The sequence below is a fragment of the Mauremys reevesii genome, linkage group 5 (assembly GCF_016161935.1).
Source record: "Mauremys reevesii isolate NIE-2019 linkage group 5, ASM1616193v1, whole genome shotgun sequence".
Classification (NCBI taxonomy): Eukaryota; Metazoa; Chordata; order Testudines; family Geoemydidae; genus Mauremys; species Mauremys reevesii.
This window is the reverse complement of record NC_052627.1, coordinates 135,481,019-135,625,197: the sequence shown is the minus strand read 5'-3', so window position 1 is coordinate 135,625,197 and position 144,179 is coordinate 135,481,019. Positions and strand designations below refer to the sequence as shown.

At 46.8% G+C, this 144,179-nt stretch overlaps 2 long non-coding RNA genes across 2 annotated transcripts; one reads left to right on the top strand and one right to left on the bottom strand.

Annotated features, from left to right (window-relative positions):
* The first annotated feature begins 65,231 nt into the window (after nt 1–65,231).
* Nucleotides 65,232–109,064, top strand: LOC120406597. The gene is made up of 4 exons (XR_005599384.1): nt 65,232–65,310; nt 65,740–65,844; nt 106,713–106,921; nt 108,941–109,064. It is a non-coding gene; the product is annotated as an uncharacterized LOC120406597 (long non-coding RNA).
* On the bottom strand, nt 67,982–73,944 carry LOC120406596. The gene is made up of 3 exons (XR_005599383.1): nt 73,908–73,944; nt 72,713–72,967; nt 67,982–71,117 (listed from the first exon to the last, which is right to left on the bottom strand). It is a non-coding gene; the product is annotated as an uncharacterized LOC120406596 (long non-coding RNA).
* Nucleotides 109,065–144,179: the final 35,115 nt, after the last annotated feature.

The window sequence follows — 144,179 nt, the reverse complement described above, 5'->3', positions numbered from 1 at the left end:
GCAAGTCACTTCCTTTCTGATACAATGGGGAGGTTTGCTTGATGCTGATAATGTAAAGAGTTTTGAGAGATCCTTAGAATCCTGGTTGCTGGAGATGCTTGGCATCTTCAGCTTTCACTAATATGAACAGGGACTGTGAAGACTCATAGATTTCAAGGCCAGACGGGATCACTACAATCATCTAGTCTCACCTCCTGCATAACAGAGGTCCAAGAATTTCACCTAGTAATCCCTGCATCCAGCCCATATCTCACAGTTGAGCTAGAGCACGTTTTTAGGAAGCCATCCACTCTTGACTTAAAGACTTCAAATGATGGAGAATCCTCACAAAATCAAGCCACAGTTTGATTAAGACTATGTCCGTTATTGGACATGGCAGATTTGACCTCTATTGCACTGACAAAATAAGCACATAAATCCATATCTTTGTTGTTATTATTGAAAAAGGAGAGATGGGGAAAGAAAACAACTGTTTATAACTTGGGAAACTCTGGGAAAACAGGACTCAAACTCTCTAATTGAAAGCATTCATGGGAGTTGTGAATACATCAAGCCATAAATGACTAAAACATGTCCCTACATTAGGGTTATGAAAAAGATATTAGTGTGGGGTTTTTTTTCCTCCTCTTTTAAAGGGATTTGATGTGATGCCAAAATATCAGAGTTTGAGCTTTTTCTCTCTCTCTTTTTTGCAAATGATGAGATGATGCCAAAAATGCTCATGAATGTAATTTTCTCTGAAAATACACTGAGTTGTGGGGGGAACTGTCTCCTAATATTAGACGTGTAATTCTTTGTTTTGCTTTCATTGGGGGGGGGGCAGAAAGTGATGTCCTCAAAGAGCTGGTTGGAGTTTGCTGGAAGGCGGCGTGAGAGCTGGTGGGAGTAGAGAATGAACATTTGGATGTGGAGTCCTAGTTTGGAGGAAGAATATTTTTTTATCTCATTTTTACTTCACATCAGCAAATCCTTCTCCACCCCAAAGTTGTGGCATGTTCCCAGAGCTACTGATTTTTAAAGACCCTGGATTATGATGAGTTCTGGCTGCTCTGAAACCCTGCATGAGCTGCAGTCTGCCTGCAAATTAAGGCCATTTTTGGAAATGTACAAAAGGGACGGTGTGCTAAATGGAGCAATCTCTTTTTAATCTGCTCCAGCCCTGATGAGTAGGAGTGTACGGTCTATGTTTATAGCTCACTGCCTTGATGTGAGAGACAGATAGAAATGGTTGTTCAGGAACCCCCACCAACTTGAGCCACATATTTTATTTACAATACAGTACGGCAGGGGTCGGCAACCTTTCAGAGGTGTTGTGCGAGTCTTCATTTATTCACTCTAATTTAAGGTTTCGCGTGCCAGTAATACATTTTAACATTTTTAGAAGGTCTCTTTCTATAAGTCTATAATATATAACTAAACTATTGCTCTATGTAAAGTAAATAAGGTTTCTAAAATGTCTAAAAAGCTTCATTTAAAATTAAATTAAAATGAAGAGCCCCCCCGGGCCGGTGGCCAGGACCCAGGCAGTGTAAGTGTCAGTGAAAATCAGCTCGCATGTCACCTTCGGCACACGTGCCGTAGGTTGCCTACCCCTGCAGTACAGAATCTCTCAGTTAAATTGCTTCCCAGTTGGAAGCAACTGAATATTGAGTATTGACAAAATGTACAAGTGCTTATATATAAATGTTGGAAATTTAAATGCTAAGATGGGTAAACTAGAGTGCTTGGCATTAAATGAGATAATAGCATCATGGAAACTTGGTGGAGTAAGGGTAATCAATGGGACAGGTAATAGCAGGGTACAATTACAGTGCAGCACTAGGAATATACTATTGACCACCTGACCAGGATGGTGACAGTGATTGTGAAATGTTCAGGGAGATTAGAGAGGCTACAAAGGCAGAAAACCCAATAATGATGAGGGATTTCAACTATCGTCATTATTGACTGGGTACATGTCACCTCAGGAAGGGATGCAGAGAGAAAAATTTTAGACACTATAAATAACTGCTTCTTGCAGCAGCTTGTACTGGAACCCACAAGGGGAGAGACAATTCTTGATTAGGATCTGGTCCACGTGGTGAATATAGCTGAACTGTTCAGTACTAGCAACTCTAAGGTAACTAAATGTAATAATTGGAGATATACCAATCTCCTAGAACTGGAAGGGACCTTGAAAGGTCATCAAGTCCAGCCCCCTGCCTTCACTAGCAGGACCAATTTTTGCCCCAGATCCCTAAGTGGCCTCCTCAAGGATTAAGCTCACAACTCTGGGTTTAGCAGGCCAATGCTCAAACCACTGAGCTATCCCTCCCCCCAATGTAATATCCTTGTGGTGAGGAAAATGCCAAAGGAACCTACCACAGTAGCATTTCATTCCAAAAAGGGGAACCACTCAAAATGAGGAAGCTGGTTAAACAGAAATTAAAGGAACAATCACAAAGGTGAAATGTCTGAAACCTCATGGAGACTATTTAAAAACACTATCATAGAGGCTCAAATGAATGTCTACCCCAAATTAAAAAAAAAAAAACCCAGTAAGAGGACCAAAAAAATGCCACCATGGTTAAACAGCAGAGTAAAAGAAGCAGCTTTTAAAAATTAGTTAAATAAAATGAACTAAAGGTTTAATAAATGATCTATAGGTGTCACAAGCATGTTACAGACATGATCAGCGTATGCTGTTATAGATGGTTATAAGCACATCAGTAGAAGGTCCTATAGTGGTCATAAGCACCCTGCTGACCTGTTAGACTCTATAACCATCTATTGCTATTGTCTAACCATTGACTGACTCTGTATAAGCTATTTGTAAATGAAACCTTAGTAGCAAGTGTAGTCATTAAAGCACTAGCAGGCTGGATTACATCCCAGGTTGAGGTTTTGCTGTTTCGATTCTATGAAACTGTTTGTCTCTTGTTCTAACCAAAGGCTCCCTAAGGCCAAGGAATCAAGCTGACAAGACGAGAACAGGTTTAATGAAGATGTGCTGATCCCTCGTCTTGCTAGACGCAGCATGAGCTGCTTGTTCATTTATCTATTTAGGAATCATTTTTAAAAGATACCTAAACCAAGGCTCTGGTCACCCTAACACCTCATTAATAAAAGTTAACTCCCAGCCACATTAAAGTCATCAATTCAACAAGAACTCAGCCTACAGTGACTCCTTACCACCCCTGTTGTCACTATGTGAACCGTATCCTCCAACTGCTCCCCAAGCCCTATCAAACAGGTGTCTCTTGCAGTTCATTCCACCATCTTCCATCTGCCTCCTGGAGATTTCTCATTTACAGTCCATCTGGTTCAGCTCCCTGTATCATTTTCCTGGAAAGACGTGCCCCAAAATGAAAGCTCTCAAGGTCTCTGTCCTTGGGGAACCAGATGACCTAGTCGGATAGCTAGAGGCTGCCTGGCAGCTTGTGGTTAACACCCAGGATGATTTTTATCGTGACACATTTAAAGGAAATATGTCAAAAGTCAAATGGATTCCTGCAAAAGCACTGCTCGTTGGTCCAGAAGGACAATGATTAAAAACACAAGTTGGCTGTGTAGACTCAGAATTCTGGAACAAAATTCATCTGATAGATATTCTGCTGGGAAACAAGTCTCCCACCATGTCAGAGTCCTGGCAGCCACCTTTAGATGAAAGAACAAAGAGAGCTTGGAAGTTTAATCTGACACCAAGCGAGCAAATGAAAGCCAAGGATGGCTTGATGTCCCGGAAGAATCACCTCCATGTTCCTGACCAGGGCTTGGAAAGAAATGAAGCTCAGGCAACCAGGGAAAGAGTCACCCCGGTTCTAGAGAAGGGACATCAAAGTCATTGTGTGGACAGGGCTAAAGTCCAGTTTTAATAGTGGCCCATGGGCCATGGAATAGATGTGATGCTCTATACTCCCCTTAATCCACTGCTGAGCGGCCCATGGAATGAATACATGGAGAGCAGGGCCAGAATCTGGTCCATATGGAGTAACAATATGTAAAGTTCTTATTATTTATTATTCATTAAATATGATATTGTTACAATCAGCTTGGCTCAGTGGGAAAATCTACTCTCCTTTAGGGCCCCCAATATGTCTCCTTTTGTTTCTCTTTTTCCCCATCCTCCTTTCTCCCTCCTTCTTCCCTGTTCTTTTGTCCCATCTATATTTCCTTCGTTCTGTATTTCCTTCCCTACAGCAGCTCCCAAGTCCCCAGTCTGTTGGCTTCACTCCTAATCTGCAACGGAATAGCTCACACTGAAGTACCATCACAGAGCTTTAGCGTTAACAGCCCAGTGAGTTGAATGGCAGATGGAGGGGCTCTCCTCTCTTGGAGTTATTGTTTCAGGCTCTCTGCAGACTAAGGAAGACATCAGTGCATCGATGACACTCAGGTCATGTTTTCAAGCTTTTCTCTGCAATCATGAGGGCTAGAAAATGGCGCTCTTTTTCCATACTAAAGGCTGAGATGAAGCAGAATTGGAATATGCCACATGGGCCAACTAAAATACAGTAAGTAGATTGGATCCGGCCAGTTGGCAATTGGATGGCTGCAGCTGCTCTTGTGGAGGGTGTTGGGTGTGGCTGGAGAGGTCAACGGGTCACTGTTTACCCAGCGGTACAGGATTCAAAATGCTCAATATCACCAACTCCAAACTTTAAAAAATCACCAGTCAGGCTTCCAAAACTCATGGAGCTGGCTTAAAAATCATGAGGGGTTTGTGTGTTTGTTTTTTAAATAATAAATTCTGAGGTATCTTTTTATTTCCTTTCTGGTTTCTGAGCATTCAGGGTGCACTTGTGTCACATAGTAAAGCTTTTCTCCCCAACCAGGCGGGCTAGAAACCTCCTTTTGTTGTTAAATGGAAGCCAAGAGTGTCACATCATCACATGACTCCAGGAGCTGGGTCTGTGAGTAAAATATCAAATATCACAGGGCTCGTGATAAAAATTGGCCACGCAGAATGGTGAGTCCAGAGAGCTGCCTGCTGCACATGGGAGCAGGCTGTTCGTGCATGTAAAAATATAAAGGAATGTATTTTTTTAACACAAGTCATCCTTGCATTAATGTGAAGAACAGAGAAGTGTGACCTACTGGTTAGATTCCCTAGGCCAAGTGGACAGATCTCCTGGGTTGTACCACTAACTACCTCTGCCTCTCTCTTAGGGATGCCCTTCCTTGCAAATGTGCACAGCTATCCGTGCCCCAAACCATGTTGTAATAACAGGTCTTTTCCTCATGTCTAATTTCTGTGGGGCTCTGACTACAGCTTCATGCTGTATAAACTTCTTGGGAAAAGATCCAGGTCATGCCCATGATTGTGCTTTCGAAGGAATTTACAGGATTATGTCAGGCAGTTTCCAGCAGCAAACATCAAAGCGCCTGGTTTTCAGTTTTTAATGAACCTTAATCGATCATGACAGCTAGTGCATTCAACGTTTTGAGACGACAAGACAGATTTGAGGAAATACCCAATTACAGGAGATTATGCGTATCAGAGAACAGTGGATGCTGCTGTATATTTTCACTGAACCTAAAAAGAAAATCATTCCAATAGAATTAAAGTTGAGGCCCTAAAAGCAAGTGAAGTCAGTTTGGAGGAGCCTCCAACTCAAACACCAGAGCGGGCAGCTCATACTTACAGCTTTCCGCAGTTAGGAGACACCTTGCCCACCCAGCAGGCTTGGTTTTCTACTGCCGTGTATCCTGTGGAGTCATGTCGCCCTATGCCAAGTGATCAGAAGTTGCTACCATTTGTCAGCATTTCACACCCACATGACACAAGTGGGCATACCTGTCCAAGGCTGTGGAGAATCAGTGCATTTCCCAAGGCAACATCCACAACTGTATCACGGCGCCTTTAAGCCAAGAATAAGCCCTGCCCAGGGGACCTCTACTCCTGGGCTGCAGCCAGCTCCTCCCATTCTACGTCACCTCTGCAGGAGCCTGGGCCACAGGGGACATTCTGCGGTGGGACCTGGGAAGGAGTAAATTGGGGGTTGGGAGGGGAGTGGCCATGGTTCAGAATGGATGAACCAAGTGGCCTTTTCTGGCCCTAATGCCTAAAATTCTCTTGTGAAGCTATTGTGCTGTATGGAGGGAAACTTAGGGGAAACAGATATTCCACATGACCCCACTAGACTCTACCTAGCTCATGGTTGTCCTGAAGGAAGTGTCTAGACGCAGACAGGGCTAGAAGGAGGCCGTCACAGGCTTGTCTACCTCTTTAAGGGCCAGAGGCCCAACCCTGTTCAGAACAGGTGTTTGGGTTTCTTAGAGGGGATGATCAGATCCAACTGGGAATGACTCAAGTGATCCCAATAAAGGGCTGATGGAGCTCAGTTGTGGCTGGCCCTGGAGCAGAGGGGAAAGGCCCCTGTAGGCAGATCTGCTCAGAGGAGTAAAATCCTTTGTGTTATTTGGTGGAGTTTGTGCTTAAGAATGGCATTGTTCCCTGCAGGAAGGGCCTGGACAGATTTTTGTGCCTGGTGTTAGTCCTTGCTGTGCTGGGGAAAGAGGCTGGCGTCCTAGAGAGGCTCACAGAGAAGCCAGGCTGTAAGGACACCCTAAAGAGCACACTAATAGATTCATACTGCTCCTGCCCATGCTGTGCCTTACTTCACACAGTATGACGGGAGTCTGATCTTCATAGCTATCAGGTAGGCTTCTTTCCCCAAACCCTGAATTCCCTTTAAAAACCAGAGATGTGCTAAAAAATAATCCAGGCAAGAGCTAGACTGTGATTTTCTTCTTTTGCATGCTGAGGGCTTTTATGGGTTTCCTGTCCACTAGAGAGGGATTTGAACATCCTCCTGACGTGCTACAGAAAGAGGAAGAAGATGCAAGAATTGCTGACAGTGCTGGTGATGCCAAGTGTTCAAAAATCGTTCCTCTCCATAAAGCCTGAGATTTTAAACAGCCATTTTTCATTCACTTTCTGGAGTTGGGGCCTTTGGGGTTCACGTTTGCAAGCTTTCCTCTGAATCATGGCGGTTAGCAACTTCTTGTCTAAAAAAAATGGAAGCTGAGATTTTTCTCATGATCACCTGGCTCCAGGAATCATGGGATGCAGCAAAACACCAAATATCACGAGTCTTGCAATGGAACTGTGAGAGCTGGCAATGCTGTGTCACCAAGGCCGAGTGTTCAAGAAATGTGAACCAGGCACCCCGGAAAAACCAGGAGACTGGCTTAAAAATCAGAATTTTCTTAAACCATGATACATTTCAGTTTCTTTTTATTTCCCTCCAGGATTTTCAGCCTTTAGGGTTCCTGTTTTTAATTTTTTTTTCTCCCTAATTATTATTAATTTGACTTGTGGTAGCGCATAGGCATTGCCTCAACTGCTTCCTTTACAGCTTCAGCTGCTCCAGCCGTGGCCTTTCCTGTCACTGAAAGAAGTGGAACACTTTGCCAGTTATTGCAGTTGCTTAGGTCACCATTCTCCTGGTATTTTTGCCTATAATGCCATTTTCCCCTTGCTCTGGAGGCTTTTCCTGGTGCCTCACTTTGTTGTAAAGTTTGGTGATTTTATCGATACTCTCATTGTCACAAGCTTTCAGCATTTCCCCAGTGACTTGCTCTCCACCTGGGTCTTGCTGTGACAATCGGCTGGGATCCCTAGAATTGTAAGTTACTGTGTTACCCTGCTCAACCCCAGCAAGTGAGAGTTTTGCTTCTGCTAAGCTGGGTGACAACTCCCTGACGCACCAGCTTGTCTACCAAACACTTCAGGACTCTACCAGTCCAAACTTTACCTTGTGGGTAACAAACAGTGAACTCCAACTCCCGGCGTCCCCAGAGACATCTCCCTGTGGTGCCCAGCACCTTTACTGAACATTCACCCACATTATTAAATTCATGACTCCTTTAAAGAGACAATATGCTGCAGCCTGTTAGCTTAACGGGGGTTCACACTCCCTTCCCGTCAATCAGTGCACTGAAATGGTTTATAGTAGAATCAGGGAATCACAGAACCATGGGATTAGAAAGGACTGCAAGGGTCATCTAGTCTAAACCCCTGTCAAGATGCAGGATTAATTGAAGTAAAACAAGTTTATTTAACAGAATCAGAGGATTAAGTGATACCGAGTATAAGGAATCAAGACAGAAAGGATGACAAGCAAACAAAAGTAAAAATACACTGCTAAGATGAAAACCTGATTTAACAAATTAGACTCCCTTGTTCAAAGATGTGTTTTTCACCAAGTCTCTTTTCCAGCATAGCTGACCTGAGTCTCTAGCCAGGAGCCTTCACAGATCTCAAAGTGCTCAGTTCCTTTGGCTGTTCAGGTGACGGAGGCCCAAATGGCTTTTTCTCTGTCCTTCTAGCATCCCAAAGTTCACTGACCCTGCTTCAAGAGGCAGGAAGACATCCTGGGGGTGCAGTCTCCATCCCCGGTAAGATTGTTAAGGAGTCATCTTCCCCCACCTTGCTTTCCTGATGGCTTTGTTTACCTTCCGTGTAAATGTACTTTATTTGTCCTGGGATACACCTTGCTTAATTACATCAGAGACACCCTCAAGCAGGCAGGACCACATTCCTTTGTCTGGAATAGGCATGGTTCAAGCTCTGCTTGGCAAATACATTTTAAGAAAATATTTGCAGCACATATCTATAAAGTCCTTTTGTGGGTTTACCATTCATATATCTTGCAAGAATATTATTGATCAGTGAGTTTTAGCAGCAAAGAGTTCTCTGGCATCTTATAGACTAACAGATGTATTGGAGCATGAGCTTTCGTGGGTGAATACCCACTTCGTCGGATGCATGTAGTGGAAATTTCCAGAGGCAGGTATATATATGCAAGCAAGAATCAGGCTAGAGATAACGAGGTTAGTTCAATCAGGGAGGATGAGGCCCTCTTCTAGCAGTTGAGGTGTGAACACCAAGGGAGGTGAAACTGGCTAGTTGGCTAGCCATTCACAGTCTTTGTTTAATCCTCAGCTGAGTTTTAGTTTGCCAGTGATCTATTGCGTGACATCCTTTGGGTATATATCATGACGACAGTGCACCGACTGGCTCTGGGATGGTCTTAAGGTCACACTTTCCCAGGTTTACATTTTTTATTGAGTCCATCACTTCTTTGTTTGTAGTGTGAGATGTTACGATGTCTAGTCCTGAGTATTCAATTTCTTCATCAAAGTCAGTAGCTTCTTGTTGCATTGCTCTGTTCAATACCACTTGGCCGTGTGATGATCTTTCCTTGTTTTGTTCTTGACAGGACCTTCCCACTGGTTTAAATGTGCCAGTTTCATTTCGATTTTGACCATTTGTGAATATTTAAAAAAAAATTAAAATTAAAGGATATTTTGAAATGAAAAGTCATTTCAAACTGAAAAATTGAAATGTTTCATTTTGACAAGGTCTGCATGAAACATTTTGACTTTTTCAGATCTTTTTTCCGTGGAGGGAGAGGAGGTTTCTAAACAAATGACTCTGTGTCTCTGAATCTGCATTTTTCTCCAAAAAAAATTTCAACCAAAAAATGTTGCCCTGCTATAGTGGCAAGGGGACGGAAAGGGGTAACAAACAATGTTCCAAGTCTAAAAGTTTAAACCCCAGGATGGAAAGAGAAGCGAGTCCCTTTACAGGTTCAGCTGTATGTTATGTACATTTCTGTACTACATACTAAGGATCATAAGTGACCTCTATAAATTAGATAGACTTTATATGCCATAAGGGACCATTATGATCATCACCTCTGACCTCCTGTATAACTAAACTTGGATTAGATTTTTATCAGTAAGTGTCAATGAAATCAATTTCACCGCACACATGTAAACCAACAACAAATATTTCCATTGATAATCAAAATTGACAGATAGGCAAAATAAGACAAATGCTGCTTGAGAACTTCTTAGAGTTTGATGTAAGGATATTTACTTTGGATTGTTTGGCACATGCTGTTGAAAATATGTGTATCACGGTTTATAAAGCTTTAATTTTATGAACCTCAGTGTCTACTGTCATTCAATAACCATTGTATGACCCCCACACACCATAATTTCCTTCAAATAAAAATATAAATAGATAAAAATTGAAAAAATTTAAAAATAAACATCAATATTATCCATCAAAATTAAGGCTACATTTTAGTCACGGGTATTTTTAGTAAAAGTCATGGGTGCTTGGGTGGGAGCAGCCTGGGACCCCCGCTGGTGCTGGGGTGGGGGTTGATGGGGCTGGCAGGCTCTCTACCTGGCTTCTCAAAAGCAGAGACATGTCACTCACTAAGCTCCCAGCTCTGCGTGCTGTCAGTTCTGCAGCTCCCAGTGGCTGGGAACTACGGCCAATGGGAGCTGCAGGGGTGGTGCCTGCGGGCGGAGGCAGCACATGGAGCTAAGAGCTCAGGGAGGGACATGTTGCTGCTTCTGGGGAGCACCCCCAAAGTAAGCGCTGCCCAGAGCCTTCATCCCCTCCCACGCCCCAACCCCCAGGCCTGAGCCCCCTCCCACACCCAAACTCCTCCTGCTGCTGCTGGGGGAGGGCAGTGGCCCGAGACTGCCCCAGCAGCGGCAGGTGCAACTGGTCCAGAGGATGTCTGAGCTGCTCGGGCAGCTGCACCGGCCGCTGCAGAAGTCACAGAGGTCACGGAAACTCACAGACTCCATGACTTCATGTATCATCATCATCATGTTCCTATTACGCCTCTGGCATTTAGGGCAATGACAAAGCTCCTCCACTTCTGTCGGTTTCTGGCAAGTCTTTCAGTGGTTCCCCAGCTGTGCCCCAGGTTTTTCAACTCGGCTTCCACAGCTCTTCGCCATGTTGTTTTTGGGCGGCTTTGTTTTCGCTTGCCTTCAGGTGTCCATCTTATTGCTACTCTGGTGATGGAATCAAATCCTTAAACAGTGGGAACGCTCCTGGCAAGAATAACTTGAATGCAGAATTGTTCAAGGTAAGTCCTAAATTAGCAGCATCTATCCTGGCCCCTCTATTTACATCCCTGGGAAAGGGAAAAAGTGCCAGATGAGTGGACCAATGGGGTTACAGTGAAGATACCAAAAAAGGAACTCTCAGTGATTGTAATAACTGGCGTGGTATCACACTTTTATCTGTGCCAAGCAAAGTATTGTGTAAGATCATAGTCGAGTGTATATCAGAGGCAGTAGATGACATTCTCAGAAAAGAGCAAGCTGGCTTTCAGAAAAGGTGTGGATGCACAGACCAGATCTTCACTCTATGAAACATAATAGAACAGTGCTTAGAATGGCAATGGCAACTCGACATAAATTTCATAAACTTTGAGAAGGCTTTTGATAGCATTCACAGGACCAGCGTACGGTCTGTTCTGCAGGCATATGGAATTCATTTCTGTATAATCAATGTCATCAAAAGCTTCTATTTCAACTTTACGTGCAGTGTTGATCACAGTGAGCTCAGTTTTGAAGTCAAAACAGGAGTACGTCAGGGGTGTGTCATGTCTGCAGTCCTCTTCAGCATTGCCATCAGCTGGGTAATGTGACTTCATATACAGTGTGCAGATGTTGTCGCCCCATCTCACAAAAGATAAATTAGAATTGGAAAAGGTTCAGAAAAGGGCAACAAAAATGATTAGGGGTATAGAATGGCTTCTGTATGAGGAGAGATTAATAAGACTGGGACTTTTCAGCTTGGAAAAGAGACAACTAAGGGGAGATATGGTTGAGGTCTATAAAATCATGACCGGTGTGGAGAAGGTAAATAAGGATGTGTTATTGACTCCTTCTCATAACACAAGAACTAGGAGTCACCAAATGAAATTAATAGGCAGCAGGTTTAAAACTAACAAAAGGCAGTATTTCTTCACACAACGCACAGTCAACCTGTGGAACTCCCTGCCAGAGGATGTTGTGAAAGCCAAGACTATAACAGGGTTAAAAAAAGAACTAGATAAATTCATGGAGGACAGGTCCATCAATGGCTGTCAGCCAGGATGGGCAGGGATGGTGTCCCTAGCCTCTCTTTGCCAGAAGCTGGGAATGGGCGACAGGGGATGAATGACTTGATGATTGCCTGTTCTGTTCATTCCCTCTGGGGTACCTGGCACTGGCCACTGTTGGAAGACAGGATACTGGGCTAGATGGACCCTTGGTGTGACCCAGCAGGGCCATTCTTGTGTGTGTGTGTGTATGTGTGTGTGTAATATATATATATTTATATCCAATTCTACAAAACCCAATGTAGCCCAGGCCAGACAATTTCACCCAATGATTCCTTTGGAGAAGAGAATATCTCTGCTATGTGACACTATTGAGCCAATCACTGTGTGGGACCTGCAGCATCTCTTTTAGACAGATGTCCATTCTACGTTTAAAGACTCTGAGCGACAACCGACCCCCACTTCTCTTGGTTACGCTTTTCTGTCACCGTCACTGTTAGAATGTTGTCTCTTTTCCTGTTTGAATTAGATCTATAGTATAAGGGTGAATTGATGAAGAGAATAATTGACTGTGAGAAAATTGGAAGGCTCCTGGAGTGGGGTTTGGTTTTTTGTTTTGTTTTGCAGGAGGGAATTAGCGAGCATGGATTGTGCAGAAGAGACAGGTTTTGAGCTGTAATGTGAAAGATAGCTGTGCCTACTGAGCTAAAGACAAGCTGCTCTTAGCCTAGCCCCTCATTTGCTTTGTGTGAGGTGTGACAGACCCAGGCCAGTGGGGTACAGGAGTCTGGTAGAGGGCAAATATACTGGCCACTGGATGAGCAGTTTTCTGTTCCCTGAGTGACCAGAGCAGGGGCTGCACTAGAGTAATCAGGAACCTGCTAGAACCAATTAAGGCCGACAGGCTGATTAGATCACCTGCAGCCAATCAAGGCAGGCTAATCAGGGCACCTGGGTTTAAAAAGGAGCTCACTTCAGTTTGTGGTGGGCATGTGAGGAGCTGGGAGCAAGAGGTGCAAGGAGCTGAGAGTGAGAGGCTGTGCTGCTGGAGGACTGGGGAGTACAAGCGTTATCAGACACCAGGAGGAAGGTCCAGTGGTGAGGATAAAGAAGGTGTTGGGAGGAGGCCATGGGGAAGTAGCCCAGGGAGTTGTAGCTGTCATGCAGCTGTACCAGGAGGCACTATAAACAGCTGCAATCCACAGGGCCCTGGGCTGGAACCCGGAGTAGAGGGCGGGCCCGGGTTCCCCCCAAACCTCCCAACTCCTGATCAGACACAGGAGGAGTTGACCCAGACTGTGGGTTCCACCAGAGGGGAAGATCTCTGAGGTGAGAAAATCTGCCAATAAGCTCAGGACCCACCAAGGTAGAGGAGGAGCTTTGTCACAGTGGACACAGCATGCCATCAGTTTAATGTCTCCTCTGGCTTCTTCGCAGGAGGCCATGGGCTCTCCTAGGAAGGAGCTAAGCTTGAGTCTTGTTGAACTTTCCCATCACTAACTATTGTGACTGGGTTTGAAAAGGGAGGAATTTGCTACAAAAGGGGGCGGGCTGCAGGGTGTGTGAGTGAATGACAGGCTGTGAAAGAAATGCCGAGGGACCCATTTTAAGCATTTTGAGCCTGGATTCCCTGTTGCCCTACACCTTGTGTTGCCATTCACGCCTGTGCAAACCGATGGTAAAGCGCTCCCAGACCAGAAGCACAGGATTTTGCATTCACTTGGCACAAGTACGTATGAGTATACAAAGCGCAGGCTGATGAAGAGCCAGGCCTTCTGTTGACAGTATTACGAAGCTAATCTCAAGGGCAAAATGCATCAAATCTGCCCCTAACTCACTGGGGAAAGCCGCAGGCTCCTGGCTGGGTTGGAGCCTTGGAGAGCAGAAGCTAGGCTGGAGTGTTGCTCACCTCTGTGCTTCCCTTATTCCTGATTGGGCTGCTCCCCCTGAGTGGGTTAGAGAAGCCCAAAGGCTGCTCTAAGTCATGGCAGCTGCCAATAGCCTCAGGTGGTCCCAGCCATACCCCTTTTGCTCTAGACATGCCCACACTGGCAGGTATACCGGGTTAAGAGCTGTTTTCTGCTGGCGGCATGGTACAAAGTGGCTGCACTGTACCCCAGGTTCAGAGCCAGCATCGTCTTGATTTATAATAGAGCTTCGTTGAATCAACACCCTTCCTCTTAACGCACCCAGCTTGTTAGCCTGACGGATATGGACCATTCACACATTCTATCAGGATCCAGTACCTTGCCCCTAGGGCCAAAGGTTTGGGTGGCTGCATGGTCATTCAACTGGTTAGCCATGTAACCATGTGTGTGCACAATTGGCATGGGGGTATGTAATCTCAGCAGTTGTGTGCTCAAATTAAGCATTTGTTTTCTGTGCATGCCTAATGGTGAAAATCAAACCACTTGCGGAAGTGTTGTAAGTGTTGGGGGGAGGGATAGCTCAGTGGTTTGAGCATTAGCCTGCTAAACCCAGGGCTGGGAGTTCAATCCTTGAGGGGGCCATCTACAGCAAAAATCTGTCAGGGACAGTATTTGGTCCTGCTGTGAAGGCAGGGGACTGGACTGGAGTCAATGACCTTTCAAGGTCCCTTCCACTTCTATGAGATTAGGTATAATCTCCATTTTATACAATTTAGATGGGGCTACTATAAGGTGGGTGCATAACTGGCTGGATAACCATACTCAGAGAGTAGTTATTAATGGTTCCCAATCCTGCTGGAAAGGTATAACAAGTGGGGTTCTGCAGGGGTCTGTTTTGGGACTGGCTCTGTTCAATATTTTCATCAACGACTTAGACGTTGGCATAGAAAGTACGCTTATTAAGTTTGCAGATGATACCAAACTGGGAGGGATTGCAACTGCTTTGGAGGACAAGGTCATAATTCAAAATGATCTGGATAAATTGGAGAAATGGTCTGAGGTAAACTGGATGAAGTTTAATAAAGACAAATGCAAAGTGCTCCACTTAGGAAGGAACAATCAGTTTCACACATACAGAATGGGAAGAGACTGTCTAGGAAGGAGTACGGCAGAAAGGGATCTAGGGGTTATAGTGGACCACAAGCTAAATATGAGTCAACAGTGTGATGCTGTTGCAAAAAAAGCAAACGTGATTCTGGGATGCATTAACAGGTGCGTTGTGAGCAAGACACGAAGTCATTCTTCCGCTCTACTCTGTGCTGGTTAGGCCTCAACTGGAGTATTGTGTCCAGTTCTGGGCACCGCATTTCAAGAAATATGTGGAGAAATTAGAGAGGGTCCAGAGAAGAGCAACAAGAATGATTAAAGGTCTTGAGAACATGACCTACGAAGGAAGGCTGAAAGAATTCGGTTTGTTTAGTTTGGAAAAGAGAAGACTGAAAAGGGGACATGATAGCAGTTTTCAGGTATCTAAGAGGGTGTCCTCAGGAGGAGGGAGAAAACTTGTTCACCTTAGCCTCGAAGGATAGAACAAGAAGCAATGGGCTTAAACTGCAGCAAGGGAGGTTTAGGTTGGACATTAGGAAAAAGTTCCTAACTGTCAGGGTGGTTAAACACTGGAATAAATTGCCTCGGGAGGTCGTGGAATCTCCATCTCTGGAGATATTTAAGAGAAGGTTAGATAAATGTCTATCCGGTATGGTCTAGACAGTATTTGGTCCTGCCATGAGGGCAGGGGACTGGATTCGATGACCTCTCGAGGTCCCTTCCAGTCCTAGAGTCTATGAACCTATGAATAAATAGTTATTACCCTGCTCTGCGATACAGTGTGAGGAGGTGAGTCTCCATCAATGGAAGCTGCACTGGCTTAGGCCAGGAAGCAGATGTAAATCAGCAGAGCTCTGGTGAAGTTGGTGAAATTATCCCAGGTTAGGATCCAGCCCTAGGTCTGACTCTGGCCCACACTGTGCATTGAGGTTTAAGATCCTCAAGTGGACAGTGCTCTGCAGAAGCAAACCTTCAGAGAGGGAAGGAGGGAGAAAAATGGGAGAGAAGAAGAGACAGAAGGAAGGAGAGTGAGAGAAAGAACAAGAGAAGGGAAAGGGAGGGGGTGCAGGGGAGAAGGAGGGAATGAAGCAGAGTGAAGAAGGGAGAGAAGAAGGACATGGGAGGTGAAAGACGAGGGGGGGGGAGAGAGAGAGACAGGCTGAGGGAAGTGCTCAGGGAGGCTCCACCCCTGTCCTTATAAAGCCATTTGAGTAAAGAGGAAGATCCACTTTTTTCCTAGCCATCCTCTTAGACTCTATTTGCTGAGACAATATCACCCCCTCCCCACGGCCTGGCCTCTGGTCTGTAATTTGTCCCTGCCCCCCCCACCCCCCGCCATCCACGTGTGCTCTGTTTTGACAAATAACAAAGCCGAGGTCCCAGTGACCCCTCTCCGCCCCTCCTCCCCCGCACACTCTCTCTCACACACACACAGGCTAATTCCTAACCAAACAATCCAGGGGCCGCTGGCTGGGCGTGTGTCCTTTGGCTGCCCTGCTCTAACCCCCAGAAGCAGCGGAATTAAGCCCTTCTCTTTAAATATTTGGGACTGAGCCGCTCCAGCGCCAATTGAAATCTGGAAAAATCCTGCCAAGTGCAGGAGCCGTCTAAGGCCTTCCCCCACCCCCGCATCTCCCCCGGCAGCAACCTTCATCTCCTCTGGGCCCAGGCTCTGTTCCAGTCTTAGAAATATATTATTTATAACCTGCCGATTACCAAAGGAGAGCGTGTTTGTTCTCCCTGCCTGCCCCCTCCATTGCTGTGGTCCTGTCTACATGAGGAGGCTCTGAACGCCAAAGGGGACAGAGGTTTGTATCAAGAGCAAGTGGAAGGGTGGACGATGCAGGAAGGGTGGACGATGACTCCAGAGCCGACCTTGAGCCAAATTCTCAAGTCCTAGGAACATCAGATGGATCTTTGTCTGGCAAATCCTATCTAGTATCCTCTCACCCTCAGTGTCTTCAGAGGAAGGTGCAAGAAACCCCACACTCCTGGGATAATCTGTCCCCAGGAATAATTTCTTCCTGACCCTCCTGAGTTAAGGTTGGTTTGTGCCCTGAAGCTGGAGGGTTGATATCCAAACATCCTGGAGCACTGGGGAGGTTCAGATCCAGATCTGAATTTTGCACCTGTTTTTTTCTATAAAAGGGCACTCCCCATCCCCCCAACACATCCATTCTGTGTATACAAGCAGTTGTGCAACTCGCCTCCAACTCTCTCTCTCAGCTTTGCCTTTATTCTTCATTAAAATAAAGCCCCAAGACTGGACAGCACGTACAAACATAAACATTAACCCCCACGCGCCCTTCTGAGGGAACTGATCAGAGGTTTCTCCTGGAGGAGCTACACCTCTTTCTCTCTGGCTCTGCCCTAGCTCAGAGTCTTATGTTCCTGAGTAAAGATAATGAGACCCATGTGTCCTAGCTACCAGGCTGAGTCAGCAGAATAACTCTGTACCTCCATGCAGGGTCCTACACTTGACACCGGACTGCACTAAAACCCTGTATCCAGACACCTGAATATCAGGGAAGTTTGGACTGGGATGTAAATCTGGATTTAAGGCCTATCGGAAATGAGTCAAACCAAAACCATGAAACCAGATGCCTCAAATATCTGGAGCCATTCAGCTCCACAGCAGAATGGAGTGACTGCTTCCTGTCTTTATAATGGGCCCGGTCACAGAACCATCTCTCTTCAGAACCAGCCTTTCCAGGCCCAACAGGCTGATGATTGGGTTAACAAAGGGCTCCTTATCTCTCCCTTGAACCTGTGCCCACAACACACGAACACGGCAATAGCCAGACTGCATCAGCCCATCCAGCCCAGTGTCCTGCCTTTGACAGTGGCCAGCGCCAGATGCTGCAGAGGAAGGTGCAAGAACCCTGACAGTAGCAGATGTGGGATAATCTGCCCCACATTGAGGACTCCCTCTGGTCTGTAATAGCTAGAGATTGGCTTGAGCTCTAAAGCAGGAGGTTTAATATCCCTTCCTTTCTGTTTTTTAAGGTTCAAAAATGTCCAACTACCCTCATTTTTCCTCTTTCGGGGGCGACTGCAGTTATTGCTATTTATTTATCAGACCATGTGCTTGACTCTACAGCCAGTGCAGCCATTTAGGGAATGAAACCTCTCATCCCGCTGAACCTGAGGGGGAATGTAAGCAACAGAGTTACCCCAGCTGGAAGTTGGCCAGGGCCCTGGGGTTACCAGCCTGCCAGTATATGACATTGTGTAATGTCTCTACGGACAAATACAAAGGCCCCGCCCCGAGGAGCTCACAGCTTAAATTAGTCAGGAAAAATGGAAGCAAGACAGTGCCAGGGCTGTGATGCTGGTGAGAAGGGAGATAACAGAAGGCCAGGGCTAAGGAAGCCATGCTGCTCTGGGGATGATCATTAGCACAAAGAATTCTGATCAGGCTCCAGATTCTTGGCTTCATGCAGCTTCCACTGGGTGCAGCTGGGAGGGAGTGGGATGCAAAGGAGCTGCTTGTGCCTCATGGTTCGAACCATTGCTCTGGCACAGAGTAGAGCAGCCCCCATGCTGCTCTACACCATGGGGAGGTTGGGAGCTGCTCTAATCTACTGGGTTATGGTCCCCAAGGGACCAACTTCTGGCTGGGAATTGCTAGTGTGCACTAGTGCACCATTGCTAGTGGCCATGCCCCCATTCCTTCCCCAATACACCCTCTGTATTGGTTCTGCACCTACTAGGGACTCCCATGCTGAGCGGATTTTCAGCTGGGAGAGCTGGATCGGCTGCTTTCCAACCCAGGATATATTTAGTGTCTGGTGCAGGGGAGAAAGGAAAGCACCACCTTAGGGAGAGAATTCTGAGAAAGGATTTGGAGGGGACGAGGCAAGCGGCCCGGTGCCAAGGAAGAAGGAGAGGCTGAAATGAAAGATGCAGAGTGGTGAACGGGAGAGAAGGAAGAGGAGAGTAGGACAGGGGAGAACTGAGACATAGGTTGCGGCAGAGCTGTGCGTAGCCCTGGAGGTGAGGCCAAGGCGTTAGCACTTGATGTGGATAGAGACAGATCCCAAGGAGGTGGGGGCTGGTTCCTCATGGAATTTATGGACCACAAGTCAGGACTTCGGTTTCACATCACATCCCAGAGACAGATCAGAACCCGTGGCAGCAATAACCTGAACTCCTGACCACCTCACTGTGTGTTTATCCCAAGGAGCGGGATATGTTGTGGCTGTTCTTTTCAAAGCATGGCTCATCAAGTTCATCCTGGGCCCAAGTTTCAAATATTTACCTACATAGTTTTCTGAGCCTGTGAATGGATCTGGGTGGGTGTTTGAACTGTACAAGTTCAATTCTCACTGAATCACTGGAGATAGCACATCACCAGCTAAGGCTGAGTTATGTGTGGGATGCTGTTTATTGTAGGTTGAAAAGATACATAAAGTGACGTAAACAATGTTCCAGACCACAAAGAATGCCACTGAGTCCATAAGTCACTATCCATTTGCAAAAGTTTACTCACCAGAACCCAGACCTTTGTTTAGAGAAGGGTAAGTAGAGGGACACACTAAGATATTTTTTCCCTGTTAAGAAACAAATGAGATTGAGAGTGGCTCAAACTGCAGAACTTCAATATGGTACTGGAATCAATGGTGTCACAATGTGTTGGAATGATCCGTGGCATCAGTAACTAGTGGGAGGATCGGTGGTGTTGGGCTCTTGTGGGAAAATCAGTGGTGTTGGGATCTGGTGGAAAGATCGGGGAGTTGGGAATCAGTGGTGGTGAGATCTGGTGTTGAGATCAGTCATGCTGGAATCAACGGTGTTCAGATGTGGTCTCAAGACTGGGGGTGTTGGGAGCCAGGCTTTCATGTGGCACATTACACAGGCAACTGAGATCCAAATTCATATTTCAATACCCACCGACCCCATCCCAAAAACATGGGTCTCTTTGTATCAGGGTTTTGGGTTGCTAATAAGAACTGCCTTGATGCTTTGAACTTTTCTAGAGCTGAACCCAAATCTTAAGCATTTTGAAGAATTTTTAAGTGTTTTGGGCTTTCTTGTTTGTGTCCCGCAAAGTTACCTGAATCAGCTCAAATAATTCTCCTTCTGGTAACTCATACCATAAAAAGAGGTGATTTATTATTCATCACTTGCTCTTCATCGTTTATTATTCTTTAGCTTTGAACGTTTCTGTCTTAAAGCCAAGGAGTAGAAACATTGACGTGTTTTCGGGGACCACCGGGTGTTACAAATAGTGAACATCAACTGGAGAATATTGCCAGTAAACATTTCATGGACAAATGAGTGTATGGAAATTGTTCATTCAAACTAGTTGGTGAATAGTTACAGAAAACCATACATTAGCCAACATGAGGACTGGTTTTTGAATGATGTGTGAGCAGGAAAAGGGCTAAATTCACAACAAAGAATGTGACCAACTTCTTTCTTATTGCATGCCCAAGGGGCTTATTATTGTAGAGACCAGATCATACCTAGTGTTGTAATAATTGGAGCCTACAGGTCAACCCTAAATGTGAGCTCAATTGTGAGGAGTAGATGAAAGTTCATAACATGTTACAATAATCTTTAATGGTGAATGTTGCTACAAGGGATAGGAAAAGGAGTCAGAAAGGCTGATGCAGCCCAAGGACTGTGTTAGGGTTGTGACTGGTAAACGAGGGGAGGACAGAACCTGAAATCAATGGACCAAAACTGGTTTGTCAGAAGTCAGGTCTAATTGGAGAATGAAATAATGAGGAGCTGAGCTATTCCACCCATCACTGTCTTACAGGTTCCTTAAAAAGAGGGACTTTTGAGATTAAAATAATGGAGAAGACAGACTCCTGGGGATTCCTTGGAGAAAGGCCAACAGGCCTCTGCTACGCCTGTTGACTCTGCCCTTTGTTGGTGATCCACAGTCACTGGGAAGTGCAGACAAGTAGTACACCGGCAAAGATGCCTGCCCATCACTGCTGGACCAGTGAGGTCCCCTGTCGGATATGTGTGAGATCCTGCTCTGTCTTCCCTAACCTTGCGTGTTCCTTTCCATCCCCTACAATCTTCCTCCTGTCCTCTCTCTTTCTCAGCTTATCTCCTGAACCTGAGACCCGCGGCACAGCATGCTGCCAGGACAATGGGGTGAGATGGCTCATGCAGTTCTGCCCAGCCTGAGGAGGACTGGTGAAGGACAGGGATCTGACCAAACCAGTCAGATGGCGTCCCAGACCAAGGAAGCAAGCTGGGATCTAGAGCAACAGCTATCGTGGGCGGCCTGCTAGCCCAAAGCCTCTGTCCATGACTGACCAGCAGCCTGGTATCCTGAGAACATCACCAAAAGCCGTATTTCCCCACTTTACTGTCCTATCTTTTCTCCCTCTTTGGCTCTCTCTGTTTTGTCAAAAGCAGGAAAAGCAACCACCACTGAGAGCTATCCCCTCAAAATTCAACACCAGCACTAACTCCTTCTGCCCCATGAAGAAGGGTTGCTTGACAGAACAAAAGACTCTAACTGATATTCCTCCCTTTGAGAAAGGGACTTTGATACGTTCTGATGGTTTTGCATAACCACTTGATTTCTGTGTCAGAACGCTTCGTGTTCAGGGATGGTCTAGATAATACTTAGTCCTGCCATGAGTGCAGGGGACTTGCCTAGATGACCTCTCACAGTCCCTTCCAGTCCTATGATTCTATGTTTTGGTTTTGATTTTTTTTCCTCTTCTGAACCCTGAACTTTGGCATGAATTTTCTAGTGTCTTTGCCATGGGACTAAGCAGGCCAAGATCTCATGCCTAACTGTTTGGTGTTGTACAGTGACATGCTTGTGTTAACAGTTTTGCCACCCTGGGCCCACTAATTCCATTGGCATTAAAACAGGCCAACTCAGAGGCCAATATGTCCATCACCTTCCAGTAATACGCTGCACTGCAGTGACCTCTGAGTGTCCTGGCTTCCCTCCTAACTTGGAAATCCTATTTGCAGGCGCTTTGTTTAGAAGATAAGGAAATGAATCATTTTGCAAATGCTTAAGTGGTTTACAATAGCAATGAAAAATAGACCGTGTTTGAAATAGATGGCCTTCCAGTGTATTTTTTTTAAAACCCATGTGTATGTGTTTTGCAATTAACATCCCGTAGAGGACAACAAGCTGACAGCAGCAGCAAAAAAGAATCCCCGGTGAGCTGGGGTCAGTTTAGCTTTAGATCATTGCAGATTCCTCGGAGGACTGTGCTGTTCAGGAATTTTTACAGCAATAGTGGTGAGCATGTGCATGTGGCAATTCCCATCCCCAGGACGTGACAGCTAATTCTTCCTCTATTGGCTCATTTGTTTAGACCATGTGTGACTCAGTTGCACATGTTCTTGCCTCAAGGCCAGTTGGCTGTAAATTCACAGTCCCACCCTAAAGGTGAATTCTCAGAGCCCGGGGAAGTTCAGGACAGATTTCGGAGAGAAGGAATCCAGGTCTCATGTCAACATGATGCAGCATCAGTCACTCTGCAGCCCTGCCTGTTCTATAGGGCAGAGTAAAGCAGTGATACCAACCCTTGAGATTTTATCAACAGTCTTGTGATATTTGGTATTTTCCTTAAAGCCCCATATCCTGGAGTCATGTGATTACAGGAGACTCTCAGCTTGCATTTGTAAGAAAGCTTTCTAGCCTTCATGGTTGTGGAGAAAAGCTTGACAACATCAACGCAAAAAGCTCAGCAAGCATAGAGGATCAGGATTGCTCAGTAGTTAGGACATTGGCCTGGGAGTTCTGGGTTCAATCTTTTCATCTGCACAAGCTCCAGCTATGGCCTTGGGTATGTCCCTTAGTCTCTTGAGTTCCCCCTTGGTAGAAACGGCATAATAGGCATCACCTGAGTGTGGTGCAGGTGAAGACTGTGAAGTTTGTAGAGGTTACAGTAAGAGGGGGCCATGTAAGTGCCTAATATAAAAAAATAGTTTGCAAAGAACCCAAATTTTGTATTTAAAATTTCTTGATTTTTTTAAACCAAGCTCAAGAGATTTGTAGAGCCTGACTAGTGATTTTAAACACCTGAGGTTGGCAATACTGGGGATGGTGGATCCACTCATCCCTAGCCTGTCCCTGTCCCACCCTCAAGCCCTGCTGTGGAGAATTGGGGGTGGGGGGGGCAGGAATTGCTTGGCAGAATTCAGGTTGCTAGGTTCCAAGACAAAAATGGACAACTTCTTGGTCACAAATGGTATAAGGGATATTTGGCTTAATTGTAGTGTTTCCTCCTCTCCTGCTGTGACAGGGCCATCTCTTACCTGACAGGAAGACATTCAGTTATCTTAGAGTCAGGGCCCTGTTGAATTAAACTGTAGGTGTATGTATTTGTAAGCGCTCCTGGTCACATGGAATCATAGAATATCAGGGTTGGAAGGGACCTCAGGAGGTATCTAGTCCAACCCCCTGCTCAAAGCAGGACCAACACCAACTAAATCATCCCAGCCAGGGCTTTGTCAAGCCTGACCTTAAAAACCTCTAAGGAAGGGGATTCCACCACCTCCCTAGGTAACCCATTCCAGTGCTTCACCACCCTCCTAGTGAAATAGTGTTTCCTAATATCCAACTTAGACCTCCTCCACTGCAACTTGAGCCCATTGCTCCTTGTTCTGTCATCTGCCACCACTGAGAACAGCCGAGCTCCATCCTCTTTGGAACCCCCCTTCAGGTAGTTGAAAACAGCTATCAAATCCCCCCTCACTCTTCTCTTCTGCAGACTAAACAATCCCAGTTCCTTCAGCCTCTCCTCATAAGTCATGTGCCCCAGCCCCCTAATAATTTTTGTTGCCTTCTGCTGGACTCTCTCCAATTTGTCCACATCCCTTCTGTAGCGGGGGGCCCAAAACTGGATGCCGTACTCCAGATGTGGCTTCAGCAGTGCCGAATGGAGGAATAATCACTTCCCTCGATCTGCTGGCAATGCTCCTACTAATGCAGCCCAAAATGCCATTAGCCTTCTTGGCAGCGAGGGCACACTGCTGACTCATATCCAGATTCTCATCCACTGTAATCCCCAGGTCCTTTTCTGCAGAACTGCTACTTAGTCCGTCAAACCTCAGCCTGTAGCAGTGCATGGGATTCTTCCATCCTAAGTGCAGGACTCTGCACTTGTCTTTGTTGAACCTCATCAGATTTCTTTCGGCCCAATCCTCTAATTTGTTTAGGTCACTCTGGACATGATCCTAGCCCAGCTGTATAAAATACAGGCTTCTCAGGCCAGGGCTGTGTGTGAGCACCAGCTCTTAAAAAGGGAGGGCCTGGAAAGCAGAGATGGATGCTTTCCCTGCAGCGTGTTTCTGCCTGCCTCCAGCCTTTCTCCCTTGGATTCGGTCCTGATGCTCTGAAGCACCCTGCAGAACATACAGTTCTGCACATCTGGGCTAGGTATTCTGCTTCCAAATGGGTCATGAATTACCCAGCTGCCACAGCCCTGTCCTCCTATCCATGTTTGATCTGAGACTTGTGAATCATGGCTTGGGGGGAAAAAAAAAAACCACACACACAAAAACCCCTTCATGGATACAGTTCTCGGTGGAAATGTTGTGAAATTTACAAACCTATCCTGAATTTCAAGTTCGCATCTATACCAGGAACCAGCCCAGTTTTGTGAATAAAATTTTACCCAGCTTTTACCTTAATCTGCCTTTGGCAACGGGCCCTGAGAACAGCAATGACTCCTGCTTTGAAAGCCTACCCACAAAATATGGTTTCCCCCATATCACCATTTATGTGATTGCTCCCATGAGTGTATATTGGAGCAAGATCAGGGATTCATCCCTCCCTTGCCATGCATGTGGCTTAGATCATTTCTCAACCATTAAATCAGCCCCAAGTTGTCCTAGAAGCCAAAGTTCCATCCAGAAATCAAATTGTCTTGGTCACTCCCACTAATTCCAAGGCTGGACTAGAAGGGACCTGTGGAAGTCTCTGGTGGGTCTATGCCATACTTCAGTGCCAGCAGCATGGCATGTGTGTCTGTGCCATTAAAACAAAAAAAAGAAGATCTCACCCCTCTTCCGCCAACATGCATACAGTCCCACCACAACAGCCCAGTTGTCTGCTCGGTAATTAAGCCTCTGATTAAGTTAACAGTGGATGCTCCGTAAGGTTTAGAGACGAGGCCAAGGAGGACTTCTGGAGGGCATCATGTGTCATGGTGTTATCCAGATTCTTTAAAGAGTCAAGCGTAACGCCATTAAAGTGAAGCTCATGCCATATGTCTGTTGGTAAATTTGAATGATGAGAAACACCAGCCATGGTGGTCCTTTTGCGGCATTTATCCAGAACCCATAGATTGCAAAGGACAGGGCAAAGTGTGATAGGAATGACAGACACAGTGGGGAGGGAAATAGACGTGACAAAGAGTTCTCTAGCGTCCAAAATGGCCTATGGTAATTCATTAACATAATTTGAACAAGGGCTCTGAGTGAGGGATGGGACAACCCAGGTTGCTTGATCTAACCCTTAAGCCAAATTCTGAACAGAACCTTTCTTGGGCTTTGAAAGTGTCGAGTAAACATTTATTTGGGAGGCATTTTCCCCACTCTTGTTGACCAGCTGTAGATGCCCAAAACACTATGAGAGCTGTTTATTTCTCATTTGTCCTAAGCCAAGAATTATTGGATTGGAGGGTTCCAAGATCTCTGCTAAATTGGTTTGAATAAGTTCCCTGCTCAACCTTGTCGTCTAATAACGTATTTGGCTTCAGAATCCAGGATGTAAAACTGGAAGGGACCTCCTGGGTCATTGATTCAAGGGCCCTGTTATCCCAGGTATCCCCGTCATATCATCCCATTCAGAAACATACTGAGCGTCATCATTAGTTTTTGTCCCCACTGCTCCTATTCAGAGACTATTGCAGAACCTCCCTTCTTGGATGGTTAGAAACCTTCTTCTAATTTGCAGCCTAAATTTATTCATGAGCAGCTTATCCCCATGGGTTCTTGTTCCAGCACTATCTGTTAGCTTCAATAACTCTTCTCCCACCCTGGTGTTTACCCCTCTGATGCATTTATAGAAAGCAACCACTGGGCAAATCTAGGCTTGGAGAGGCTACCACTTGGGGGGAGGGATAGCTCAGTTGTTTGAGCATTGGCTTGCTAAACCCAGGATTGTGAGTTCAATTCTTGAGGGGGCCATTTAGGAATTTGGGGAAAAATCTGTCAGAGGATTGGCCCTGCTTTGAGCAGGGGGTTGGATTAGACAACCTCCTGAGGTCCCTTCCAACCCTGAGATTCTATGATTCACTTCCCAACATGGTGAATTAGGTCCTTCATCCTTCAACATACCATCAGTAAATTGAGTATGAGGGATGAGACCTTTCAAGACTGAAGCCTGCCTTGTTCTGTGTGTTCATTAAGGATCTTCATGCAAATATTATTGCTGTTACAGGTCCTAGATGCTTTGCAGATATATAATAAGTAACAGAGGTCCCTGCCCCAAGAAGCTAACAAAAACCTAAAGATACAACATATAGATGGAGCATGGGGAACAGGATGGAAAATAGCAGAGGGACTGCGTGGGGAAGTTTCACGTTCATCTGCTTAGTTAAGGTGCTAGATTTTCAAAATAATAAATCACACTTTTGTGATCACCTCTGTAGGGCTCTGAAATACTCCTTCAAAAAACAAGAGTGCACTTCTCCCAACCTGTGTGTTGGTGTCACAGCTGTCAGTGTCTCACTCAGACTGGAGTGGAGGTTTATTCCCCAGTAATTTAGGCCAGATCTACACTCAAAAGTTAGGTTGACCCAGGTATGTCACTCAGGGGTGTGAAAAATCCACACCCTGATGCTGGCCTAATCCCCAGCATAGACAGCACTAGGTCGATGGACAAATTCTGTCAACCTAGCTTCTGCCTCTTGGGGACATGGGCTAACTGCAGCAAAGAAGGAACCCCTCCCATCAGTGTATGCAGTGTCTTCACTGGAGCTCTGCAGCTGAGTGCTGTAGCGATTTAAGTGAAGACATAACTCATGTCTGAATGAATTCCATATGAAGCGCCAAACAAGTGTTGTTAATGTTCACTTTGAGCTGAAGATCAGCTCTGATAGCATCTATGCTCACTGCATTTCCCTTTTCATTTCAAACTCTATTGATCACACCGAACCCTCAGTTCACGGAGCTGTTGGTTCTTGGCAAACATAAGGCCTGTGCTCCTCAATACAGTAACACAGCTTGGAAAGACTTTCTTTAGCTATACAAAAAAACCAACATTTGGACTGGTGAAATGAAAAACCACTATAGTTCGGATGCCCTGAATGAAGTTCCTGGTGCTGCAAGATATCATGTGAAAAACTGGAGCGGTCCTGGCAAAACTGGGATTCACAGAGTCAGATGTTTCAAGGCCAGAACGGACAGTTATAGTCAGCTAGGCTGACTTCCTGCAAAATATAGGCCATTGAATTTCACCCAGTGATTCCAGCATCAACCCTCCTGATTGAAGTAGAAGAATGTTTTTAGACAGACATCCCATTCCAATTTAAAGACTTCAAATACAGGAGAAGCCATCACATACCTTGATAAATTGTTCCAAATGTTAAAAAGTGTCCTCTTTCCAATTTACATTCATCTAACTTCAGCTTCCAAATACTGGATCTTGTCATACCTTTGCCTCCTAGACTCAGGAGCTCTAATATCAGAAATCTCCTTGTGATGGTACTTCTAGACTGTCAGCGAGTCACCTTGTAAACTTCTCTTGGGTAAGCTAAATAGTTTGGGCTTCCTCAAGCTTTCGTGGTCAGGCAGGTTTTCCAGACAGTGGGGAGGCAGTGAGTTGCCCTAGGTCTCTTTTGGAAAGCCCAGCCTTTATGCTTAGGGTTTTAGCTTGAGATTTTGGATGCTATCGTACATTCTTGAACATGCCTCTCGGCCAATTTCCCACTCCGTTCCCCTTATAGATTTTGACACACGAGCTCATTGTTCAGCATATCTTCGGGTACACAGCAAAAAAAAACCTCTGCTGACGCATCAGTGCCAGGGTCAACTTGCAGGTCTTGTGTGGGGAGGCTAAAAATAGCAGTGTAGCTGTTCCAGTGGGGGCTGGAGCCCAGGCTCCAGGCCGCTCCCGCCTTGCTGGGTTTCAGAGACCAGGCTCCAACATGAATCCCAACGTCTACACTGCTATTTTCTAAGCCCTGCCTTGCAAGCCCAAGTCAGTTGACCTGGGTCTTTTAGCTGTGTAAACTATGGGTAGGCAGCCTTTCAGAAGTGGTGTGCGGAGTCTTCATTTACTCATTCTAATTTAAGGTTTTGCATGCCAGTCATACAGTTTAACGTTTTTAGAAGGTCTCCTTCTCTAAGTCTATAATATAGAACTAAACTGTTGTTGTATGTAAAGTAAATAAGGTTTTTAAAATGTTTAAGAAGCTTCATTTAAAATTAAATTAAAATGCAGAGCCCCCCAGACCGGTGGCCAGGACCCGGGCAATGTGAGTGCCACTGAAAATCAGCTCGCGTGCCGCCTTCGGCACACGTGCCATAGGTTGCCTACCCCTGGTGTAGACGTATCTCCGGGTGTTTTCTTTTTCCTTTTCATGTTACAAAAGAGTGAGAGGTGGGAGAGGAGGGAAAGCATCCCCTGTACTTCCTCCCTGGTGCCAGCAGAGGAGGCAGGTTTGATTGTTTGTCTTGGCTCTAGGTGAATAAGGGCTAAACTCCACATAGAAGGCTAAAGTCTATATCAACACATGCCGGACACACTTCAGAAGGTCATTATTTCTCAAAGCTAAGTAGCTTGGAGTGGGGGAAGAAATAGTAATTCAATATAAAGGTCTGTGTCTATCCATCATGCAAACATAAAACCATAGGAAATGCCACAGTGAAACAGACCAGTGGTCTGTCTGGCTCAGGATCCCATCTCCATCTTGACTCCTCCTTTGAAACTTCCTGGTTTTTTTGGTTTAGGCTCCAGACAAGGGCTTTTACTCAGCATGCTCCAGGTGAAATAAGCCTATTGCCAGCTAGGGAGGAGAAGACATTCCTCCCAGTGGCAGGTGATAGTGTTGCAAGACTGGGTGCATGATGGGCGTATCAAGATCTTCCTTTAAAGCATCTGGCATTAGGCACCGCTGGAGGTGAGCTCAAGGGCTGGACAGACAGATGGTCTAGGCTTCAGTGACAATTCCTACATGAGAGAGCATGCTACGGTATTAGTTGAGCTAGTCAAAAAACTTTTATTTAAAAAAAAAAGCCACCCTACTTTTTGACTACATGGAATTTTTTGCTAAAGAACTTCCATTTTTGTTGAAAATGCTTGGGTTTAAATCAAAAGAGATGGAAAATGTTTATGCTTTCAATCTTCGACACCGGAAACCCAGCAGTTTTTGGTGAAAACCCAGAAAGCTTTTAGCAAAAAAATGTTGCTGAAATTGAAAACCTTTAATTTTCTTCAGAAATTCTCAGTTATTTTTTTTTCCCCAACCAGCCCTATTAGGGATAGAGAAAGATCTGGGAGACAGGGCACACTGGATGGGAGCTGACTTGGAAATTTCAACGTTCTTATATCAAGACCATAACAGGGTTAAAAAAGAACTAGATGAATTCATGGAGGCTAGGTCCATCAATGGCTATTAGCCAGGATGGGCAGGGATGGTGTACCTACCCTCTGTTTGCCAGAAGCTGGTAATGGGCGACAGAGGATGGATAACTTGATGATTCCCTGTTCTGTTCATTCCCTCTGGGGCACCTGGCATTGGCCACTGTTGGAAGACAGGAGACTGGGCTAGATGGACCTTTGGTCTGACCCAGTAGGGCCATTCTTATGTTTTTATTTTTTCCTATTGCCAACTGACTGCAATGTGAATGGTTGAGAACACAGCTCTGGAAGGGTGCTGAGTTCTAATCCTACCACTGAACTACTGAGCAGCTTTGGGTAAATCACTTCCCCTTTTTTGTTTTCCTTCCCCATCTATAACACGGGGACAATAATACTTACTGGTCTCTCAGGAGTGGTAGCAGGATGTGAAGCCATTCCTGGTACAAGGATAAGAACACATCTAGTGTTTACTACCATCATAAATCAAATGTGTCAGATATTCAAACAGCTGCATTGTTTCCTTAGAAAATTCCTTTGAATAGTACTTGCCATTCTATGTGATGAAACTGCAATGATCAATGACCCTTTTTTCCCCAGAAATTAATAAAATAATCTGTTGCCAAACCTTAGCTTTTAAACCAGAGCCTACCTCAAACAGAAACATGTTTTATCATCTGGGAGTTCAAGCTGCCCCTGTTTTACAGATGGAGAAACTGAGGCACAGAGCGATTCAAGCAAACACCGCAGCCAAGAATTGAGCCTAGTTCTCTTCAACTTGGCATCTGTTCCTCTATCCACTAGACTATATTGCTTTCCTAAGTAGGCTCTTTAAGAAGCTGCCTGCTAGCTGCTGAAAGACTGAGTGCTGTTCTCCAATCTTGGGGTTTAATTGAAGTGCTCATTAAAAAGAACGAAATAAACACATTTATGAAATGGCTCCTGTCCACTGTTTCCTAGTGCTGGCCTCTGCTAGCCCTGAAGAGTTGAACCCTGTTACCCAGACCGGAAGTGGCTGTTTGTGTGAGTCTCGGTGTTGTTTGGGTTATGATTATTGTAGTTTATTTATTTCTGGATTTCTTAGTATTGGGAGCAGGCATCATTCTTATGTTCCTATGCGCTAATGCAGTGTCATACCTCTCTCTCGCCTGCGGTTAGGCAATGCCATTCAGCATACAAAGGATGCTGCTGTGATTCAGTTGTTGGTAATATATTACATAAACTCCCGTAAATAAACCTTTCATATGAAATAACCTAGATCACTGTACGACGGGGATGCCGGCAATAGCAGGTGACTGAACTGGATGACTCAGGAGGTCTCTACCAAATCTTTAGTTCTGAAAGTTCAGCCAGCTGGGTTCTGGTTCCATTCATCAGAACCAAAATGAGCTAAAAAGTGTATAGAGGCAAGTAAGTAAAATAGGCAGTGTATTATTCCAGATTACTAAGAGGATCAATCCATCAACTTCACATTTCTAAAATAAACACTACAGCCATTTCAACGCCATCCAGGACTTCACTGTATTGTACAATCAACATTTCCTAGGAAATCATCTTCGTAAAGCTGACGTAAATGTAGAGCAACAATTATAATTTTACATTCAGATGGTTACGTGAGAGAGAGCAATACACTCTGCTACTCCAGATGCAATTGATGCCTCCTTCATATTTGTGAATCGGGCCCTGAGTTATTATATGTTCTATTCTGGGTGACCACAGCCGCACACTGGAGAGTCTTTAATTTTCAGCTTGTGCAGCAAGTGTCCTCATCTGCCATGGTTTGTGCGCTTGCAGTTTAGGGTTGCCCATGAGCTTCCTGGGAGATAGAAGCCAGGGATCGTCTGTGTCAGATTTTTCAAGAGGTGATTTCTTGTGAACGTTCTTAAAGTCCTGGTGGATGGGAACACATTCATTGTCCATGATCCTCTTCAATCCCCAGAGGGTTGCAGTAAGAAATTGGAGACTAGAACGCAGCACCTTCTGTTCCCAGAGCATGGCCTCCTACCCTCTGAGCTAATATGGCACCTTTGCCGGATTTGTAAATTGGTAACTGGCAGTTGATCAGTTCCAATTCCATGCAGTAGAGGGCAGCAGCGACACATGCTCGCTAGCCACTTAATTGCAATCGATTTGAAAAGAAAAGTATTTAAAAAACAGCTCATCCTTGTTAGCCTGCCAAGAGCTAAGGTCACAGCTTTGTGTTCCCTCTGCAGCGATTGATATCATTCGTGTCCAAGGCAGTAGAAGGAATGCATAAGGGGGGGGGCGCACTGGGGAATGGGATATGGAGCATCACAGTGCTTCAAATCCAGCAAGTGTGCAGAGCAACTGATAGTCATCAGCATCCCTCAGGGACCTGTAGCTCTGCTGGAGAGCCCAAGGGTATAATACTTAAGAATGGGTGTATTAGCTCCTGCAAAATCAGAGCTAAACCAAAGCTTTGCCTCCCGCCCCCGCAACCCTAAAGCTCAAATGGTTTGTGTGTCGCTGTTGCATCAAGATCAGTGGAACTGGCATCCAAGTAGGGTGACCAGATGTCCCGATTTTATAGGGACAGTCCCGATTTTGGGGTCTTTTTCTTATATAGGATCCTATTACCCCCCCACCCCCTGTCCCGATTTTTTCATACTTGCTGTCTGGTCACCCTACATCCAAGGGCCTGTGTTCCCTGAAGGGACTCTTATTGAGGGAACACCAAGGAAATAGAAAACACTAGGGAGTTTGGCTGGAGGCCGTTGAGACGCATGGACAGAGCAAGGCGCAGGCTTTCATGAAGTTCCTCTTCATCAGCCCAACCGGCGTTCAGCTTCACTCTTTGCAAATGAAACGCAATAGCGGCACTGGAGCGAGGAGCTCTCCGCAAGGCAGGAGCTGGCAGCATTAGTCATGGAGCTCGGCCTGAACTCCCCCGGAGACCTGGATTTTGCAGACCCCAACGTAGCTCAGCCTTGGACCCAGTGGAAGGAGGAGTTTGAGCAGTACCCAGACCTGGCCGTGCAGGAGAGCGGCAACAACAGGAAAGTCAAAGGGTTGTTTTTACCTTTGTGGGAACGAGGCAGAAGCTCACCACTGCCTTAGGAGCCCTAGGCACATCCTGCCTCCAACGCAGAACAAAACTGTAGAGCTACATGGGTTTTTCATTGGAGACCGATCCAAAGGAGCGGGGATAGACCCCTAGGTTACTGCCTTGCACACACTGACTTCTACATGCAACTTCGGGGACTTGACAGACTCCCTGATTCTGCACAGGATAGTCTGTGGCAGTTGGGATCCCCACCTGCAGGAGTCGCTGCTCTGGGAAGATGATCTCATATGAGGCAGGGGCTCTGGCATAGGAAATGCAGAGGAAGCCTCAAGAGAAAGGATGAAGGTTTTGGGAGCCACAGCGCCCCCGGTAGTACAGGCCATGAGACACCAGCGAAGGAGAGCAGGTGGCCAGGGTTCCGTACTCATAGTGAGATGTATTTACTGTGACAGACAGCACGCGCGGGTAAAGGAGATGCGCCCCCACACTAGGACGGTATTGCAAGGAATGTGGCAAGCTGAAACTTGAGCAGGGTGTGCAAGAGCAGAGGAAGGTCTCAGAAAGACTCAGCCAGCCTCAGAATCATAGGGCTGGAAGGGACCTCGAGAGGTCAGCTAGTCCAGTCCCCTGCACTCATGGCAGGACTAAGCATTATCTAGACCAATCCTGACAGGTTTTGTCCAACCTGCTCTTAAAAATCCCCAATGATGGAGATTCCACAACCTCCCTAGGCAATTTATTCCAGTGCTTAACCACCCTGATAGTTAGGAAGTTTTTTCTAATGTCCAAACTAAACTGCCCTTGCTGCAATTTAAGCCCATTGCTTCTTGCCCTGTCCTCAGAGGTTAAGAAGAACAATATTTCTCCCTCCTTCTTGTAACAACCTTTTATGTACTTGAAAAGTGTTAACATGTCCCCTCTCAGCCTTCTCTTCTCCAGACTAAACAAACCCATTTTTTTCAACCTTCCCTCATAGGTCATGTTTTCTAAACCTTTCCTCATTTTTGTTGCTCTTCTCTGGACTTTCTCCAATTTGCCCACATCTTTCCTGAAATGCGGTGCCCAGAACTGGACACAATATTCCAGTTGAGGCCTAATCAGCGCAGAGTAGAGCGGAAGAATTACTTCTCGTGTCTTGCTTACAACACTCCTGCTAATACATCCCAGAATGTTGTTTGCTTTTTTTGCAACAGCGTTACCCTGTTGACTCATATTTAGCTTGTGATCCACTTTGACCCCCAGATCCCTTTCCACAGTGCTCGTTCCTAGGCAGTCATTGCCCATTTTGTATGTGTGCAACTGATTGTTCCTTCCTAAGTGGAGTGCTTTGCATACCAGCGGGGCTGGCACGTCAGACTGCAGTGATGACATCATGACCCTAGGTTCTCTTTGAGTCTGAGAACATATCAGGTTCAGGCTGTTGGGACAGGAAAGCAACCAAGGGACAATACCAACCTTGGTGCATGCAGCAGTGTTCACAGGGAAATGCCCTGTGCGATTTCAGCTGGATAGCAATGTGATTCCTTGGGGTGAACTGTACTCAATCACAGCCATTACAAAAAGCAGTCACATTCTAATCATGTACAGTAAGAGCATGATGCAGCCAATTGAAAAATGTTGTCTCATAGTAACTAAACTGAAGGAAAAAAAAAACCAGCTGGTACCAACCAAATAAAGTTTGCAGTGGTGGATGGTAAGCATCACAGACTCACCCTCTGGGGGAATGCAGCCATACAAGCCGTGGATCTGATCTGGGTGCAGTGTCCGAATTTTATAGCTGCAGTGCAAGAAGCAAAAAAAAGAGAGTTCCAAGGAAAATGGAGACCATTTTAAAAGCAAAGAGAGATTGGAAGTCGGTCCCACAGTGGACCCTGAGTGCTTCCATGAAGGAAAATTCCAGTGACATTATGTAATCTAGTTCACAAGGAGCTCAAAAGTCTGCAGAGAGGGGGTATCATTGCACTTGTAGAGGCCAGTACAGCCTGCATGCTGGTGGTGAATAAGGCAAATTGCACATTTGCATAGACTTAAAGCCACTGAACTGGTAATTGAAAAGATGCCACTAGCCATGGCCCACAATGGACGACATCTTGCTAGAACTCTCTAAAGGCAGCATCTTTACAGTCTGATGTGAGGAGCAGCTCTTAGCACATACGGCTCATTAAAGTGTTCAGCACGCTGACAACATTTACAACACTGTTCAGTTGTTACAGATGGCTGCGCATGCCAGCGTGCATATGCCCAGCACCTGTGGTGTCCCAGAGACGACTCACCCAAGCGCTGGAAGGACTGCCTGGGGCGAAAATAACTGCAGATGATATGTTCATTGTAGGTGAAGGGAGCAAAGCTAAGAAGCTGAACACGTCCATAACAGAAAAATACAAGCTTCTCTACAGCAATGCAGGGACAAGAACATAAAACCCAGCCCAGAAAAAAATGTGACTCAAACAGTGTGAGGTGATGTACATGGGACATCTGCTCACAACAGAGGGACTGAAAGCAGATCCCTGCAAGATCAAGGCAGTCAGATACAGGCCAGCTCCAGTGGATGTGAAAGGGATACAGCGCTTCATCGGAATGATGAACTTTCTGTCCAAGTTCTGTCCACACCTGACCGCAGTAGTAGAATCCATACATCAACTCACAAGGCAGGATGTTGATCTGGACTTGCTAACTGTAAGAACAGGAGGACAACGGAACGGGCTGCCTAGAGAAGTCATGGAAGCTCCTTCACTGGAGGTTTTCAAAAGGTGGCTAGGTAGCCATCTGTCTGGGATGGTTTAGACTCAACAAATCCTGCATGTAGATGACCCTTGCAGTTCCTTCTAACCTTCTATGATTCTATGGAGTGGGCAGGTTCCCAACAGCAAACATTTGATGTGCTGAAAGAAAAAACAATGAAAGTCGCTGTCCTGAAGAGCTACCAGGCTGGTGAGCCATTGACCCTCCAGTGTGATGCATCGGAGAAAGGATTGGGTGTAGTGCTTTTGTAGGAGCAGCCAGTGGCTTATGCCGGCAGAGCCCTGTCAGAGACTAAACAGGGGTACCCTGAACAGAAAAGAGAGCTGCTGGCTGTGGTATTTGGAGTGGAGTGATTCCATCAGTACACCTATGGCTGCCCAGTAATAGTGCAATCAGACCACAAACCCTTAGAGACAGTCATGGCAAAGCCCCTTGTTAGTGCTCCAGAGAGACTGTGGTGGGGGTTGATGCACCTCCAGCACCACCAGGCAAGATATTGTCCAGGGTGATCACTGGTGTTAGCTGACCCCCTAAGCAGGGCATACAGACCCAGCACCAGTGAGTTGTGGGAAGGGTATCAGTACTGCCCCAGCCAGTTGGTCCCCATTTTGTAGTTGTGTTTTTGATTTTTCCTTCCCAAGTAAAATTCTTTGCCCTTATCATTATTGAAATTCATACTGTTGATTTCAGACCTATTCTCCAATTTGTGAAGGTCATTTTGAAGTATAATCCTGGCCTCCAAAGTGTTTGTAACCCCTCCCGGTTTGATGTCATCTGCAGATTTTATCAGCATACTCTCCACTCCATTATCCAAGTCATTAATGGAAATATTGACTAGTACTGGACCCTGCAAGACCCCACTAGATACGCCCTCTCAGTTTGACAGCAAACCATTGATAACTACTCTTTTTAAGTAAGGTCTTTCAACCAGTTTTGCACCCACCTTATAGTAATTTCATCACAGTTCCCCTGTTTGCATATGAGAATGTCATGTGGGCCTTACTAAATAAGATATATCACTACTTCCCCCTTAGTCACTAGGCCAGAAATGTCAAAGAAGAAAATTAGGTTGTTTTGGCATGATTTGTTCTTGACAAATGCATATAGGCTCTCACTTTTTCCTCTATCTTCTAGGTGCTTACAAATTGATTGTTTAATAATTTGTCCCAGTATCTTTCCAGCTATCAAAGTTAGGCTGACTGGTCTATAATTCCCTGGGTCCTCTTTGTTCCCTTATTAAAGATAGGTACTGTGTTTGTCCTTCTCCAGTCCTGTGGGACCTCAGCCATCATCCATGAGCTCTCAAAGATAATCACTAATGGTTCCAAGATTGCTTCAGCTAGTTCCTTAACTACACTACGGTGAATTTCATCAGGCCCTGCCAACTTGAATACATCTAACTTATCTAAATATTCTTTAACCTCTTCTTTCCCTATTTTGGCATGCCTTCCTTCCCTCTTGAAGTTAGAATTAATGATGTTGAGTATCTGGCCACCATTAACCAGTTTAGTGAAGACTGAAGCAAAATGACATTGAACATCTCCACCTTCTTGATGTCATCAGTTATTAGCTCTCCTTCCCCACTAAGTAGATGACCTGCACTTTCCTTCATCTTTCTCTTGCTTCTAATGTATTTAAAGAACAAGATCTTATTGCCTTTTCTGCCCTTGCTAGGTGTAACTCACTTGGTGCCTGAGACTTTCTGATTTTGTCCCTACTAGTGATTATGCTTTTATACTCCTCCTTAGCAATTTGTCCATGTTCTCACATCTTGTAGGATTCCTTTTGATGGTCAGGTCTTTAAAGAGTTCCTGGTGGAGCCCTATTGGCCTCTTATCATTCTTCATATTATTACTATTAATCTTTTCTTGATTATTAGTGGAACATCTGCAATGGAAGAGCACAATTGTATTACAAGTCTTCTGAAATGAATTTGTCTAGATCAAGAGCTGGGAGTCATGACTCCTTGGTTCTATCCCCAGCTCTACCGCTGAATCACTCCGTGACCCTGGGCAAGTCACTTCATCTCAGTTTCCTTCTTGGTAAAATGGGGATAAACATGATTTCCAACATCACAGGCTGTTGTGGTGCTTAATTGGTGTTTGTAATGTATCCTGAGACCTTTGGATGAAAGTTGCAATATTAGTGCAAATTATTATTATTATTATTTTATTAATTAATTTCCTCTCTCTTCCCTGCTTTACAAATGTATTTGTGTTGACACTTGTTCTTATCTGTTACACGTAGAGAAAAATGAAAAAAAGATTTTAAAATAAAATTTTGAAATTTTCCCCAATGAAATTTTCCATTTAAGAACAAAAAAATTTTTTGCAGGAAATGTCATCAAAATTGGTACAATTTTGCAACAAAAAAAATTGGTTTTGATGAAATACCATTTTCCGATGGCAGACTGTGTCAATGAAAAGTTTCCAACTGCCTTTATTTTCAACCAATTGTAAAAGCTGCTAATTTTTCAAATTTTACAATTTTGATAACATTGGAAATTTAAAAACAAATCAGGAAACCTATTTTTTTTTGCAAATTTTCTTCCTTTTTCTACCTGTTATTTTGACAAGCATATTCTCAAAGCGTCTTATTTAAGATAGTCCATAAAGTTCAGCCATCAGTTCTGAAACTTTTACAGTTTGTTGTGGGTCTGTCCTTAGTTGCCAGAATAGAGATTTATTGCAGAGATTCTTTGTGACGGAGAGGACAATCTTTGGGAGATTTCATTGTATTAAGTTTATGTATCATTGTGGGCCAGGGATTGTATGTAATTCCATGGGGGAGGGCGAGCACAGCTTCTCCAGAAACTAAGAACAGTGGGGAGTGACTATGCAAATTCACTCAGACTGTAACACCTTCAGAGAAGTACTGCCACCTGAAGAGGTGCATATATACTAGTTCAAACTGGATTCTGCAGAGACCAGACAATGAAAGGATTTTGGATACACAGCCTAAGTTTATCCTAACTCAGGGCTTTCTTTCTGATCCAGTAATGGACATGACGTTCTGTCCAAGGGACACCCAGTCCTTCCTGTGAAGAAAGGAAGGTTGGAAGGAGTTTGGTCTACTGAGGCCCCATAAGACCGCCGACTGACCTCTAGTAAGCTTTGAGCATGAATATAGGAATGTCTATTGTTTTTATGTTTTCTCTGTAACGCTTGCACCTTAAGAATAAATGTGCTTGCTTAGACACCGTTGTGTGGCAACTCATAACTGCTGGCAATGATGGTGTTCATAGCCTTTGTAGAAAAAGCAAAGAACAGACACTGTCTGTTTGGCTTGCTGGAGATATCACAGTGCAGGCAGGGAACAGTGGAGTCTAGAAAAACCTCAGTCAGGACGGTGAGAGATGTGGGTCTCTGCCCAAAAGAGATGGTGGCTGAGGAGCCAGTGGCCTAGAGAGGGTGCCCTCAAGTGACGGCAGAGAGGGAATACAGATGCAGTTGCCTGAGCTGTGACAATGTCTCTATGAAACGTGATAATATAGAACATTCTCAGAGGGGACAGAGACTGGGGCAGCAAGGCTGAAGGATTCTTAGGGTACGTCTGCACTGCAGTCAGAGGTGTGATAGCAGCCCTGGCTGGCATACCTGCTCTAGCTTTAATCTCCCTAGCATGGCTAAAAATACCAGTAAAGACACGGTGTACAGTATGGGCTGTCCAAACCTGTCTGGAACCCTGGATACATACTCATTCTGCTAGCCCATGCTGGAACACATCATTAGCTCTATTTTATTGATGGGGAAACTGAGGCAGAGAAGCTGAGCGAATTGGTCAAAGCCAGATAGATATTTAAACTGGACTGGATGCAGCACTAGAAAATACTCCATGCGGAGCAATCTGGCTCAGGAGATGGAGAACATTGTCCATTTTCTGCGATTCAGTGACTGCTGCAGCTTATCTAGCTGGCTAGCTAGGCTTCCATCTGCAGTATCTACCCATTTAGAACTAAATGGATACATCTAGCTAGCTAGCCAGACTTCCGTCCACAGAATCTATCCGCCCACCGTATGTGTCTGTCTCTCCTTCCTTCCACCCATAGTGGGGGGTCTGTCTGTATTTCTACCTATCTTTCCTTCCTTCAGTTAATTAACTCTTATGGAAGTACAACAAATTTCTCAGACGTAGGTATGCTGTTCCATAAGGCTAGCTTCTTAAACACAACACCATGATTTTATTTGAAATAATGAAGAAAAAAATGTCAGTTCTTTTCTTTTTTTTTTTTTTTTAAATGCTGTGAAAAATCTCACCAAGGAAAATATTCGCATCTCCGTAGAGCCCTTTAAATATATTAATAGGGGAAATATTAGAATCAACCTAACAGGTTGCCAAACTGTCTGACCTGCACTGGAACTACTGAACAGGAGAATTTGCAGAGATCTATGAATGTCTCTCTTTCATATACATGTTTTATTGTATTGTCAACATATTTCTGATCTCTTTCAGGATGAATGTGTGTTTTCCAGCTTCTATTTCCTTCTCTACTTCTCTTCAGTCTCTTTGTTCGGTGGCACGAGGAAACAAAATTAATTCCGAGCAGCTCGAAGCTGCACAGGGGAGCGTGCGCCATGTGAGCTCGTTCTCGTTACACATCTGGACTGGTGCCTCTGATTCATGAGAACGAACAAGGAGGTGACACTTCATCATTAATGTCACAAGCCCGGCCATTTTAACAGCCCCGGTACTCCCCCTGCAAAAAAGAAAAACGATCGAAGGAATGATATTCCCAGAGAAAAGGATCCAGTCACTGGTAGGAAAACACTCATAAATAGAATGTTCTCTTAATATTATTCCTTGTTATTGTAAGATGTTTTCCTACAAAGAGCATAGAAAATAACTCAAGCAGCATTCGGTATATGAAAGGCAGTGTGGTCCACTAAGTTACGTACTGCACTGGGGTAGAAAACACGTGGTCTGTTTCTGAGTCTGTCACTGCCTTCCTGGGTGACCTTTGTCAAGTTACTTCCTCTCTCGCTGCATATTTCCCCTCCCATCCTTTGTGTGTCTTGTACATTTAGATCATAAGCTTTTCAGGGTAGAGACTGTCCCTCACGATGTGCATGTACAACACCCAGCACAACGGGGCCTCGATCTCACTCAGGTCTTCTAGGGACTATTGTAATAAAATGATTATATTCCTGTCTCAATCATAGGACTGTAGGGCTGGAAGGGCCTCAGGAGGTCAGCAAGTCCAGCCTCCTTCACTAAGACAGGACCAAGTACACCTAGACCATCCCCTGCAGGTGTTGTCCAACCCGTTCTTAAACACCTCCATTGATGGGGTTTCCACAAACCTCCCTTGGAAGCCTGTTCTAGTGTTTAACAATCCTTACCATTAGAAAGCGTTTCCTAGTAGCTAACCTAAATCTCCCTGGCTGCAGATTAAGCCCAATACTTCTTGGCCTAGCTTCAGTGGACATGGAGAACAACTAATCACCGTCCTCTTTATAACAGCCCTTTGAAGACTGTTCTCAGGTGCCCTCTCAGTCTTCTTTTCTCAAGACTAAACAATCCCAGTGTTTTTAACCTTTTCTCGCAGGTCAGATTTTCTAAATCTTTTCTCATGTTGGTTGCTCTCCTCTGCACTCTCTCCAATTTGTCCACATCTCTCCTAACGTGTGGTGCCCGGAACTGGGCACAGTATCCAGCTGAGACTGGGCTGGTGCCGAGCAGAGCAGGACAATTACTTCCTGTATCTGATATATGATGCTCCTGTTAATACACCCCAGAATGATGTCGGCCTATTTCACAGCTGCATCACATTGTTAACTCCTGTTAAATGCACTATACCCCCCAGAGCCTTGTCAGCAGGTCTGCTGCCTAGCCAGCTAGTCCCAATTTTGTAGTTATGCATTAGATTTTTTCTTCCTAAGTGTAGTATTTTGCACTCGTGTTTAATGAATTTCATAGTGTTGATTTCAGGCCAGTTCTCCCATTGGTCAAGATCATCCTGAATTCGAATCCTGTCCTCCAAAGTGCTAGCGGCCCCTCCCAGTTTTGTGTCATCTGCAAATGGTATAACCATACTTGCCATTCCTTTATCCAACTCATTAATGAAAATATTGAATAGTACAAGCTCTTTATATAATTTCATCTAGGCCACATTTCCCATGTTTGCTTATGAGACTGGTGTGGGACAGTCTGCTTTACCCACCGCTGGATGGCACATCTTCCTGGCAGTTCTTGGGATTAGCTCTGCGAGGCCGATGCCCCTTCCTGCAGTTACCTTCTGTCTCTCTCAGCCTGCAGCCCCTCTCTTGCTCCAGGAACTGCTGCAGCCTCTGCAGGACTCAGCCTTCCATCCAGGTTACTCAGTGGTTTTACCCTTCTGGGGTCGTCTTTCCAAGTCTTTTCTGTCCACAAGCAGCATCAGGCAAGGCTCATGTCCACTGCCCTAGTACATAACTCCAAAAGTGACTCTGTCAGTCTCTGTATCCACTGCCCTTGACAGCACCACTATGCCGTGGTTGGTAAGGAACCAAGGCCCATCCTCTACTCTGGGTTGCAGTCCAGGGCCCTGTAGTGAAGTCAAGGTCTGCATCTACACCAACCTTACTGCTCTCACTCCTGGACTTCTTCCTACCATGCTTCTTCAAACTTACCTCAGGGAGAGGGACTACAGGCTTCCGCCCTCCCGCCCCCGGCTGCCTTTTCACACTAGTTCCAGACTCCTAGCTTCATAGAAGCCCTGCCTGTTCCCCCACAGGTCAGCTTCCTTCTAATTAGCTTTCTCCAGCCTAAATCTCCCCTGTTTGAAGCCCCATCACAGACTGTGTCAAAAGCCTCACTGAAATCAAGATATATCACGTCTACAGCTTCAGCCTATCCACTAGGTCAGTAACCCTGTTCGAGTAGGAAATTAAGTTGTTTTGGTATGATTTCTTCTTGACAAATCCATATCGGCTATCACCCTTCATCCTATTATCCTCTAGGTGCTTACAAACTAAGTGTTTAATAATTTGTTCCAGTATCTTCTCAGGTATCTAAGTCAGGCTTACTGGTCTGTAATTCCCCTGTCCTATGTTTTTCCTTTTCCTGTCCTCTGGGACCTCACCCATCCCCCATGAGTTCTCAGGGATAATCACTAATGGTTCCAAAATTGCTTCAGCTAGTTCCTAAAGTACACTAGGGTGAATTCATCAGTCATCGTGTTACCCGGGGTTCTTTCAACCCAAAGCTCTTGGTAACTTTACTCTGTGCAAGGAGGTGTCAGGAAATAAATCAGGGAGACACGGCCGTCCGACTGATAGATGGCTGGCACAAACAGGACAACACAAGAGTGCTTTCACTTAAAGCTAAACTTTACTAGTCTCAAGCACTTAACCACGTCCGCAGCAAGTTAGTAAAACACCCCAACCCTTGATAATTACTAAAGCTGAGTGTGGCTCTCGAGTGACACAGCGGCAGGCTTCCGGTGGCCAAATCTTCCGTCTGATGGTGGGGACCGCAAGATGTATCCAGAGGGAGAGTTCAAAAGAGTCCCCAAATGAGTCCAACTATCTCAAGCTTTTTCCCCTTATTTATACATAAGTCATAGAATGACATGTCCCTTAAAGAAACCTTGTTAAGTAAGCAGTTTCAAGCAAGAGGTTCCTTCTGACTATTGATTAACCAGGTGTGGGTTTTCCAGAGTCTGCAGCTCTGAGACCCCAATAAACATTCCTGCTCTTTTTTAAAATGCCTGTATCAGCAACTCCAACACAATTCTTATCAGGAAGGACACGGGGTCAAGCTGCCCTTTCTGTGGCACCCAAAACCCTCTCCCCTCCTGCCTTGGTCAAGCCGCGATTGCTGAATGATCAATTTACAGCTTACTGACTAGGTTGCTTTTTAACAATAAGCCATAGTGGTTTTAGGCACTTTACTGGTTTGCCAAAGTCTCCCTGTACAATCGAAATACTCTTTAACCTGTTCTTTCCCCATGCCTTCCTTTCCCCTTGTCAATATTATTGCATTAAGTATCTGGTCACCGTTTACCTTTTTATTTAAAGCCGAAGCAAAAGTGGCATTAAACGCTTCAGCCTTTTTAATGTTGTCGATTATTAGCTCTCCTTCCTCACTAGAGGACACACACTTTCTTTCATCTTTCTCCTGCTCCTAATGTAGTTATAGAACCTCGTCTTTTATGTCCCTTGCCAGCTGTAACTCATGTTGTGACTTACCCTTTCTGATTTTGTCCCTCCATGCTTGTGATATTCTTTTGTACTCCTCCTTAGCAATTTGTTCCATGTTTCTACTTTTAATCTTAGCTTACATTTATATCCGAGATGAGCCACAGCCCTGGGATGTGGGGAAAGCCTGGATCTAGTTCTGAACTTTGCATTTTTTGTCCCTCTCTCCCGGTATTGCACTTTTCATCCCCAACGTTCCTGCCAATGTTTTACGAATTTAAATTACATACCAATGATAGGCAGTATTTTCCCATACCAATGATAGGCAGCCTTTTCAGCTCTTGTGATTTCATTATGAATCTTGTGATAGTTAATGTTTGCTGGAAAACTACAGCTCCTGGAGGCTTCTGATTAGGTGAGGGTTGGTCCACACTTAAAACTTATACCAGCGAAGCTATGTCGGTCAGGGATGTAGGGAAAAAAACACCCCTTAGAGACCTAGCTATGCTGCCAAACCCCTCCAGTCTAGACACAGCTATGCCGACAGAATTCTCTCAGCTGACCTAACATTGTTCAGGGTCCAGGGAGGTGGTGTTCCTTCACTGGCAGAAAAAATCCATCTCTCAGCATGTGCTGCATCTACACTAGGGGCTATGCTGTCATAACCTGAGAATCCTCATTGTTTAAAAAAAAACAAAAAGAAGTTTCTATCCCTTGTGTTTGTGGAGAAAAGCTTGAGAAAGTGACCCCAGGGAATCCTCACAGCTCAAAAAACAAAAGGCAAATATCACACCCCCAAATTTACTTTTAAAAAAAACACTTCCACCATTTTAAGGTGGTGTGTGTGTGTGTGTGTATTGACTTGTGATTTTTGAACACTTGGGGTTGGCAATACTGGAAATGCAGCCACCTCTGAGGCAAAAGATGGCAGCTGTTTAGCAGGCTAGAGCAATGCTATTGAAAGATTGAGGCAGTCCTGTGCAGGATGGGGGGTCTCAGATTGCTCCTTGCTAGGACTCTGCCACCTAACTGAGGAGGTTTAAATGATTTCCCTGCCTATTATCCATCTGCCAGTCTTGATTCTTCTTACACAGACTAATTCAAGTAAGGACCTCAGTTGACAAATGGAATTTACCTGGGCTTAGATAGTACAGTGGGGGGTGCTATACAGACCCCTAAAATCGGTAGGAGGGTGAGGGCTATGTAGGAAGATGATGGATGGATGTAGGACTCTCAAAAAAGAGTCCTACAAAAAGTGGAAACTTAGTCAAATTACAAAGGATGAATATAAACAAATAACACAAGTATGTAGGGACAAAATTAGAAAAGCCAAGGCACAAAATGAGATCAAACTAGGTAGGGACATAAAAGGAAACAAAAAAGCATTCTACAAATACATTAGAAGCAAGAGGAAGACCAAGGACAGAGTAGGCCTATTACTCAATGAGTGGGGAAATACAATAACAGAAAATGTGGAAAAATTCACCAAGAAGGTTGGTGGTGATTGGATGTCTAACAGTGAAAGCTGGTGAACATGAGATAGGATCAGAGGGAAAGAACAAGTCAAAAATTACTTAGACAAGTTAGATATCTTCAAATCACCAGGGCCTGATGAAATGCAGCCTAGAATACCCAAGGAGCTAACTGAGGAGATATCTGAGCCATTAGCAGTGATCTTTGCAAAGTCATGGAAGACAGGAGACATTCCAGAAGACTGGAAAAGGACAAATCTAGTGCCCATCTATACAAAGGGAAATAAGGACAACCTGGGGAATTACAGACCAGTCAGCTTAACTTCTGTACCCAGAAAGATAATGGAGCAAATAATTAAGCAATCAATTTGCAAACACCTAGAAGATAATAAGGTGATAAATAACAGTCTGCATGGATTTGTCAAGAACAAATCATGTCAAACCAACCTGATAGCGTTCTTTGACAGAGTAACAAGCCTTGTGGATAGGGGGGAAGCAGTAGATGTAGGATATCTTGACTTTAGTAAGGCTTTTTATACTGTCCAGCATGACCTTCTCTTAAACAAACTAGGGAAATACAACCTAGATGGAGCTACTATAAGGTGGGTGCATAACTGGTTGGAAAATCATTCCCAGAGAGTAGTTATCAGTGGGTCACAGTCATGCTGAAAGGGTGTAATGAGTGGCGTCCCATGGGGATCAGTTCTGGGTCCGGTTCTGTTCAATATCTTCATCAATGATTTAGATAATGGCATAGAGAGTACACTTATAAAGTTTGTGGATGATACCAAGCTGAGAGGGGTTACAAGTGCTTTGGAGGATAGGATTAAAATTCAAAATGATCTGGACAAACTGGAGAAATGGTCTGAAGTGAATAGGTTGAAATTCAATAAGGACAAATGCAAAGCACTCCACTTAGGAGGGAACAATCAGTTGCACACATACAAAATGGGCAATGACTGCCTAGGAAGGAGTCCTGCGGAAAGGGAGCCGGGGGTCATAGTAGACAGTGTAACGCTGTTGCAAAAAAAAGCAAACATCATTCTGGATGTATTAGCAGGAGTGTTGTAAGCAAGACATGAGAAGTAATTCTTCCGCTCTACTCCACGCTGATTAGGCCTCAACTGGAGTATTGTGTCCAGTTCTGGATGCCACATTTCAGGAAAGATGTGGAGAAATTGGAGAAAGTCCACAGGAGAGCAACAAAAATGATTAAAGGTTTAGAAAACATGGCCTGTGAAGGAAGACTGGAAAAAATTGGGTTTGTTTAGTCTGGAGACGAGAAGACCGAGAGGGGACATGATAATAGTTTTCAAATACATAAAAGGTTGTTACAAGGAGGAGGGAGAAATATTGTTCTTCTTAACCTCTGAGGATAGGTTTAGGTTAGACATTAGGAAACACTTCCTAACTGTCAGAATGGTTAAGCACTGGAATAAATTGCCTAGGGAGGTGGTGGAATCTCCGTCATTGGGGATTTTTAAGAGCAAGTTGGACAAACACCTGTCAGGGATGGTCTAGATAATACTTAGTCCTGCTTTGAGTGCAGGGGACTGGACTAGATGACCTCTTGAGGTCCCTTCCTGCCCTTCTATGATTTTATGGATAGAGAGAAAGAAGCAGGAAAATGTTGTGGGGGGAATGTTGTTTAAAATATTAGCAGTGCTTCAGTGAGTTTAGGACAGGAAGTGATCAAGGATACTCTACTCAGTTGAAATTGCAGGGGGATTTTAGCTGTGCCCAATGTATTTGCAATACTTCCTACCAGCTCTCTAGACATAACAGGAAAATGAACATTTCATGAAAGTGCAAATATCACCAGACCTACCTATAAATAATCCAGGACAAATTAAGTGCAGTGCAAGAGGGATAAGGGACACAGAACGTTCTTTAGCCAAACCCAAACCAACAAAACCAGCGCCTGTGTTCTGACGGTGCATTGTTTTCTGTCCGTCAGCCACACCACAGCTGATGGCAGGCTTTGATTAACCAATGTGCACTTCCACAGGGCCCCCGTCTCAGGGGCCCCCAACCACCAGGGGGTGGAAACACCCCCCTCCTCCCTTCCAAAAACAAACAAACAAACAAAAACCAGGGCTGGGAAGGGGGCAGGATTGGGGGAGAGCCAATGGCTGGAGCGGGAAGCCCGATCCGCCCCAGGGGGCAGCAGCTACTGCAGGATTTGTGCGGGGCAAGCACGCTCTGCAACAAATCCCCTCCATGGGGCCTCCCAATCTGACACCCACCCTTGGCACCCAGTCTGGGGACAGGCCTCAACACCCCCACCTACAGGGCCTTCTACCTGCTGGGGGCAGGGAAGAGGGGTGGGCGGCCCAGTTGCCATAGTGCAAAATTCTTTAATCCGGCCCTGCATGGGGGGCGTTCATTCCTGCATGCGAAGGGGTGTGACTGGAGCAAGGAGCTGCATGGCTTTGGAGCACTGTTGGAAGAGGAGGGGGCCAAGATGCTCCTGGATCCAGTGCCAGGGGGTTGGTTCAGGGGGAAGGCAGGGACGCTTTCGCAATCGGGCTGGGAGAGCGGCCTAAAGGCAGCAAAGGAGCTCAGGCCAGCACAGTGCCCTAAAGCCCAACACCAGGCAATGCAGCAGAGACCGGGACCCCATGGGGCACCAGGCACCTCTTGGGAGTGGGGCTGGGATTGTCTGGCTCCTGAGTTGGGTTTGAGAGCCCCACTCTTTGTATAGCAACACTGGGGACCTAACACATGGCACTGTGACTCCCAGTAGGGGTCCCTCAATGAGTTGGCTCTGCCCAGACAGGTGCAGGTATGTAGCTGAGTGCAGTGCTTGTTTCTGGGGTTATTTCCTGCCTCCCCAATGGTTGTGGAAGGGAACCAGGAGGTTTGGGCCTGGCAGGGACAGCAGGGCTCTCTCTCTCAAGACAGGTGATTTGGAATCTAATTTATAACACAGGGAGCCCTCACCCCACTGGGGATAAAGGCTGCAGTCCTGGAAGATGCTGCCTGCCCTCAAATCCCAGCACTTCCTGGAAAGCTGAGGGAGCATGGCTTCTCACGGGATCCGGATCACAGCAGCTGGTGCTGGCTCCTCAAAGTTAGCACTGAGCTGATATCCCAGCGTGGTGCTAGGGTTCTGTGCTGCTGCGAGCTGGGTTCCTTGGGCAGCGGATAGCCCCCGTGTCTCTGAGGCAGAATGAATCCAATGCACCGGCTAGGTATTAACCGGCATTGTGCTGGGGGGCAGAGGGGAATGGACGTCTTTCACATCCCAACCGCTTATACTTATTAGCTTTTAGATTAGAGCAGTGGTCCCCAACCTTTTCCGGGTGGCGGGCGCTGAAAGACGAGCCACCGAGGACCATGGCCGGCGGACAAGCATCTGCCGAAATGACACCGAGAAGCGGCAGCATTTCGGCGGTGATACCTCTCGGTGACACCGCTTTTTGGCAGCGACGCCTCTTGATGATGCCACTTTTCGGTGGCATTTTGGCAGATGCTTGTCCTCTGGCCAGTATGTGGGGGCACATAGATGCCCCGGCGGGCGCCATGGCATCCGCAGGCACCGCGTTGGGGACCACTGGATTAGAGTGGCTAGCCCACATTTCCTGGCCAGAATCCTATTGGGGTCATTCATGACTACTAATGTTGGTAACTGGTAATTAGCTATTGCTACTCCCCTTGTGGAAATTCGGCATACCAATAATTCCCTTTGCATTTTCATTTGGCTATGTTATCCCTCTTTGCTTCCCCTTCTAGGCACCTGAGTAATGTTACTCTCTCCCATCCACTTAAGGTAATAATTGGAGATATACCAATCTCCTAGAACTGGAAGGGACCTCGAAAGGTCATTGAGTCCAGTCCCCTGCCTTCACTAGCAGGACCAAATTTTGCCCCAGATCCCTAAGTGGCCCCCTCAAGGATTGAACTCACAACCCTGGGTTTAAGCAGGCCAATGCTCAAACCACTGAGCTATCCCTCCCCCCACTTATTGTGTCTTCACCAGTCCTGCTAAATCGATGCCACTGATTTAGCGCTGAAGTGAAGACGAGCCCATAGTCTAGTCTCCTGTTGTCTGTTAAGGTCTAATTTTGGGTTTGGGTTAGTGTGCAGGGGCTGGGTTGGGTGGTATCAATCACCTGTGCTATACAGGAAGCCAGATTAGATGATATGGTGGTCCCTTCTGGCTTTAAACTTTATTACTCAACTGTTTTGATTATTTGGAAATATTCACCAGGTTTTTCTGCAAATAATTCTTGGTCTGTAGCTCATTCACAATGTTAACACTGGGTTGCCCTAAAGCAGGGGTAGGCAACCTATGGCACAGGTGCCAAAGGCGGCACGCGAGCTGATTTTCAGTGGGACTCATACTGCCCGGGTCCTGGCCACTGGTCTGGGGGGCTCTGCATTTGATTTAATTTTAAATGAAGCTTCTTAAACATTTTAAAAACCTTATTTACTTTACATACAACAATAGTTTAGTTATATATTATAGACTTATAGAAAGAGACCTTCTAAGAATGTTAAAATGTATTACCGGCACGCAAAACCTTAAATTAGAGTGAAAGAATGAAGACTCGGCACACCACTTCTGAAAGGTTGCCAAACCCTGCCCTAAAGCCTCATGGTAGGACCATTTTTAAAGCATATGTTTCTTAGAGCTGGTTGAAACTGTTTTGTCAAAACTCTTTTTTGACACAAAATGATTTTTTGACCAGAGTAAAAATTTTAATGGAAAAATTTCATTTGGGGCAAAACTTAAAAAAAAATATTGTTTTCAGTAAGAATTTTCAGGTTTGGGTTTTTGAAAACCACATTTTTTTTACTGAAAACTGAAAATTTTACTGAAAACAATTTTTGAAACCAGAAATGTTTTTGGTAATTAGTTTTGCTTTTTGTTTTGTTTTTAATGAAAACCCCAGTCATTTTGCTAGAAGCTTTCAAAGAGAAAAGGAAATTTCTCAAAATTTCACACACAAAGAAGTGGTATTTTTCATACGCTCGATTTTTTTTTTTTTTTTTTAGATCAGGATTCCATTGTGCCAGGAGCTGTGCAAACATATACCAAAGAGATCATTCCTGCCCCAAAGACATGAAAATGTAAGCGCAAGACTAGGAACAATAGGTGGATATGGCCAATAGACAAGGAAGCACAAGGAAACAATAAGAAAACTGGTCGTCATGGAAAGCAGAGGTCAGAGCACACCAGCTACCCAACTATTATCGAGTTCTTTGTAGGTATCACATCAGAAGAGTTTTAAAGTGGTGGCTTTAGGGGTCTTTACAGAAGGCATCTTCCAGGCATAAGTCACATTGTGGGAGAAAGCATGAAGATTCTTGTTGAGAAAAAAAAATTAAATGGGCAGTCAAGACTGGCCTCATTTGCAGATTGTACCTCTCTGTGCCTCGATTTACACATTTGTAAAATACAATGTCACCGGGTAACTGGCCCTGAGGGTGGTCAGGCTCTCAGCCTACCTGAGAATGAGCCAGCTCAGATCCACCTGGGCATAACTGATGGCCTGTGTAGCTGAGCAACAGTTAATTAATTAGTTAAGGAACACCTGGGCCTTATAAAGGGTTACATGGGCTCAGGTAAAACAGAGAACACTTGGAGGAAGTGCCTGGGGAAAGAACTTCTCAAAGGAGTAGGCCAGAGGTGAAAGTAAGCCAGTACGCTCTGGTACGGCATACCGACAAGAGCTGGTGCGCCGTACCGGGTGGCCTAGCTTCCTCAGGCGGCAATTTAAAGGGCCTGGGGCTCCCAGCAGCGGCTGGAGCCCCAGGCCCTTTAAATTGCCGCCAGAGCCCCACTGTTGGAACCCTGGGGTAGCGGTAGCTGGGCTCCGGGGATTATTTAAAGGGCCGGGGCTCCCACTGCCTCTACTGCCTTGGGCCCTTTAAATAGCTGTCGGAACATAAGAACATATAAGAACATAAGAAAGGCCGTACAGGGTCAGACCAAAGGTCCATCTAGCCCAGTATCTCAGTCTTCTGTTTACCCTTTCTCCAGATCATTTATGAATAATAACATCCTCAGCCCCGCCACTGCTACCCCGGGGCTCCAGTTGCTATTTAAAGGGATGGGGCGGTAGAAACAGAGGAGTCCTGGGCCCTTTAAATAGCCCCCAGGGCCCTAGGGTAGCATCCGCAGCCAGGGGCTCTGGCAGTGGTTTAAAGGGCCCAGGGGGGTAGCGGCGGCCAATCCCTGGGCCCTTTAAACTGCTGCCGGAGCCCCCGGCTGCCACTGATACCCCGGCGGGGGAGGGCACTTACCGGTACAGGGCAGACCAGGGCTGGCTCTGACCCCCCCCATCCCCGCCCCTTCTGCCTGAGGCCCCGCCTCTTCCGGAGGCAGAGCCGGCCCCAACCCAGCCCTGTACCAGTAAGTCCCTATTTCTACTTTCACCCTGGAGTGGGCTAGGAAGCTGCTTCCTGTGTCGGGGGGGGGGGGGATAGAGACCAGAGGTTCCTGAGGAAAGGAACACTCCCCAGAATGCAGCAAGAGACAGCTGCCAAGGGGAGGGCTCCTCAAGGGGAGCGGCTCAGGGGGCTTGCCCAGAAAGGAAGCCAAGGACGAGTGCTCCTAGGTGGGGGAGGCTCTAAAAGGGAGTTGCTATGAATGCCAACTCTCAGCAAAACCTGATCCCAGTGGGTTTCAGCAGTCAGCAGCAGGAGCCGCAGGTCTGAGGAATTACATGCTGCTCTCCTCTGCAGGGTTTGACCTCTGCAGAGCCCTTGACCGGAAAGGAGAGACCCTTTCCCAGCTGATGACAAGAGGCCCTGACTCCAGAAGAGAGTTCTGGGTCAAGAGCACCTCACTGGTAAGGGACCTGGATATAAGTGGGGTTGATGGCCAAAGGTTAAGTTAGCCCGTTTCCCCTCCCACTGGAACTCTGAGGTTGAGGCCTATTTGTGTAATGTTCTGCCTTTGAGTTAAATAAACTAGACCTCTGAAGGGGCACTGTTCAATAGACATAGTCCTCACTGGACTTATTGAAAGCCCACTAGGGGAAAGTGAGGCAAAGGCTTAATTGCAGTGCTGCATTGGGCCACCAGAGGGCAGTGGTGCACTGAGGACCTCCCCTTACTTAGGGCTAATAATATTATTACATGGATATTTGTAAAACATGCTGAAAACCTCAGATGAAAGGTCGCGATGCAGAATATATTATTATGTGGCCAGTAGCTAAATTATAAATAACTGGCTTTTGTTTTAGGTACATTCCATTTATTCTTTTTCTAAACCATTTAAAAACTATCTCAATGTTTTAAATCTTTCACCCCGTAGCATCATAGATTCATAGATTTCCCGAGGTCATTATGGTCTTCTAGTCTGACCTTCTGCGTAACCAAATTCATAACTTCTGTTTGAGATATAGCAGATCTTTTGGAAAGATATAGTCCTAATTTAAATTCTGCAAGTGCTGGAGAATTCACCGTATCTGTCATTAAGTGTTTTTTAGTGGCTAATTTCACTCAATGTTAAAAATGTGTGCCTTTTTTCTATTCTGAATTTATCGTGAGTTTAAAACAGGGACAGAATACACTCATCTTTATCAGTTTGTAACAAATATCAGAGTAGATAAATGGGTTTATACAGATAGATCCCGCTACATTGCTACTGGCAAATATTTAAACATGTTCAATAAATCTTTAAAATATGCTTTTGATCAGAAAAGTGATGATGTGAAGATAACCCTTTCTTGCTGGACAGTACTGCTATTTGGGAAATGTAGCTTGTTGGCATGAAAAATGTTGATGAAAACCAAATATTTTAGTCTGTATTGTATGTTTGCTTCAAGAATTTTCTTGGGGGGGTGGGAGGAAGACAGAAAGCTGACATGAGGTAAGCAGAGTCAGGGTGAGCTCTACCCTGACATCTGGTGGTGAATTGTGGCGAGTTGTGGAAAAGAACTTCAGGGGCTGATCTTGTTTGCATAGGCACACCCACCCCGCCTAGCATGAGCCCAAATGGTCACTTTAGCTGCTGTGGGATCCCCAGTTTCTCTGTTGTTGGGGCAGGAAGAATAAAGTCTTGTTACCCTGATTATGTGAATTAAGGACAATGAAACTGTTTTATGACAGAGGGACTCGCCATCAACTAAGTAGCACGCGCTAGACAAGGGACATGGGTTCCAAACCCTAGTGAATTGAGAGAGGCTGGGGGTAGGTGTTTGTACCTCATGGTGGGGGCACCTTTTGAGAGCCCAAAAATACCAATTGCATTTCCACCTCCACTGGCATATCAGAGCTCATTTTAATTTTATTAGGAGCCTAGCTGTGGGCTGCTGAGCTGAATTCACTTTGGGCTAATGAGGCACTAGCACTGAGGCTCCCCTACTACAAGCTGAAATCACTAAAAAGCTAAAATCACTGAGTGCTGGGGGGGTCTGAAGATATGTTGCTGAGCAGCTGGTGGAGCAGAGCCATTTGCGGGATGACTGGAGTGGCTCATGGGTAAGGCTGCAGCAGAACCCCACGGAGAAGCGGGGCAGTTGGCCTCAGACCACGTAAGGTGCCCCTTAACGCTGCTGTGTGCCCCCCCTCCAGGCTGGGAGGTAAAACTCTGAATATAAACTTTTGAATTCTGGGGCTCCACTGACCAGGGACAGAGACTTTTGGGTTGGACTTTTGGGACTTTGGGTCATTTTTTGGGTTGCTGGACTTAAGACCCTGAGGGGAAAAGGATACTGCCAAACTTACTTGGGGGTGGGTCTTTTGCTCATGGTGTTATGAATCCTATTTGTGATGTTTCCCCAACATAATGCCACATTGTTTCCCTCCTTTATTAAAAGGATTTTGCTACACTCAGACTCTGTGCTTGCAAGAGGGCAAGTACTGCCTCTTAGAGGTGCCCGGGGGTGGTATGTAATTGTCGCAGGTCACTGGGTGGGGGCTTGAGCCGGTTTTGCATTGTGTTATTGAAACGGAACCCTTGGATACTGAACCCAGCCCTTGTTGCTGCCAACTCAGACAGGCGGAAGGGTTACATTGTTTTTTTCATTTTTTAACAACTGAAAAATGTTAGCGGAAAACCAAAACATTTCAGCTGAAAAAAAGGTTTTTAGTCAAAACTTCTAATTTAGTGTTTATGGTTTTTCAATAAAAACATGAAAAATGTCAAAAATCAGGTGTTTTTGCAGAAATTTCCATTTTGATGAAAAATTCCCCCCCCCCCCAAAAAAAAGCATTTAGAACAAAAAATACTAACTAAACCTACATGGCAACATGGCTCCTTTGAGCTGCTCACTTACCGACAAAGGCCTTGATATTGTAGCTGAATCCACGGGGGAAGACCCAGCATGCACCTGGGTCTGGGTGTGAGCTGTGGTCTCCTCACGCAGATCCAATTGCAGAATCAGGGCCAAAAACATGATTTACGGGGTCTGATGCCACAACCCTTACCCAGGAGCCAAGATGGAGCTGGAGGAGAGGCATTCCCGATAACAGCTGTGCATAGCTTATTGGATGAGTTTGCAGGCAAAGAGAAGAAGGGAGATGGGGTGGTACCCCAAGAGGGACGGAGTGCAAGATTTGACGTTTTGAGGGTGGAAGGCTATTTCTACACTACAATTAAACACCCGCAGCTGGCCCATGTCAGCTGACCCGGGTTCACGGGGCTCAGGCTGCAGGACTGTAAAACCGCAGTGTGGACGCTCCGGCTGGAGCACAAGCTCTGGGATCCGCTCGAGGCAGGAGGGTCCCAGAGCCAGACCTCTAGCCTGGGCCTGAACACCTATGCTGGAGTTTTGCAGCCCAAGCCCAAGTCAGCTGACATGGGCCAGCCGCAGGGGGTTAATAGCAGTGTAGACATCCCCACAGGGACCAAAGCACAATAGTATTGCAAGGGGAAGGCACCCAGGGAAAGGAAGAGGTTAAAGTGGGGGGAGAGGTAAGGGTGACCAGACAGCAAATGTGAAAAATTGGGACAGGGGGTGGGGGGTAATAGCAGCTTATATAAGAAAAAGACCCAAAAATAGGCACTGTCCCTATAAAATCGGGACATCCGGTCACCCGGGGGGGGGGGGGCAGGCAGGAACTCCCAGGGTCCCAGAGTTTGGTTGTGAAACGATGTTACCACAATCTTGTTTGCATCAAGAATTCCCAATTCAGCTGTTTTTGTTCTGTAAATGTGAACCCTCCTGGGGTGGCAGGGAACCCTTGTGTGGGTGGAATGGCAGCCAGCCATGACCTGAGGTTGTGGTGTTCCTTTCCAGTGTGCTAGAACAAATAAATATACCACACCAGCCCTTCTCTGCTGCAGCAGAGCCAAAGCAGGCCTCAGCGCTGCGTGGCCTCCGATCAGGGTATCCCCAATTAATGGCCACATACAGCTTCAATCTAGTGGCCCAGCCTGGAAATGCGGTGGCTGCATTAAAGATGTCTGCGTTACAGGGGTAACTTGAACAGCAGGAAAGCAGGTTGACCTGTAATGGCATTTGTTCCCCTCTGCAGTGAAGACACAACTGCACCCACTTTGGTTTGTGTAACAGCACAACACACAATAAAGAGGAGACATAACTCTGGCTGTAAATCACAGCTTGCTTCAGGCTGCTGCTGCTTTAGTGGTGTGGGTGAACTTGTGTCCCAGGGACAGTGTCTGATAGCTTTGCCCTCTGGAGGCTGGTGGTGTGAAACATCAGATTGCCTTTTAGAAGCTCTCCTTTAGCGAAAGAGACGGAACATTTTATAGAGGAGCCGTGAAACCCCAGCTCTCATGCTACACGGGGAGATTAATTCCCCTCAAAGCCACTCCCCTCACATTAAAATACTGTAAGCGTGTGACTAGTTGGCGTATGCACTTCTGCCCTCTATTGGATGGTGTCAGAATTGCTCAATTGTGTTTCATCCTCCCTATACTGCTAATAGAGATTGATCTCCTGTATCATTTATAGCACAGCAACCCTATGGGACCTCCGTGAGATCAGACGCTTCCTTGATCTAGGCACCAAACAGACACGTGATGGTAGACAGTCCCTTCCCAAAGACAATCTAACTAGGCAAAGTGTAGGAGGCACAAGGAGGTGAACAGACTTACCCAAGGTGACAGAGCAGGTCAGTAGCAGGAGTAGACCTAAGGGCTGCTGACTCCTATCCCAGGGCTCTGGCCACTAAATCATGCTGCCCCCCTCACCCCCATCAGCTCAGATTGTAGGGGGCTGTGCTTTCCCAGCAGGAGGAACAGTGCCTTATTCCCCTGTGAAATTCTGCATGACCATGGCGTTCGACATAGAAAGAGCCGTGCAGTTCCTGAGTGGCCACCGGTTTGTTGCAATATTAATTCCTGGATGCTGCAAAAAGAAAAGTGATTTGGTAAAAGAACAAACTGTTAGGAACCACATACGAGCATGTAAAAAAAGGGCAACAAAGAGCGAAACTGGCTGGAGTTCAATAGAAGCAATTAAAAGGAGCTTTTTGTAAGTGGGGTGACTGGGAGGTGAAGTTCTGCAGAGGATCGTTGTGCAACTCTGGTTAGTTCTCCTGAGTCATGCTTGTGGAAACACAGGCTGTTCTGCTGGCATCGTCCGTATTTTCCAGTTCATGCCAGGGGCCTCTGTTAAAACCATGGGTTCCTTTTGTTTGTGCAACCGCAGCTGTCATAAACATTTCTTGGTGTAGTGGTTTACCTTGACGCTAACATTGGCCATCTGAAAAATGTTGACCTCGCCTGTTCTCAATTACCAGTTGGAGGGAGGGAAGTGTGTGTGTGTGTGTGTGTGTGTGTGTGTGTGTGTGTGTGTGTGTGAAATGCCATAGCCTTTTTTATTTTAATGACTGAAGAAGGAAGAATTCTCAGGAGTCTCCTCCAAAGCTCATTAGAAGAAACAAACAGACGAGCATGGTACCCTAGAAAGCATTATTGTTTGCATCCGGATGCACACCAATCCCATTGCAGGCAACTCTGTTCAACCTCTAGAATACAAATATGATCTGTAGTGATGCTTGAGAATGCTAACAATGAGAGCTAGCAGTCCTTTGGGCTCAGTGCACATGGTGATCATCAGATGAAAACAGGCAGAAATCCCCCAACCCATCTGCGTACACGCCATGTTACACTGTTGCAGTCAGTAATGCTTTCCCCACACTGGTCTATAACTAGGCTTCGAAAGAATAGATTTTTATATGTAAATGTTGGTAAACATCTATTTCACTGTACACATACAAACCAAAGAAAAAACATTTCCATCCATAATAATTGCAATTTACATATAGGCAAAGTAACAAAAGTGAGACCTGAGAACTTATTAGAGATTGATTTAAGGATATTTACTTTGTGTGTTTTGGCCTGATCCCTTTATAGTTTATGTTTTTGATGGTTACAAGCTTTAACTTTTTTAAATCAACATCTATTGTCATTACATAATTATTGTCTGACTCCTCTCCCCAGATTCCTGCAACAGTGAAAATTCATGTTGATGACAAAATTTTAAAATGCCTAAAACTAAACATGGACGTTATCAGTCAATTTTTTTAAAATGAATTCTGCCACACGTATCCATAACCATCTCTCCTTTTAACGCCCCCATTCCCTCTGTGATAACACCAAGAAGTTCACTACTGGAGTCAGAGCCAAACTCTGCTGTTCTGACTCACATTGACTGGCACTTTGCTCCACGAGCCATCCCACTGATCTCACCTGTTCTGGAGTCAGGTACTACTCTGCATGCATAAGGGCTTCGGAATCCAGCCCAGCGGGAGGAGCGATGCATGGCTCCATCAGCAAATGTCAGTTGCAAGCAGAAATGAATCAGTTAGTCTCTGATCCATCTCCCTGGTGGATTGTCTATATCACAATTATGTCTCACAAATTTGCACACAGTCTGGCACGTGCAACATGGGAGAGGCACAGCATTGAGGCCTAGTGACAGAGCCATGTTGAGGGCCCAGGACTGGAACAGCAGGGGCTAAGGCTAGTCAGGATAGACTTGGATGAAGTGGAGAGGTGGCACTGTACATTAGGAGCTTGGTTCACCTCTGCCCTAAGGCCCCTTTGCACTATTGGGTTGGTGGTGTGAAAGGGCCTTAGCATAAATAAAAATCAAGTCCTAAGAATATTTATAACACTTGGGGCCCACAACCCAACAAGGAGACCAGTGGTTCTCAACCAGGGATACACGTACCACTGGGGGTACACAGAGGGCTTCCAGGGGGTACATCAACTCATCTAGATATTTGCCTAGTTTTACAACAGGCTACTTAAAAAGCTCTAGTGAAGTCAGTACAAAGAAAAATTTTATACAGACAATGACTTGTTTACACTGCTCTATATACTATACACTGGAGTGTAAGTACAATATTTATATTTATTATAATTATATGGCAAAAATGAGAAAGTCAGCGATTGTTCAGTACTAGTGTGGCTGGGACACTTTGGTATTTTTATGTCTGATTTTGTAAGCAAGTAGTTTTTAAGTGAGGTGAAACTTGGGGGTGCGCAAGACAAATCAGCCTCCTGAAAGGGAGTACAGTCATCTGGAAAGGTTGAGAGCCACTGACCTAGACTAGCCATGGGAAACTTTCCAAACACTAGAAACCAGAGTATACTGTATTCCGCAAAAAGCCCACTACATCATTTTCTGGCTCACCCTCTTTGCGGAAAATAAAGAGGGAAAATGGCCTGGATGTGTTTATGGGTTAGTCTGTATATACTCTGGAAGGTGCTCAGATATTACATTGACGGGTGGGTGGCATTATACAAAGAGAGATGGATAAAAAATAGGTATGACGAGGCGATAGATATAGGGAAGTCTTTCTGGTTTTGCTATTTACTGATATGAAAGAATGGTCTGAGTATGATAAAATCATTCTGCACTTATCGGCAGTCACCACTAACTCCGTGAACCAACATAGTAGGTTCTTGGACTGTAGCAGTAGTTGATTCATGGAAAGCAATGTGTGATCCATTATGAAATCTAGCCACTAAGGGACAATGGAGGATATACTAGCGTGCCCCAGTGTGGTGAACTTTGGGGAAGCCCTAATTGGAATGCAACAGAAAACAATACCTCAGAGAGAAAAGTGCCAGGGACGAGAAGTGACTGATGGGGCAGCAAGAGGAAATGCCAAAACATTTGAGGTTGAAAGAAAGACTGGAAAGAATGTAAGTGGGAAGCAACCAAATGAAAACACTCGGAGGGTGTAAGAGGAGAGAAAGGCAGCAAAAAAGAAGCCTGAGTTAGTGGATAAGCAGGATAAAAAAATGTGCCTTTACCAATTTATCAGGGGTGGTGGGGGAGACATGAATTACTCAAGCCCTGAGATCGTCCATTTTCTAATTTTTCATCAGCAAGAAAGAATTAAGACCAGGTAGCTGAACAATTGGGAAGTAAAGATGAGCCCATAAAATTCACTGTTGCTGAAAAGCAGGTAGAGGAGTAATTGGGAAATGGGATCAAATGCAAATCAGCCAGTCCTAGATGATCTGAATCATGGTGTGTTATACGAACTAGTGAGCATATTGCCTGTGCCACCACCAGCTATTTCTGAACAGTCCTGGGTAACTGGGCAGGAATGAGAAGACTGGTGAAGGTGAATGAGATACCAACGTTTTCAAAGAAAAGAAGAACACCCCTGGTAATTAGTATTCTGTCAGTCTAGCCTTTGTTTTATCTGAACAAATATTGAGAGAAAAGGGGGTGGGGTGAAATTAAAGAGCCCGGAAACTGAGGCTGAATTTCAAGAACTTCCTGGCAGTGAGATGTTAAGTTGTGGAGTAGTCTCCTCAATGGGGCAGTGCCTGCACCTGGAATATTTGAAACTAGACTGGAGAGAATATTAAAATATAAGGAACGGTCCTATAGCGGCAAAGAGATGGACTGGATGACCGAATCGTGCTTTTCCATCTCTAGGTTCAGATTATTTATGTGCATCTGTAAAGTCGTAGGAAGGTCCAGGACTGGGAAAGTAGAGATGCAGCAGAGGAGGATAGAGTTGTAGTTCTAGTCCTCTGCAAACCGGCCCTAGATCGTGACTAAAACTGGTCAGGAAAGTCTGATAGTTCAGCATTTCTCAGGATGGAAGGTCGAAATATCAAAGCCTTTTTGCGGAATGCAAAAATCTGAACGATTTCAGATCAGAAATGTCTGAACTTCAAGCCATTGGCAGGGCTGTTGTAGCCATGTTGGTCCCAGGATATGAGATACACAAGGTTGGGGAGGTCATATCATTTACTGAACAGCTTCTGGTGGTGACAGAGACAAGCTTTCAAGCTCCACAGAAAGAAGAGCTCTGTGTAAGCCCGAAAGCTTCTCTCTGCAACCAACAGGAGCTGGTCCAATAAAAGATTTTAACCTCCCACACCTTGTCTCTCTTGACTTCCAGTTGACATTAAGCTGTGTGTCTGCCTAAGCTGGTTGCCGTGTCTCCTGGGAGCTGTAACACCATATCCTGACTGTTCCCTTTTCCCCCATGGGCCATGTTCCCAGCCAGACGCCATCTCCCAGGATGCATTTGCCCTCTTTCTCTGTGGCACAGCTGCTGTGGTGGTGCCTCGTGGACCAGCGACTTCAACCCCCATGAGAGGCTGTGGTGTCATCGTGGAAGAAGAGTACATCTGGGCAGCAGGGCACATGGGGAGCATGGAGGGAGGGACATGGAACTACACCTCTGGTGGCTTAGCCAGATGGAAAGATCGGTGTCGACTTGAAACCAAAAGCTTTGGTTTGACTTTCCCCATGAAAATTTCCACCAAAATCCATCGTTTCCTGTGGAAAGCGTATTCTCTGAAATTCGTCAACCAGCCCTAATGGTGAACTTCTTGGCCAGGGGATGACATGATTCCCTTCCATGGTTGCATCAGTCACAGCTCTCATCCATTCCTCAAATTGCTTCTCCCTGCTAACCAGCGTTATTGCTGTCTTCTCCGGCCTGGGTCTCAGCAGGCTTTTTCTCATCCCATTCCCTGCGGCGGGCAGACGGCGAGACCGCTCTGTTGTTGAGTGTTTTCTTAAGCATTGTTTATGGTTTATTCCTCCGGAGCGCTTGTATATTTTTGTTTCGGCCCACTCGCATGCACAGCTAGCAAACACACAGGGCAGGGCTCCATGCAGCCCCCTCGTGCGTCAGGGCTCTGCAATGTTATCTGAAACCCCGTGGAGCTGGCTTTTGTTTGAAAAGAAAACAGTCTCCTCAGCTCATTCTGCCCAGCTTGAAAAGCCCAGTCTGTGCTTTGAGATGCATGTGCCACAGGGCTTCAATGGAGAATGGTTCTGCACACTCAGGGTATGTCTGCAGATGCAATGCAGACATATCCTTCGTGTGCAGAACTAGCAGCTTCTTATCCAAGCAAGGGGAAGGGCTGCCAGGTGGCCTCGTGCAGCCCACAGCAAAGCTTGCGCCATGGCATCCTCTCTTCTGTTTGTAGAGAGCGACCTAGCATACAGCTAGCCTGGGCGCATCTATGCACGCTGCCATTCTCCCCTCCAGCTGCCATGTAGAACCTGTCCTATGGCTGAGATGTTCAAAGCTGCCAGAGGAATTGGGATGCTCAACTCCCATGAAATTGAATGGAAATTGGATGTCTGAATCATCACCCATGCGGCTCTGAAACTCTCCACCTGTAACATTTGTAATGAACTCTTTCTCCGCTAGCCATGGTGGTGACCTGTTTGTACTGGTGGTGTTCAGCTGGCAACCCACTGGAACCTAATGAGTGTTAGATGTAACCTCTGTTTTGGATGTATGCTGGGTACAGCTGATCCATTCAGCAGGTGCATCATGCCAGAATGTGCCAGAGAATATCCAGCCAGGCAGCAGAGTCATTCTCCCATGGTGTCCCTCACACATTTGGCATCAGGGCAAGTATATCTCCCCTGGGTATCGGGGGATATGATAGAGGTCTATAAAATCATGACTGGTGTGGAGAAGGTAAATAAGGATGTGTTATTGACTCCTTCTCATAACACAAGAACTAGGGGTCACCAAAAGAAATTAATAGGCAGCAGGTTTAAAACAAACAAAAGGAAGTATTTCTTCACACAACGCACAGTCAACCTGTGGGGCTCCCTGCCAGAGGATGTTGTGAAGGCCAAGACTATAACAGGGATCAAAAAAGAACTAGATACATTCATGGAGGACAGGTCCATCAGTGGCTATTAGCCAGGATGGGCAGGGATGGTGTCCCTAGCCTCTGTTTGCCAGAAGCTGGGAATGGGCGATAGGGGATGGATCACTTGATGATTCCCTGTTCTGTTCATTCCCTCTGGGGCACCTGGCACTGGCCACTGTTGGAAGACAGGATACTGGGCTAGATGGACCTTTCGTCTGACCCAGTGTGGTCCTTTTTTTTTGTTCTTATGGGTATACCAGGCACATTAGCATAATAAAGATGCCAGCTTCCTATATTACCGCACCTCTAGCTAGGAGCCGTTAGTCACCAGCTGCTCAAGATGACATAAGTGGAAAGATTTGAGCTGAGAGAGCCTGCCATGTATGCACACAAAGCAATGGGATGTGGGGCTTCGTAGGCAGAAGCATCACATCCCAGAAGAGGGAGGTGATGGTCCCATCTCTGTGCTCCCCTGGTAGGATGGCGCTTAGAAAGCCACAAGCACCAATGGTTCTGAGCACCTCCAATGCCAGGGAGGCAATTAGGAAAACAGCAACAAAGAAAACAATTGAACGCAGGGGGGACTGGTGGAGAGAACTAAAAGGCTATCGCTTGGCTAAGAATAAGCTCTGGATAGCGCCATTAAGTGACAGCTCTTGGGAGGGAATAGTATGATGATTCCTTCTAGTATCTAAGGTACTTGTCTGGCCCCCATTGCCATGGTATCTGTGCCCCTCACAGTCTTCCATGGTCTCCCAAGTCCTAAGTTAGTGCCCTAACCACTGGACCATCCTTCCCCTCATGCCTGTGCACTCCCAGCTGGTATGCCACCTGTTATCAGTGCCATTAGTGTAGCATCTGCAGAATCCAAGCAAAGCCAAGGCCTCATTGTGCTGGCGACTGTGCAGACACAGAAAGAGACCGTCCCCTGCCCTGAAGAGCTTGCAATCTAAGCAGACAAAGACAGACCCTTGCTGCTTTTTATACAGAGGGTCTGGGGCACAAAGAGACTAAGCAATCTGCACATGGTCACACCAGAAACCCGAAGAGGAGTCAAGCATAGAAACCCATATTGTCGGCATCCCTGCCCTGGGCAATAACCACAAGGCCACCTATCCCCTCTAAGGGGGATTCTCTGTCCCCCTTCATGAGCTCTGTTGTGCACCCTTTGGAGAAGCTAATGCATGGGAACACTAGTCCTGAAGAGCCCTTCTTCTTGGAAGCCCCCGTGCTTGTGACCGTGGCTAGAACCCTGGCACTGCAAGGGAGTGGCAAGGGAAAGGAAGGCTCCACATGCTCTATCCTCATTGCCTTTGGGGGAGAGGGATAGCTCCGTGATTTGAGCATTGGCCTGCTAAACCCAGGGTTGGGAGTTTAATCCTTGAGGAGGAAATTTAGAGAACTGGGGTAAAAATCTGTCTGGGGATTGGTCTTGCTTTAAGCAGGGGGTTGGACTAGATACCTCCTGAGGTCCCTTCCAACCCTGATATTCTATGATTCCTGGCCAGTCTGGCCCTCAGTGAGGGATATGGTGAGACCAGTTAATGCCGAGGAAGAGGGGGGGTTGTATGGGGGGGAGGGTCAGACAAGGAAAATGTGGGAGGACTCTCAGGAGAATGTTCCTAAGTGTGCGAAGTGAATGGGGAGTGGTGGAAGCCCTGCAGCCGCAATCATTTTGAATTGCCCAAGAGATTACACAGTATAGAGAAACCCTTCAGTGTCTGCAGTCAGGGGATGGACCAACTGACCTGCAGCGCTAGGTCTTTTCCATCTCCGATTCCAGGGAGACTCTGAGAACACTTAAGACTTAGTGGGACTCATAAAACTGGAGGCTCATGGGCATAGCTGACATACCTGCATGTTGGTGTCACTCACAGACCTTTGGTCCCTTTGGCAGAGCTGGCTGACAGACCTGGGAGTCCCTCCAGCATCTCCCTTGACACCGTAGCAGCTGTGATTGTAAGTTCCATTCCAGCAACCACCATGACTTTGTCTATGGCAGCACTGCAAGGCATGATGGGAAATGCTAATAAAAATATCCATGAGGCTATCTTACCTATTCCCTTCATTGGCCATTGCTGCACTGTCCTCTGCTCTGTATTCTCTGGGTTTTGCCTAGTATAGCATGGGCTTTTCTACTTTCCGCATAATCAGATCATGTAGACATGCCCTCAGTGACTTGGGCATGCTCACTCAAAAAGTCTGTGGCAGAGCAGGGATCTGAATCCAGGTCTTCCAAATACTAAGCTAGTACCCCAACCACAGGACTAATCTTTCTCTGGAAAGATTCTTTCTTTCTTATTAAACTGAACTGCCTAGGCAACTGGTGCTACTAATCCAAGTTTTATTGAAACCCTGCAAATTCTTGCAAGCTGCACCATCTTGGCCCTAATTTTTAAAGTATCTCTGTGATCCGGTTATTAGGTAGATCTAAAACCATGCAGATTTTTTCTAATGTGGTATCTACATAAGTCAATGGAGTGCCAAGGTATAGTAAATCCATTTATCCACAAAAACGCCAGTTGGGTATTTCTGGTACGATGACCAGTGGTGAAATGCTGGACAAGGTTGGCATTTAAATGCCATGGGATGGAAATGGCAACAAGTGGTCAGGTGCTTGGGTCTACATCCCATCCAAACAATGATATTCCAGCAAGCACTGAACTCTTCTATAACAGGCTGGAGCATTTGTTCCATTAAAGCAAAAGCAAAGTCTTATCTCCGAAGATCTGCCCCTCGGTTTATTGTCGTTGGATGTGTTGTATAAGGACATTGGCCAAGATTTTCAAAAGTCACTAGTGATTTTGGGTGCATCCGGTTTTGGATGACCAACTTGATGCCTGAGTTTTAGAGAGGCGGTGGTCAGCATTTTCTGAAAGTCATGACCTTTTAAGTTGTCTCAAATTGGGCACCTAAAAATGGTCACTTTTGAAAACTGTAGCCAATTTTCGCATAAAAAACTTCACCCCATGATTTACTCTAAGAACGATGACAGTAGCAAAGAGGTGCAGAAACAGGCTGGCTGCTCCTGCCAGCAACTGCCTTCATTCAGCTCATAAAACACTTTGAGAAATGCAGAGGAAGGAAATGAGAACGGGAGATGCCAAAGCAATAACCATGTGCCAATTTTAAAAGGGCGTTGACATACCAAGGATGGAATTGCTTAGGTTGGTCCTCTTGGATTAACAGGGTGGATCTGAGCAAGGGAAAGATTAGGAAACATTTCCTGCCAATCTATTAGAGTGTGGAACAGACTCCCACAGGGTCCATTGCTTGGGGTATCTAAAGGCAGACTCGACAAGGCACTGTAGGAAACAATCCTGCACAGGTCAAGGGAGGGATGAAGTGCCCAGCGAATCCTTCCTATCTCTCATTTTCAGGATGCTGTGCTTCAAAACAGGGAGGTGCATTATTGATTTTGAGACCCGGTGACACTGATTTTGTGTCACAACCCAGTGCCGTGGCACAATGACCCTGCATCATTGTGCCTTTTGATACCATGTCCTCTGGTCTTGACATTGCATCTTGATGGAGGATGTAGGAGCCATACCACTTCGAAGTAAGGTCCTGCCGTAGTGTCATGGTGAGTCCCCAAAGCGATTTTGTCCTTCACGACAAGTGCAGACAGGCTGCAGAGCTGTCATGATGAATCTACTCCTTGAAACTTCTAACAGACACAGAAGGCAACCAGCCTCATGCTGCTTGGAGCCATCCCTTGTGCTAAGCAGCATTAAACTGTACAGGAACCTTCTCAGCATCAAGTAAGGTGTTCCAGAAAGTGCGAATGAGTCACTAGAAAGTTCTCTCCCTTATGGGTACTGAAGTCATTTCCCATCATGGCACTAGGGGCTTCCTTTGCGGTGGGACATAAACCAAAGTCCCACTGCCCACTCCAGTCATTGAAGTTCTCATGTTATTATTTTTATAGGAGTAGGGTGTTCGCTGGTTTCCTGGCCAAATTCTGATTCATATTCTGCCTGCCCACATTTATTTTTCCTGTGATTTATCCTAGGCACAGTTCTTCAGCTGGATACAGTCATCCCCTTCCCATCCTCTACTCGACTCATGTGTGGTATTGCTGTGCACTTTCCAGATAAGAAGCAGCTGCATTTCAGAGGTGGGTACAGCAATGCTTATGGTCACTTGGCATATCGGTAGGCTTGTAAAGTGTGTTAGGAGCCGTTGGCTTGGAAAGTGAAAGTTGCATGCAGTGAATAGGGCATTGGTGTTTGCCGCATTAGTACAGAGGAGGGGTGGTGTCAGATAAAGGCAGGTTCCTTTAAACACCCAGCTCAGAAGAGTGCCTCCACATCTGGAATCCTAAGGCACAGAGCTTTGAATATCTGACCCCAGCACTGTGGGGACCGCGTAGCTCGCACCGTGAGTGTAGCTGCCTGCAAAGAAACCCACAAAGAAACACAGCTAGGGATAGGGAGCTGCTGCTTATGTTTTACCTCCGCATCTGCCTTCTTCCCCCTCACACCCATCCCACCTTTAAAAGGAGCGGGGTGGCTAAGACGCCAGACTCTGTCCCACCAGGGGGCAGTCTAGATAACACTGGTGGGGAAGCAGAAAAGGGGACTCAAAAGAGGCGTGTAGGGTGCATGACGGGTGGAAATCTTTCCCTGGAGAAGTATGGAGCCATGGAAGACAAAGAGAAGTGGTCCGTAAGGTAGAGGGGCGTTGTGATTAAGGCATTGGACTGTGACTGGGTTTGGCCCTCGGCTCTGCCATGGATTTGGTGTGGGACTTGGAGAAGTCGAATGGGGTCAGATTGAAGAGCTCAGCCCTTACCGTCAAGCTCAATACCCCACGTGTGGAGCTGTTCTCAAAACCTGGGCCGCAGCTGCTCAGACTTAAAAGTGGCCTAATAATATAAGAGGTAATTGTTACTAATTCCTTTCTCCCCTCCCTCTGCCTGTATTCGCTGCTGAGATAGAAAACTCTCTGTGCCAGGGACTGTCTCTGGCTAACATGTCTTAAAGGTTAGAGGTCACTGAACTTGGTTGTCAGCAGAGGAATGTGAACCTCTCTGAGGTTCCCTGCATATAAAATTAACACAATAACCCACGCAAATACATTAAAAAGAAAAGCAAGCTTGACAGATCCCGCCTTTGTACTGCTTCCTGCTATAGTTTGTCAGCTCTCTGCAAGCTAAACAGTGGTAGGCTTGGTCACTGCTCGGAGGTAAGGCCATGAATGAAAATTCAGGTTGGGCAGGAAGTGCTGGTGTGTCTCAGTCGGAGGTACAATAGTCCATGAGACAGGGCTGAGTACCCTGGCCTGGTATCCAGGATAGTTATGTTACTGGAGTGCTGGTACGACCCGAGTATTTATTTGCAGGACCTAGTCATGTGATATGGGTTAGGGCTATGAAATCCCTCTCACACGGCAGGGGTCTATGTTCCCCCGAGATGCTGTCAGATCTGCAGGGCTTCTCAATGGAGAGAAGTTGTGGTAAAACCCGCTTGGCTCCTCTTTGGTCCAAGTGGGTCAGGATCAGAAGTCAGGGTTTCATCACCGCAAGCGAGACTGGCAACTTCCCATCTTCGCCTGCCCTCTGCTAATCCAGAGGAAGGAGATAATTGCCTTGGAATTATCACTGTTCCGGTAGGTGATAACTGCTACATTTCAAGGGGATTAGCACCGTGGGACCTGATTCAGGCCATGTCTACACTAGCGAGTGTACAGCACAGCATCTAAACGAGTGGCAGTAGCTGTCGGGGGGAGAAGCGCTCCTGCTAACATAGTGTTTTGCACACGAGCACTTACAACACTTATGTCGCTCAGGGGTGTGTTTTTTCATACCTGTGAGCGATATGCGTTTTGCCAATCCAAGTGGTAGTGTAGACATGGCCTCAATGAAGTGAAGTTTCCCAATAAGCAGAGTGAACCTTCAATATAAAGAGATGGGAAAGTCCATTCAGATGCACAAAAGAACTTTTAAGAGTTTCGCTTCACTAGAACCGGAATTTTGCTATGTCTGAGTTCAGCTGAAGCAGGCTCCAGCTTTTTGCAGAGTCTTCCTTCCTTGCCATGTCTTATTGAAGGAAAACCAAAATAAAGCCGCATCCCAGCCCAACTCAGAAAGCCCCTTTGAATGAGGAAGCTATTGGAGTCGGCAGACATATCGGCGAAAGAATGAAGGTCATACTTTGCATAATATATTTATCTTGGAAATCATAATTTTATTCAGGCTATCCAAGAATTCAAGTGCTGAAACTAACACTAAGTCAACAGCACTTATAGTAATGAAATAAATTCTTTATAACAATCCAGCAGAAGGAGTTGACAAGGGTTTTGAATGGCTTGTTTTTATTAAAATTCTTTCATTTTTGCAAACCAGCATTGTCTGTGTTTCTTGGATATGGCCAATGCAGAGACCTAGTGCAAAGTCGAAGCTGGAGTTTATTTAGTCTGCCTGCCTGCAGCAAAGAAAAATAAAATGCTTAATAAAAGATTTCCTTTTGTGGGAGAGCCTGCAATTTGCAGATTGTAAGATAAGGGGGCTGTTTAGAGGAAGGTCTAATTCTACAACTAAACAGAGATGGCATTCCCAGCAGAAGTGAATAGGAATATATCTTTAGCAATTGGTTAACCACAGACCTGAGTGGGAGCCACTAGAATTGAAAGCTTAAACTGTTCTTAATTGTCCTGTAAAGCTCAAATGAAAATATTTTTGATGCTCAGCCTTCATTAATCTAAACATGATTTAAATTCAACTGCACAGTTTTCCTAGTGCCAGCAGTATATCAAACCCTTGTTCACAACCCTTTATATGAACTCTGTAAGGTCATTTGAAGCTTACCTTCAATGGGCTAACACTTCTAGGTTCAATAACGTCCTAGGTTTCTCCTGTTACCGCTACACCATTTCCCTGAGTGGTAATATTTAGCCTCTACTTCCTACCACTTGAGCTTTGCCCATGGATGTGCATGGTTTGTTCTCAAATGCTATCCACAGTTAATCAGATCACACCCGGTTGTTGCTGTAGCATTTCAGGCCACACTCGGAGCAGATCTTACAGCTACTGTAGGCAAGGTTGGGCCTGTTCTGCCTGGGAGACACACAAGGATAACCCAGGTTCAGAAGGATTTTGTGATGGATGACAGGTGTCCTTCGGTGCTGCTGTGAGCTCAGCACAAGAGCTTCTTACCCCCATGTTCGCTCTCTCAAAGGAACCACTCATCTCTCTGTCTTTATGACCACCGAAGAAACCCCAGGCCCTGACATTCCCTCTGAGAGTTCTCCAGACTCCAGCGTCTTAGCCACTGGATAACAACGAGGAAAAGAAATGAACCATTCTTTGCCTCCTCGTCTCACAATACCTATGTGGGGGAAGGATCATGATCCTCATCTTACAGAAGGTACATAGAGAGAAAATAACTGCCCGAGGCTACACAGCAGGTCTACGGCAGAGCCAAGGAAAGAACTGAGATCCCGTGAGTCTCTGGCTTCCACTCTGAACACAAGCCCATGAACTATTTGCTTGGGCTTACACAGGAAACACAAGCTGCCAATGCCTCTGAAAGGAGAGAACAAAGCTAAAATATGCAACATGGCTCTATTTCCATGTATCATTGCTGGAACTTTTAAACAAGAGATTAAGTGACCCATGTGACTAATAGGTCTTTTGGGATGTGATTTAAATCAAAATTCCAACCTCTTGTGATCCTTGACCTTCCCATGGCACTTCTTGCAAGAACAGTGGGCCTGGTCAAATTCAAGCACAGCCATCTAGTTGACATTCACCCTGCCTTTTGAGTCAGGTAGCAGATTCATCTCCACTCTGTCTTCCTCAGTTGTGTACCATGCTCTCCAGCCACTCCTGCACCGATAGCTTGTAAAGCCCTTTGGCATCCTTTGGTGATAATAACAACAACAACAACTCACATTATATGGTGCCTTTCATCCCAATCACCTGTATCCAGTGTAAGGGATCATTATTATAGATTTCTATTCTAAATGCAAAGCACACATACAACCCAGTTCACGCCTTGAGTACAGTTACTTGGCAACCAGCACTGAATTGCCATTCGTACTTCACTCTGGTGCACACGCAGCCCTTCTTAAGCATTCTGTACCTGCGCATGGCAGTTCTCTTGCAGTTGGTTTGTTCTCTTGTGCCCTTTAGTTCTGTTCTTTTAAGGCCAGACGCTGACACCCTTGCTCACATTAAGAAACTCCTTAATCCACGAGTGGCCTCATTGTTGCAGATCCTGAGTTGGTGCATAGCTCTTATCTACCTTAAGGTTTTAAACTGCCACCCACCCTCCTAGGATGTGAGCACACTAACTTCAGTGGAGCTATCCCAGCGTGCACCAGCTGAGGTTCTCATCCATTGACTTCAATGGGACCACTCGTGGAGTAAGATTCTTATGTTACCAAGGGTATAAAAATCTGGCCCTAGGAGAAATGGGTGTGATCAGAAAAGCAGCCATGTGAAAATGACATCTTCTGACACAACACTGCTCCCTGTATGTCTTTGCGCCGCATCTGCTTCGTTTATTGAAAAGGGAAAAATTTTTCAGTCGTCTTAGTGCTGCAGAATCAAAACAGAGATGGGAAAACAATTTATTTTGCCTCAGACACCACCAGCTAAATTGTCAACGAAGGTCTGACTGCAGAATCGTGATGGTTGAAAGCACCAGAAAGAACACAGCTTGACTTTCAGATCCCCGGCTGGTTTCCACCATGATGGCAGTCAGGAAAAAAAAATCAGCTCTTGATTCATAAACTGAAGGAATCCAACACCAAACACTGGAGCCCCACGAGGTCATTTTCACGGTGTCACTTTTCCCTTGAAGGGGTTCTAACAGACCAAACTCAGAATGATCTATGGGAGAGGCCTACAGGGGGGAGAGAATTATCTATTTTTGCACTCTCAAGCCGGGGCACACCGTTGGCTCAGTGGTTAATATAAACAGAGGCTTTTGCTGTAGGAAAGATTGATGGAACACTGAACTGCTGAAGCACAAACTGTTGGATAGACGTGTGGCTGGGACCACAGTGCCCAGAGATCTAACATGAAGCAGTAAAGCTAGTTGGGGGAAACTGGAGGAAATTAATGATTAAATAATGGATTCCAAATGTTGAAGTTCAAAGTTAAATCCTAATAATGCAGTCACTTAATGCTGAGCGCAGAAACGGATTGTTTTTCAAGGCAAAGTTGCAGCAGGGAGCATTCTGGGTAATACTATCCAAATTCCCACTAAGGTAATACAGTGAAGATTTGGCCACACGGAATACTGATTTGATTCTGTTTGCTTCTGTGCCTACAGGACTGTTTCTGCAGTATTATTCCCAAAGCTTCGCTCTGTGTGTTGACTATTAATCCTGATGATTGGTGGCTGTTTGCCACTTGGAACATCCTTGCCCATTAAGGTTCCCCTAGAAAGAAAGAAAACAAGTTATTCAACAGTTGGGCCAAGGACGCAGTAAAATGCTTCTGTACTGCAACGCTGGGCCAGTGCTCACTGTTGGATGTACAGGCTCAACATGATGCGACCCAGATGGCTCCAAGCTTCGAGTGAGGAAGACCCAGTGAGCCTGTCAGGGTGCTTCTCTCCCTGCTGAATCCACACTTCATTCTTTTGCGTTATTTTTGATGCAGCTTGACTTCCAGAGGAACCGAGCATGGTCTGGTTCAGGAGTATCAAATGTATGGCCCACGGACCAGTTCTGGCCTTCCTGATGTATTCGTGTGGCCTGCATGATGTAGTCAGAGTGTGCAGAATGTATCTAAACCCTAGTGAATAGGCTTTGAGACTGGTGTCAGAAAACCTGGGTGTTAACCTGAGCTCTGCAACTAACCAGCTGAGTGTCCTTGGGCAATTCACTTCACCTCTTTGTGCCTCATTTCCCCCTCCCAGCCTTCGTCCGTCTTATCTATTTAGATTGTGAGCTACTCTGGCAGAGACTGTCTCTCACTATGTGTTTGTACTGGACCTAGCCCAGGGGAAGCCTGATTCCTGTGCAGGCCTCTTGGCACTACTGTAACACAAATAATAATAAAATGGCTTTGGACACCGATGGTCAAATTTTCAAAACCAGGCAGCTCTAACGCAGTGGCAGAGCTGAGGTTAGAAATCAGGGATCCTGGTTCTTGAGCTCAGTGATCAGACGGCTAGACCACACTCTGGCAGTTGGGGCTGCACACTGTGGCTATTGGAGCTGGTCAGGAGTTTCTCGATTAAACTTTTTTTTTCCTTCAAAAAATGCTGAGTCGCCAAAATCGAAACAGTTTGCAAAGCTGGGTTGGTTTGGACATATCTCCTGACTCCAACCATGTTTGAAAAGAAACGTTTAGAACTTGTCTAAATGTTTTGTTTTGACATTTTCCGGTGGGAAATCACATTTTCTGATGCCAAATTATTTCTCTTTTCAAAATTTAAGATAATTAGACTTTTAAAAAGCTAAAAAAATAGAACGATAGGTCAAAATCTAAACAAAACCAATTATCGTGAACCAAAAAAAAAATTGTTTCATTAAACTTTTTGAGATTTTGACTTTTCGTCTTCATATAGGATGGAAAAAAGTATTGAATGCTAAAAAAATTTCCCGGAATGGGAAAACCATTTCCCACCCAGCTCTAGGTAGTATACTGTAATATTAACCACACGGGATCTGGAAATCTATACAATGTGTGAACAGAAATTTTAGGGGAAAACAGTAATGACTGGGACAAATATTCTTGGAGACTGACCAACTGTTGTGCTAACTTTGCTCATATTCTTAAACCATTATGGTTTAGGTAGATTCACTGCCATCATTTATGCTCGTAAACCTGCCTTAACATTTGTCTCTTTTAAAAAGTTACGGACCAAAGGCTCAACCGAGCTCCCCAGCCACATAAGCACCTAAATGGAGATGCCAGGTTTTCCAAAATGCTCAACAGGAACCACTGGATGCTGAGCACTTTTGAAAACCACATTTTTCTGCAATTTTGTGACACACGACAAAACTCTCATCATCATCCTCCTCACTGGTGTGCTTAGTCCACCACAGGATGAGGGCCTGATCCTCTTGACATCACCAACGTCTCATCTTCTGATGTGGCTGCCACAGCTGTCTCTTCTCCTGTCCCAGTAATTTGCGCCTCGTATCATTTGTAGGTCTGGTTCATCCATAAGGTGAAAGGGACGTTCGAAGGGATTGGCAAGATGGAGACCTCGCTGGGGGAACAGTTCTGGTGGGAGATCTGCAAACGTGGTGGTGCTATTGCTCTGCATACACTGAATCTGGGATCAGAAAATAAGGAAATTTAAACATAGGAACGGATATGGTGCTCCTGTGACTGCAGAATGAAAGGAACTGTCTAGGAACTACGTGGGAGTTGGGGAAAATAAGGAGCTTTCCACCCCGTCAACCATCTCTCATTTATAGGACTGAAAAACCTTGAACCAAACCCTTCAGGAAGGTTCTGAAATGTTCAGAGAGTTTCCCTGCCATCCCACTTTTGCTGCTGCCTTTGCCCTTCTGGATCCCGAGATGTTTGTGGACGATACCAAGCTGGGAGGGGTTGCAAGTGCTTTGGAGGACAATAAAATTCAGAATGATCTCAACAAACTGGAGAAATGGTCTGAAGTAAATAGGATGAAATTCAGAAAGGACAAATGCAAAGTGCTCCACTTAGGAAGGAACAATCAGTTGCACACATACAAAATGGGCAATGGCTGCCTAGGAAGGAGCACTGCAGAAAGGGATCTGGGGGTCTGTAGACGGGCCGACTCACCCCTGCGGCACCTCCTGCTGGTGACTTCTGGGAATTAGCTCAATTCAGCTCTGGAGCACCCTCTGCAGGCTGGTGATCCTCCTGTCCTCTGGCCCCCGTGTCCCTCCCTGGACCCAGTGCCCTTTTACATGGGGTGCTGGCCCGTGGCAGTAACCCCTTTCTCTCAGGGTTTCCTCCCCAGGGAACCCCCACCCTCTATCCCCACCTTGCCTGAGTGTATGGCTACTGTCAGTCATTGTCTAGCCCCGCACCCTGGGGCAGGCTGCAGTATCAGCCAACTCATCACTGGCAAGGAGAGTTTGGACCTGCTGCCTGTGCCTACCCCTGGGCTGCCTCTGCAACCCCCAGTACCCATTAGCCCAATGCTAGGCCGCAGCCTGGGGCTTTCCAGGCGGGAGCTCCCCAGTTCCTCAGCCTTTTTCCCAGCCCTGCTCCCCTCTAGGTACCTTGTCTAGCTCCCAGCAGCCAGGCCCATCTCCCTCTATAGCTAGAGAGAGACTGTTTGGGCTTCTGGCTCACAGCCTCTTATAGGGGCCAGCTGGGCCTGATTGGGGCATGGCCACAGCTGAGCCTACTTTCCCCAATCAGCCCAGGCTTCTTGCCCCAGCCTAAAGGCTGCTTTCTCCAGCCACAGCCCCTTCCCAGGGCTGTTTTTAACCCCTTCAGGGCAGGAGCAGGGGTCCACCCTGCTACAGGGTCATAGTGGACCACAAGCTAATTATGAATCAACAGTGTAACACTGTTGCAAGAAAAGCAAACATCATTCTGGGATGTATTAGCAGGAGTGTTGTAAGCAAGACATGAGAAGTAATTCTTCCGCTCTGCTCCGCGCTGATTAGGTCTCAACTGGAGTATTGTGTCCAGTCGTGGGTGCCACATTTCAGGAAAGATGTGGAGAAAGTCTAGAGAAGAGCAACAAAAATGATTTAAAGGTCTAGAAAACATGACCTCTGAGGGAAGATAGAAAAAACTGGGTTTGTTTAATTTGGAGAAGAGAAGACTGAGAGGGGACAGGATAACAGTTTTCAAGTACATAAAAGGTTGTTGGAAGGAGGGAGAAAAAATGTTCCCGTTAACCTCTGAGAATAGGACAAGAAGCAATGGGTTTAAATTGCAACAAGGGCAATTTAGGTTGGACAGTAGGAAAAACTTCCTAACTGTCAGGGTGGTTAAGCACTGGAATAAATTGCCCAGAGAGGTTGTGGAATCTCCGTCATTGGAGATTTTTAAGAGCAGGTTATACAAACACCTGTCAGGGATGGTCTAGATAATACTTAGTCCTGCCATAGTGCAGGGGTCTGGAGTAGATGACCTCTCGAGGTCCCTTCCAGTCCTATGATTCTATGATTCCATGTGAGAATACAGCTTGAGAGGGGATTTCCCCATGAAAGCACTGTCAGAACTCCTCATGCCTTTACCAGGGCAGATGTGGGGCCTCTGGTGGCTAATTTAACAGGTGAAATCTTACTTTACAAAAATATCTCTTGATAGATATTTTAATTCGAAAGGTACATCTACACTCAGCTGGGAGCATGCATCCTAGACTGATACGCACTGGCTCTGCTTGAGCTAGCACAATAAAAATAGCAGTGTAGCCACGGGTAGCCCAAGCGGCAGCTCAGGCTAGCCAGCGGGGTACAATCCCACCCAGACCCCCTGGGTATGTACTCAGGCAGCTGGCCCAAGACACCATCAGTGCTATCCCCCAGCTATGCTGCTATTTTTAGTGCGCTAGCTTGAGCGGGGCTAGCACGGCTGTCTACCTGTGCCGGGAAGCACGTTCCCAGTTGCTGGGTGGGAGTACCCATACTCTAAGCCAGTGCTATGTACACCATTTTCCAGTCCCCGTCAGCGTACATGTTAGACAAGCAGGGGCGGCTCTAGGAATTTGGCTGCCCCAAGCAGGGTGGCACGCTGCAGGGGGCGTGCTGCCGGTCGCCGGTCCCATGGCTCCGGGGGACCTCTTGCAGACGTGCCTGCAGAGGGCGCGCTGGTCCCGCGGCTCCGGTGGAGCATCCGCAGGCATGCCTGCGGGAGGTCCACCCGAGCCGCGGGACCAGCGAACCCTCTGCAGTCATGGCTGCGGGAGGTCCACCGGAGCCACGGGATCAGTGCACCCTCTGCAGTCATGCCTGCGGGAGGTCCGCTGGTCCCGCGGCTCCGGTGGAGCATCCGCAGGCATGACTGCGGAAGGTCCACCGGAGCCGCCTGCCGCCCTGCCAGCAAAATGCCACCCCAAGCACGCGCTTGGCGCGCTGGGGTCTGGAGCCGGCCCTGTAGACAAGCTTGGACTTTGTAGACTCAGACGTGCTTACCTAGACACACACCCACTTTCTAGTGTGGGAGTTTCCTACTCTTACAGATCATCTGTGGATTTGGCCTCTGAGTCTAAGAGCGTCGAAGCTGGCTTCACTCACATGTTGAGAGGCCAGCCCTAAATACGGCTCCTAGAGTTTGAATCAGATGCCGTTGCAGCAATGAGCCTCTAAACCTCCGGATGTCTGTCTGAACCCAAGCTCCAGCCCTTTTTGAAGTTGGCCCATCGTTACCGAAAGCAACCTGTGAAAATAATTTGGACGTAGTCAGGAATATTAGAAGGAGCATAAGCGTTATGTTGTAGCTACGACAATCTGCGAAAGAGTGCCAGATGGAAAAAATCAAATATGCCAGTTTCCCCTACACACGCAAGCTCTATTTGTGCTCCTTTGACATAGCTCTACTTCCTCACACCATTCTTTCATATCCGGTTGATGGATATTTTTCCATCTCGTGGTAATGCAAATCTTGGCACGGGGCTGACAGCAAATATAGAAGCTTCGATGCGTGATTTCCAAGCCGTTGGGAAGGATGCCTAAGAGTGGCTCGAGAGCAGCATGAGGAAATATAAAAGATTTGGCAAGTGGAGACGGGATTGTGTGTGTGAGAGGCACAGCTCTCTCCGACGCCAGCTTTCTGGAGGTGAGGGCAACTCTGCCATTTCAGATGATGGGTTGCTGGGGAGATCATTGCCAAGGTACATGCCTGGCAAAAGTCCCCCAGATTTTTTTTACTTCTACTTCTGTTGTACTTATCTGGTCCCCTATCACTGTAGCATCCAAGCATCTCACCATCTTTAATGCATTTATCCTGACAACACCCTTATAAGGTGAGCAAGTACAATTACCCCCATGTCACTGATGGGGAACCAAGGGATAGGGGGACCACTGGACCATCCTTCCACATTAAAAGGTGTAACGAAAGGTATGGACAGATCCCCCACTGATGTAAATAGGCACAACTCTGCTGCAGCAGCACTGATTGACCCCAGCTGAGGATCTCAGAGTAGCAGCTGTGTTAGTCTGTATCTCCAAAAAGAACAGGAGTACTTGTGGCACCTTAGAGACTAACAAATTTATGTGAGCATAAGCTTTTGTGGGCTACAGTTCATTGGATCTGGTCCCTATGAGTAAGAGAAAAGGGTGGAAAACTTGGGTATGGTAATGCACAGTGTAGTGCTGTTTTGTGAGCGTCCAGGTATCAGCAGGCAGATTTAAGAACATAAGAACGGCCATACTGGATCAGACCAACGGTCCATCTAGCCCAGTATCCTGTCTTCTGACAGTGGCCAGTGCCAGGTGCCCCAGAGGGAATGAACAGAACAGGGCAATTATCAAGTGATCCATTCCCTGGCATCCAGTCCCAGCTTCTGGCAGTTGGAGGTTTAGGGACACCCGGACCATGGGGCTGCGTCCCTGATCATCATGCCAGTCTCATCAGAGCTCATAAGCTAAGCCACAATGGGACTGGTCAGTACCCAGACGGGAGACCTTCAAGGAAGGTCTATTTAGGCGTGTTGATGACTCCATAGGTTATAATCTTCTGATCTGAGTTCGTTCGAAGCCACTGGTATCGGGAGTTCTGGTCCTGATGGGAAAGCATGGGCCAGATCCTCACCTGCTATCATTTGCTGTTGCTCCATCAACTTCAGTGGAGATGTGCTCCTTGACACCTGCTGAAAATCTGGCCCTAGATCTGCAGCCAAGGCCCAGACTGATCTTAGTCATTAAAGACCTCACTGCAAGAGCAGTAAGTCCTAGCAAAATTCCAGACTTGCATAATCTCTTATATTTTGTCTCTCTAAAATTCACCCCCATCGTTTCATTGGGATGACACATCCCTCACTGCCCTTCCTAAAAACTGCTGTTTAGTGTTGCCAACCCAGCAGTGCTGCTATGTTCAACCTCAAAACTGGTGGCATGGCTGTGGTGCCAGAATGATATCTGCATAGACAGGCTGGGATCCAAGTGGCTGAACAGTGCTATATAAATAGGAGGTATCTTTGATGGTTAGTTGGTGAAATGATGGTGCCATACATTTGTTAAGCCCTTGGTGGCTGGCAGGAACACGTCATTTCAGTTTCCCGACACGTAGGTGCTGGTAAAAACTGATTGCATCTGATGTTTCCAGGTGGCTTTGAAGTTGAATCTCATGAGTAACCCTTCATTATCCATATTGAGCAGAGAGTGCATCAGGGAGATTCCTTCCTGGAATCTACACATCCCCTCCCTGTCCTGAGCACCCCAGTTAGTAGCAAGTCATTGTTATGTATAGGCAGGACCATTCATCTCCAGAAAAAATGAATAATACATGAGTCGGTATAAACTTTATTGAGTGAAATCTAGAGGTTTCAGCTAAGATTGGGGCCTGATTGTGGTAGATGCTGTAGGTATAGAATAAGAGAAACCCTGCCACAGTGTACACTCTAACTATAGACAAAGGTGGACAGAGAGTGAGACAAAGGAAGCATGAGTCCAATTTTGCAGATGGGAAACTGAGGCACAGAGAGATCATGTGATATGTCGAAGATCACACAGGGTGTGGGTGGCAGAGTTAGGAATTAAACCCGGTTTTCTCGCATTCCCCATCTCATGGTTTAAGCACAAGACTACGCATTAACAGGTGTGTTGTGAGCAAGACACGAGAAGTCATTCTGCTGCTCTACTCTGCTCTGGTTAGGCCTCAACTGGAGTATTGTGTCCAGTTCTGGGCACCGCATTTCAGGAAAGATGTGGAGAAATTGGAGAGGGTCCAGAGAAGAGCAACAAGAATGATTAAAGGTCTTGAGAACATGACCTACGAAGGAAGGCTGAAAGAATTGGGTTTGTTTAGTTTGGAAAAGAGAAGACTGAGAGGGGACATGATAGCAGTTTTCAGGTATCTAAAAGGGTGTCATCAGGAGGAGGGAGAGATTCCCTTAGCCTCTAAGGATAGAACAAGAAGCAATGGGCTTAAACTGCAGCAAGGGAGGTTTAGGTTGGACATTAGGAAAAAGTTCCTAACTGTCAGGGTGATTAAACACTGGAATAAATTGCCTAGGGAGGTTGTGGAATCTCCATCTCTGGAGATATTTAAGAGTAGGTTAGATAAATGTCTATCCAGGATGGTCTAGACAGTATTTGGCCCTGCCATGAGAGCAGGGGACTGGACTCGATGACCTCTTGAGGTCCCTTCCAGTCCTAGAATCTATGAATCTATCCTTTCAGGTCACCTTTCCCTGGTTGGACTGCACTGAGACCACCAACCAGCTGTCTTCAAAAGATAACAAACATTCAGCCACTACTGAGCTGGGCTGATTTGAAGTGATGATGTAGAGGTGGAAGGCTCTACCCCATTACCCGTCCCTGGCGGCATCTAGTCTTTCTCTTGTCTGGATTTTAACATGAGTGTACTTGGACAAGGCAGGACATTGTTGGAGAGAACTGCCAGAAATCTGATGTTCACAAGTAGCACCAAAAAAAAGAAAAAGCTTTGGCTATTCAAACACTTTATTTTTGGAGGCTGGGGAAAAGTTTTAAAAAATAATAAAACCAACCAAAAAGCATTGATTCCTCTTTTTTAAAAGGGGTGGGGGAGCTGTCAATTAGTTTCTGCCAAAAAAAAATTGTAATTCACTTCTGCTTTGTTTCCAGCATCCTTTGCCATTTCAAGCGGTTCTCACACCCACACAGGAGTCTCTTTTATAGCCAGGCAGCAGACTCCTTCTTCATGACCCCTCAGCCGTTGTTGATTTATGAATTATTATTATTAATAGCATGTAGAAAAATCCCAAAACTTCAGGACTTTCCTTTCTCATTCTTTTCAGTACAGATCTGTGGGTCTCCACGGAGTTTCCCTGATGTGTTACATGAAGTTAAAAAACTTTTCCGTGCTTAAAAAGAGGAGTGGATTCAGACTGGAATAACAAAGTGTGTGCTTGCTGGTTTTACCATTGGTTATTGATTTATAAAGTGCTGTTCCCACGTATCACAGCCCCGTGCTATGATCGGATCAAAGGAACCATGGAACAAGCCCTGAAAATGTAGCTATGACCCCAGTCAAGTCGTTCGGATCCAAACCCAGTTATGGATGATGAACAATTCAAAGTTCAAGACTGATCAGACTTTGGGTCCACTATAAAGATAGGTGCTGTTTGCTAAATTCCTATCAGATCCAGGCTGGGAACCACTCTCCTCACCACCAAGTTCAAGACTGGTTTGAACGTGTGGTTCCTTAAAAGACAAACAATCAGAACTTTCAAAGGATGGACCCTTCAATCTGGAGTTTGACAGAATGAACATCGTCATCCAGATGAATAGCGCTGGATGGAGCTAACAGTTCCACCAGTGTGGGTGACCTTCCAATATCTGGAAGACACAAAAGGAAGAGTTAAAAAAAAACATTGAGAAGTTGTGAGCACAAAACAAAGTGCACAATGACATCTGCCCTGGGGATGGCGTGCTAAACTGGGGTTCTGCCGGTGGGTTACCTTAGGCAAGTAAAGTCCCTGCTCAGTTTCTCCTCTCTAAAATAGGGATAATGATACTGACGTCCTTTGTAAAGCACTGTGAGATGAAAAGCACTGCGTAAGAGCTAGGTATTAAATGTAGGTTGGCTTGTCGAAATAAGCAGATGTAGAAGTGGATGTGTGTATATAGTATGTATGTAGTTAAATAAACAGAAAGCCGTGGTTCGTCTAAGCTACGAATATATATTGTAATGAATTTGCAAAGAGTCAAATTCTCCCCTCAGTTATGACTGCTAATAATGTCTATAATGTCATAGATGTGCATGGCACACTACAAAACAGAAGCCAAATCCCTGCTCCAAGGATTTTGCAATCTTAAGCGAAGACAAAAACCACAGGAGAAATGACAACACAGGGAGAAGCTGGGGTGAAGACTATAAGATGAACATGGGTCACTTTATAAATGTCCATGACTACAGGGTGACTGATTCTTTTGGTTTTGTATATATATTTGAGATGGGTCTTAAAGGAGGAAACTTGGAGGTGTGGTGGATGGGGTCAAGAAGGGGAGCAGACATAAGGGTCACCATGAAAGAGGACACAGAGGTGACCTTTATGTCACAGGGAAGAAGAACAGAGAAGAGCCTAAATCAAATCAATCACTTGGTCCCAAGCATAGGGAATATGAGGTCAAGAGAAGGACAGAGCAGGATGAAGGACCAGAGTGGAGCAGCAGGAAGGCCAGACTGCTTCTGCTGGATCTTCCTGTAGACTGTTGACATCAGTGTTGTATGTTGAACACATTCAGAACATGCCAGTGGAATCTGCACCGAGAAGGTAGAAGCACAGCCCATTCAAGAGGAAAGTTTTGTCTAAGGGCAGTAGACGCACAGTAAATGCTTCATATGATGTCTGAGGCCTTCTTCCCCCTGGTCCTTCAGAGAAGGACTATACTCAGAAGAGATTTCCAACATCCACCTCTCTACCTATTTCAAGAATGCTAACCATCATGGTATTGTGGTGTGAAATACCCAAGGACCATCTTTTCTCATCCACCTTCGGTGAGTTTTTATTACTCAGTTTTCTGCAGAAAGAGGTACTACTCAGGAGGAAAACTTCTACTGGGGGAAGGCACAAGGAGAAAAGCATGTCTTGTTTTGCATTCAAAAAGAGGAAGCTACTTCTCACAACTCCAAAAAAGAACTAAATACGTTTATGGAGGAGGGGTAAAAAAAGAACTAGATAAGTTCATGGAGGACAGGTCCATCAAAGGCTATTAGCCAGGATGGGCAGGGATAGTGTCCCTAGCCTCTGTTTACCAGAAGCTGGGAATGGGCGACAGGGGATGGATCACTTGATGAGTCCCTGTTCTGTTCATTCCCTCTGGGGCACCTGGCATTGGCCACTGTTGGCAGTGGACCTTTGGTCTGACCCAGTCTGGCCGTTCTTATGTTCTTATGTTCTCCAACTGTCTCTGTAGAGGAGTTCCAGTCTTCCACGCAGTCCATGCATTCCAGCTGTTCTGTTTCCGTTGACACTCCCTTTTCATTGTTATCTGATGCTGATAATGCCTTGCATGATCTCTCTGGTCTTCTTCAACCATACATCCTTAATCTACTCCTTCAAAGCCTTTCTCAAAGCTAATTTTTTTTCTTTTTCCAGTGCTGTCTCCACACTCCCCTGCCAAATAATGAAGTGAGGGAATGGCAGGGGAATTTCAGGTAACAGAGAATAGGAAAATCATGGGTTATGTTGGTAGTCTCCCAGCCCAACAGTGACCAAGGACCATTCCTGTTTAACATATGAGAGGAGGAGAAAAGGTCATAGCTCAAAGTGGGAACCTTCAAACAAAAGCACTAAGCCATGCTGGACTGGGAGTGATGATTACTCGGCTCTATTCCCGACTCTGCCAGAGACCTTGGGTAAGTTACTTTGCTTCTCTGTGATGCAGTTTCCTTTTCTGTAAAATGGAGATAACAATACCCATCTGCAGAGTAAGGAGTATCTCTATTGTGCAGCAAGGAAGGAGGATGGGAGGATCTGGCACTCTGTGCTCATTTCTGGGTTTCTCCTGCACAGAGAAAGGAGGAAGTGGAAGGGGAACAGACTGGAACTCACATCAGTTAGTTTTGGAGAGCGACACTCCTGACTCCTTTACATCTGCACTTTGTAAAAAAAAAAAAAATCCCCCATTTTCATTCATTTGCCCTTTGGATTGGGAAATAATGCAATGGTTTTTGCCTGCATTTCATAGAGTCTGCCTTTTCCATCCCTCCCCTATCTTTGGCCCATTGACACAGCAGCACATGTAGCCAGACGTCTCTGTTCCTGACAATGCTGTAAAGGAATGGAAGGATTCTGTGTGGCTGCAGCCCTCTGTTCAGCATTATCACTTTTTACTGCTGTGCACATCCGAAGGGTATAAATTAGCTCTATTCTGCTCCCACTCCAGTCCCCCTTTCCATTTCTCTATGGCATCAAGAGCTGTGAAGAGCAAGTCCCCTTGCCAGACACATCCACATCCATCTGTCATTGTATTTTCTCAGGGCAGGGGATGTGGGAAGAGGGAAGATTTGGAAGATTTATTCTATAAATACTCATTAGCTCTTGAAACGGGGATTAAGAGAAGTGGAGGAATCTGGCACTCTGTAACTCCTGTCTCCCCTGTTCCCATGCACGTGGTAGTGTGGCTCACGATTTGCAAACATCTCGGTGACAAGTACACTTACCCGCCTATGACGATAAGCACTGTTCCCTGAAACCAGCCCTCGAGGGCCGTTTGGTGCAGGAGGTCACCCAGGTTTAGTGAGTGTGTTTATGTCTACCCCTAGTGGTTGGCCCTAGCAATCACAGCATGCCGCTGTTTATACTTTGAAGGGTACTGCTCGCAGATGCCATTGGGTTCAGTGCCTGCAGACGTGGCGTCATGATGGGCCAGCAGGAAGGGAAAGACCCTGTATGACGAAAGCTGTGGCAGAAAATGATAATTATCCCTCTGTGACCCCTTCTTTGCTCTCCAGCTGAGCAATCTCCTGCCTCACACAGACTGTATTTCACCCACACCACTTTCCTTTGCCTGCTCACCCACTACCGTCAGAATGACCTGTTTTCCTCACTGCCTCATACTCATATCCCCGGCCCCCGACACTCACACACCGTCACTTCCTGCTCACAGGGCCGGTGCTACCATTTAGGTGGACTAGGCGGTTGCCTAGGGCGCCAAGATTTGGGGGCGCGAAAAAGCAGCGCCCCCAATTTTTTTTTACGCATTTCAGCGGCCGCTGACGGAAAGGGAGTCTGAGCTGCCGCCGGCAGCCCAGGGGTTCCCCATGGTCAGCGCGCCGGCGCCGGCAGCTGGCAGCCCAGGGGTTCCCCATGGTCAGTGCGCCGCCACCGGTAGCCGGCAGCCCAGGGGTTCCCTTGGCTCAGTGTGCCACCGGCAGCCCAGGGGTTCCACCGCGCAGTCGCTGCTATGCTTCTCCTACCTCCCAGGCTTGCGGTGCCAATCAGCTGTTTGGCGCTGCAAGCCTGGGAGGATAATTAGAGCAGGACAGCGTGCTCGAGGAGGACGCGGAGCAGAGGTGATCTGGGGTGGGGAGGTACCACAGGGCTCTCCGGGCCAGGGAGTGGGGAGCTGCCATGGGGGCATGGAGCTGCTGTGAGGGCGAGGGGCATGCCTCAGGGTGGGGGGGGGGATGGGGAGCTGCTGCAGGGCTGCGGGGGCACAAGGTGGAAGTTTTGCCTAGGGCGCAAAACTTCCTTGCACCAGCCCTGCCTGCTCAGAACCCCGCTCCTGCCCCAAATCCTTAGCTCACACTAATACCCCCAGCTCATAAGCCGCTCCCACCTGACACCCCACCTCAGAACCCTCAACTGACCCCAGCTCAGAACCTGCTCCCACCTGACACCCCCGCACAGAACCCCCACTGACCCCAGCTCAGAACCTGCTCCCACCTTACACCCCCCACACAGATCCCCCACTGACCTCAGCTCAGAACCTGCTCCCACCTGACACCCCCACACAGAACCCCAACTGACCCCACCTCAGAACCTGCTCCCACCTTACACCCCCCACACAGATCCCCCACTGACCTCAGCTCAGAACCTGCTCCCACCTGACACCCCCACACAGAACCCCCACTGACCTCAGCTCAGAACCTGCTCCCACCTGACACCCCCACACAGAACCCCCACTGACCCCACCTCAGAACCTGCTCCCACCTTACACCCCCCACACAGATCCCCCACTGACCTCAGCTCAGAACCTGCTCCCATCAACCCGCACCAGCCTTTGCTCAGCCGGGGCCGCCTCTTACCTGCATCTCAGGGGCAGGCAGGAAGCAGGCGTCGCATCAGGCTGAAGCTCCCTTCCCAGCCTCTGAGCAGAGGGAGCCCAGCCGGGGGCGGAGGAGGTGGAGAGGATCGAGCGATGAGGAATGGGGGAAAGGGAGAGCAGTGAGAGATGCGGGGGGAGAGGAGTGAAGAGGGGGCAGGACCTCGCGGGAAGAGGCAGGACAGGGGCGGGGCCTTGGGGGAAGAGGCAGGACAGGGGTGGGGCCTTGGGGGAAGAGGCAGGACAGGGGCGGGACCTCAGGGGAAGAGGTGGGGCACGGAGGTCTGGTTTTCAGAAGTTAGAAAGTTGGCAACCCAATCCAATCCCTGTGCTTTCCTGTGACAGTATCCAGGGTTGTGAGGCACCTCAGCACACCCGGCCTTTAGTGTCTATGCCTCCTGCAGCTCAGTTCCCTGAAACCAACAGCCTCTGGCAACACAAGGACCGCCTCCTCCTTCCACACCTCCTCCTCAGACCTCGCTCGCCCTGTACAAACCAGTGACAAGCAAACACCAATCCCTGAGTCCTCGGAGCGTTCCCTGCAGTGCCCCGCCCCTTATCTGCTGGACACCCACAGATTTGCCGGGCCTGTTGTTCCCAAACACCAGTCTGTAAGATTCAACTCAGGACCAGGGCTTTCCTTACCACCACTTAGATATATTTACAGTGCAAACAACGATCAGAGTTCCAAGTGATAGCGAGTAAGGATATTGGAAACAAATGGTTACATATGAAACAAAACCAGAACACGCTTTCTAAAGATTAATCTTAATTAACAACTTATCCTCCTGACTAAAGAAGCTTATCTCATCCAAAGTTCCCTCCAGCATTTTCAGACAAGCCTGGCTGAGATCCCTCTTCCACGAAGTAAACTTGCTGTCCATTTACTGCCTACGGTGAAGGATGACAGGATGTCGCCTTTGTCCTCCAAATAAACCAGAGCAAACCTTTGAGGTGTACCTCAAAATAGGGTTCCCGCCCCCTGCTGTTTACCGGTTCCTGTTACTTTTTTGGCTCTGAAGTTTTTACAGTCCTTCATTAGCATTCAGTTCAGATGGTGAGGAACCCCACTGAGAATCAGACATTACTGAATTTACATGTTAACAGCCGGATAGATAAACATTTCTTATCTGACATAAACCTTGTTTCTCCCCTTTGCTGATGACCAGCCCCTAGACCCAGATTTTAAGAACATAATTTTCAGTATCTCTACATAATGCCTTACGCAACATCGGTACATGCATTTTGCAATGATAATGATGACCGGTGTGACAGCAGCTTTGAGACATCACATGATACCCTTTGGTAAACTAGAATGTACATGCCAGACCCAGGAGTCCTGTGAAACCCCTCTGCACCTGCCTTGCTAGTTGACATGACAAGGTTCTTGGGTCACAATTACATCTGCCTCCTGCAGGGTTTCTTGCACATTCTTCTGAAGCATCTGTTGCTGGCCATTGTCACAGATGGACCTTGGGTCTGATCCTGTCTGGCTAGTCCTGGGTTGGCACCTCTTCTCTCTTCTCCTAAGCCTCTTAATTTCTCTGTCTGTTAGTGGCCTGAGATCACAGAATGCTCACCTTGCACAGCGATTTTCCATTCCCTGCGCCAGTAACTTCCTTCTGGTGTGCATTTTTTAACTTGTTCAAACAATGGCTCCCCAGACATGTTCATTCTGTGGATGAGACACATCTCCATGTTGGCCATGTTCTCTCTCGACCTCCAGTTCCTAACTGCTTGGTTTTGTTCTACAGACCTCCAGGTAGACCACTGGTAAGACCCATCTCCAAGCCTGGGAGCCATTGCTTTGTATGAAAGACATGCTACAGTATAAAGTTGTTACATTCAGACAGAGGAAACGGAATATAAATATCAGAGCAAGGGGAAAAAAGGGTACAAAATCTCACCAAAAAAACCCCCACCTTCTGAATTTTTTTACTTTGTTTTTGACATTTTTTGAAAATTGAAAAAGTTCTAACCAGCTCTTTAGTCTGGCCAAACCAAAGGTAAAAAAATCTTATTTTTATTGACTTGAAAATTTTTGAAATATCAATGACACTTTTTGAAAATCAAAAACTTCCTCCTAGTCCTTTACTGTTTACATGGTAGTCATGCCTAGAAGCCACCAACAGGATCTAGGCACTATATAGACACAGAAAAGCCTGTCCTTGCCCCCAAAAGCTTGTGTAACCCATGTACCTAATAGGGAGATATCTCTTTAAGTGATCAGGAGGAGAATAGGAATGAGTTGCAGCTGGGTCATTGCAAGGCAGATGCACCATTAGCACTCCACAACTAGAAGTTTCTGGAATTGGTTGTGGCAGACTTGGTTCCCTGTAGCTGGACTCGGACTCCCTGCAGGTAGGGTTGCCAGCTTTCTAATCACACAAAACCAAACACACGAGTCCCGCCCCTTCCCTGAAGCCCTGCCCCCCTGCTCACTACATTCCCCCTCCCTCACTCACTTTCACTGGGCTGGGGCAGGCGGTTGGGGTATGGGAGGGGGTGAGGGCTCTAACTGGGGATGCAGTCTCTGGAGTTGGACCAGAAATGAGGGGTTCAGGGTGCCGGAGGGGGATCTGGGCTGGGTTGGGGTGCAGGAGGGGGTGAGGGCTCTGTCTGGGGGTGCAGGTTCTGGGGCATGGCCGGGGATGAGGGGTTTGGGGTGCAGGAGGGGGCTCTGGGTTTGGGGGGCTCAGGGCTGTGGCAGGGGGTTGGGGTGTGGGCTTACCTCCAGCGGCTCCCGGTCAGCGGCACAGCGGGAGGACTAAGGCAGGCTGACTCCACGCTGTGCCCTGGAAGTGACCAACAGGTCTAGCTCCTAGGCGGAGGCACGGCAGGCACCTCTGCACGCTGCTCTCGCCCACAGGCACTATCCCCGCAGCTCCCATTGGCCGTGGTTCCTGAACAATGGGAGTGCGGAGCCAGTGCTCGGGGTGGGAGCAGCGTGCGGAGCCCTGTGGCCGCCAGGCCTACGAGCCAGACCTGCTGGCTGCCTTCAGGGCACAGCGTGGAGCCAGGTAGGGACTAGCCTGCCTTAACTCCACAGCACCACCAACCGGACTTTTAATGGCCTGGTTGGCGCTGCTGACCAGAGCTGCCAGGGTCCCTTTTCGACTGGGTGTTCCGGTTGAAAACTGGACACCTGATCACCCTTTATGGAGGGCAAGTAATCAGGGCAGCTGCTTTGCAAAGCGCCATGTGCCCTGTGGGGGCTGGGAGAAGCTGAGCTACAGGAGCAGAAAGCTGGCGGTTTTCCCCTGACTTTGCAGCATTTTGCAGCAGGCTAGTGATATCGATAACCCTCCAACAGGGAAGTCCTAGCAGTGATAATTACACAGAGGGGAAACTGGGAGGGAAAACTAATTTCTTTTAATTACCTTCTTGAAATGTTATTTGATTTTAGCCCAACTGTTTCAGTTTAATTGCCTCAAATACTGTAATTCAGCAACTTTCCTCTTATTTAAATGTGATGAGGGGGAAGGAGTCAATTATATTTTGCTATTATCCATTTGTATTTTTCTTGTAACGGTGTTTTAATCTGTGAGATTGGTTAATTAGTTAACTAACTGAGTTATTTTGGCAAAGGAGGAGGAAGAGTCTGCATGAATTGCAGCTGCAGTGAAGCACTGGAATGGGTTCCCTAGGGAGGTGGTGGAATCTCCATCCTTAGGGGTTTTTAAGGTCAGGCTTGATGAAGCCCTGGCTGGGATGTTTGGGGATTGGTCCTGCTTTGAGCAGGGGGTTGGACTAGATGACCTCCTGAGGTCTCTTCCAACCCTAATATTCTATGATTCTATGCAGGTTTCCTCAAGCAGGAGGGGAGAAGATATTCTTGTGGTGTTTTTGATTTAGCAGACTATACATTTTGGTAATCAAAGACTGTAGCTAAGACTCAGGTGACTTCAACCTAAGCTTTTGGGAACTCTGAGTTACCTCTCACTGTGTTTCTGTGGGGACTGACCGGTTTAGATTTAATTTGTCTTCTTTCTTTATTTTTATGTATAACGGTGAAGATAATGTATGTGGATTATGAAGTATCCTTATTATGTTGCTGAAATTAAGTTATTCCTATTATATTTCTTTAGCATTATAAGATTTTATAAAGTTGGTACTTAAGAATTAAATTAATTCCTTTTGTTTTTCTGGGGACTTGAATGCAGGGAGGCTGACCCTGTGCAATCCTTGCTGAAAATCCTCAATGCCTGAATTCTGGGTCTCCATGTGCTTTTCTATGGGAGTGGGGCTCTTTAGGCACTGGAGAAGGGCAGCAAAGTAAACTTTAGCCCACCCAAGGTTAACTTGCAGTCTAGGTCCGCGCTCCTACAAATGCTTATGCCTGTGAGTAACTTCACTCCTGTGAGCTACTCTGCTGACTCTAATGGGATCACACTCATGAACAAAGCTGTGTATGTGCTTAAGGGTTTGCAGGCTCACGGCCCTAGGTGTGAATAACTTGGCTGAGGACAGGGACAGGGTGGCCTTCTGCCGGAATCAGAAAAGCATAAAGCCCAAGGAGGAGAAGAAATAGTTGAGATGTTTTTTATAGATTCCGAGGCCAGAAGGGACCATTGTGATCATCTAGTCTGACCTCCTGCATAGCCCAGGCCAGAGACCTGCCCCACAATAATCCCTAGAGCCGAGCTTTTAGAAAAACATCCCATCTTGATTTAAAAATTATCAGGGTTGGAGAATCCACAGTCCTCGGTACATTCTTCCAGTGGTTGATTACTCTCCCTGTTGAAAATGTACATCTTATTTCCAGTCTGAACTTGTCTAGCTTCAGCGTCCAGCCATTGGGTCATATTGTACCTTTCCCTGCTAGATAGAAGAGCTCATTATTAAATATTTGTTCCCTGTGTAGGTACTTACAAACCGTGACCAAGTCCCCCCTTAACCTTCTCTTTGTGAAGCTCTTTCCTGGAGCTCAGTCCCTGTGAGGCAGGTTTTCTAATCGTGTAATCATTCCTGTGGCTCCTCACAGAACCCTCCCCAATTTATCAGCTTCCTTCTTGAATTGTGGGCACCCGAACTGGACACAGGATTCCAGCAGCGGTCGTACCCATGCCAAAAATAGAGGTTAAATAACTTCTCTGCTCCTACTCAAGATTTCCCTGTTTCCATATCCCAGGATCGCATTAGCTGTTTTGGCCATCGTGTCACCCTGGGAGCTTAGGTTCAGCTGATTCGGGGGTACAGCTAGGAGTAATGGGATGAATCTGAGCAAGAGAAAAATATCAGGGGGAAAACTGTCTTAACAGTGAATGCTGCTAGCTTGAAGACGAGTCTCCCCAAGGGAAACCGTGGAAGGCCCAGCCCATGAACCCATTTAAAACCAGGCTGGAGAAAGCACGATACACCACTATTCCAGAGCCAGGGAACAATCGCCAGCTGGGTTGGGAGAATGAACCTAATGACGTGATAGGTTTTTTCATCTCTTCATTCCTACAGTCCTATGAACTAGTAACAAGAAGTTGAGGCCAGGGCCTGCTGAACTGAGTTCTGCTCCTCTGTTTAGCATCCCAGCTGCACAATCACACTGTGCTATGACAGAGGAGGCTGAAAGGAAAGCCCTGCTGAAATCTGGGGGTATCTACATTGGTTTCTGAGGCAGGGCAATATGCTCGCTCCACATGGGAGCTCAGAGTATGGCCAGCTCAGTGCCAGGGTAGTTTCACTGTCTATTATCATAGACATTTATAGGGTAGTCTGAGGGTCCCTCCATGAGGATTATGGACCAGAAGCCACTTGGTTGTTTACAAGAACAAGGAGTCCGGTGGCACCTTAAAGACTAACAGATTTATTTGGGCATAAGCTTTTGTGGGTAAAAAACCCACTTCTTCAGATGCATGAAGAACAGTAGACTCTGGTTACAACATCCATTCAGGGCTGCAAATACAACTCCTCTACTCTCATGCCATTGGACATGCAGCAGCAGCTCAGTCTCAGATACGGCTCTTGTGACCCCCCTGAGGGGCATGTGGGATTACCACAGTTCTCCCAACAGACCCAGAGCAATCAAGTGACCCACTGAGGCAGTACAATCCATCAGTGGCAGAGAAGGGATTAGAACCCACATCTCTTCCTCATCCCGGTGCACCGGTCAGAGAGCGAAGAGCACCTCCCTCTCCATCTCCTCTTACTCACTTTCCCCACCCAGGCCTGCTTCTTCACTCTCCCACCCAACCAGCTGGCACACCACTTATCCCCAGTGCATAACCCGCCCAACAGCTGTGCCTCCTCCCCTAAGCTGGACTGCACAGCTGCAGCTGCCGAACGCGTGTCAGACAGCAGCTGGCTTCTCCTCTAGGTCCTCCATCTGCACTACGTGCCGCCCCGGCCGTTCTCTCCACCAGCGCTCCTTCTTGCCTCCCCAAATGGCACCCCCACAGGCCTAGACCTAAACTTCATGGGCCTGTTTGTTAGCCGGGCCCTGCTCATGTGTAACCTCCACTCCAGAGTAGCATTTCTCCACCTCACCGGTCATGCCCCGCTCACTGCCAAGTACAGCGATGATGACACAGTCGGCTCTGTCTTGTCCTGCAGCCAACCTCTTTGACCTTTGGATGAACCCAATAAAAAGTGTGTCTTTGGAGCACACTCTCGCCCGTTCCACATCTGCGACCAGTTCCAATTTAAATTCTCTTTCTGTTTGGAAGAGAAAATGAGAGGAGAGCGAGGAAAAGTGATAGTAAAAAAGCTGGAAAGGAAGAAACCGAAAAGAAAGAAAACCGAGGGACAACCTTCCCTTGGACTGGGCAAAACCGAAATAAATGAATGTTTTATAATAAAAAATTAATATCCAGGCAGACTTTCCCCCCAGACATTAGTTTAAAAACTAAACAAAAGCTTTTGTATTTTTCTCGTCTAAGTCGGTCCCATCTCTCAGAAGCTACACGGGGTCTCTTTTGGAGTGGAAGGTGGCTGGGGATGTCAGTAAAAACTAGCTGAAGGGGCTAGTCTCAAAAGTGCTGAAAGCCAGTTGAGGCACAATCTTTCTTGGACTTACTAAATACAGGTCAAATCTTGATCACATGACATGGTGCGCACTTGACCCATCCTCTGTGAAACATCCTTTCTGTACTGCAACACCTCTAGAGAACTCGGTGGGCACTGAACTCATGACATCTAGCTCTAAGAGTCTCTGGCTGCCTCAGTTAAATAGCCAAACTCCTGAATAGCAGACTCATCAGCCTCTATACATGGCCACTAGAGGGGGACAGAGCGCTTGAGCCATCTTAATCTCGTCAATCAGAAAGTTGTTAAAGGGCCAGCTGCGTCTTTCGGGAGGTACCAGAAAAATCTTCTCTTTAGAAAGTGTGCTACACCTATTAGCATTGATTGTGCTCACATTTACACTTGTGGAGTAACTCCACTGAAAACAATGAAGTTACCCGGGTGTAAATGAGATACTGTGGGCCTGATTCTTGTCTCATATATTTCCTGCATTCTGCACGTATCCCCCCTTGTGGTTTAATTGCTCTGGTGGGACCATGAGCCAGAGCACTGAGCCAAGAGATTTGGATGTAGTTTCCAGCTCTGCCACAGACTCCCAGTGTGACCTTGGGCAAATCACTCAATGTCCCTGTGTCTCAGGGATATTAATACTTCCCTCCTCCCATCCTTTGTCTGAGCTAATTAGATTGTAAACTCTTTGGGGCAAGGACTGTCTATAACCAGGTGTTTGTACAGCACCTAACATAACAGGGACCCATTCTTAATGGGGGCCTTTAGGTGCTACCATTACTCCTGGGGGAATTCTGCATCCAAAAATTAAAAATTCTGCTCATAATATTTTAAACTTCTTCATCTTTTATTTTTCAGAATAACACAATATAATCAGCAGGAGTCTCAGTCACTGTGGGGCTAACAACAGGAGTACGGCTGGACTGCCATTACTGTTCCCTGCACAGCTGGGCTGCCATTATTTTTTCCACGCAGAAATCACAAATTCTGCATGAAAAAATAAAATTCTGTGGGGAACATTAATTCTGCACAAACTCTGCATTGCTCAGTGACGCAGAATTCCAGCAGGAGCATACCATCAGATATATTATAATATATATGCTGTGAGGCAGGGAAGTCTTATAAAGTCCCATTTTACAAGAGGGAAACTGAAGCATGATGATTTGCTTGAGGCCATGTGGCACAGCTGAGATTAGAACTCAGGAGTTCCTGGCTTCCAGGCAGGGCCGGCTCCAGGCACCAGCTTATCAAACAGGTGCTTGGGGCGGCAACTCCGGAGCGGGGTGGCACTTTCAGGTATTCAGCGGCAATTCGGCGGAGGGTCCCTCACTCCCGCTCGGCAATTCGGCGAAGGACCTCCCGCTGAATTGCCGCAGATCACGATCGCGGCTTCTATTTTTTTTTGGCTGCTTGGGGCGGCAAAACCCGTGGAGCCGGCCCTGCTTCCAGGTCTCATTTTGAAAGCAGAAAAGCAATGTGGGGGGAGAGGAGAAGCTCCAGCATTCATTTCTCCATCTCTCAATTTCCACTGACTGTGAAAATGGATACTCTCGGCATTGAAGGGCTTTGCTGGTTATTAGCAGCAGAGCATTCAACAGGAACATGGCAAAACTGAGAATTGCCAGCGACTTCTCCCTACAATATTAATGTGTTACACACATGGACTGTCAGAGGGATGGCAGGAGGGAGCAGGATCATGTGGAGTGATAATCTGCCACCACTGAAATGCAGCCATCTCTGGGGTGGAACACTGAATCATTTCCGACCAGCAGCAGGTGTTTCTTAATTGCACCAGCTGATGCAAGAGGTAGAATTTTAGGCAGACGGAATGCAGAAATTCAAACATTTCAATTAATTTAGTCAAAACAGCTTTATTTATTTATTTATTTGTGTGTCTCCCTGGCTGTGCACTCAGAAATATCGTGAGAATGGCATCAATTTCTGGAACCAAGAGACTTATCTGAATCCATCTGAATTTCAGAGCAATGGGGTCTGTAAGCCATCACCACACATGATGGATGTTGGTTACATTGCTTCATGCACAGCTGAAAAGAGCTCAGTTATCATGGTGATGGGCATGGCATAACTGCTGTATGATTTTGGACAAGTTACTTCAGCTGCCAGTTCCTCTCCCACTAAAATGATGCCCAGAAACTAGCACCAGATAGGCAGAGGGTTTGAGTGGCATCGTTCTGACCAGGTATGGGAGGGACAGAGACAGTGGGTGGATGGGGATGTGTGTGTGAGAGAGAGAAAGACAAGAAGCTGAGAGAGATGCAGAGCAGAAAGCCAAGCAGCAGCCTGTAAGCTTGGCATGGCCCTGGGAGAAGCTTAGACTGAGCTTTTGGATCTGGTACTGGCTAGAGGCTTGGGGTGTAGGTAAAGAAGCCATCTCCTGGTTTTGGTTCCTTGTGTCTTCAGAAGGACTTTGTACATTCCTTGTAATAAGCGACTGCATCAAAGAAAATACTAGACTCCATCATCAGTTCTACTCCCAACTGGAACAGCCCCAGGGCCCAACCTTTGACTAGCTGCTGTGTGAAAAAGGAGTGATGCTAATCATAATATCAGAAGAACCTAGATCCTGCACAGTTCAGCTGCAGACCTCAATCCCTAAAACCCAATGTTCAGGGCTGTTTGCATCCAGGGTTCTGATTTACCCAGTTAAAGGCAGAAGTTTGGATCCAGATTTGGACTTCTCTTGAGTGAGGCTCAAGATTTTAAGTCTTTAGAGTCAAATAAAAGTACATCCCAGCTTTTGTATAGGGATCCAAAGGGAAGCCTGGTGGCCCCTCAAGTGCCGTGTCTTGTCTCCTGCATGGTCAATACAAGATGCCTTTGAAGAAGGAGAGAAAAACCATCCTATTTACAACCCTGGCTGAGTCTGGGGGCCCCCTTGCAATACGGCTGTCCTCTTATCCAGCTACAGCATGGTTACAAGTTGTGTAGATGGGACTTAATTGTGAACCTTGACATTTATGTGGCCCTCCAAAACACAGCATCTGAGCAGCTCCACTGGGCTACAGCCCAGTTTTCTCACCAGCCCAGGAAGAGGCAATCAGGTTGTAGCTGGGCCCCCGACTCAGTTATTGTTGTAGCATATATGGCGCCTAAATGTCAAATCAGGGGCGGCGGAGCCTTTCTAAAAGTGGGGGGGGCCCTGCCCCCTCTGTAATGCCACCCCTGCTCCTCCTCTTTCCCAGAAGGCCCCATCCCCAGCCAAGCCGGCAGCTGAAGCCTGACCAGAGAGCCCGGGCCCCTCCACCTGTCCAGGGTGGGGGGCCTGAGAGGAGCCCCTGGCCCGTGTCCCCACCTCCTGGGCCCACTGCCCGTGGCAGGTGAAGGCTCCATGGCTCCACATAGCTACCTGGGTGGGCTCCAGCTGCCGGCCTGGCTGGGGGGTAGGGCCTCAGGAGGGAGAGGAGGGGCAGGGGTGGGGCCCGTGGGGAAAAGTGGATGGGCCAGGCCCGTCCACTTTCAAAAAGTAGGAGGGCCATGGCCCTCTGGTCCTCGCTATTCTGGTGCCCCTGTGTCAAATGCTATGTCAGGTTCTGGCCCCTCTCGTGGTCAGGCAATGCCCTGAAACATCAGGATCCCCAGCCTTCGTCACTTCAGGTTGTTAGAGATGCTGGATTCTGGAGACTCAAGTCCTCATCCTCCAGACAGGTCAAAACTTTCCTCACACTCTGTGACACAAAGCTGCCTCGGCCCTGTTCCAAAGCAGGGGTGGGCATGTTGTGGATCAGCTTCTAGTCCCCGCCTCGGGCCCAGTCCAAAGCCTGAATAAAGGCAATCAGAGTCTTTCCATCATCTTCCGTGAGGTTTGGCTAAGCCCCCATGTCTTTAGCCTCTTTGCTGAGCCAGCCAGGTCAGGGCCCGGTTAGTGCCAGCTGTGACCCGCTGTGACTTGTAGCCCACTAATGCAACCACAGACGCTAGCTCACTCATAGAACTGAGTCATCCCCGCTTTGGGTCTGGCTGCGTGATCTGGCCCAATGATGTCCTGCAGCAGTGAGTTCCACAGATGGTGTTGGTTTTCTAAAATATTTCCTTTTTCAATTTTTTTTTCAAATTAATTCAGTGCTGGTTAAAAACACCAGAGTGACAGCCCCAGTGACTGAATATCTCCAGGGTAAGTACACCACAAGCAACCGCAGGGCAAATGTCTCCTCGCTTCTCTGCCAATGTGCCTTAACTCTTTCCTGGAGTGACCATGTCTAGGGGTGAGAGGGCATTTCATGTCATTATTGCTATTAATTGTTTGTGCAGCAGCCCCTAAAGGTCCCATGGAGATCAGGGCATATGCATAGTCAGAGAAGGTCCCTGGCCTAGAGTTTAATCTAAATAAACAAGGGGCTGGAGGGGAAACAGATGCAGAGTGGGGACGTGACTGGTCTGAAGGCTCACAGCAGGTCAGTGACAGAACGGGGTTAGGACCTACGTTTCTGGGCTGTGCCCTGTCCATTAGACCACGCTGCCTCTCCCAGCACTCTCACCACAGACACCTTCTCAGGGCCTGGGCCTGGGAGGCCTGTAGCAGAATTGGGCCCTCGGCCTCTTAGCCTCACTCACTGGCGCCTGCCCTTGTTTAATGGGCAAGGACAGACAGGACCAGCCGCACGTCTCCCTTCAAGCCGAAGATCAGATCACGAACACCCAACGGCTGCTCGCTTCCTGGAACTGTTCCTGTCCCCCCCATCCCACCCCACCCTAGCTCAGGCTACCAGGGCGAGGCATCCGCATTCGGGCATTTCGCGTGTCACGGGCAGGGCTGTGTTTCCACTCCAATCAGAGCCATCTAACAGCTTGCTAAGTCACTGGCTAAGGGATCTGCATTGCTGAGGTGCCTTCCAAACCCTGTGACAGATCACTGACACCTAGCAAGAGATGGAGCCATCTCAAAGCATGCCCCCTCCCCAGGAGAGAGAGGAGGAGAAGAAACATGGAGAAAATAGGAGGGTCTCTTATTTACTAAGACATCCTTAGTGGCTGGTATAATTGTCCCCGCTGGAAAGATACCAGCAGTAAGAGTGCAGTCAGAGTGACAGACGTCAGTAGGAGCCGGCACTCTTCGCGTCAGTGCTATAATTAGCGAGGGAAATATGAGTTTCATGAGCTCTCAGACATGATCTTAGCTTGCAGCGAAAAGGAACCAATGATGATATCTTCCCCACTCCCCTCCTCCAAACCCATGGGAGAACAACAACAGCAGCTGTGTCGATAATTATACTCAGGCCAGCACAAGAAGTCATGTTGTTTAAGGCACTACTGGAAGGCACGCAGATACTACAGTGAGGAGCATGGTATAAAAACCTATATAGAATACAACAGAAACCTCCAGGAAAAACCTGGCTGCCCTAACAATAAACCCTAATACAGTGCTTTACATTCGTAGATCTCAAAGGGCTTTACACAGAGGTCAGTATCATAATCCCCATTTTACAAATGAGTAAACTGAGGCACAGAATGTCTCACTCTAGGTAACCAGGGGCAGAGCTAAGAATGGAACCCAGATCTTAGGAGTCCCAGGCCTGTGCTCTGTCAGGATAGGTAGTAGTGCTGGTAACTAAGTCAGTGGGTTTTTAAGGCAATACTGACTTATGTCCCAACGTGACGCTAGGCTGTGCTTTATCCATAAGATGTAAAACTAAGATCCTGAACCCCTTGTGATCATTGAAGAGCCCATTGCACTGTTCACAGGAGTAGAGAGAAATGGTCTCCTGGGCACATCTTTTGTGTCTCCCTAAATTCACCCTGCAGTTTCAGTCACATACAGGATTCTGCTATGCGTCACCTAAACTGTAGTGAGGTTCTGCTGTGCATTGCTAGGGGGCTACTATATCCCACCCAAGAGACAGCTGCATTTCAGGGCGAACCAAGGGATTCCTGTGTATTATCTGATTAAGTGTTTGGGGGCCTTTGGGGTGAAGCCGTTCTAGCACGTAGATGGACTATGATCACATTTGTCTTCAAAGCTGATCCACAATTCGCACAAAGGGGTGTTGCAGGAGAAGTCCCCAAAGAAGCAATTTCTTGCTGCTCAGAAGCCCGTCTAGTAGAACCAACTGGAAATTTTCAGGTGGCAGGTTTTTCAGCTGGGAAAATGCTATTTTGTCAAAATCAAAACTTTCTGCAGGCCTGTGTCCATTTCAATGACATTTTGTTCCGCAACAATATCAGACCAAGACACTTTGACCTTAGCAGGCCTTCCATTTCAAACGAACATTGTTTCAAAATGTATGTGATATTGACCATTATCATATGAAATGCAGTCAAAATCGGAATGGAACATTTTGATCTTATTGAACCGGAACATTCCCATTGACCCAAAATGAACTGTTTGCGCGAGTTTGGTTTCGATGTTGCAGAACTTTGTGCAAAACGAAAACTCTGCTTCCCGTGCAGTTCGCCTGTTTAGGAAAAACAAGGCTACTTGGGAGCAATAGGCAAGAACAAGAGGGATCCAAAAAATCAAGTTAGGAGAGAGCTTGAGGGAGCATTTCCACTCAAGTCCTAGAGGACAGATGAAGCCTGACTTCAGCAGTAGAGCTTAGCCACACAGGAAAGGCCCCGAGATGGGAATGGGGAAAATCACCATAACTCTCCAGCCAGGCTGGACAACACAAAGCCTGACCCATCATCTGCCCCCCGTATAACCTCCCTGCACACTCCCCACTGATGGCAGAAGAGGGCAGGAGAGAAGAAGTGTTACCCTAAGTGCTTTGGCAACAGTCTGGCTCCTGCTGCTCAGCCTTCCCCACCATGCATTTTCCCCGCTTTATTTTATTTATTTGGGCTTAAGCATTGCAAAGCTACATGGGAAAAGATTTGAACCAGCCATCCCTCCCCTCATCATCTTTATTGAGCGTGACATATACAGCCAGCCATAGGCTCCTCTCTTATTGGGTGGCACATACTTCCACCATCCCATCCCATCGCTTCTCTGGAAGCATTACCTCTAGGGTGGTTCACTGCTCATTCAGACCTCAGCCTCTCTGCTGGGATGGAGAGGGCCGGACTGGCTTTGGCAGTGTGCACTCCTATTTCCAGGGGAATGGAACGAAGCCCCCTAGATGGCTTTCTGGCAAATAACCAGTCAAATTCCTTGAAAACTACAGGAAGTAAATGGACTGAAAATCTAAATTTTCTAGATCAGGAGTGGGACTAAATGCCCACCCAAGAGGAAAGAGCCCTCCTCATGCTGCTCTGAAGACGATGCAAACCTGCATAGGTCCAGGCACGCAGGAGTAAGCAGACATGGCATAACCATTTACCCCAGTCCTGCCTTGATACAGGAGCAAGGAGTGGGCAGAACCTGGGCTCCACCCCCACCACTCACTGGCCAACAGCTGAGCTGGCACAAGGGGTGTCATAATTTGCACCTGGCATACGCCAGCAGCACATGGCTACCCTTTGGAAAAGGTGTGGAGGGGCAGAGATGTGTCTCTGAGGCACAGCACCGCCCTGGGGCTATACACCACACCTTGCTCCGGGCTGTGCCTGACACACCACCTACCCCTGCATCACTGTGTGTACACCATGAGCAAAGCTCTCCCGTCCATTCAGTCCGTCTGCTGACCTGGGTCACAAGTCCTGCAGCTCTGTAGAAACTTAAAATACACCTAATAAATAGAAGTGTCCCTGTCCAGCTTAGCTGCTGCAGCTGCCGGAGTGTTTTCTTAGGTCTAGTTTGCCAACCTTTCTCCAGTAGTTCAATAATACTTATTAGGAATTTATTGTTCTCTGTGGGATTTTTATATTTAGCTGCCTATACAGGAAAACCACATTTTTATTGCTGTTGGACACAGCATCTCTCTCTGTGGCTCCTCGAGGCTGGTGGGTTTTTCGTTGTTGTTGGTTTTTTTCTCCCTCAGCTCCCTTTTGTCTCTGCCCCCACTCCCATCCCCTGCTAATGCAAACCACTTATCTATGAAGCAAGAACATAAGAACGGCCAGACTGGGTGAGACCAAAGGTCCATCTGGCCCAGTGTCCTGTCTTCCGACAGTGGCCAATGCCAGGTGCCCCAGAGGGAATGAACAGAACAGGGAACTTAGCGAGTGATCCATCCCCTGTTGCCCATTCCCGGCAAACAGTGGCTAGGGACACCATCAAACACCAGGCTTAAGGACTCCGGATGGCTCCCCCTGAGACTGAATCATCTTCGAGTACCATGTCTGCTCAGCTCAGTGACTGACATAGAGATGCATGAGACAGTGTGAAGCGTCCTGCACCGTATGTAAGAGGGCTGCCATGTCACCTGAGTTTGGAGAGGAGCAGACCCGAAGTAATCCTTTGGGCTGCCAGGGCCTTCCCACAATGCCTACTCCATAACACGAGGGACGTGGATGTGAGGTGAAAGACCCCGGCTTGGGGGATTTGGACTACACCATGAGCTCGGGGTTTGATGCCCCTGCTTGTGTTCACATACCCCCAGCTCTCATTGAGCTAGCATGAGAATAAACAGCAGTCTAGCCACGGCAGCCCGGGCAGCGGAGACACGTCTTAGCTATGCTGTGTGCCCACCACATTCAGGCAGGTTTGTACTCTGCACAACCAATCATTTCCATCACGTACCTGTTCAAAGGCCAGTTCGAGGTAAGCAGGTGTCTACGTTGGGGAAGAGGCCAAGGCCTAACTGAACAGCAGTGACTGAGCCCCCCTCTTGCCCTTCAGAAAGGTTGTGGTGTGAGCAAAGCCTGTACCACCTGAGCCCAACAGCCCTGAAAATGTGAGGAGAAAAACTCTATCCGCTATTTGTTTGGGGAACCAGTTCAAAAGATGAAGGAGCAGCAGGGATTTCAGTGTATTTACACGCTTCCCAATTTGGTCTGGAGGGGCCACAGAGCCTCTAAGCGAAGTGACCCATGACTGGAGACAACAAGGGGGTTTATGTTAGTCCCAGTAGCACAGGCCAGGTTCTTTCTGAGAGTGGGCGAAGCGGGTCAACCCCAAAGCCAACCTTCTACCAAACCCAAGCAGAGACAAACCTTTGTCTCTTTTCCACATGCCTGCAATCCCTCTAGATCCTTCCTGGACCCGAAGACAAGACAAGACAGCCTATACTTGCTGTGTCCCCAGTCCGGGTTTCCCAGTCGGAGTGGTGAGGGGAAGCATGCTAAGGCATTTGCATTGTTGGCTGGTTAGCCAAGATGACCCATAGAGAGAGAAGAAAGCACCCATCCCACCTGATGAGGGCTAGACGTCTGCCATGCAAAGACCACTGCCCATCCTGCTGACCAATATTGTCTCATCAAGGGCTAGAGCCTGTCACTTTTACCCACGTGGGTTAGTCCCATTATTTTCAATGGCTCAGACTGTGGAGCTCCTACTTAGCCGAGTGTCCTGGTGTGAGGTGAGCCTCAGAGCTAGGAGACATAGAGAGATGGAACTCTCTGCTCCCTCTAGAGGGGAAAAAGCTCCGGTCAATCTCATTTACATGAATTATAATGTTGTTCACACATAGGTCCACATACTGTGTTTTGTTGCTTTAGCTGAAGTTTGCGTCCATTCTGATTGTATAAATGATACCAGAGTGTTACTGGAGCTATACTCATGAAAGGGCACAGGAATTGTGTATGATATGCCCTGGAGTTAGTGGGTCACCCTGATCTTACAGATAGTGCACTCTGGTTTAGGAATGGGATTCAAGCTTAGCAAGTGGTGGAAGAACATTGTGTCTTAGAAACCTGGAGATTGCTCCCAAACAGCAAGGACTCTGTCCAAGGAGGGGTTTTCTTTTGGTCTGGATTCCTAATCTGGAGAGTTTGAACCCTATGTAGAGTGATTCCGGGCTTGGATTGGAGTGGACTTGGACCAAGCTAAACTAGTAGTAGTGGGTACAGAGCTGGCTTTGCAGCAGGGCCTGGGTGGATTGGTGGTGGCATAGTGGGGTTACCCTCACAGGGAGGCCCATCCAGAGCAGTAGTGGTGCAGATGATGGAACAGAACTGGACCAAGTAGCTGCATGTTGACTGGGACCTGATGGTGCGAATGTTTTTGGATAAGAGCAGGCAGGTGGAGGAGAACCATGTCCTGATGCCTGTGAGTACCACTGAATCTAACTGGACGCAGGACTGGGGTTGGAGGTGGGAGGAGATTGTTTGTTGTCCCACGGCCATACTGCACTCTGCCCCAAGGAGCAACGATGTGAGAGGAACAGAGCAGTGAAGGTGGGTCCTTCAGGCTGGCTTAGAGAGGCCTTTCTGGAGCAGCCATCTTGGAAACTACAGGAAACTGGTCCTCCAGGGGCAAACAACAGGGTAATCAGAGCCTGACAGGCTCAGCTAAAAGGCACAGCAAGTCCCTAACAGGGCAGTCCCTGGCTGGGAGCAGAGATGCAGGGAAAGGTGCTCCCTTCTGGCCAAAGGCGCCTGAGGACTAGATGGGGTGTATCTCTGGCTGCACTGGCATAGCTGAGTTTGCATGGAGAGAGGGTCCTGAGCTAAGGGAGAAGATAAGGGGGCCAGCTGGAAAGGGGCCTGGGGAAGTAGCAGCAGTGAATTGAATGGAGCTGTACGGGGCTGCTGTTTGTGTCCCTGGGCTGGAACCCGGAGCAGTGGGTGGGCCCTGGGTTCCCACACCAGCAAAGTTCCATGAACCTCGAGAAGGGTGGGACAAGCGTAAGCTAAGTGCCGAGAAGGGGCATCAGCCCATGATGTCAGCCTCTGTTGCCCGCGTGTTAAATTTTCAAACAAGCTTGGGAGGAGCTCGCGGTGAACATCTGCAAAACGACCCCACTGTCCTCCTTCAAATCCTTCCTCAAAACTCTCCTTTGTCGGAATGCCTACAAAAAAACGTGACAAGGGCTAGGCGGCTGCCATGCAAAGACCGCTGCCCATCCTGCTGACCAGTATTGTCTCATCATTTCCTCGGGCTCCCTCATCTGTTCGTCTGTATCCATCTGTCGCGTCTTTGGAGCAGGACCCATCTTTTTGTTCTGTGTCCAGTGCCCAGCACAGTGGGATCCTGGCCCAGGACTACAGCTAGGATAATATAAATAATACATAGGGAGAAGATGCCTTGAAAACCCCCAGATGCAATGTAGATCATAGACCTTAGCAGCAGACATGCCAAACCCGCAAAAAAAATGCAGAAATTGGGCTTGTTTTTGTCTTAATTGGCTTGTGAGTTGCTTGTTGGCTAGTTTTTGGCTAGTAGCTTGTTGCTTCTTTTTTTTTTAATCGGCTCCCGGCAAGCAGGGACGAGGGATTAGCTTGATTTTTGGCTTATCGTGAAAGTTGGGTGCTTATTTACCGTGTGAAATTGGCAACGGTGCTTAGCAGTCTAAAGAGTGGAAATACATTTTGCCTCTGAATTAAATCTTCCCAGCTAAGTACTTAGGCTTCCTTAATTAAATCTTCCAAAAGCATTTAGGCATCTAACTTCTACTGAAATCAATGAAAGTTAAAAGCCTAAATACTTTTGAGGGTCTGGGGCCTTAGTCCCTTGACAAAGGCTTTTTCCCATGCATTGACTCTGTCCTGTTCCATGTATTTGTAATAATGGTTTGACATTATCGTGAGATTTCCATGAGGTTGGTCATAGCTGCTTGTCCTTCTTCCAGGCTCCCCATTAGATGTCTGCATTTTCTGAAGGCCTTTTTCAGCCCTTGGGAAACTCAGGTGGAATAGACTCAGTGACTCTACCCCATATCAATCTGTCCCTTCCCAGCCCAAAGCAATAGCCCCAAGCTTATAATTTTTATTTTTTTCCCCATCAGATCTGGAAGCCATGGCTAACTCCCTTTAGCGAACTCCTTTAACTTTCCCTGCTCGTTAGCTGTGTTTCAATAGGAGTGAACTCCCAGTCACCCTTTACTTGAATGAGAAAAATTACCTCATGCCCAGTCGTGTGTGAGTAAAATTCCCCTGCTGTTTCAACATCTCTCTTTTACAGGAATCCCAGTTAAAACTAAGAATTTCCCCTAGTAATATTCACTCCAAACTTCCCCCTTCTGGCTTAGAGCTAAAGTTCATCGTGGGGCAAAATTAATAGAGTTCAAGGCCAGAGGGAAACATTACGATCTTAGCCTCACCTGTAGAAGACAATTCCCCCCAAAGATTCCTGCATCAAGCCCATAACTTCTGGTTGAACTACAGCAGATCTTTGAGCAAGACACCCACTCTTGGTTTAAAGACTCCAAAGGATGGAGAACCCACCACAGCCATAAGTAAGTTGATCTGGTGGTTAATTGCCCTCACTGTTAAAAATGTCTTATTTTTAGCCTGAAATTATCTAACTGCAGATTCCAACCATTGGGTGTCATTATACCTTTGCCTACTAGGGACCATCTAGTCCGACCCTGTGCATAACACAGATGTGAAAATTTCACTGTGGTTTCACCATGGGAAAGGAATGGGGTAGAGAGAGACCTAGAGAATAGGGACCCAGACTGTTAAGAGTGCTCTGGCTCCTCTGCAGCTTCTGGTGAAAGCTGCTGGTGGCTGGAGCTGGCTGCAGGGGGTGGCTGGTGTGTCCCTAAGAGCAGAGGAAAATGAAAGAGAAGTTGAGGAGCATCCGGCAGGGCAGTGTTGGGGAAAGTTTGCTAGCTTTGCTCGACCAATCAGGTAAAGGACATCGGTCCCAGAGCTGTCACACCCATCCCTTCCTCCAGCTCCAACCTCGCTTATATCTATTTAAAATACTAGCAAATGAAGCCTTTCCCCCCTATCTTCCATGCTGCCTCCAGTACAGGACACTCTTGCACATGGCATTTTCAGCCAAGTGTGTCTAAGGCCTGCGTCCGGAACGAGGAGGGAGCTCAGTGCTGTTGCCTGTTGGAGACACAGGAGAAGAGTATCCCAGAGCGGCTTGAGACGCACACATAGGCAGGAACAGCCAACATGCATTCACCAAGGCCCTGACCCACCTGATTGCCTTCTATGATGAGATAACTGGCTCTGTGGATATGGGGAAAGCGGTGGATGTGATATATCTTGACTTTAGCAAAGTTTTTGATATGGTCTCCCATAGTATTCCTGCCAGCAAGTTAAAAAAGTATTGATTGGATGAATGGACTATAAGGTGGATAGAAAGCTGGCTAGATTATCGGGCTCAACTAGTAGTGATCAACAGCTCAATGTCTAGTTGGCAGCCAGTATCAAGCACAGTGCCCCAGGGGTTGGTCCTGGGGCCGGTTTCGTTCAACATCTTTATTAATGGTCTGGATGACGGGATGAATTGCACCCTCGGCAAGTTAGCAGATGACACTGAGCTGCGGGGAGAGGTAGATATGCTGGAGGATAGGGATAGGGTTCAGAGTGACCTAGACAAAAGAAATCTGATGAGGTTTAACAAGGACAAGTGCAGAGTCCTGCACTTAGGATGGAAGAATCCCATGTACCGCTACAGGCTGGAGACCGACTGGCTAAGCAGCAGGTCTGCAGAAAAGAGCCTGGGGATTACAGTGGATGAGAAGCTGGATATGAGTCAGCAAGAAGGCTAATGGCATATTGGGCTGTATTAGTAGGAGCATTGCCACAGATCAAGGGAAGTGATTATTCCCCTCTATTTGGCACTGGTGAGGCCACATCTGGAGTATTGCATCAGTTTTGGTCCCCCCCACACACACTACAGAAAGGATGTGGACAAATTGGAGAGTGTCTAGAGGAGGGCAACAAAAATGATTAGGGGGCTGGGGCACATGTCTTTTGAGGAGAGGCTGAGGGAACTGGAGTTATTCAGTCTGCAGAAGAAATGAGTGAGGGGGGATTTGATAGCAGCCTTTAACTACCTGAAGGAGGATTCCAAAGAGGATGGAGCTCAGCTGTTCTCAGTGGTACCAGATGACAGAACAAGGAGCAATGGTCTCAAGTTGCATAGGGTGAGGTTTAGGTTGGATATTAGGAAAAACTATTTCACTCAGAGGGTGGTGAAGCACTGGAATGGGTTCCCTAGGGAGGTGATGGAATCTCCATCCTTAGAGGTTTTTAAGGCCCGGCTTGACAAAGCCCTGACTGGGATGATTTAGTTGGTGTTGGTCCTGCTTTGAGCAGGGGGTTGGACTAGATGACCTCCTGATGTCTCTTCCAACCCTGATCCTCTATGATTCTATGATTGCGCTGGTGACGGAGCTGTCTGCCGGCACTTTTTGGAGAGCATGGATAATTGACTGAGAACAAGGAGAACTTGACTGAATGGGCCATGCCTCGTTTCCATTTGAGTTACATGACAGTTTGGGGTATTCTGGTTGAAGCTAAATGAGTTTGGGGGCCCTAAAACACGTGACCTTGTTGGGAGAGACAAGGACAAGACATCGATGTTGAATGTGCCAGAGGCCACCCTGACAGAGACCGCCGTCAGGCCCTGTTGGGTGAGGGAGCCCGGGCAGCCCTATAGAGGGGCAAAGTTCTTGCTTGCAGCTGTGAACGCTTCTGTGGTGGTGAAGATCCTGTACAAATCCCCAGATACCACTGGTGTCTCTCTGAGAGCAGAGCCAGGACTGCGGGAAAGCAGCAGCTTTGAGGGGATGGAAGATGGAGAGTGGTGGCAGAGCAGAGCGGAGCAGAGCAGCTGGAGCAGAGCGGAGGCAGCTGGAAGGCAGCAGCAGAAGCAGCAGCAGTTTATCCAAGAGACTCTGCTGTGGGCCTTGTTGCCCAGCAATTAAGGCTGAAATCAACTCAGCTCCGTCAGGTGGGAGCAGCCGAGGCAGAATGAAAGAAGTGTCTAAATGCCCCAGCCACTTACCATTGCCCAGAGGGCTGAGGTTGGGACTGTGGTTAAGGCACCTTGGGGGATGGGCATCCTACCTCATGGGCTGTGTTGATTTATTAATTGCTGGTTTTCCCATGTTTATTCTCTTGTCTCCCACTGCCCTCCCCCCCAAAAAAGTTCTCTTTGTTTTAAACCCTGGACTCATTGTAGCGAGTGGGGAAGACTTGCCCATTGGGGCACCCGGGATGGTGTGTATTGTTTTGCAGGTTTCTGGACAGGGCATCAAGCCAATGTTAGTTAAGTCTTGAAGGAAAGCCCTAGAAAATCGATCCCGGCCCTTTTTACTGCTGACTGCTCCTGGCAGGAGGGTTACACATCAGACCAGGGGGAAAAAACCCCAACCCTCGTCTTGAATAGAAAAAACACACAAACTCCTACTTTTTCAGTGTGTTTGAAGTCCTGTGTAATGAGTTCTTCAGAGTCTGTGGCACATCGTTTTAATCACTGGGTGAAAATCTCTGGCTTGTGTTTTGCAGGAGGCCAGAATAGATGATCTCTGTGGTCCCCTCTGGCCTTAAACATCTATGAAGAGCCTTCCTTTAACAGTCAGCCTTAAAAGTGATTGGAAGGCCACCATGAAAAGTACCATGGCAATGGGTGCTGTCGACACACTTAAGATAAATGTAAAGCCCGGCCCAGCTATGAGGATAGATCAGTCAACTTAAATCTCTCCCTGTGTAGAAAGGTAAGTTCGTTGCTGAGCGGCAGCTTGTGTTCTGGTTTTTATTTGAGATGGTGCACAAGAAATTATAAGGGAGAGAATCTCTCCTGCTTCTGGGTATGAACCAGCCTCTAACTGACCGAGGTGAGGAAGAATCTTCCCCAATGGGCAGATTTAACAGGGCTGGGCCTTTAAATACAGGACCCCATTGCTACTGTTGGGGTCTTGGCTTGGTTGGGACCAAGGCATTCTGGGGGTTGTAGTTCCCACAGGGCCTGATGGGAACTTGAGGCTGAGAATAGGGCCTGCTGGGAAAGAGAGGAAGCAAGATATAAGAATCAGCTCTTTGCACTGCAGAGAGAGACCTGACTTGAGCTGTCATTGGTTATTGAGGGTCTCCAGTGGCTGGAGCGAGGACCTGTGCTGGGGTCCCAGCAGAAAGGGAGTTAAGGAAGGACCCTGGCAGGGGCTGTGCTGAAGAAACCTATATTCCTGAGTGAAGCAGGAATGTCTGAGACTCAGGGCTGGATTCTGTGGTAAGGGAGGGGCACAGGCTCCTCCATGCCTCAGTGGTGCCCCCTCAAGGTGATGGGCCAATCGGCTTCAAGGAGTTTCTTGTTTGATCTCTAACGTTTTGCCCCTCACTACCTTGGGCCTGATTCCCAGTTACATTCGTTCCCTTGCATCACTCCAGCAGGGCAGAGGGGCCTTAAAATGAGAGTTAATTACTTTTACACACCGCGCACTGCCAAGGAGGTGTAACAGGTTCTTCATGTCAATGAGATCCAGGCCCTAGGTGCAGTATAGCCAACCCCAAGTATCCCAAACTTAGGAGTCTGGGCCCCAAAAAGCTTAAAGAGGCTTAAAATAGTGAGATCTAAAAAAATAATAAATATTGTGTTCCCTTTGTTGGCCTTGTGGGTTGTGAGCCTTCAGGGGCCAGGTTTTCAAGCTCTTCTCTTCACCCACAAGGACGAGACGCTTCCTTCTTTTTTTTTCCTTTCAATGAAATCTGAGATTCCCATCTAATCACCTGACTCTAGGAGCTGGGGCTTCGAGAAGACCACCAAATACTGCAAGACTTGCAAACAAAACATGAGAGTTGGGAATACTTGGGGGAGGGATCGCTCAGTGGTTTGAGCATTAGCCCCCCCCCAAACTCAGGGTTATGAGCTCAGTCCTTGAGGGGGCCATTTAGGGATCTGGGGCAAAAATCTGTCTGTAGATGGGTCCTGCTTTGAACAGGGGGTTGGACTAGATACCTCCTGAGGTCCCTTCCAACCCTGATGTTCTATGATTCTAACACTTTCCCATTAGCCAAATCCATTGAAGTCAAGGAAGAGACCCCCAGGGATGGATTTTGGCCCATTGTCTTCCTAACTGTAAGGTGGGATAGTGGGGGTGTGCAGTCTATAGGAATTTTTTTCTAGTGATTAGGGCAGCACACTGGGAGCTAGAAAGTTGGTTCTGTTCCAGGATTTTCCACTGACCACTATGGCTGCAAGAACAGTGAGTCAAAGACTACGACACTTAGTGATGTATAGACATAGGGCTGTGTCTAGTGGGGAGGGGTAGCTCAGTGGTTTGAGCATTGGCCTGCTAAACTCAGAGATGGTGAGCTCAATCCTTGAGGGGGCTACTTAGGGGTCTAGGGCACAGTTAGTACTTGGTCCTGCTAGTGAAGGCAGGGGGCTGGGCTTGGTGACCTTTCAGGGTCCCTTCCAGCTCTATGAGATAGGCATATCTCTATATATTCTTTTGGACAGTGGGTGAATTTCACCCTAGGTGCACTTGAACAAGTTACTTAAGCTCTTTGCATCTCAATGCATCCATCTGTAATGGAGTCGAGTTATACTTACTCCCTTGTTGGGGACTTGAGAATTAATTCCCATTTGCTACGCATGTTTGAGAAAGCAGCTATTTAAGTACAGAGTTATTCTAGCCGGAGTGAGGCCGTTTGGAGCAGAATCCAAGCTGTTTACTAATACTTGGATTTCAAGGCCGGTCCAAAGATAACCCAAGTCTAAGTTACATTCTTGGCAGGTGGCACAGCATGACAAGGGCTGCCAAGCTCATCCAAGAAGGAATGGAGCACCAAGCACAAATCGGATTGGACGTGAACTACCTGTTCTGGAAAGAATGGCCAGGGATGGAAACAATGTGAGACCTCTCTGATGCTATGACTGCAGGAAGCAGGAATGTGGCACTCTCCACATACGTGTGATGCTGCTAAAGTTATTCCTGTGAAATTCACATGCTTTTATTAACTGTCCCCAGCTCATCTGGGCTGAAAGCTGGGGCAAGGGCCTGCTTGCTGTTGTTAGGGAAGACTGAGGAGTGAGAGCTCAAATGTTTTGGAAGGGACAGGACAGTAAATGCTGAGCAGAGTCCATCCACAGGAGAGGAGACTACAGTGTGACTTTATTTGCAATGGAGTTTTATCTGGCGTTGTGTCTTCATACCAGCTACATCCCAGTGTGCTTTGCCGTGCACACTTGGGCAGTTGCATGAGAAATATTAGCAGAATGGGAGAGAAATGAAGAGGAACTGGCAAAGGGGAGCAGAGATGCTTTCAGTAAGGGAGGGTGAACTTCTAAAGCAGACCAGACGAGAGCGTGAATCCGAACCTTTCATGCAGATGCCCCGGTACTGTGCAGATTTGCAATTCCAATCTAGATTCTGCATATGAGACCTAACTCTACTCAGAAAATTGGACCTTGGGGCTCAGCTATACACAAAGTCTGCATGTTTCTCCATGTCTTTGAATCTGGAGTCTGCAAAACTTGAGCAAGTCACTGAAGCCAAGATTTTCAAAAACTGTCTTAAAATTAGGCTCCAAAGTCCATATTCAGTTGCCTAAATGAGTGCACTCACTTTACAGCAGGGCTGAGCACTCCACATTGACTGCAATGGGAGGTGCTGGTTGCTCCACACTTATGAAAATCAGGCCATGTATTGGATTTAGGAGCTTAATTTTAAGCACCTGTTTTAGAAAATCTTGGCCTTAATCTTACCGGAGTTCCCCAAAGGAGATAATAATACTCATGCACTTTAAGGCCGGAAAGGACCATCATGATCATCTAGTCTGACCTCCTGCATGTTGCAGACCACAGAACTTCACTCACCCATGCCTGTAATAGCTCATAACCTCTGGCTGAGTCACTGAAGTCTTCAAATCTTGATTTAAAGATTTCAAGTTACAGAGAATCCACCATTTACTATAGTACAAACCAGCAAGTGACCTGTGCCCTATGCTGCAGAGGAAGGCAGAAAGTCCCCAGGGTCTCTGCCAATCTAACCTGGGGAAAAATCCCTTCCTGACCCTCAACATGGTGATCACTTAGACCCTGAGCATGTGGGTGAGACCAGCCAGCCAGACACCTGGGAAATAATTTTCTGTAGTAACTCAGAGTCCTCCCCATCTAGTGTCCCATCTCTGGCCATTGGAGATGTTTGCTAGCAGTTGCAGATGGTCCATGTGCCATTGTAGACAATCTCCTCATACCATCCCCTCCATAAACTTATCAAGCTCAGCCTTAAAACAAGTTAGGTTTCCTGTCCCCACTACTCCCCTTGGAAGGCTGTTCCAGAATTTCACTCCTCTGATGGTTAGAAACCTTCATCTACTTTCAAGAATAAAATTGTTGGGGGCCAGTTTATGTCCATTTGTTCTTATGCCAACACTGGCCCTTAACTTAAATAACTCCTCTCCCTTCCTGTTGTTTATCCCTCTGACATATTTATAAAGAGCAATCATGTCTCCCCTCAGCCTTCATTGTATTACGCTAAACAAGTCAAGCTCCTTAAATCTCTTGTAAGGTAGGTTCTCCATACTGAACCATCGTAGTAAAGTGCCTTGATATGGTTAGATAAATAATGCTAGGAAGTTCAGTATTGCTAATTATTGTTATGGCAGCAGTTACAGCTGGTGCTCTTACACATACTCTGACAGGATACTTAGCACAAGAACGAATGTTTAGTCTTGAAGAAATACTGTGTTGTTGGTTTTGTTGTGTGGCGATCCTTTGACAGAATCTGCGGCAAACAGCAGAAAGTTTGCTCTCTGCTTTAGTCTCTATATTTGCAGGTAATTACTGGGACAGAGTAGTTTTCTGGCAACGAGGCACTAGCGCATGGGCTGAGATTTCTGGAAGAGGGGAGTGCCTAGGTGCTGTGTTGGACCACTTCTGTTCCAGGACTGGTGAATGTGTGTAAATAAAGAAAATTACACTTAGACTATAACCAGACTTCATATAATTCATAATCATATCTCCTCTACTGGAAAGCCAATCTGCAAGCCCCCAGAATTCTGCAACCTCTCAGCGAATGGGCAGCATTGGTGTCAGCAGTTGGATGCTGGTGTCAGAAAAAAGGGCAATATTATTTTAGCCCCTCAGGACACACGTCTTTCAGGAAAGATGTGGACATATTGGAGAAAGTCCAGAGAAGAGCAACATTAAATGATTAAAAACAATGAGGAATCCTTGTGGCACCTTAGATACTAACAAATTTATTTGGGCAGAAGCTTTTGTGGGCTAGAACCCACTTCATCAGATGCATGGAGTGGAAAATACAGGAGCAGGTATAAATACATGAAAAGATGTGAATTGCCCAGGAGCGGCGCCAGGGTTTTTGGCGCCCTAGGTGGGGGTCCTTCCGCGCTCCCAATCGTTGGCGGAAATTCTGCTGTGGGGAGGGTCCTTCCGCGCTCCCGGTCTTCAGGGCACTTCGGCGGCGGGTCCCGGAGCAAGTGAAGGACCCGCCGCAGATTTGCCGCCGGAGACCCGGAGCGCGGAAGGACCCCCCGCCGCCGAATTGCCGCCAAGGGCGGCAAAATGTCGCCCCCCCCCAAATCCTGGTGCCCTAGGCAACCGCCTAGGTCGCCTAAATGGAAGCGCCAGCCCTGGAATTGCCTTAAGTGTGAGGTCAGTCAAATGAGACAATTCAATTGACAGCAGGATTCCAAGGGAGGAAAAATAACTTTTTAAGTGGTAATGAGAGTGGCCCATTTCAGACAGTTGACAAGAAGGTGTGAGTAACAGTAGGGGGAAATTAGTATTGGGGAAATTAGGTTTAGGTTTTGTAATGACCCAGCCACTCCCAGTCTTTATTCAGGCCTAATCTGATGGTATCCAGTTTGCAAATTAATTCCAGTTCTGCAGTTTCACGTTGGAGTCTGTTTTTGAAGTGTTTTTGTTGAAGAATTGCCCCTTTTAGGTCTGTTACTGAGTGACCAGGGAGGTTGAAGTGTTCTCCTACTGGTTTTGAATGTTCTGATTCCTGATGTCAGATTTGTCTCCATTTATTCTTTTGCGCAGAGACTGGTTTGGCCAGTGTACATGGCAGAGAGGCATTGCTGGCACATGATTAGCGGTCTAGAAAACATGACCTATGAGGGAAAATTGAAAAAATTGGGTTTGTTTAGTCTGGAGAAGAGAAGACTGAGAGGGGACATGATAACAGTTTTCAAGTACAATAAAGATTGTTACAAGGAGAAGGAAGAAAAATTGTTCTCCTTAACCTCTGAGGATAGGACAAGAAGCAATGGGCTTAAATTGCAGCAAGAGAGGTTTAGGTTGGAAATTAGGAAAAAATTCCTAACTGTCAGGGTGGTTAAACACTGGACTAAATTGCCTAGGGAGGTTGTGGAATCTCCATCATTGGAGATTTTTAAGAGCACTTGTCAGGGATGGTCCTAGCCATGAGTGCAGGGGACTGGACTAGATGACCTCTTGAGGTCCCTTCCAGTCCTACAATTCTATGACTCTATAACACATCTTCGGAGCTACAGTTCAAGAAACAAGCGTACTGCACACAGTGTGCTAAGCCTCTGACGGCAAAGAGCTGCCAGTCTAGCTTCCCATGTCTGTGTGTTTTACATTACAAAGCTCATCCACAGTTCAACGAATTGGGACAGCTCTGGAATCCCAGTCGTTGTCATCCAGCCCGGCTTGATGCTTCCCAGGAACAGCCTGGTGGTGGCTTCTATTTCTGACAGAGGAGATTATTTCATAATGTAATTAGATGAGGAGTTTAGGTTTACATGGGGACTGGGGTATCTATGTCTCCATGCTGTGTAAATCTAAACTCACGCTAATTTCACGCAGTCCTGCTCTCATGGGGAGCAAGGCCTCCTCCGTCCTGTTTACATTTTCCTAATTACCTCATTTGTTCTGTGTTTACAGAGGGCTCGGGTTTCTGAGGAGGCCAGAGTGAGGCATGACAATTCTACCGGGATGGGCTTTGATTGCGCAGGTCTGTGCCGATCTGAGGAGCGGCTCGGATGGCGGAGATGGGGATATGCTAATTGTCCACAAGAATTTGAAGGGTCTAACCAGCGCAAGAGATGGATTGGTCCAAGGGCGTAGAGTTAGGAGGAAGGAGATGAAATTAAGGAAGGAAACTATAGGCCGAACTAAAATCAGGAAATATTCCCCATCAGTGAAGTCAATGAGGCTGTGGAAAACATTCCAAAGGGAAAATGGAGGAGACCTGTCTCTTGGGATGAGAGCTGCCCAATGGACTTAACCTTCTCTTGTGTGTGTGGCCTGTGGATGACAGTATGCAAAGTCATGGAAAAAATTTTAAAAGAGAGAGTGGTTACGGAGCAGGAGGCCGATGGCAACTGGGATAGTTTACAGCATGGATTAAACCAACCTGATCTCCTTCTTTGAGAAAGTAACAGATTTTTAGACAAGGGAAATGCAGTGGATCTAATATATCTAGATTTCAGTAAGGCGTTTGATGCATGAGGAATTACTGGTTAAATTGGAAAGGATGGGGATTGAAATGAAAATCCAGAGGTGGATAAGGAGCTGGTTAAAGGAGACTGCAGAGGGTAGTATTGAAGGGAACTGTCAGGTTGGAGGGGGTCACTAGTGGAGTTCATTCAATCTATTTATTGCTGACCTGGGAACCAAGAGTAGGAGTGGGCTGATAAAGTTGTTGGGAGAAGGATCAGGATATCCTCCAGGGAGATTTGGATGACCTTGTAAGCTGGAGTATTAGTAACAGGATGAAATTCAATAGTGAGAAGTGTAAGGTTATGCATTTAGGGATGACTAACAAGAATTTTAGTTATGGAGGAGGAGAAGGACCTAGGAGTCCTGGTTGATCGTAGGATGACCATGAGCAGGCAATGTGATGTGGCAAATGCGGTATTGGGATGCAGTTATTTCTAGTAGGGATAAGGAAGTGCTAGTCCCGTTATATAGAGACCTCATTTGGAGTATTGTGTGCAGTTTTGGTCTCCCATGTTTAAGAAGGATGAATTCAAACTGGAACAGGTACAAAGAAGGGCCACTAGAATGGTCCGAGGAATGGAAGGCCTGTCATATGAAAGGAGACTTGAGGAGCTCGGTTTGTTTTCCTTAACCAAAAGAAGGATAAGAGGAGATATGATTACACTCTTTAAATATATCAGAGGGATAAATACCAGGAAGGAGAGGAATTATTTCAGCTCAGTGCTAATGTGGACACGAGGACAAACGGATATAAATTGTCAGTTAGGAAATTTAGGCTAGAAATTGGTTTCTAACTATCAGGAGTGCAATACTGGAACAGCAAGGACCTCCATGACTTTAAGACTAAGCTAGATAAGTTTATGGAGGAGATGGTATGATAGGATACCGGGCTTAGTCAATAGGTTAATTAAGTGCCACACTGGTAGATAGTACAATGGGTCAATGATATGTTATTCTTAACCTTTTTCCAGAGGGTATGGCTGGAGAGTCTTGCCCGCATGCTCGGGGTTCAGCTGACCGCCATATTTGGGGTCGGGAAGGAATTTTCCTCCAGGGTAGATTGGCTGTGGCCCTGGAGGTTGCATGGGGCAGAATGGAGTGGGGAGATCGGCTAATGTGGCCTGCATCTTGCAGGAGGTCAGACTAGATGATCATATTGGTCCCTTCTGATCTATGATTCTATGATTCTATGATTCTATGACAGAACCTCTCTGGGATTCTCTGGCCACTTTGCCTCACTGAGGTCCCCTCACCTTCTGTTCTCGTTTGCGTGCCCGGAGCGAGGTACATTGGCTGAGCTGTAGGCTCAGTGTAGGAGATGCTAGGGATGGAGAGGAAATATGGTCCAGTGGTTAGGGTGCTAGCCTGGGGCTTGGGAGACCGGGATTACGCCCTGGGGAAATCACTTAGTCTTTCTGTGCTTCGGTTTGCATCCGTACTGTGGGGCTAATAGCGCTGCTCTGCTGCATAGGGGTATAGTTAGATAAATCCATTGATGATTGCAAAGCGCTCCCCTACTACCACAGCGGGAGCCATATAAGTCTCTTTGGCAGCCAAAGACTTGAACAGAGGGTAGCTCAGGAATGCAGTGAAAAGCTTTCCTGCTGAGAGCCTGTTCTACTTCACCTTCCTGGCATCATAATCAGTAACTTCAGTATCCAACTCCATGGCCTATATTGATCATAGAGGATTATTACTGATGAACCTTTCCACTGCAGTAGGACCCAAGGGCCTTAGTGTGTGGCACACAGTTCCAGGTGCTGTACAAAGAGCTTACAATCTAAACACTCGCTGTGTTCTCCCTGAGATCGAATATCATTGACGGGGAGTCTGGCCTGGCAGTTACTGGAGAAAACAGGGCGTTGGGACTCTTCTTCTGAGCTCTGCCACCGACTCGCTGGATGGCCTGTGGCAAGTCAGGACTCCTGAGTGCTATTCTTGTCATGTGGCCTTGGGCAAGTCACTGCCTCTCTGTGACTCAGTTTCTCTACTCAGAGAATGGGGGGCTTATAATACTAACCTACTTACGTCATTAATGTGCATGTAGTGCTTTAGATCGTCACATGATAACAGTTTTCAAGTACATAAAAGATGTTTACAAGGAGGAGGAAGAAAAATTGTTGTTCTTAACCTCTGAGGATCGGACAAGAAGCAATGGGCTTAAATTGCAGCAAGGGCGGTTTAGGTTGGGCATTGGGAAAAACTTCCTAACTGTCAGGGTGGTTAAGCACTGGAATAGATTGCCTAGGGAGGTGGTGGAATCTCCATCATTGGGGATTTTTAAGAGCAGGTTGGACAAACACCTGTCAGGGATGGTCTAGATAATATTTAGTCCTGCCATGAGTGCAGGGGACTGGACTAGATGACCTCTTGAGGTCCCTTCCAGTTCTATGATTCTATGAGGGTTGATATTTAAAAGAAAAGTACTAATATTATTTGATGGTTCCCATTTGAGCCGGTAAGAGTCAGTGGTTGGGCTTCTCTTCTGTTTGAGGACTTTATAGAGTCCTGAGCATTCTGGCCCCCATCCAACAAAGCACTTAAGCTCATGACTAACTTTAAGCATGTGAGTGATCCACTGAAGCTGATAGGACTAGCTTACGTGCTTAAACATTTTGCTGTATCGGGGCTAAAGTCCTCAGCACCTTGTAGAATCAAGCCCCAATTGAAAGATTTAATCCAGCTGCTCCTTCCTCCTGCATCTCTCCTGGCGGTAAGTCCACATCACTAGCTCGGGGTGGTTACGTTCGGACCTCCTAGTCTTTCCCCATGGACACGTTTGTAAAATCAATGTCAACTTTTTATCTGTGTCCCTGCTTTGAATTGGGGACCTGAAGCGGGGTCTCCCACAGGCCAGGTGAATGGCTAATAGCTGTTCTGGGGTGGGTGGGTCACGCTCTGGTACCCACCAGAAATTCCATCCTGAACCTGAGAAACGTTGGGGCAAAACTGATCCGTTTCTGCCCAAAAGCTGTAGTTTCTGCAAGTCAGCATTTTCAGGGGGATGGGAGGTGGGGGGAATTTCTGACCAGCTTTTTGGCCAGCAAACAAACAAACAAACGAGCGAGCGAATGACCGAAGCCCTGCAAACCTGCCTAAGCAGGCTAGTTAGTGCTTCTGGGAACACTGAACAGCCAAGCAACAGGCCTGCAGCCCATCTCTTATGTGCAGCCCTAGAATGACAAACCAATGCTCAGGAGACACCCTGCAATAACAAACTGGTGGTGCTGCTACATTGCATGAATGATCCTTATTCCTAAACCTGAGCTCGGAGAAGTAGCTAGCACCCAGGAGAAATGAATCCTAGGAAGCAGCGGTGAGAACTCCCGTGAGATCATTTTATCCATCCCATACCAGACCAATGCAAGATTCTTCCCCATAGCATATTCTCTGATGCTGTATCCAGGCCAGATTTAAATAGCTTGAACTTCCAGCATTCCCATAGGCTTCTGCTTTTGCCAGCAGCAGATGCTTCTGAGCCGATTCTCACTTTTCTCAGGGCCTTGTCTACATGAGAGAGTGGTACAGGTTTTGCTTAAATCTATTTTTAAACCAGTTTAGTTAAACCACTGCAAATCCTTGTGTGGATGCTCTGATTTCAGTTGAAAGGCTTGTCTAAGCACAGATTTGCATTGGTTTGACTTTAATTGGTGTAAACTCATTCAACTTTCGTGTGTGGACTCTTTTATATGGGTTTCAAACTGGTTTAGCTTGTGTCTGTCAGTTTACCTATGCAAGCTGGACTGCAGTACGCCAGGCTTAAACTGATGTATGAGTGTTCACACACAAAGTTGCACCGGTTTAATCAAATCGGTATAAAATCACAGTACAATTTGGTGTGTAAACTGGGCCTAAGACTGGCTTATTTCAGTTTAGCTTAAAACTACACCCTGAAACTAAACTGCGGTAAGCCATTCTTAAGCTGCAACGAGCATGTTCACACAGAGGTTTGCCCCCAGTTTAATTAAATAAGTTTAAATTCATGCCTTAAATTAAACCGGTGCATCTTTCTCATGTAGACAAGTCTTAAATTTCCTGGTGCTTACTGCAGAAATTCCACCAGCTGCTATAGCCAAGCATATAGGCCCTCAAGCATTGGCCTGAAAGCTCTGCTGGCTGGTACCCACCACTTCCCTTATGCCAAGAAGGTTTTCTTTTTAGTAGGTGTCCCATCCTTCTGCTTATACCCCCCCAACCTCATTAGAAATGCACCCCGCTGCAGTCTGGGCTGATTGACTGATTGGGCAAACTGGGAGCATCATATTGTAAGAGATACTGTTCTGGCTGGGTGAGAGGATCTTCCCGTGTGTGTGTGTCTCTCTGTGTACATGCTTCCTGCCTTGGGGAGGAAGCAAAATTGTTGCTGAGCAGCAGTGGCTGCCGGACGGGAGCTGCCTCTGTACCCTCTTCAGTAATAAATTCATATATTAAAAGGCCAGAAAGGACCATTGTGATCATCTAGACTTGCCACCTGCATGGTCCAGATCATAGGACTCTCCTGAATCGATTCCGGTTTGCCCTAGAGCAGATCTTTTAGAAAAACATCCAGTCTTGATTTAAAAGTTGCCAGTGATAGAGAATCCACCACAACCCTGGGTAAGCTGTTGCAATGATGAATGACCATCACCGTTTAAAATGTACTCCTTATTTCCAATCTGAATTTGTCTAGCTTCAGTTCCAGGCATTGGCCTGTTTATATCTTTGTTTGCTAGCTTGAAGAGTCCATTATCAAAGTCTAGTTCTGTGTAGGTACATCCAGACTGCGGTCATGTCTCCCCTTAACCCTCTCACGGTTAAACTAAACAAATTGAATCCCTGGAGTGTATCACTATACAGCATGTTTTCCATGCTTTAGATGCTGTTCTGTTAAAACTAGATCATTACCAAAGTCATTCAAATGCATAGGAAGGAGCACTGCGGAAAAGGATCTGCGGGTCATTGTGGATCACAAGCTAAATATGAGTCAACAGTGTAACACTGTTCCAAACAAAGTGAACATCATTGTGGGCTGTATTAGCAGGAGTGTTGTAAGCAAGACATGAGAAGTAATTCTTCTGCTCTACTCCGCGCTGATTGGGCCTCAGCTGGAGTATTGTGTCCAGTTCTGGGCGCTGCATTTCAGGAAAGATGTGGAGAAAGTCCAGAGAAGAGCAACAAAAATGATTAAAGCTCTAGAAAACATGACCGATGAGGGTAGGTTGAAAAATTTGGGATAGCTCAGTGGTTTGAGCATTGGCCTACTAAGCCCAGAGTTATGAGTTCAATCCTTGAGGGGGCCATTTAGCGGTCTGGGGCAAAAATCTATCTGGGTATTGGTCTTGCTTTAAGCAGGGGGTTGGACTAAATGAAGCCCCTCCCAACCCTGATGTTCTATACATTGAGTTTGTTTAGTTTGGAGAAGACTAAGGGAGGACATGATAACAGTTTTGAAGTGCATAAAAGGTTGTGACAAAGAGGAGGGAGAAAAATTGTTGTCCTTAACCTCTGAGGTAGCACAAGAAGCAATGGGCTTAAATTGCAGCAAGAGCGGTTTAGGCTGGACATTAGTGAAAAACTTCCTAACTGTCAGGGTGGTTAAACATGGACTAAATTGCCTAGGGAGGTTGTAGAATCTCCATCGTTAAGAATTTTTACGAGCAGGTTGGACAAACACCTGTCAGGGATGATGTAGATAATACTTAGTCCTGCCTTGAGTGCGGGGGACTGGACTAGAGAATTGCCCATCACCTGCGGGTAGGGAGCCCTCTGCAGCAGGAGCTCTTTCTGTGCACCTTGCTGCTATGGGACAGAGCCATTTCTGAAGCCCCTCATTTCCCACGGCCCTCCTCACATCTGTGTGTTTGCAGGGCTGCCCCGGGCACTCAGCCTGAGAAAGATTATCCAGCAAGGATTCACGAGAAGAGCAGAGCCCGTTCTGTGAGAGAGACATGCTCCTTGTCTGTTTGTTTTTCAGCACATAACCTGACACCCACTGGGGGAATTTCTCCTTCTCTGTCTGAATATGGGAAACTATTATATTTTGCTTCGCTTGAGCGGCTGCAGCCAGTCAGGGCTGTACCATGGGGAGCGCAAGGAAATTGCTAGTGACTCAGGAGGAGGCAGAATGTTCTGCCTAAACAACTCAGCTCCTCACTGCAACATTTTCCATAGCCAGAGCCACACCACTCTGGAAATCCCAGTGAGAGGGGATGTGAATGGAAAGAAATGACAAATCTCCTATGAGGATCACCCTTGCCCAGTGCTAGAAACAGCAGTGGGCCAAACGCAGGAAGGGTTGCTTTGGATAACAGGTTGAAAGCTCGGCAGGGCAAGGGACTTCACTCCGCCAGTGAAATGCAGCCATCTCTGGTGTAGAGCATCGCAGCTGATTAACAACCACACTTTGGGGAACGCAAGGAAGAAAAAAATGGAATTTAGCGAGGCTAGAGCAGATGACTGCCATTGACTTGCTCTGTAGAGTGAAGCAAGTAACTTCACCACTTTGTGCCTCAATTTCTCATCAGCAAAATGGGGATGAGGGTACTCACCTTCCTCACAGAAGGCTGCAAGGCTAAATTTATGTTTGCAACGTGCTTTGAGATCTTAAAATGATCTTGTAAGTGCCAACTATTATAATTACTGTATCACATCTATGGGGAAAGGGCAATAAGATCGCTAATGGCCACTAGAGCTCAAGCCATCAGTTTTAAGTCTCCTCTGGAAGACAGCACCTCTAGCAGCATAATGTGGCCTGACTCTGCCCTTGGGCATTGGCTCAGCATTGAGTCTGTAAGAAGAGTGCCCACTATGGAATGCAGCAAAGAGTCCTGTGGCACCTTATAGACTAACAGACGTATTGGAGCATGAGCTTTCGTGGGTGAATACCCACTTCGTCGGATGCATGTAGTGGAAATTTCCAGAGGCAGGTATATATATGCAAGCAAGAATCAGGTTGGAGATAACGAGGTTAGTTCAATCAGGGAGGATGAGGCCCTGTTCTAGCAGTTGAGGTGTGAACACCAAGGGAGGAGAAACTGCTTCTGTAGTTGGCTAGCCATTCAGTCTTTGTTTAATCCTGAGCTGATGGTGTCAAATTTGCAGATGAACTGAAGCTCAGCAGTTTCTCTTTGAAGTCTGGTCCTGAAGTTTTTTTGCTGCAGGATGGCTACCTTTAAATCTGCTATTGTGTGTCCAGGGAGGTTGAAGTGTTCTCCTACAGGTTTTTGTATATTGCCATTCCTAATATCTGATTTGTGTCCATTTATCCTTTTATGTAGGGACTGTCCAGTTTGGCCGATGTACATAGCAGAGGGGCATTGCTGGTATATGATGGCGTATATTACATTGGTGGACGTGCAGGTGAATGAACCAGTGATGGTGTGGCTGATCTGGTTAGGTCCTGTGATGGTGTCACTGGTATAGATATGTGGGCAGAGTTGGCATCGAGGTTTGTTGCATGGATTGGTTCCTGAGTTAGAGTTACTATGGTGCGGTGTGTAGTTACTGGTGAGAATATGCTTCAGGTTGGCAGGTTGTCTGTGGGCGAGGATTGGCCTGCCACCTAAGGTCTGTGAAAGTGAGGGATCATTGTCCAGGATGGGTTGTAGATCCCTGATGATGCGTTGGAAGGGTTTTAGCTGGGGACTATATGTGATGGCCAGTGGAGTTCTGTTGGCCACTATGGAATGGTGATCCTGAGTGACTCCCCCCAGCCATGCTGATGCTGCTTAGCTTATAAGAGCTACTGGGGATCATAGGACAAGATAGGGTGGTTGCAGAAAGCCTGATAAATTAGTTATAAGGACACCCTGATTTTTTAGCTGTAAGGACAGCCAGGTGTGGGGTGTTCCTTCTCATGTGTCAATTATAATCTTTCCTTACCCTCAGCCTCCAGGCAGACACTGGCTCTGACACCATCCATGCAAATACAAAACCCTCTTGTAGTAACTGCCATCTTTGTTCCTCAGGAGGATTTGAACTCAGAACCCCCAGAACTAGAAAGCACAAGCCCTTGGCTGGTTGAGCTAAAGGAGTGGTGGTACCTTTAGGTGCTAGGGCCAGAAAACACCCTAGCTAGTGAGTTACACTAGCATTGGTAAGGGACCTCAGAAGATCATTTAGTTCAACCCTCTGCTCAAAGCAGGGCCAATCTCTAACTTTTTTATTTTTTTGGCCCCAGCTCCCTAAATGGCCCCCTTAAGGAGGGAACTCACTAACCTGGCTTTTGCAGGTTAGTACTCAACCCACTGACCTATTCCTCCCACCATTTAGGAGTGTCTGTGGAAGGGGCTGAGGTAGGTGATGCAAAGCCATCCACAGGCGAACATTGCTGAGTATGGAGAGCTGGAGGCTTGGGTGTTAATGAGTACTTAAGGCAGGAGGGTTTGATTGTTCAAACATAATGCAATAGCCAGACTATAAATTCCAGCTCCTATTTGATATCAGCTCTGCACTTCCATGGCTTTACATGTAGTAGAGCAGGGATTTTCAAACTGGGGGTTGGGACCCCTCAGGAGTTCATGAGGTTATTACATGGGGGGTTGCAAGCTGTCAGCCTCCATCCCAAACCCTGCTTTGCCTCTAGCATTTAAAATGAGGTTAAATATATTTAAAAGTGTTTTTAATTTATGGGGGGCAGAGTCACACTCAGAAGCTTGCTGTGTGAAAGGGGTCACTGGCACAAAAGTTTGAAAACTACTGTATTAGAAGTAAACAGGCTTCTCAGAGCATGATTATAATTGTAAGCCAGGCTCTAGCAAGAAGAAGCCCTCTACCCCATCTACAGAGGGAGAGCATGCCTGAACATACCTCATTTGCATAGGCAACACTCTCTGTGACAGGGTGACCATTTATGGACATTTGGGTTAAAATTCACTGAAGTCTTGGAGGATGGGGTAATAAAATGTTATGATCCTTACTGAGTGAATAGTGGGTAAGCAGGGCAGTATCTAACATGCCCTGAATGAAGGCTCACCCTCAGCTACACTTCACTCGCAAAGCACTGGGTAGTAAGCCAGAAAGTCAGGAGAGAGGGCAGGCATAAGTCCCTTATCTGGTGGTGTGGGTGTTGTTTAAGAGATTTAAATAATCTTTGAACTCTTTCCTTTTTGTTTCTTTGAAGGGGGGACTATAGAATATGCTAACAGAGCTGAATAGGCTTTATTGAGACTATTTTCTACCCAGTAGTTACCAGAGCTCTAATAGCTGGGCTAGGTGGCGGAGTCTCAGAGCCAGAATATAGATGGTGTTGCAGTGAAAGATGTGATGAAGAGAAGAGGCTCCCCCTACCCAGTGGAATTGCTGATTGCTCAGATTACTGATAGCTGGCCTAGGCAGTGGGATCTCAGAACCCAGACCCGGCATCGTGGCTGAAGACAGCAGGGTGCTGACAGATAATACAGAAGAAGTAGCAGTGGTAAGGTGCCTGCTACCCAATATCCCTAGAGCTGTAATCACTAATAGCTGGGCATGGTGGCAGTAGTAACCGCACCGCATGACTACACGGCACAGGCAAAGTGAGAGGAGATAGCACGGAGGTGGCTAGAGGTGGCCAAGTGGCAAGAAGAGAGACGGGCAGCAAAGCATCTCTTCACATTATTCAGCCAGCACCTGAATGCACCCCTGGAATCTGAGACTTCACTAACCTCTGACAACAAACCGTGAGTAGGGTGTGGTGGAGGGAAGCGGGGGGTGAGGGGGAGTGGAGCGTTAAAGGGATTTATGTTCACTGGATTGTCACTGCAGCAGCTGGCGAAACTGAAGGGAAGGACACTGCCATGGATTATGTGGGATAGGGAGTTTACCTACTACTCACATACTGTTGATTTGTTGCTGGTGTGTTTCCCCCAAATTAATGCTCCTTCTTAATAAAAGTTTTCCTTGTTTCACATGCAGACTTAGTGGTTTGCAAGTGGAGAGATATTTCCTATTAGGTGTAGCCAGCTATTTTGCTATCACTATCTGCTAGATAAGGTAGAGGTGTGGCTTCAGGCGGGAATGCTAAAGTAGCTTAGCCAAACTAAGGCTAAGACCTAAAGACTTGACATAAGCAACTAACCACAAGTGACCCTGTATCATAAGATGTCACAAGCTAAAGTGTGGTTATAAGCTGAACTGCTGATAGGTAACTGCAAGATGCCAGTTTTAGGTATTTTAAGTTAGGGAGCTCCAGCAGATGTCTGACCACGAGTGCCATGGCAACTAATTTACGTACGTGCTAATAAGCTTGAAGTAAAAGGACACCCCAACATGAGTAGGGTGAGGAAATACAGATAAGGAAAAGGGCCTGAAACCCCACCGAACAAGTATTAGGCACAGTGGGCAGTAGCATAACCTGTGAGAAACAGTAGCAAACAGCCCATGCACTCCAGGGAGACTCCCTGGAACCTGTCAGGCCAAGGACCACACGTGGGTCATCTTTCCTAGTACAGGGGGGTGCGTATGCAAGCTCTGGATGCTTGTATTATCTCTGTCTGTTTAGCTAAGTTGTAGTGGTTGGGACGTTGCTGATTGTCCTAATAAAACAAATTGCAAATTCAAAAGCTCTGCCCGAAGCGTGAGTGTGTCTCCCACGTACGCTGGGGTCTTTGCTCCCCAACGAACTGTAATGCTGTAGCTGATCTAGAGGCAAATTAACTCTGCCAAACCATGGAATGTTAAACTAGGAAGTCTAAATAATCCCTCACCAAGAGATCGGGCCACACATGGGAGGAATTACGTTTTTCCCGGGTTTCTGCGTGAGGCCTCGAGGCCTGTTTTATCATTTTGAGAGAGACCCATAGATACTGAACCCAGCCCTTGTTGCTGCTGCCAACACCTGGCAGGGGGTTCCTGAGTGCTCCTCTTGAATGAGTTGGGAGACAGAAGGAATTGGGGGAGAGCAGCTCAAGTGGGGGGATCTGGAGGCTTAAGGAGATGCAGCTGGGATACCAGGAGTTGAAATAGTGCAGATCCAGGCAACAGGCAGCACAGTGAGTGCATTGTGGAGCCAGTTGGGCTGGGGCTTAAGAGGCCCAGGGAGGCCCAGGCTGGGTGAGCAGCTGGGGAGAAAGGAGAAGAGAAGACAGAGTGGGCAGCGCAGGCCTGGTGAAGGAGGGGTCACAGCAGGGATGCCAGGATGAGTGGATGAGGGCAGAGAAGAGCAACAGGACCTCATACTGGTGGGTTGTGATAGGAGAAGCAATGGGGCGGGCAGCCCTATTTCTGAACTGGCCAACCATGGCTTGGAGCGTGCAGGCCTGTGGAACCTCACCACCTGGCAGGTGTTTTATAGCTCAGGGCTCGGCCATTCCCAGTGACTGTACGTTCCTACCGGGAGTTCTTGGCGACTTGGCCCAGCATGGCCTGTACTCCCCATTGGCTGCCAAGCTCTGGCATGTGACCACATGGCTGCAAGGCACCACCAAAAACACATCAGCAGGCGCCGCATTTCTGCTGTTCTTTTTGCCAATGCAACTCATCGCATTCAGGCCACGCTACACAATGAAATTCTTCCCTGCACTTTCCGAAAACCTGCCTGGTGCTGGAGGCTTCCCCAAAGGGTCACAAACTGCATCTTGTATGTCCTCTGGCCCTCCCATCGGGTAAGGGCCCTAACCACCGGGCGATTTTGGTGCTGGGAGTCTCTCTCTCGACCAGAGCTGAGAACATTTAATTGAAACTGATACATTTCCATGAAACATTTCGTTTTCAATAATACCTGCTTTTTTTGACGGAAAAAAGTTTTGTAAAAAAAAATGTGACCAGCTCTAATCTAGGCACCTTCATAGCATCTGAGGGACAACAGACAGGCCTCTTTTCCCTTGACAGTGCAGGGGAACTGGTCTGAAATTGGTGGTCGAAGCTGGGCTAGCTCAGCGGATGCACAAGGGCTAGGACACTGCAATAGGATGAAATTCAATAAGGACAAATGCACAGTACTCCACTTAGGAAGGAACAATCAGTTGCACACATACAAAATGGGAAATGACTGCCTAGGAAGGAGTACTGCAGAAAGGGATCTGGGGTCATAGTGGATCACAAACTGAATCTGAGTCAACAGTGAAACGCTGTTGCAAAAAAAAGCAAACATCATTCTGGGATGTATTAGCAGGAATATTTGTAACCAAGATGCAAGAAGTAATTCTTCCGCTCTACTCCGCACTGATTAGGCCTCAGCTGGAGTATTGTGTCCAGTTCTGGGAGCCACATTTCAGGAAAGATGTGGACAAACTGGAGAAAGTCCAGAGAAGAGCAACAAAAATGATTAAAGGTCTAGAAAACATGACCTATGAGGGAAGATTGACAGAAATTGGGTTTGTTCAGTCTGGAAAAGAGAAAACTGAAAGGGGACATAACAGTTTTCAAGTATGTAAAAGGTTGTTACAAGGAGGAGGGAGAAAAATTGTTCTTCTTAACCTCTGAGAATAGGCCAAGAAACAAAGGGCTTAAATTGCAGCAAGGGAGGTTTAGGTTGGTCATTAGGAAAACTTCTTAACTGTCAGGGTGGTTAAGCACTGGAATAAATTGCCTAGGGAGGTTGTGGAATCTCCATCATTGGAGATTTTTAAGAGCAGGTTAGACAAACACCTGTCAGGGATGGTCTAGATAATACTTAGTCCTGCTTTGAGTGCAAGGGAACTGGACTAGATGACCCTAGTTCAGTCCCTTCCAGTTCTACGATTCTTTGATAGCCTCCAGCACCCTGCTACCATAGCCCCGATGTTCACCCTCCTTGTGAAAGGCATGGATAAATATCAAATGATTCTCACTCTCCCACCACTCACTAACAACTTCACAGAGAGAGTCCCACAAGATTGGCTACTCGAGATGGCCTACCAGTTTATGGAGAATCTAATTAGGCCTGAGGGCAGAATTAAATAGGTTGGTCCAAGACATTGTAACTGGATGACATGAAGCAAGTGAAAATGTAAGCAGGGTGATTACCAGGGAGTGGCTTGCTAAGGGTGAGGTCTGAGGAGCAGTCCTTGAAGACTGAGCTGTGGAAAGCATCAGAAAACCACCAGAAAATGTACTATTGGGCAGTAGTTCCCAAACTTTCTACGTACAGAACCTGCCAGCTGCAATATGTCTGTTTTTGCAACCCACCATTACATACAGCCACCCTCCCTCCGACATCGTAACCCTGAGCCATGCCCGGTGCAGAGGAGGAGCCTGGGGGGAGGAAGGGTTGGAGAGCGGGTCCCAGCTGCAGTAGCTTCTGACCTGTAGGGCTGGGCCCGGCTCCCTGCTTACGGGCATTGCATTCTGGTGCATGGGGTCACAGCGCCACTCACTCAAATTTGGCCCCGCCGCCCTTCATTCATGCCAGAGGGGTGGCTGGGCCAAATCTGAGGGGGTGATGTTGCGACTTGGCACATGGGCTCACAAAGCCACTGAGGTTTGGCCCGGCCTCCCCTCTGCTATGGGTGGCCGAGCCAAACCTCAGGTCATAACACCCAGAGCGAGTAGCCTGGCCCTGCCCCATGGGACAGGAGCCGCCGCTGAGGGGTGAAAGTAGGGCAGGTTCAGTCTCCAAAGTCCCTCCACCCCCAGGGCCTCCTCTCCCCTCCACAGCAGGCCAGGAAAAGTGTATGTGGGCCTTGCGACCCATCTAGAACCTTCCTGAAACCCACTGGTGGGCCAGGACCCACTGTTTGGGAAACACTGCTTTGGGAAATAGTCCTGAGCTGGCCAAGGTGGAGCAGATGACTTAATCATACGTCTCTTCCATCTCTAGCCCTTCTACAATCCATGGTAGGTCTTCACACGCCCGGGAGTTGCCACTTGCCTTCAGGATGGATGGTATTCACAGACATTATAAGACCAGAAGGGACCATTGTGATCATCAAATTTGGCTGCCTGCCTAACGCAGGTCATAGGATCATCTTACCTCTGACTCTGTTTTGAGGGTGAAGGGTAGGGTGACCAGACGGCAAGTGTGAAAAATTGGGACAGGGGGTGGGGGGTAATAGGTGCCTATATAAGAAAAAGCCCCCAAAATCGGAACTATCCCTATAAAATCAGGACATCTGGTCACCCTAGTGAAGGGTCATCTGTGAGGCTCTGGGGGAACTCAGATACAACTGTGAGGAGATGTGACAGGAATGTGTAGATAGCTGCTTAGGCAGATTAGATACAGTCCTAGCACTGGATAGCTTAAGGTGTTGTAGTGGTACCCCAGTCCATTCTTCTAGCCAGCAGATATTGCCACAAGGACAAGTAAGTGTTTAGTAGCTTCTGAGCTGAGAAGGAACTCACAGTGTCTGTGCCATCATCCAAGGCACATCACAGGGGTGTACGACTTCCACGTCAGCATGAGAGTTGGCAAACTGCATAGAGAGGTCATGAGCCATCCTGTTGACTTTGCACATGCAAGGAGTCCTCACAGGAGCATGGGCTGTGGGATTGCGAGTCCCTAACCTTTCCAGAGGGGAAGAAATAGCTGCACCAGTAATTGGTCACTCCCTCTTTGTCAGCAGAGATGGGTGTATGTTGGGCAGCGTCTTTAGAAGAGGAGATTAGACTCTTTGCAAAGTTTTCTGACTCCCTCCCCACTTTAACCCTAGAGTCATTTGCTAGGCCTTTGAATGGGGCGCTCTAAGTCCGGTGCAAAGGACACTTTAAAATAATGATTTTAAAGGGGCGGGGGGCTTTTACCTCTCATAAATTATTGGAGTTGTTTTAGCAAACTGCCCAAGGGACTGGATTAATGATTTACGGCCTCACTCTTGTTTCACTGCAGCATTAAAGTCCCTCATCTGGGCTGCTCATTTCTCCAGGCAGCCATCCTCACCAGCCTCCTCTCTCTTTGCTGTCAGTGCGTTACGGCCAATGAGGGAATCGGATGCACGTGCAATAGCTGGATCCCCATTATAGGCAGATGCTAATGCCCTGTGCCCCTTCCAAAAGGAGAAAAATACAGTGATGGAGATCCAGGTAGCAACCATACAGGGCAATAGAGGCAAGACTAAATCATTGCAGAGTCTGGCATCCCAGTTTATTAATGTACGCCCCATAAATCATGCCTCATTTACGCTTGCAAGTGCTGAGCATAAGCAAGTTCAGGAAACATGACCAAATCTGCCCCACCCAGAACAAACTTAGCCATGTGAAAAAAAGAGAGCACAACCTCAATATAATGGGAAACATAAGTCGCTGTTCCGGATCAGCACTCCCCTTGGGTCCTATTACCAGCAAACCTGACATTCTATGTCACAGCACCGGGGCCTGGATCTTCAGGAAGCTTGCTAGGTCTGCTGAGCCCCGGGGAAGACTGGAGATGGTGCTTTTTGCAAATAAAGGAGGGCGCACACACGTGCGTGCACACTCACCCACAGACACACACCCCAACACAAACAACCTCCAAGCACATGTACTTCCCTTCTGGGTTCCCACCCAGGTTGAGTCAGCCGATGTTCCATACCTTTCTCCCTTTCCTCTGCGAACTGACCCTGACTGCAGCTTCCCTGCCAACCATCTGGAGCTGTGTGGTGGCTGGTTCATCCTCCCGACACAACCGCACGCGCTCACACGTGCGCACACACCCTGGGAGCGTGAGTCATCGCCTCTCCCAGTGCCCCGCCGCAGAGCCTGCTGTAGACACTTCCTCAAAGGCTGGAGCCCCAGAGATGTTCTCTCACACGGAGAATGCGAATGAAGAGAGCTCTGCTGGAGGCTGGCTTTCCCTAGTGTCTCGTCACAGCAGATACCTCGCCCCAGCTTGCGTTCCCAACAGGGGGAAGGAAGCAGCAGGAGCCGCGGGGCCACTTCAGGCCTGGGAAAGGCGGCAGGAGAGGCTGCAGCTGCAAGCCAGAGCAGAGACCTTTGGACATTTGGAACTCTCAGGTCTCCTGTAATTAACTGTTTCTGCTCTCAGCCTTAGGTCCATGGCAGGGAAGGGAGGGTGACTGGGGAGCGAGAAGACCAGGGGGAGCAAGCAGAGGTGGTTTCACATTGGTTAGCAATAGGGAACGTGCAGAGAGGGGCCACATGCAGAAGTAAGTTGGTAGCTGGGGATAGTTTCTAGTAATAAATATAAACAAAGAACTAACTTACAGTGGAGCCATAGGCAGCTGGGCGACGTTTACTTAATAATAATAATTTAAAAAAGACAGGATCAGCCTGGCATGTGCCTATCATCACCCTGGTCACTTTGGACTAGGCTGTGAGCTTGCAATCTGGCAGCTCAGAGCTGCACTGCTCCCAGAGCGAGCAGACTGGAGTGAGAGCCATTCAGGGCAGGGACTGCCCATATATTTGAAAAGGGACTAGTACAGTTGCTATCTATCTACATCAGAGTGGGCAAACTATGGCCCGTGGGCAGCATCCGTCCTATCAGTCATTTCAATCCAGCCCTCGAGCTCCAGCTGGGGAACGGGGTTGGGGGGCCGCTCAGTGCGGCTCCCGGAAGCAGCGGCATGTCCCCCCTCTGGCTTCTAGGTGTAGGGGCAGCCAGCGGGCTCCACACACTGCCCCGGCCCCAAGCACCATCCCCGCAGCTCCCATTGGCTGGGAACCGCCATGTAGGAGCCGGAGGTAGGACATGCCGCTGCTTCAGGGAGATGCTTGAGGTAAACGCCACTCAGAGCCTGCACCTCTGAGCCACCTTTTGCACCCCAACCCGCTGCCCCAGCCCAGAGCCCCCTCCTACACTCCAAACCCCAGAGCCTATACCCCCAGCCGGAGCCCTCACCCCCCCAGCCTGAAGCCCCCGCCTGCACTCTGAACTCCTCATTTCTGGCCCCACCCTGCAGTCTGCACCCCCAGCCACACCCCAACCCCAATTTCGTGAGCATTCATGGCCTGCCATATCATTTCTGTACCCAGATGTGGCCCTCGGGCCAAAAGATTGGCCCACCACTGATCTACATACACCCCTTCTGTCTCTCTCTCTGTCCTCATACACCCCCTGTATCTATCTATCCTTAACCGAAATAGGAAATAACAATGCTTCATTACCCAAGAGCCTACTTTTATATCCATATTTATACCTTGTGCATCACTTATTATCTGAGCATGTCCCAAGCGTAATTATTTCATAGGCTGGTTCGTTTGTGTAAGGAAGAAAAAGTACGTGCGTAAGGAACTTATTTGGAGCAAATTAAAAAATGGTTTTTGCTTTAATAATAGGAAGCCCCAGTACTGCAGACCCTCACAACCAAGACCCATCCTATCAGCCAGCACTAATTGGTGCCTTGGTTCCTGGGCTCATAGGGTATGTTTATATTGCAATGTAAGCCCCGGATTACTAGAACTCAAGTTATCAGACCGTGTGTTTGTGAAGCTAGACCTTGAGCATCTACACTCATTTGTAACCCTAGGTTAGGAGTTGTTGAACCTTGGGTCCCAACATGGGCTCCAGCATCTATACTGAATTATGCGGGCCTGAGTCCAACCACCCATATCCCGGACTTCCTAGCACCTTCCCCAAATGTGCCCTTTGTTTGTGGTGCAATGTGGGGAAATTTGACTGTCCACCATACTTGGCAGTCCAGAGGACAAAGAAGGTCCGCCCAGGACATTGTGGGATACTTTTGATGGACGCCGATAGCACGAGTGCAGTGGCGCTGCATCCACACTGCAAAGCAAAAGGGCTTAAACCCTGGGTCCCGACTTGACTTAATCTCAGACCCTTCACCCCATGGGGTCCTGAGACCCTGCATCTGAGCCCTGGGTTAGTGAGATTTGTGTGTAGACAGATGCAGGGTTAGGCTTAATCCTGAATTCAAACCCCGGGCTTATATTGCAGTGTAGACATGCCCAGAGATGCCGAGGGGACATGCAGGATAAATTACCCTCTCCCCCTTACTGTTGATTCTGCCAAGTTATGAGAGAAGCCATTTGGCAAGGAGCTAAAAGGGAAGCCTGCACTGTATCTGGCCTATGGACACACGGAGTAATTCAATCTCCAGTTCAGTCACTCTGGCAGCTTTCACAAGCCTGAAACGTCAGGAAGAAAACAGAGCAGTTCTTTAACTCTGTTGTGCGAGATCATGGGATGGCTGTGAAGAAAGGAGGCAGTTTTCGTTTGGGAAACAAAGAAGAAGATTTGCATTGCCAGATGGAGGGATGTGATTATTCCCCTCTATTCGGCACTGGTGAGGCCACACCTGGAGTATTGGGTCCAGTTTTGGTCTCCCCACTACAGAAGGGATGTGGGCAAATTGAAGAGAGTCAAGCAGAGGGCAACGAAAATTATTAGGGGGCTGCGGCACATGACTTACGAGGAGAGGCTGAGGGAACTGGGATTATTTAGTCTGCAGAAGAGAAGAGTGAGGGGAGATTTGATAGCAGCCTTCAACTACCTGAAGGGGGGTTCCAAAGAGGATGGAACTCGGCTGTTCTCAGAGGTGGCAGATGACAGAACAAGAAGCAATGGTCTCAAGTTGCAGTGGGGGAGGTTTAGGTTGGATATTAGGAAACACTATTTCACTAGGATAGTGGTGAAGCACTGGAATGGGTTACCTAGGGAGGTGGTGGAATCTCCTTCCTTTGAGGTTTTTAGGGCCCGGCTTGACAAAGCCCTGTCTGGGATGATTTTTAGTTGGGAATTGGTCCTGCTTTGAACAGGGGATTTGGACTAGATGACCTCCTGAGGTCTCTTCCAACCCTAATCTTCTATGATTCTATGATTGTGAAACATGGCAGATTTTTCACCACTTTTTTTTCTCTTTGCTATTGTGGCAGCACCAGCCATTTCTGTCGGTTTCATTGTGGACACGAATTTGACCCTGTAGGCTGGGACTTAGGAAAGTGCTTAAGTCATGTAGGAGTACAGTCAATGAGACTTGTGTCCAAGTGGGGGGCTGGTCGGAAAACAAGAATTCCACTTTGTGAGAATGACACTTTTCCAAAATGTTCCGCAAAAGAACACAAGAGAGCAAGACCTGTCCACCCAGAATAGTTGGTAGCCTAGTGGGTGAGGGCCAGGTTCAAGTCCAGGATCTGCCTGTTTTTCTCACTGGCCCAGTGAATTGTTATACAAAGTAGAACATCTGCACCAGGAGAGGCTGTGCAAAAGGAGCTGATTCCATAGCGTAGTGTTTAAGATATGCAGTGAGCAGGTGGGTGACCCACGGTCAAGTCCCCTCTCTGAATCAGGCAGACTTTCGTCTCCATGGCTGTCATTATGGTTTTAAATTCACATGAAAAAAAGAAATAGGTGAGGAAACAACCCTGCAAAGTCCATGCAAGAATCTGATAATGTCTAAGCTCTAATATTTCCATCTTCCCTGGCAACGACGAGGGCTGGGTGAAACTCTGCCCGTACTATCCTCCCCTTCAAGTCCATTCAGTGTTGGTGGTACCTTTAAATGCTTCATTGGTTGGAGGCTTTCAGTCAAGCTTGGATGTCTTTCTCACTTCTAGCCTTAAAATCCATGAAGCTATGAAACTATGAATAATCAGAACTGATCTGAATCCCTTGCCCAAATATCAAGACGATATGTACCCAGCTGCTTTTGTGCTGAGGCATGGAAAAGTTTGACATGATTGTTAATGATCAATTATCCATTATTATTGCATTTAATTAGTCAGCTTTGGGTTTCAAGTATTAATTAAGTGTTAATTACTGATACATACACAATGTTACCACTGCACATTCTGGCTTCATCTGGCATTGAAACCAGAAATGCAGAAGCACAAGAGCAGTTGCTTGTCAGAATTTCCAGCCATAGGTTAAGCCATAGGTCAACCTCTAACTACTGAGGGTTAAGACAAACTTTTCTTGGGAACAGGTTATCCCATAACTGCAGGGTTTCTTGCTCCTTCCTCTGAAGCAACTGGCTCTGGCTACTGTTGGTGACACAACACTGGACCAGTTGGACCATTGGTCCGATCCATTGTGGCAATTCCTATGTTTCTTACGATGGACAGAGAAGCAGCAGGAACTAGTCCTCGGATTCATTCCACGATTACCATTCATCAGCAACGAGTGGCATTTCCGGGGATTACTTAGCCTGAGAAACAACAGCCCGTGTACTGGGCGTCTCCATGTCAACAGCTTTCAATTCTGGCTGTAGTGATCACGTGGTGGTTTGTAATGTTTGGCTTGGCCTCCCTTAACCAGCCCAAATCCCACTGCCCTCATCAAGACATGCCATGGAGTCAGAAAAAGAAGAGCTGGAAAAGACCTATTAGATCATCTTGTCTACCCACCCTTGGCCAGAGCAGGACTGTTCCCTAACACAAATTCTCTGGGGTTTTGTCCCGTACGATTTTACATGACTCACATAATGGGACTTCCACCACTGGCTTGGAGATTGTTCCACTCTTAGGACAGCTTTTCTGCTATCTAGGCTAAATTTTCCATGCTCATTTTCACCAAGTGACTTATTTCTATTCAAAATTATTCCTCCTCCCTTTTGCTCTACGTAAACCCTCCAATATGTCAGCGTGTCCCATCTTTTACTGCCTTTCTCTTTGGGGTCCAGATTTTTAATGTCAGGCCATGACTTTTCTGCTTGAATCAGGAAAGGCAGAACTGTTTTGAGCTGCTCCTGTAATACGTGGATATGCACAGGTTCACTGTCCTCTCTTTGAAAAGCCATCGTGCGTCAAAAACAGCTCATGGACCTAACCCACCCTAAGGGCTGATATTACAGGCCGATTAGGATCACAGTAACCGTGTTTGCTTTCAGCATCTCCAGATGGATTTCACCACAAAAACATCAACACAACGATGCTTCCACTGTCTCCAGTACATTCCACCCACCACCAGTAAACAGCTAGTTTCCTATGAGCGCTTTCTACTAAGCAGAACAAAAAGCACAGCCACAATGGGCTATGTTATGATGTAACAAATCAGGAGCAGAAGATGAACAAATGTGGCAGATTGGTTAGTCCGGGGAAACTTTAATGGCCATGCCTCGCATCATGTGCCAGAGACAACGCCTCTCTGTGGATTTGGGGCAGGGAGCCTATTTGGATTCAATATATAAGTGCATCTGAGGGGAGGTTCCGAGTAAACAAAGCTAGATTCAAAGCACCTTTGAGTCCAAAACTGGGGCAAAATATGGAACAGGATGGAAAAACTTCCTTGTCACACATCACTGCCTGATACTAACACATGATCCCAGCTCAGGGCTCCATTGGAATGTGGAACTAGGTCCCAGCCATCAAGGTGGGTGAAATTGGTTGGTTTAGTCCAGATCCTAATGGGGGGGAAAAATATTATGATGCTAATTGTCTCCTGCATTGGCTTTCCCACCAGAGATGCCATGGACTGAATGGGCCATAGAGAATGAACCAGCCTCTCTCCTCTAGAGGTTGTCCTTCTAAATCATGGTCGAGGCACATTGGACCATGAAGGGAAAGCTTCTGTCTTGAGGCCTTTTGTCTCATCCCCTGCATGGCACAGGCCCTTACATTTCATGCCGTTACCCCTGCATTGTGCCCTATAACTTGTGTTCGGCTAAAGTATGGAGGATCCAGAAGGACATCCAGTCCTGCTTTGAAGACATCCAAAGATGGAGAATCCTCCACTTCCTGTGGTAGTTTGTTCCAATGGTAAATCACTCTCACTGTTTAAAAATTCCTATTGGAATTTGTCTGACTTCAGCTTCCAGCCATTGGTTCTTGTTATGGCTTTTGCCACTAGATTAAAGAGCTCTTTAATACCCAGTATTTTCTCTCCATGAAGATACCGAGACACTAATCAAGTCACCCAGCCTCTGTTTGCCCAAATCTGGGAATGAGCAACAGGGAATGGATCACTTGATGATGACCTGTTCTGTTCATTCCCTCTGAAGCACCTGGCATTAGCTGCTGTTGGAAGACAGGATACTGGGCTAGATGGACCTTTGGTCTGACCCAGTCTGGTCATTCTTATGTTCACCTCTCAATCTTGTTTCTGATATGCTAAACCACTCGAGTCCTTTGAAGTCTCTCACTGCAAGGCATTTTCTCTAGCCCTCGAATCATTTTTGTGGCTCTTTTCTGCACCCTTCCACTTTTTCAACATCCTTTTGAAAATGTGGACACCAGAACTGGGTGAAGTATTCTACACAACACCATTTAAAGTGTGGTATTTTTCTCAAACAACCGCCATATAAAATGGCACCATTACTACCATTTACTATCAAAGTAAATCAAAGTCATTAGTGGTGTTTACTCCTGTTAGACTGGCAGAGACTACAGAAGCTGAGAGAGAGAGAGAGCTTCTTTTGTCTCCAATGTGATCAATGTTGCAATCTGTTATTCCTGTGCAAATCTATGGGAATGCACAAGCGTCACTAAAAGCCAAATTTGCCCTGCATAAATGTCATTGCTGGTGATGACACATGAGACGGGATTGACACAGTTTGACTCCTGCTTCCCAATGGGAGTTTGCAAGAGTGGCAGTTAGAAAAGAAGCATCTCATCACTTGCAAACTGAGCATGAGCAGGTACAACAACTCAAGATCATATTTAAAGTTTGGGGAAATATTTCCCCCTTTAGAGTCCAGTCACTATTGAGCAATTTTCTCCAGCCTGCTGTCCAATCCCCTTCTCTCTGAAGTCATAAGTGGGTCCCTGCCTGGCCTAATCCCCAAGAAGTTTTGGCTAACAACACAAATTGCACATCAGCCCCGGCGTTCCCATTGGCAGAGCACTGCAAGCGTTGTGTGTGCTCATGACATGGACACCGGCCTGCCAAGCTGTTTGTGTAGTTAAAACAAACCAAATACTGCACCTACCTTCCAAAGACATCACCAAGTTAAAAACAGATGGAGAATTCTGGCGACTGAGGGATTTTTTTTTTCCCACTAGTGATTCAGAAGGCCAGTAACAGAATTCTGATCCTGGCATCAGCCCAGCATATCCTGTTGAGTCATGGCTGATGTCTGCACTCTAATCTTAACACATGTGGACGGGCTTGTTGGAACTTGTCATGTATCCCCAGCTACCAAAATATCCCCCTCCTTGACCTGTCCTATTTATTACACCACATAAGTCAAGAGTGTGTGTGGCTGCAAAAAAAAAAAAAAGCATATGGAAGTGAGCTGTAGAAATTCCTAAGACTGGAAATTCTAAGGGCAAGGGAGGTCAAGGACAAAGTTTCTTTCTCATTCCCCTCTTCCCAGCCCCACTTTTTTATTAGCTGCTCAAGGCAGAGAGAGATACAGATATGCTGTCTTTGAAGGTTTCAGCTACCCAACTAAATTGCTAAAGTAGTGTCTGGCATAGACCATTTTAACAGCCGTCGGGAATATCATCAACAGCCTTCTAACCGGTCTGTTTTCTACCACTGGGTGATACTCTATGTCCACAGACAAGATAGGGGATCAGGGAAAGCTAGAGAAATTGATAAATATCTAAAACATAAACCAGTGACACAAAGTGAGCATCTAAGTGGTAGATCCATCCATCCATATGAAGATGAGAGACAGAAGAGCATGTCTAGAGGAAGATGGATTGGATTAGATTATTTAGGTTAGATTAGATTATTTAGGCCCTCAGACATCCCAGATTTGTTCAGATTGGGAGGGTTGGGTTGGCCCATATTGTAAAGATTATATTATTATAAAGATAAAGGCTGTTTGCAAAATTCAGGTTCAAGTTCAGATCTCGAAGAGCCCTAATATTTCAGGCAAGCCCCGCTGCTTTGGTGTTTTGGTTCAGGTCCATCTCTAATAGGAACAAGAAAGACAGAGTAGGTTACTGTAGAGATACTTGTAGATACAGAGCTGACTGGACAGGGGCATGAATGCTTTTCAGTGGTATCTCAAGTGGCAGCTAGAACACCCGAAAGCTGTTTTCCTTTATCATGCAAAATCCCAATAACACTTAGCTCTTTAAAAACATCTAAGATGAAATCTTGGTCCCATGAAAGTCACCAGGAGATTTGCCTTTGATTTCAGTGGCATTTGGATTTCACCCTAAGTGTTCTATCCTCCATGTGGGATAAGGATTTTCATCCTTGCTCTACAGATGGGGGAAACTGAATGGAGACACCATAAGCAACGTGCCTAAGGCCAAAGTGGGGAGAATGAGAGCTCAGAATTCCCTGGTTCTGTGCCCTGTACTGGGCCTCTATGCCACTCCTCTCCTTAACCCATTGGCCTTACTGGAACACATGCAGTGTTCATGTTATATGGTCTGGTTAACACCTTGGTAAACCTGGAAGATGGAGCTCCTTGTCCTGTACCTCCATCCTACACCAGCCTGCTAGCCCCGCAGTCTGTACCCTCCCTGGTGCAATTGCAATCTGTAGAACAAGTGATGAAACTACCCAGTGGAGATAGTGTTTCTCAACCTTTTTGATACCAGGGACTGGCTTGCTGCCTTCCTAAACTGTATCAGGGAGATCTCAGGGACCGGCCCTGGTCCAGGGACCAGTCGTTGAGAAACACTGGGCTAGGAGGCCTACTGCAGGTCCAATGAGTTTGTCATGGTTTGTTTCAAATATGTGGAGCGTATCATTGTTACATTTACGCCTCTCTTCTCCTGAGTGTGGCAGAAAATATACAGCAGAAAGTATGTCAGAAAGGAAATCCTTTCCATTTCCTGATCTTACGTCATTGGTATGACACCTTCTCCTTCAAGACAGATGGATCTCTGGGACCACACTGTGCCCTATAGTTCAACTGCCAGCTAACACAGCACCAAGAACAGACACGCAAAACTTGTCATTCCACCATCCATGTAGGGATTGGGGGATTTTGGTTGCACCAGCTCTGTGACTGAAAAAGAGACTCTTTATCTGATAGTTCAGAACTTTTCTCAAGCACCACTTTTAAAGCCAGGTAGCCAAGACTGTATATGGATTGATAGGTTACAGAGTTGCAGGCAATCGACATAGAGAGATCAGAAGAGACTCTATGCATCCGATGAAGTGGGCTGTAGCCCACGAAAGCTTATGCTCAAATAAATGTGTTAGTCTCTAAGGTGTCACAAGTACTCCTGTTCTTTTTGTGGATACAGACTAACATGGCTGCTACTCTGAAACCTAGCTTTATATGGTGTCTTTCGGCAGGGCTTTGGAGCGGAGCCTGGAGCTGGAGCATGGAGCAGCTCCGGAGCAGTGGAGCGGCAGGTTTTTTCCTGGAGCGGGAACGGAACCGAAGCACAGCTCCGAAGCCCTGTCTTTTGGGCTTCTTGAACATCAAAACTTTTTATGAGTGATAGACCTGGTTACAAATTTTCCTTTAAACTATTTTTTTCTAATGAAAATTTGCCTTTTAAAAAAAAAAAAAAAGCTTGTGGAAAATTTTAGTTTCATTCAAAATTTTCTAGATTTTTTTTTTAATGAAAAAAGTTTATTTTTAACCAGAAGTGTCTCCCCCCTCTCCCTCGCACCCCCACCCCCGCCAATATTGGGCTTGGGGTAGAATGCATGGGGTGTGCTTTTTAGTTTTCAGTTTTGTTTTTTTAAATGTTCTGTTTTTCCAAAATCAAAAATAGTTTGGTTTACATTCATTCTTTGAAAAGCCAGAACATTTTCATGAAAATTTTCAGAGAAAAAGAACCATTTCTGTTTCTTTCAGAAATTTCCCTGAAATCTATTTGGTATTGTCTGACCTGCTCTATTAAGCAATAAATTAATTGCTGAGAGTTCAGTAACCTTAAGCCCAAAGCAGCCATTAGCTGCTCAGTAATAGCTCATACACAGCTTTTAACTACTGTCCTATGGAGAGCAAGAATACGGCTGAGATAGCAGAGTTACAACAAACAGTAGGAATAATGGGAGGGGGAGTTGCCTTCCTCTGCAGCATGGAGCACGGGTCCCCTGCTGGTTTGACTAGAGTAAATGATGGATTCTATGTAACCTGAAATCTTTAAACCATGATTTGAGGACGTCAGTAACTCAGCCAGAGGCTATGGGCCTGTTGCCAGAGTGGCTGGGTGAGGTTCTGTGGCCTGCGGTGTGCAGAAAGTCAAACTAGATGATCATGACAGTCCCTTCTGGCCTTAAGGTCTGAGTCTGTGAGTTTAAAGTGGCTTGAGAGCCTCAAATTAAAGATGACATAAAGTGCAAATGATTGTTATTATGATGTGTTGTGTTAGGCATGGAAAATTAGGGGTGAGGAGGTTATCTCCAGGTCACAAGGCTCTGAGCCGTTGATTTAACCTCCCAGGGGTGCTAAGAGGGTGGGAAGTCCCAGAGCAAAACTGAATTCACCTCTGGATTGATGGAGCACAGTGCATAAGGGAGGCAGCTAGCTGAGCAGCACACAAACGGGGGGCACTGATGTCGGATGAGCTCAAGGGTTCACTCTTGTGTCAGGAGTGGTATCCTCTCGGGACTTGGCTGTGCTCTGCACAGCACGTATTTCATTCAGCCCCAGGCATTGAGTCAGCTCTGACTTTGAAAGCTTCCAGTGTGGCTAATGGTAACGGCAAGGTGCCCTTCATGGCAATCTCGCAATGTGTAGACTCAACAAGGCCTCAGCCTTAGGACCTGGCAAGGAGGGGCCCATGAATCCTTCTAAATGTAATATGGAAACCAGGTGCCAAAGTCAAAGTTTATTCTGCTCCACTGATTATATCCCCCTGGTCCCTCCATGTCTTTGCTGGAGCCCTGAGAGCCATCCCAGTTCTGTCCACATTTCAGCCTCTATCTTCAAGGCTTTGAATTCTGGCCAAGGAGGTGTGGGTGGGACTTCCATTAGACCTTCCCCCATTAATACCACTCCTCAATTATTGAGCAATTCAAAACACTCTCATCTGCCTCCTAGAGCTCTCAAAGCACTCCCAGGTCCTGCTGACCTGGAGAGCCAGATGTCAGGGCTCTGAAGCAGGTTGGGACAGTGGTTTGAGCAGGTGACTGTGAATGAAAACTCCTGGGATCTGTTCTTGCCTTTTATTATTCATTTGTATTGCAGTAGCGCCTAAGGGGCCTCAGTATTAGACCAGGGCCCCACTATGCTGGGTGCTGTACAAAGAAGTAAAAGATAATTCCCTTCCCCAAGGACCTTCTGGTGTGTGACCCTGGGCAAATCACAGCACCTTCATGCCTCAGTTTCCCTGACTGTAAAATGGAAATGAAGTTACCTACTTCATGAGGGGGGCCTTAAGTTTTCACTAGAGCTGCCTGAAAACTGTAATTTGCAGCCCCCCAGGAAATTCCGACATTTCAAAATTTGTTTCTGTGTCTCATCAGGATACAAATATGGAAATTTTTCAAGGAATGGGAAGTTCAGAAAAAAATTGGTTCAGAAATATTTGAATAGAAAAAAAAGTGTTTCAGTATTCCCTAACCAGGCAATTTGGTTTTGGTTGGCTGAACTGAATGGAAACATTTCTTTTCAGTTTCCTTTGGAATTAAGCTGTGGCCCACAGAGCTGCTGCAGTGTCTCATGGGAGTTGTCATTCAGATACCTCCTGCCTTCATTTTCCTGTATAAATTGGACTTCTTAGTCAGACTACATTTCCCATAATGCACATAAGTCCCATGATGCACTGCATCAGCTCAACCATGGGGAAGACTCCTATAAGAGGTGGCTTGCCCTGGAAGGTAAATAGGCAGACCAAGAAACAAACAAAAAAGCACCTTAACTTAATGCAATATTTTTAAAATCCTGAGATTTTTAAACCATTTTTGCAATTTTGGGGGGTTGGCAACACGTGTTTGCTGTTGTTTTGTGGTCCTCTGAATATAAACCAAACCTAGGTCATGCTGATCAAAGCATCCATAGTCAATATCAGAAAGAAGATGAGTAATTGGAGGGAATCCAGGGAAAGTGCCCAAAAAAGGTGAATAAGTTGGAGGAAATGACTTATAAGGATAAAATTAAAAGAATGAAAGCCCTACCACTTGGCTAAATGACTAAGGGAGACCAGATGCCTCTCTGCAAGCAGTGGGTGGGTGTAGCATGTAGGGAGAGGGATTGTTATGGGTTATATAATGGAACAACCTGCAGTCAGGCCACTTCAGACTGTACGCTCAGCAGATGTCATGAGGGGCATGTATTTACAGGACATATGCTGTGCTCTGCCCCCTGAGAGGCACAGCTCGGGGGAAGATGCCCCCGATGTAAGTTAAAGCAACCCCAGGGCTGCTCTAATTTATAGCAGCCTCCCTGTGGCTCTGTAACCCAGAATCCCCATAGCACCAAGAGCTACAGGTACACGCCCTGCCACATCTTCCTTCCCCCAAAACCACTGCCAACATGCCCCTTATCCCAGAGCCTGCCATGCAGGGGCAGTATAGGTTCACTCACCTTGGCCCTATGCTGCATCTGTGTGTGGGGGATTCTCCCCCAGCCAGTTTCAGCTGCTTGATGCTGCTGGAATGGCGCATAGGGGCTGGGGTGTGGGCCAGAGCTAGTCTGTCTGTTGGGAACTCTTGGGAGGGGAAATACCCCCGCCTGCCACAGGAAGTGGGTTCGTTATGATTGCCCTCTTTCTTCAGAATCAGTGCTTCATTCTTCCTCATCTTCCCCCAGAAGTCTAGTAGGATAATGGTCTCTTTCGCTTCCTGCCCTGGACGCCGGCGTTGGTTTGCCATGTGCACTCAGAGAACAGCTGCTCTACTTCTGTAGCAGGCAAAAGCAAAGCCGGTATAAATGAACCCATGTTCTAAAGCGATTTACCTTGCTGGATAAAAGCAGGTGACAGTCCTGGGAGCCCTAAAATTCCTCTGGTGCGACCAGAAGGAAGGGTCTTTTGTACAGGAACTCCATGTTATTCAAAAACCCCTTAACAGGTCAGGTAGGAAGTCAACGCTCCAGCACTGTATATAAATGTAAGATCATTATCTAGGAGGAATGGGCTGGAATTAAGCAAAGGAAGTTTTCAGCAGGATTATCAAGAAATGTGTCTCAATGGTGAGACAATCAGTCAGGGTCAAATAGTCTCTCAGGGGAAGGAGTCTTGGTAACCCAGTCACTTGAAACGCTTAACGTTGGGTTGAACAAAGAACGCAGGAATGTACACTAGGCAACAGTCCCACCCTGGCCTTCATGGGCAAGAACTAGAAATAGGTGTTGTCTGCAGTGGTCACCTTTGATAACCAGCATTTGCTAATCTGATGATCTATCACCATGGCTTGGCAGCATGGACTGAATCCGAGAACTTCAGCACTAAAAACATGGGCCTCTGTCACCTGAATAAAAAGAGTACTTCCATTACCTGCGGACGTGAGAGTCTAGTTTCCGGTGGGCTGTAATATTTTGGTCTCATTTCAGTTGCTGGGTTGGTGTGCAGGTGCTGGGTGGTGTTGCGGGCCTGTGATAGACAGGAGATCAGAGTAGATAATGTAGTGGTCCCTTCTGGCCATAAACTCTATGATTCTGTGAGTACCTGGTAGCGTAGGCTCTTATCCCCTCCTGTGGACCTACCACTATGATGGGAGGGGCATGTAAAACTTGCTGAACCAGTGGGTTGTATCGATTAGAGTTGAGTGGAGAAAGGTAATTCCATTTCATGGAGAACTTAGATATTTTGACATTTGGTTTCCCTTATGGGATGTACATACATCCCATCTTGGCTCTGAATGGGTTAATGTGGGCTGGACAGGCCAATTAACCTATCTAGCGGCACCTGGAGAGTGAGCCAGGCCTAATTAAGGATGAAGCCCATCTGGAGAAGGAACTGGGTGATGACCATAAAGACAGGAAGGCTGAAGCAGAAGAGGGCTGTGGGGAGAAACTCTGCAGTCAGTCTCTGGGACTAGAGAGTGAAGATACCAGGAGAGTCAAGGAGGAAACCCATGGGGAGAGTTGGCTTTGGGATCTTCTCCTGAGCAGAGATGTCTGTCAGGAGACCAGGAGAGACGTGGAGCAGCCACTGGGGGTGGAGCAGGCTCCAGTGCTGGGGAGCCCTGATAAAAGGGCACAGTGGGTATTTCCAGGAAGGCAACCCCGGGACTCAATAAGGGAAACATAAGAGGTAAGAAAGGTGAAGAGCAAGGAGGGCAGAAATTTGTGCTAAGTTGGTTTGTGATTTACAAGGGGAGCTCTGTGGCTCTGGCCCTAGAGAAGGGTGAACCAGGAGAAGCCTGCTAACAGGCTATGGTAAGAAGAAGTCCAGGGAACAGCAAAGAGTCCGATGGAGCAGACCTTGGTTGCTAGTTATAGGGTCCCTGGATTGGAGCCCAGTGCAGTGAGAGGGCCTGGGTTTCCCTACCAGCCACTGGGAGGATGGGCTGAAGCCCCTGAGAAGTGGATAAGCATGACTGAGCTCCCTGAATGAACGGGTATATGGACCACAGGGCCCAGAGTCAAGAACAGCAGAGCAGGCCAAGGGATTGGACATCTGGTTTTGTTCTACTTTCTGTTACCCCAGAAGGGGTGGGTCTAAATGTGAGCTGGCCAGGAGAAGAGGCAGACTACGGTGGGACCAGAGTGACTGTCAGCAGCAGATGCTCCAAGAGGAGATCCCGCTATGACGTGCCAAGCAGCGAGGGGGTGCTCCAGTGATGAGTCCATCCTTCTGTGGATTTGCTCTGATTCAGAACAAACATCTTCTAATATTCTCTACAAAATACAGTGGAGCCAGGGAAACTCACCTGGCAAACTACCTTGGAGCCGCATACCCTGAAACCCCATTCTCCCATTAGCCCGCCAGGCGAGTGAGCTAGCAGGAAATCAGGCAAGTTTCCGAAGGAACTTCAGCAAAATTGAACCGTCTCTGTGAAACATTTGGATTTCGCTGACTTG